We start from the raw sequence: 112,931 nt of genomic DNA, 5'->3' as shown, positions 1-112,931 counted from the left end.
ATCATTTTTTTTCTTTCATTTTCGAAATGTTCTAGTTCGTGAGAACAGAAACGTTGTTCTCCCTTGTTTCAAAAACCACGTAGAATACTCGAAAACAACAAAGTCAAGCGCTTGTTATTATTGTTATTGTTGTTGTTTGTGTTTTGAGTTTTCTCTTAACTCGTAACAAAAATATTATTTTATCATTCATGACTTATAAAATTTATAAAGAATTTCTAAAAATCGATTACCAATGAGGATAAAAAGAAAAGGAAAGAAACAAAAAATATTGTTTTTTTTTTCAAAAAAGAAGAAAATGGAAGCTAGGAATGCTATAAACTGTAGTTATCTTTAATGTTGTAAGAAAATGAATGGACAAATTATCTTTATAAGAAAACCTCAATCTCCCCATGATAATTGGTAGAAAGAAACATAGAATTGAAAAGAAAGAAAGATTAGAAGGAAAAGGAGAGTCAAATTGGAAGAAAGAAGAGTGGAAGTGTAAGTACAAATGGCGTCGGTGATGAAACGTCGGTTAAATGAGTCGTAAAGTCAAAGTTACCCATAAAGGAGGGCATGAGGGCATGATGGCATGATGGCATGATGGCGATGAAGACGACACCCAAATATCCAAATCCAATCCAAACTACTTTCTTACAAACAATTACTTACAAATATTCCTTTTAATACATTTCTATTAACACAACCTAAATTTGAGATTTGCATTTTGATTTGATTAATTCATTCAAACTACCTTTTTTTAGTTAGGTTGATATGATAACATTTAATGTTTAGCATTAATAACAAGAATGTGGATAAAAACACATCATCTATGTATAATTTTTTTTTAGAGAAGTGTATGCTTTAAGCATTTGAAAAATTACTCTAAGATGTTATTAAACACATAACCCAAAAAGATGTACTTTAGTCATAAAGGTAAAAGGTTGTGTGGAATTTCGTTTATCATTAGAACATAAATATTGACAACAATTGATTGATTTATAGATCAAAGTAGAAGAAGAGATCGAGAATAATATTTTATAGCCTAACGTGTTCATGTTAATGCTCATCTAAAATCTTAATCCAAATACTCAAATAATAATATTTTATAGCTATATGTCTTGGCATTTATTTATTTTTTTAGTTTAATAAAATGTGTAGACCCTAAACCTCTAACTAATTTAGAACATATTCCTTTACCAATCAATTTAATTTATGCTGAGATTTGTGTATTCCCTATTTAGTACTGTATCAGTAGTTTTCTTCATCATGGTTTTCTATCTCAACTTTGACTTCCAACTATTATGATATGAAATAATTAATTCTAGTCCATTACAAATAATGTTCAATCAATAACTTCTTTGTTACCTTTTTTCTTTTGGTTTGAAGAGTAAAAAGAAGGAAGTAGGGTTTTCAATTTCAATGTGACTGACTAAAAATATGATCAAATTAAATTTATAGTTTATTAATATTTTATATCGTGGACTCCGTAACTTTATCTGTACTTTTCAATTTTCATAACCTCAACCGTTGTCCCAAACATCTTAAGGAGTTAGACTTATTAACTTGGAAATATACATATATTGGAATGCCTTGAATCTATATTTGTTGTATTTACGTTATTTTTGTTTTTGACCTATAAGATTTAAAGAACTGCACTATATAAAATCTATAACCCTAGACGTGCATAATTTGATTTGTATCATTAATTTTTTTTTTATAAAGTTGTTTTTTTCTTTACTTGTGAACGTAGCTAATTCACTATTAGTGGATTGCATTTAATTTTGTATACCAATTCTCTATTGCTTCACATTGTCTACTTTTTTTTTTTTATATATATATATCTGTCAATTCCATAGCAATATAAAATATATTCTAAATTTAATATAATGTATATCAAGTTGTGTCTTAACTATTATACTGTTGCATACGAGTGTGCACCTGAAACTTGTCAAGTTGTATCATTGTTAACGTAAATTTGATTTCACTAAATTCGCATTGCAAGATTAAATAGAGAAGTGTCACAATATAGACTTTAACTAAGTAAATGCAATTTTTAATGCACCTCCGAGTTCCTACTCCAAATATCATAAAGAAATGTGTTCTCTTATGCCTTCTATAAACTACAAGACAATAGGTAAAACATGGAATTAATTGGTAATAAAATTTTAGAAAAAAATGACATTAGAGCTAATATATGTTTGTTATAATTTGTGAATTTTGTTTACGGTAGCTTTGGAAGTGTCAATTAATTCATAAATATTTTTACACTATTTTAGGTTAAAATTAGTGAATGAATAAGTAGAAACGAAAGATAATACAAGAAATGGGGGTTTTCCAATGTCGTTAAGGACGTCAGAAAATAGAACGTCGCCAAATAGAAGAAATGTCGATTCAACGTCACTATAGAGAGGCAAGGCCGACGCCACTACATAGCACGCTGGGAAAAGTTGGGTATTAAAGTTTTATTTTTATCTTTCTCCAACGTATAGTATGATGCGTCGGAAAATGATTTTCTAAAGGCTGACATACTTACACACACGTCAGTGAAAACTCAAACAATATTATAAATATTAAACTTTTTTCCGACGTTGGAGTTGACCACGTTGGCAAAGGTCTAGGAATTAAAATATTAGTATTCATTTACCGACATGTACATGAAATGGCGTCGGACAAAGCCTAACATTTAATTTTACGGTTAGATTTTTCCCGACGCCGTTAGTAAAACGTTGGAAAAGGGGTGGAAAGGCAACGTTTTGGAGCTGTGTCGGCCTTTCCTATCCCTATTTGTTCTATAATTACAAAACACAGAACCACACAAAAGAGAAAAGTAAAGAAAAAGAGAAAGAGAGGGAAGAAGAAGAAGTGTTTGCCCTTGTCGTCCACCGTCCGTCGCCCGTCATCCTCCCCTGTCGTCTATGCTCCTCTCTCGTCCTTCGTCGTCGATTTGCTTGATATAAGATTTTTTCTATTTTTTTTTGTTTTGAAACTATGAAAATGTATTTATATATTATTTTATGTATGTATCACACAAACGTAAACGTAATGTGTATATTGATATTTATGTAATTTTGTATGTGTAATCCATGCAAAAGATGTACGCATGTTTTTGTATGAAAATGTATGAGTTTTTATATGTAAGTTTGAGATTGTATGTATAGATATTGAATTTTAAAGATTTGAATTATGTATAGATATTACACATAGATTATGGATGTATAGAGTGTGTAAGTTTTAAAGTTTGAGATGTATGTATGTATAGATATTACACATAGTATATAATCGTTGTGCAATGTATAATTTTTAAAAATTTGGATACGAATTAGATATTGAATTTGATAGTTAATTTAAATTTGAGTTTGAATATAAAATTTTGATTAATATCAATTGTAATACAAATTTGAATTTAAAGTTGATTACAAAGGTGTGTTTTATGGCTATCCTACCATGATGGTAGCCTATTTATTTGTCAAAAATTAGTTTCTAAACTGTTAATTACTGGGTTTGAGATTCTTAAGTAGCTTTTAATTAAGTATGTATAAATTGTTAGGTATATTGAAAATGTTAGTTAGGATTTGAACTTAAGTTTAGATTTGAATTTAATTTTAGTTTCATATTAGAGATTGGACAATATGGCTTATTCATGGAGTCTACCAGAATTATATCTAGCTTTCTAATTGGTAATTATGATGCAAAAATTATTTTCTTAATTTGAAGGCGTTAGATAACGCGGGAGGATCATCCAAGGTGGGCGATACTTTAGGTTAGTCATGTTACACTTAGATACTTGTAGTCATGATTATTGTCCAATATAATAGTTTTTTTTTTTGTAGAGCCGTCTCAACCCTCTCCAACTCACGAACATTGAGTTGTTACGTTTAGCAAAATAAGAGGATTCACACTTCAATCACTGCTGAAGGGGATAGATCTGTCTCGCCACACGTCCTTCGTTTCAGCAGCATGATCGGTGTGTTGATGTGAGACTGAGAGTTGGTATCATTGAGTTGGGCAGATGTACTCTGAGAGTGCATCGAGGTCGTCAAGGGCGGTCTAAGGGTAAGTTTGTAAATCTTTTAACATATATATATGTTGAATCTACGTATGTACAAGACTAATTTTCAAATCTATTTCTTTTGTAGCAATGGTTCATTCTGGATCTCGAAGATCCAATACTTAATCTCGGTTTGTTGAGTATCAAATGTCACCGTGTGGAAGGAGTTAATGGGAGACAACCACTGAAGTACAGTGACCCTAAAAAAGCACGTGCAAACCCACCGTCCAGATTGGTCAATTGAGTGCTAGATCGACACTTTCTTTGTGACCATTACATGACTCGACAGTTCCATGTGATTTATATCGTTTACCTTAAATCCAATTAACAGTAATTCATGTAATATATATTTTTTTATATAACGTTTTGACACTTTGTTTGATTGTAAGACCAATCAAGTGCTTGTAAGGTTGCTAGAGCGAAGTAGCCTTACAACCACGCAGGAGCGATTCTAAGTCGTTTCTTTAGCGACAAGTCAAGCACACTGTAAACACGGTCGCCCAGTGGACCGTATCTAGTTGTTTAGAGAGACACGTGTTAATAATACTAGCAAGTTCATTTCACCGATAGTAGAGGACACATATGTAAGTTCACCAAAACTTTTTATTACTTTCTATTTAAAATTTGATGATCTCTCCTAACCCCAACTTGTATTATTGTGTAGATTCAAATGTTAGAACTTTAGTCCCAGCCCGTCCCAAATGGTTCGCAACCACTCTCTAAGGACGAGACATGCGAGATTGTTTTGGATAGATGATCGGGCTACTCAAAGGGTCTTGGTTGGGGCCTCAAACCCAAGTCCATGAAGAGTTCTACTTTCTCTTCTTCCTCCTCTTACGACCACCACACACACATTGCAGAGGTTTGCCAACTTAAGAACAACCTTGCAAACACTAATCGCATGATTGAAGAACAAAGACTAAGAGAGGATGAGCGGGATCGACTAGTGAAAAACCTTGATAGACAAATAGCAGACTGTGATTGACAAATGGATGAAACATTTCGAAGAATGCAAGAAAACTATGCATGGAAAATGGAAACAGATGGAGAAGATGATTGAGGATATGAGTTGGCAAAATAGAGGGCCATGAACACTTGGGGTATGTACTTTTCAATATTAATAATAAAATCGAGAACAATATTCAACACCAACAACAAAATAATAAAATAAATAATTTTTTAAAAAATAAAAATTAAGTTTTTACCGACGCATTGTCAAGACGTTGGGGGAAGTCTTTTTCCGACGTTCCAGTCGACTTTAACTTTTTACCGATATTCTCCTCTCGTCGGCAATAACCTTTCGCCGACGTGTGCCATACACAACGTCGACGAATATTTCTTCGACGTCATTGCTAACGTCTCAAAGTGCGTCAGTAATGGTTTGGCTAATGTCTTCTTCGTTATTTGCCGACACTTTTAAAGAACAAATTAGAAGAGTTGGTGAAGTTTATAGTTAAATTTGATGAAATAAAAAAGTAAAATGTAAATTCGTATGGGTTGTGAGATTAGTAAAGTTGATAGTTTTGAGTGGATAGTTGAATAGAGAATGTATAAATAGAGATAGATATGGTAGAGAAAATAATTGAATGAATATAAAAGGCAGCATTATATTTTATGTACCTACGTGGCCCCTACCCTATATTCAAAGAAAAAGTCAAGAGTCAAAGTTGATTCAAATGAAGACCAACAACAAACCCTCTCATCTCATAACTTTCTTAACTTTCTTTCTTTCTTTTTTACTTTAATGTCTTTTCTTTTCTTTTCCTAAAAAATAAATAAATTAGGATAAGAGAATGATTGATTTTGAGACCATTCTCAACCATACACCTCTCCTTATTAAATCCTTCCATCCCTACAAATATATTTCTAAAAACCAACTTTAGCCCTTTTTCAAAACTATTATAATAATGAAAAATACAAACTATTTATAATTCATAAATTTATTAACTATTTTATCTATTTTGTTATATTTCTCCAACTTAAAACTAGATTTTGCTAAGCATAATATTTGGTCCTTCAATTACTTCATGTGAACTAACATTCTATATCTAGGGCTTAGAGTGTTTTTGTTTGATTGTATTTAGAGTGGTGATAAATGAAGAGAAATAGTGGTTACACAATGTTGAACACAATAGATAATGAAGATTTTCATTGAAATTTAGTGTGAGTTATAGTAGAATTTCAACGACTCACTCACCACAAGTTAGAAGCCTAAAGAGACGTTTGGTTGGTGATTAAAGCATAGAGTTGAGCTAGTAATTACTACCAAGGGTTAATTAGAGAGAGTTGACATGAAAAAAGGGTAAAGTATTCCAAAAACTTCATCAACCTTTAATTTTGTCTCTCCTTTTGTGATAATCATATATTATGACTATCAAATTTGTAAGTCAATAGCATTATCAACGAGTTAAAATAGAAAATTCTCAAAATGACATTTTTGTCACTTTCAATTATATCGGTAGATATATTAGAAGATACTTCCAAGTTTTATATATTCTTTATTTTGTAGTTTTTTTAAAATTTATTATAATTCATAATAATGATGGATGAGAAGTTGAGAACTGTAATAATAGAGAAAAAAAAGAAGTGTATATGAGTGAGAAGGTAAATGGTTTGATTAAGAAATTAAGTTTATCATGACTCATGAGATAAATGTTTAAAATGATAAAATAAAAAACAATTTCTTTAGAGAAATTATTTTAATAAAAAAAAATTTAAATAAACATGAAAGGCTCTGAGTGGTTGAGTTTTTATTTTATTTTTAATTTGGTGTTTTTAAATATCTAAGAGCGGTTTTAGCATTTAAATCTAATAAATAATTTAAATAAAGTGGTGGAGTCTCTAACGTCATGAGGGCGTCACAAGGATGCAAAAAATAGAAATTGAAAAGAATATATGATACAAATAGGAAAAGAGGAAAAGAAAGGAAAAGAAAGGAAAAGAAAAGAAAAACGACGCCGTGTAATGTAGTTGGGTTTCACGTGGGGAGGTCCTTGAAAAGGGCGTTCACGAGATAGAGAAAAATTCTACATTGATTGGCATACGAAGATGGTGTGATAAACAAGTATGATAGGTGAGGTGTGAGGGCTGTAAAGCGATGGACCACATAAATCGTCGGCTCCAGCACGAGCCGCATTTCTTGACAACCAAAATAGTTAGACACCTTCGCTAACCTCCAAAATACCACTTTTTTCAAACTCTTATCATTTTTTTTTCTTTTTCTTTTTTCTTTTTTATAAATATTTTTATTTATTTATATATTCTGTCTGTGTTTGACATCTTTTAATGAGATGTCAACAAAAAAAATTGGCCTCTCTTTTTAATCTTCATCTCTACCTCTTAAATATGGATATGAATTATGTTGTCAAACACAATTAATTTTTTCTCTTTTCAGCCTTGATTGTTATCGGATGTTCATTTTGTTACAAATCATCCACAACCACCAAACCATACACTTCCAAATCTCTATTTTCTTCACTGCTTTCCTTGCTTTCTTCCGCATTATTACTACTTTTTATTTTCTAATATGACCAATTTGTAAGAACCCTGAATTCATTCATAAATTTATATATATATATATATAAATAAAGAGTTTAAAGTTCAGGGACTCGAGTCTTTAGACTTATTCTAAATTCGCCATAAGTATATATGTTAAAAAAAAATAAACATTTTATCTCCACTTGAATTGTTTTAGATTAAAAGAGTTAGGGATGGTTGACCACGAAGAGAGTTTCAAATTTCTATTTATTACCGTATTTGCTATTTTCTTTTTTATAATAAAATAATATATATGTACCTCAAATACAAATTATTATAATCTAGACTACCATAGTTTATAAACATAGATTGTTGTAACTCATGATATAGATTATAATAACCAATTCATAACCTCAAACATTCATTTAAGATTTTAAAGCAACGCATGTTCAATTTGTCACCAAGGCTCTAACTTTGTTTAATTTAAAAGATACATATATATCACTTGAACCTTTGTTCTTTCATTTGCTATATGAAAAGTTAATACTTCATTTTCGCTTTCGCTTCTATATGTAATTGAGCTAAACGGTATTGGACGAAGACAACTTGATAGCATAGCTAGTTTTATATTTCCTAATTTGTGGCATATGTTTTGATTACATGCCCAACATATTAGGTTTAATTATGTCTCATATATCCTCTTTTTTATTATCCTTAACATACTTAGCTCTTTATACAATACTTAACCACTCTCCATTGCAAATATATTTCATTTAAGAAAGTTTGATAATTTCCATTTATTTCCTATATAACGTTATATTATATTGATAAAAATTCTTACTCTCAAGAGAATTTTTTTTTTAGCAATTATAACTTTAAATTAAACTCTTCCATATATCTACAAATAGAAATTTTTTGCATAAACAATTAAGAACATGCATATACTTTATATGATAATAAAAACATATCACACAATAGCGTGTGAATTGAATAGTGAGTATTAATTACTTTAGTACACCTTAAGTGTATTAATTCATCAACTACATAGAGAAGTATAGGGGTAATCCAAAAAAGTGGGAGGGTCTAAAAAGGGGAGGGTGATAGGAAGATATACACTCCCATGCAAAACATGAATGCATGGAAGAAGATCTTGGAGGGGAGAGGTTGACTTTGGAAAGGGGTACCTACCTTTAAACCTTTTTTTCACATGGAATGAAATGGGAAGAAAAGAAAAAACTTTTTATTATCTCAAAAAAATTGAAGAAGGGTTATGGAATGGTAATTTTCACGAGATGAAGGGGCACATGAAAAGAAAAAAAAAAAAGAAAAAAAGAAGAAGATATTTGGCAAATAAATTATTATAAGTCTTTGATCTTTATGCATTGTTGTGATGTTTGCCCAACCTCTTTTCTCATGCCCCTTTGCCTACCTTTTCATATTTATTGCTTTCCAACCCTACACTTTCTTTGACCATAATTATCATTTCTCACTTTCTTTCTCAAACACATTTGAAATGATAAAGTTTTAATAATACACTAAAGATCGTCCATATTTGAGAGGTTAATTACTAATGTTTTTATGAAATTTACTTTAAGAACAAGATCGTCCATATTTGAGAGATTAATTACTAATGTTTTTATGAAATTTACTTTAAGAATAAGTTTGAATCATTTACGAGTAATTTTGCAACTTTGAACAAGGTATTTTTAAACAAAAGAGAAAACTTGAAGATATATATAGATTAATTAGTTAAACAAGTTTTTATTCACTTTCTTTAAGAGCTAGCAATTTTTTTTTAAAAAAATTAATCATCTTTTTTATAGTGTTTGTTTTTGTTTTCATTTTCCAACTCATTAAATATGGTTGAAAATAAATTATTTTGAAGAAACTCGAAACATTTAAAAACCATTTTAAATGGGTTTGAAACAAATTTTAGTTTAAAATTTTGTATTAAAAGAGTTTAAATAAAAACCATTTTTTTCTTTAATATTAATTCAAACGTTGGATAATTAACAATGGCGATAGGGAAGAAAAATATTTGAATTACCTCCACCACATTCATTCATGTGAAAACTAAAAATTGAATTGAAATTTGTTCAATAAAAAAATAAAACAGTTCTTAAATGCGACTCCAAATAAATTCACGTGTCAAATTAATTAAAATGAAAAATAACGTGGAATAGGTAAAATTGGAAAGCTACAAACACACACCATTATTAGAAAAAAAAATCACAAAAATTAATTAAGGCATGGAAAAATCTAAACAGTAAAATAAAAATAAAAATAAAAAATGAATTTTGTCCAATAAATAGAAATAATAAATTTTAGGGTAAAAATAAATAAAGGAGACAAGATTGGAAGTTAATCTATGAATTTAAAAGCATATAACATGTCACATGGATTTGGATGCATAGTGTGTGTACTTAAGTGCATATCCAATAATAGTTGTGGAGTCTATAACATTTAATATAACTTTCAATATGTTATGTCAAAAGAAGATATTTATAAATAATGGCATTTATAAAAAAGATTTGGATGTAAGTTTTGGCTGTTTGGTAATTTAGAGGTAGGTGTGTCACATCTCTCTCATAAGCATAAATACATCCATAAACTTTTTTGCACTTGCACCCCCTCTTAATTAAAATTAAGAATTGCATATTTTAATCAATTTAATTAATATCAATTATTATTGAGTGATTGTGTGTATGAGAACTATGTTTAAATATAACAAAAAATAATTAAAATATTAATAAAATATAGCTATGTCTAATTGTATTATGATAGATAAAAACAATAGTTAAAGGGTATAGAGTGGATTTTGAAAGGTAACCATGTGGAGAGAAAATGAATTTAATGACATTAATTTACCCAATCTCAATTATGTATATAGCTTCTTTATTTTGGAATTACCAAATAGACTTGGTTCTTTTAGTAATTTTTGTACAACAATCTTTTTTAAAGAAATATTCTCCATGCTTTTAAATTAATGTGTACATGCGATAGTTTTTTCTTTTCTTGTTGTAATATGATTTAGATTTGACGATTAACTAATCAAATCGTTTAAAATATTTACAACAATTTTGTTATTTGAATTCCTAAAACTTAAGAAACTATTGTGTTTAAATTGAAATTAAGCCAAATATTAATAATAATTTTGAAAATATAATTAATTTAAAAATAACATGGATGGGTTAAAATAGATTTGAATCCGGAATGAAATTAGGTGGAAATAAAAAAGATTTAATTTGATCACATTAAAGTAAGAAGGCAATGAGAAGAGAAGAGATAGGATTGGTAGTTTATGATGTGTTTGTTTCGTATTTGTTTTTTAGGGCATTAAATAAAAAAAGTAGCTTTTCAGCGCTATGCTGATTGGATACTCTATGCTGTTTGGACCACACCCATCCTTTTTTCTTTTTTCTTTTTTATTACTTCTAAACTTATATTAATTACTTTATAAATCTTTTTTCATTTTTACTAAAATCCTCTTTATTCAATTATATTAAAACTCAAAATTAACCACCAACTATTTATATAAACTTGATTTATTTTTCTATGTTAAAAAATGTTCCAATATATCATCCTCTTTCCATTTTGGATATTATTATTTTCCTAAAGATTTTATGATCATTCTTCCTATAATTTATTTTGCATTTTATAATCGAGTGATACATATAATTGTTTATTTTATTATCTTTAATATACAGAAGTATTACAATATATACATTTAATTACTAGTATTTTGTTTTTGACCTGTGAGACAAGAGAATCAAATATCTGACTTTGAGATTGATAATACAAGCAATATGTTAGTAGATTTAAGATGACTCAATTTTTATAATAATAATGTAAATACATTTACATTTACATTTAGCTTTCCTGCATGTATGACGTCTCTTTCACTTCTACACACAAATGTCTCTCATGTTTTGAATGATATCCTATCAGTGATACAACTTTGAATACTTGTCACCAGTTCCCATTTAGACTTTCCAAGTGATTTACTACACTCATAGCAATCCAACTTAATCTAACTCGCTAATGGTATCATCCTCAACAATAAAATAAACAAATTTTCATAACTACGCATAAAAATTAAGGTTTAAACAAACCCTACACTCAAAACCCGATACACATGAGATAAAAATTTAGGTAAAAATTAGGACATAATATGAAAAAGACAAACACGAATTTAAACATTTGGTAACGACAACTGAAATAAAGTAAGTCTTGAGATATATAGTACTGAAATAATATTTATTAAATATTTGACGTATTATTCAATTACACATGAGATGAGAACTATTCTTAGTTATTCCTATCAAACTTTATAAAAATCATTTAGTTTCTAAGTTATAATTGTTAAATGGCGCATAGTTTGATTACAATTGACATGTATACTCACTCGTTGAGTTAAAGACATGGTGCTAAACAAAACTCAAATAATGTCATTTAATCTAAGAAGAGATCTATTTGAAATACACAAGTATCTATATTATGTGTAGAAGAAGCTCTTCAAAGACATATTTACATTGCTATTGTGTCTCTTTACATTTCTTAATAACTTTTTTATTTACAACAATTCGAATTGAAGAGGTACTTAAATGCATGCTTTCGTTCATGAGTGTAACTAGACCATAAATATGAAATATTTATTTGACATAAACTTTATATTGTTGACATGAAATAACTATTTAGTTAAGTGGATATGGGTACACATAGAAGTAGTTAATAGCTTGGTACATGGTGGGATCAAAACTTAAATCAAATTGGATAAGAAGGAAGTATATGGAATAATCCAAGTTAAAATAATTTGGAACAAATATATGGTTCAAAATCCCTCTCTATCTCTCAATGGGGAAGAAACCCAAGGGGTTAGCTAATAGGATCCCAAGAGCCATACTTTTTATTAAAAAAGAGAAAAAAGAAAGAAAGTTAAAATCATTGAGAATCCTCAAATTGACCGGTGGGTGTTATCAAGTTTCAAACTTTATCACAAACAAAAAGGAAACTAAAAGAACCCATTTTCTAAACTCTCTTCACCCCACCTATAAATACCACCATTTTTCACTTATACTCCCAAAATCCTAATCTTCTTCTTCCCCATTTTCCTGGAAAAAAGAAAGAAAATCAAAACCTTCATGAACAACAAAATGCAAGAGCAGTTAAACAATCCCCAATTCATTTCCAATTCCAAAAGCTTCACCGACATTAGAACTCTCCTCTCCAATCTCCTCCTCTCTCCCCATTCAACCAACACTCTCGATTCCATTTTCTCCCACTGTCTCCCTTCCTCCGCTGCTCCTCCAACGGAGTCGCCGCTTGGCTCCTCTGTTTATCTCCGCCAGAGAGATCTTGTCCACCAATTCTGTTTAGAGAATCGAGATGCCTGCTCCTCGGCCAATTTGCACCTCCACCCACTTGGAATCTCCACTGGATATGGTGGTTTTCCGACGGCGGTCAAGAAGAAGCTGTACAGGGGAGTGAGACAGAGGCATTGGGGAAAATGGGTGGCGGAGATTAGACTGCCGCAAAATAGGATGAGGGTTTGGTTGGGAACTTACGACACGGCGGAGGCCGCCGCGTATGCGTATGACAGGGCGGCGTATAAGCTCAGAGGAGAATACGCGAGGCTGAATTTTCCGAATTTGAAGGACTTTAGAAATTTGGGATTCGCGGATTGCGGCCGATTGAATGCTCTGAAGAACTCTGTGGATGCAAAAATTCAAGCAATTTGTTTGAAGATGAAGAAGGAAAAGGCTAAAAAGAATAGCAAGAAATCGGATCCCAAAAACGGAGCCGTTTCTGAATCCTGTTCGATGTCGTCGTCGTCGCCGGCAGTGGAAGAGTGGTGTCGGAGCGGTGAAATGGGGTGCTCGTCTGTGGTTTCAGAAGATGGGTTTTGGAGGTCGGAGAATTCTCCGCCGGCGTCATCGTCGTCCTCAGGTTCGGCGGAGTCATCGGCGGCGGTGGCGGCGGAGGCGGTGGTCGGGGAAGGTGTTTGTGAAGGGTATTCTTCATTGGCGAAGATGCCGTCTTTCGATCCAGATTTGATCTGGGAAGTTCTTGCAAATTAAATTAAATTAAATTTCTTTTTTCTTTCAATCTAAGTAATAAAATTTCTCATATAGTTTTTGTAAAGAAATTTGTAACTTCTTTCTTTGTTTTTTCTTTAATGCCTATTTTCTTCCCCTTTTTACTTGGAACTCTATATATCATTCATTTTAAATGGTTAAATCAGAATATTAGTTTGTTTAATACAAAAGAAAATGAGTTCATCGTTTTGATTTTTTAATAAATGATATTAAACTATAAGATAATAGCAATGGCTAATGCCCCTCAACATAATCAATTAACTAAGGGATGAGTAATCAAATTGTAAACAACAAATTAGTTTAAATCCTTTCATAATCCAATCATGATTCTATTGGTTTTCATTTTCATGGTCGAACTTAAATATGTAGTTCATGCATGAGAAGACGTTAAAGAAAAGATTTAATATTTTAAAATGAACTATTAATTTTTGGAAGTTTTTTTTTTTAATTTATGCAAAAATATAAATAATACTCTCAATTGTGAAGCACATCAATATTATTTCAACATAACGTGGAATTCAGTCACTTTAAATAATTAACTTTGTAAGACATTGAATGTAAAGAATGGATACACATATCTTCTAGATAGATCCATTTTAAAAGAGTTAATTATATCGACTATTGAGTGTTTTAGAGTTTGAAAATAACAGCAACAAATCTTGATGTTAAAACATAGTACTTTGGTAATTATTTTGAGCTCGAGAACATAAATGACATTAAGCAAGTTTGGAGATAATTAAACAAGAAAAGGACTAGACTTACCAATATGTCAATAATAGCTCACCACTAGCTCCAAATGAGGCTTGGGAAAAAGAGGAATTTGAGTCTTGAATGGGACATGATTTTACATCTCTTGTCTTTAGTGACTCGAGGTCAACTTGATTCGATTTAAAGTCTTATATCAAACTCACCATTAAAATATAAATAAAGAGAAGTAAAATGCATTTTTACTCACTTAATCTTAATATTTTTTACGCTCCTTTTGGTTTAAGTATCAAAATATGTGTAACAAACAAGATGATATGCAAAAATTTCTTTTTTACAAGTCATCAATGTTTAAAAAGAATAGATATTGAGGGTGGTCAGATGCAAACAAACTATTAATTTTGATAGTGTGTGACCCTCTTTAAAGAAAATATTTCAATTCAATAAATAATCTCATTTTCTTTTTGGGCCAAACCTAGGTTAATCTTCTACTTCCATAATTTTGTCAATTTGATATGGTTATGTATTTATAAATTACAAGAAAAGAGAAATACAAGAAAGTGTGGGAAAAGATTTGAACCCATAGATCTTTTAATTCTAAACATCTATTTATGTTAGGGTGAAATGCACGCTCATTTTGACATATCTTATCGAAAAGAAGTCATATATATATATATATATATATATATATATATATATATATATATTTGGAAGTTTGTTGTCCTAACAAAATATATATACCTTCGTGACTTTGTTTTTGGTACCATCCCACACTAGAAGAAAATATGTATATCGCAACACACAACACGAATGTCAGAATAAGTAACGTCGGGAGAAAAACTTCTCCCGATGTTGTAGAAGCTCCGTCGAGATAGGTTGGCAATCTCGACGCAACATAAGGTGACATCGATATAAGGTAATGTAATAAAAAAAATTTAAACTTCTCCCGATGCCGTTATGAATTGTGTCGGAAAAAGTTTAAATTTTCTTTAATAAATTAAACTTCTCGACGTCGTTATGCATGACGTCGAGAAAAGTTTAATTTGTTTTTTAATATATTAAACTTCTTCCGATGCCATGCATAACGACATCGTGCTTGGTGCGGGAATTCCTGACACACCTCGACCGACGTCGAGAGTTTCCCCTTTAAAACCCACTTTTCAGACGTGTAAACTTATTTTCAAACTAGTCAAAAAAGAGAAAGAGGGAGATATCCAAATCAAAAAACGAGAGAGAGGAAGAGAGATTTCAGAATTCCATCTCCGTCCATTGTCTGGTCTTCACTTTCATTTGTCCCCCTCGTCGTTGGTAAGCTATTGTTCTTTTTCTTTATTTTGCTTTAGAATTTTAAAAAAATAGAGGATCTCCCAACACTTTTGTGCATCGGGAGATCCGATCTCTTTTCTTGTAATGTCAAAAGACCTCATACCAAGAGAGATAGTTGTCTTTACTTATATATTTATTTATGCACGATCATTCATTTCTTTATGTAACTAATGTGTAACTTTAATAACATTTAAATATATAATATAAAATATACATCAAACTAAGCATAGATAATTAAGTTTGCAAATGAATCTTGTTCATTGATTAGAAGCAACGAGACTTTGAATATAATACAACTTTCTAGTCGTTTGGATAAATGTTGATTTGGATGGATGTAGGTACTAGAGGGATAGATTGTAATGGAAAGAGAAATGAAAGTGGTGAATTGTGAAGAAAATATAAAATTTGAAAAGGAATAATGTGTACAAAGAGAAGAAAAAGAAAAAAGAAATTAGGTGAAATGCCATACCCACACCCATATCTCTAACGTGAATGAAAGAAACAACACATAAATGAGGTATATTATGTGTATGTGTGTGTATTAGTCACTCATTTTCCTTCGTCTCTTTCATCCATACATTTTGACTTCTCAATTCATACTCATATATTTAACTTTATCTTCTCCAGCCAAACTAAATATAGATTAACTTAGTTACTTATATATATCATTAATTAAGACTATAGAGATTCAAATTGATATAGTCAATTTAGAGTTTAAAACTTAAGGGTGTATATATATATATATTGAGTCCACTGGAAGTGTAAGCTTGGTAAATGTCAATGAAGAACGATGAAAGGTATGTGAAATGAAGGTGGTGGCCCTCTTCATATATTTAGCCACATGTTCACAGTGTCCTATGTAACTTCTCTAAGTACCCATACTACTCTATCAATACCCACCTCCTCAACTTTATTGTGCATTTACACACTCATGACTCAACCATCAATTATAATGTGGAGAAAACCATTTTTTTTTTTAAATTTTCTGGGATCTAATTTAATTTGATTTATAGGTTTCAAAATCTAAAATTTGTAGATTACTTAAATTTTAAAGTTTTTTGCTATGAAACTTTACTAATTGTTTTTCGAATTAACTTGATTTTTACATTGATGATTTGTACTTGATAATCTAAAAAGCTCCTTCCTCGATTACTTACCACGATTTGTATCTTCTTACTGGTAGTTGAATTCTATAGCACAAATCAAAACTATATCCTACCTTTTATTTAATTTTCAAATTTTAGCTAAAAATTGGTAACAAAGCAATAAATTTGAAGACAAAATGAGTGTTTATAAGGATTTATATGAGTTTGAATTGATTTAATAAAATCTGTTTTTCAAAGAGCTTACCTTTATTCAAACTCTTTTGATAAAATTATTTCAAATATATTTTAAAAACTAGTTTCTGAGGTAGTTACCAAATCCTCCAATTTCTTTAAAAAAATCCTCTGATTTCTATAAAATCAGTTACTATATTACATAATGATTTCCTAAGGTGCTTTGTTTATATCTAATAATTTCATGCCATATTAGAAAAGCTTAGAGCATCGTTTTTATAGGCGTAGTATGTAGATAAGAGCATAGTTTTGATATCGGATGACATTGTTGTTGAGAAATAATATAAATAAAATTTTTAATTCTCTCATGATTATATACACAAAATTGAATATGCAAGAATCATATAATCCATCAAAGCATTCAAAAACATAATTCATATAACATGAACAGGCAAATAGATACATTATGCATAATTATTGTAATTAATTAAGTGAAGTTACACACTCCCCATTCACATAAGCAACGCTATTATATTACACATATTAAGGATTCAAAATCCTATACACAACTATGTAAAACGCTAATTACCTTATTGCAATTCAAGAAAAAGCAAAAGAAAAAACATAAACCTGAAGAACAGATAATCGTATCATTTGTAGTTTAATTTTGTATCTTCAGAACTCCAAATGCTTCAAAAACTTACGGAATTTCCTCAATAAACTGCTCTTTTCTTTGTGTTCATGCTCTTCTTCTTCATGGTGTTGGTGATGGAAATAATGATGATGGAGATGCTTCTTATCTTCCTTCCAATCGCTACTGTACGAATCCTCCCACGGTCTGACATGTCGGAACTCACTCAATTTCGACGGAATTGCAATTTCGCGGTTCGACCCAGAATTAGGGTTCGATCGCTCCTCAGGTACGATCATGTCGTTTCCGTATGAGATTTCATTTAGCCGATCGATTGATCTCCACGGCTTCACGCTGCGGAGGTGGTGACAGCCGCGGCGGCCTCTCCGGAACATCAGCGGCACCGATGGTCGACCGAATTGACGGTTGATTGGACGGAAAGTGATCATAACTACCGGATCTGAAACGGTGTCTATGGTATCAAGAGCAGTAATTTCAGTAGGATTGGATTCGGTGCGTACCTGATCGGTGTCTGGTATGGATCTTGGAGATTCGTCATCGGACAATTTCTGGGTCGGGAGGAGGATCGAGGACTTGAAATCGGAATCCTGGGCGGGTGCAGAGACGGAAAAGGTGAGGGACTCTGATGTGTCCGGTAAATTTATGAGATCTCGAGCGCATGAGGAAGTGACAAGGACGAAGAAGAGAAGGAAGGTTAGGGTGAGTTTGGCCATGGTTATGGCTGCAATCGCAAGGAACAGGGGAAGATGAGAAATGGAGATTTATAGGGTTTGACGGAGAGAAAATTTCGGGCAGGTAGGGTAGGATTTAACTCTTGACTTGACTTGGATTTTAACTTGAAAGACGGGCAACGGGCAAACCTTCATTTTCTTATCACTTGTCTATTTAATTCTTTTTATTTCCACAATTAACTTTTGGAGTTGTGTGGATTCCTTTTAATTTTCTACTTCTTTCTGTTTTTACTTTTTCCTAATCCATCCACTTAATTTAAAATTTTGAGTTAATTTATGATTTTTATAAAATATAAAATTAATATTTACATTCAAACAACTATTTTCAAATATATAGAACTATTATTGTGATATTTTACTATATTAAAATACTTATTTTCATTTCATTTTTTATATCGAATTTTGAAAAGAACTAGTGAATTTGTTATATGTACACAGTTTCCATGAATCAATTTAGCATTAACTCTATTATAAAATACAAGAGTGATGACATTCTTTAATTTAATTTTCTTGATTTTGAGGAAATCAACCATTGTTTAAAACAATGCTATATTTATTAAAAGAATAACAATATTTTGTAAAGATATGTGCAATACGTCATGGAGGACGCAATTCTAATTAATTTATTACATTAATTAATGAAACTATTGACTTATATCCTTAATTTAATTATTAACTAATAAAACAGATTTTCTTATGGACAGCTGTCATTTATTAAAACTTTGTAGCTTTTAAATGTCTTTTAGCATGTCCCATATCTTGAGACGGTTAAATCACTTATTTTCTTTCATTTTTAAAATCAATTTTAATAATATAAACTAGATATTAAGTTAATTGTAAGTGATTAAAGGTATGTATGATAATGATTTTTCACATGAAAAAGTGATTTTAACATTATTACTCACATGTCCTAATTAAAAGAATAGTAAATTTCCTGTATTAGTGAGAATTTTATAAATTAATTGAACATAAAATTTAACTTATGTCTAATAAAATAAAAAGATTAAATTTTACACTGTGAATGTTTCAAATTAATTAAGATTTTATCTAAAAAAAATAGGAAAAAAAGAGTAAATTCAAGGAATATTCCTCCTGTAAAGGCCCAAGTCTATTTCTTGGCCCATCCAAAGAAGCCGAAAATTGGATAGTGCAGGTGAGAGGTAATAAGAGGAGAATGTATGTCTTCAACCATTTATGATGTGGACTATCCGATACAACGTAAGCTTGACTTTAATATAGTAGGTTGGTATAAACTTAGCTTCTAAAGATTGGAGGTTGTGGTTGTACAAACAAAACTTAAATAGAAGGGAGATTTGGAGAAAAGACGATGACAGTGGAGGTTCATGGGAGGAGAAGGGAGAGAGAGGAATGAAACTTGAAAGAGAAAAGGGAAGATAATGCATGCAAAAGAACGCATCTCACTTTGCCTACGTTATATTTCAATTATCAAAGAGAAAATATCTAAATGTAACTTATTTGCATAGTCCTAAGTGCAGCTTGTGAATTCAACCACCGATCTAATACATATTTGATCAGTGAGCTATATTATGAGAAGATTAAAGATGCTACTTTCACGTTACATCTTCAAAGATTAAGAAATGCACAAGATGGAATAAAAAAATTTAAGCCTAAAATAATATAGAATGTAGGTCAATAAGTTTAGAAGAGAGATTGAAGTGATGACGCTAAGGAAAAAATAGTCTAGTTTGGTAGTTTATGTAGGATCGAAATTGTGAAGATTGTGTTGTCAAGTGTATACCGGGTTGAAATTCATGATGTAAAACCTTGTTAAATGTGCAATCAAGATCGTTGCCCCTAGGATAAGTGATTTAAGACTATTTAGAGCATTCTATTTTGATAAGTTTAAATTTTCACTTAAGTTTTTATACACTTTTTTGTGTTGATAAACACTCACAATCAATCTAAACACTCACCTTGAGCTTCAAATTACTTAATTAAAAATGTTGTGTTTATTCAACATGATTAGTTTTATTGTTTATAAAATATGCTTTAGATTTGGTAATTAACTAAATGATTTTGGAGTATGTTGTTTTAGGACAATGTTGAGAATAACCTTTAAAGATTATAAATCGATCTCTTAGAGTTATTTGTCACTCTTCTAGCTAAAGTCTTGATTGGAATCATTTAGTAAGTTGTCTTATTTGTGAGTGTTCACAAGAATTCTAGAATTACCTCTAGATTTTGCATAAACAAAATACTATGAAATCTTATGAATCAATAGGTATTGTTTAAATTAGCCATATTATTTTCCACTAGTTATCTAACATCATTTACAATGATTTAAGAAACTTTAGAGACTACAAATGTCTCTTTTAAAACTTTTAGACACCTAGGAAATATACTAATTATCTATATTTTACCTTATAATTCTTTCTTTTCTAACCTTTGAATAGAGACACAAAATAATAGTCATCGTATAGACATTATAATTTTGGAGTTCCTCCTAAATTAATGTATATATTTAAAAAATGAGCATAGTTCAATTACATAAAAATGTATATATCATTAATTAAATCCCTTTCATATCTCATTTTAAGAAAGGGTTAAATTTTCTTTTCGTTAGTTTTTGTTTATACTCTTTTTAGAAAGGAAATGAAATGAAATTTTGTTGTCTAACAAGAAAATAAAAGTTTCATATGAAAAATAAATAATAGAAAAAAAAGTATTAAAATTTATTATTCATTATTTGATGAAAAAAAATGTATCACTATGAAAAACAAACATAAAGTCAATATAGAGAATCGATATCACATCAAAGTTAGAGTAACAACGCTAGAAAAAGAGAATATTAACACCAATTAACCCAATTTGACGCAATTGCTCCTACATTATAAAAGTTTTTAACTCGACTGAAAATATCATATATTGAAATTCAAAATGATTCATAAGTGCAATGTTCTTGTTAGAATGAGTATTCTCAACATATTTAACAAACTTCTACTAAACAAATCCAAGTTTACTAAAGAATTTCTGCTTGAATTGATTGCTTTGTGAATCAATTTCGAATCACAATTTAGAGGCTCTCCCTTGAGAGTGTGACACTTCTGAATTTACTCTTTTTGATAGGCTCCTCTAACACTTATGATCTTCTCACTTTTGCTCACTATTCAGTCAATAACCTCGTATCCAACTCTGCACGCAACACATATAATAAAAACATCAAGAACTCACCAACTAGCATAACAAGATCAAGTTATAGATCAAGATCAACCTTTTAGATGCACCAATATTTTCACGAAAAGTACTATATCTCCAATCGGACTAAAAGCCATATATAAATAGTGACACCCACATGTTGTAATCAAGAACAAAATCGAGAGAAACAGCAAAATTTTCTAGAGTACGAAAAGAATTGAATATCTCATAATCTTTCAACCAGTTAAAATATTTAAATAAATTAAGAATAGAAACAAAAGAAAAAGAAATATTTTCGTAAAAAAACATAACATACTGTAAACATTAAAGTAGATATGAAAGTGATAGATATAGATATAATATATTCACAAAAGGTATCACATATATAAAATTGAACTAACATTTAAATTAAGTTAATTTGAACATGAAATATGGTACAGATAAGGAAGCAGAGGGAGGCTGTGTATTCTGAGAAACTCAGCATTGTTGACTGAACCAATTATATATATCTATCAAAATAGTTTCACCTTATTCAGGTGTGTTTCTCTTGCAGTAATATATATCTGTTTTTGATATTAGGACCACCAATAATATTCACATCAACCCATTTCTGACTCTCCTCTGCCCTCCCCACCAGAACCTCCTTCCCATTATAAAACCCTTTTCTCAAAAAACTATTCACTCTTATCCACACTCTCTTATTTCGAAAATGGATGTATTTTCAGTTGAAACGTGAAAATGAAAATGTTGTTCATATACACATGCAACTTATGTTTTTCATCGTAATAGCCATCTAGTATGTATATGTGTTTTAAATGAGTAGCTTGAAATGGCTTGGTTAGAAGGATGAGATGGAGGACCAATTAAGTGGACGTACGTACGTAACCAATTACGCGCTCCTATTTGACTCAAAGGCTTGGGGAGAACACAAAATGTTAATCCAATACTAGTTTAGTTAAGTAAATAGAGATGAAAATTTGGTAGAGAAAGAAAAGAAGGGTTGAGGAAAATGAAATGAAAAATAAAAACGAAGAAATATAGAAATGAAGATGAAGATGAAAAAGTATAGGGGAGGGGAAGAGGAGAGGGATATAAGTTGTGGGTTAGTAGGAAAATTAAGGGAAAAAAGTAGTCAAAAGGAAAAACATTCGATTCTCGTGTTGGTCAGAGATTCTGAGTGGTTAGGCCCATGTTTATTACCAGGGCCCCTCGCCTTTCTCCCCTCTCCTCTTCACACGTGGATGCTTCTAATGGGATCACCACTACCACATTGACACATGTTCGTCCCTTCCTTTCTGCTCTGACATACATCCCTTTATATTTTTCTTTTCTTTTCTCTTTTGAAATTTTTTCCCATCATTTTCTTAATTTAAAAAATAAACAATATATTAATATCTTTTACAACATTCTCCCAAATTATTGCTTCAAATATATATAATATTATTAACCAAAGTATCATCACTACTTGGAGATTTGGGAGTGTAAATATTTCAATTTATATTATGAATGTTTGGTCCCAATTATATAATTAAAAATTTTGTAAACAAAATAGGGATTTTGAATATTTTTATGTTTTTTTATATTTGATAAAATATTAACACTTTATAATAAAAAATTAATTGTAATAATTTTGTTGGTTTTGTCCATTTTCTTCTAATTTTTAAAAATAACTCTTTTTTTGTTATTTATTATAACCAACTAATTTGATTTCATGAAAACATTATCCTTCCTTATAATTCTAGTATTTTAATGGCCCACTTTGCACATTTTTCCTTTCCACGTATTGTGAAATAAATAACTTAAAAAGGAGAAAAGTTAAATTTCATCATCTTCACGTTAAATAATAGAAAAAATAGAGAAGTTTTAAAAATTTTAGATTTTACAAAATATTTATTACTCATACAACATTTATTAGAGATGTAATTCAAAATTATACTATATAAATATTTTAATTTATTTTACTATTTTAAAAAATATTTCAATAACATAAAAATTGATAAAATATTTATATTTTTATAAAAAATTAAGTGTAACAAAATTTTTATTTATTTATTTACTAGAAATAAATAGTTTGTAAATTTTTCTATTTTTGAAAAAAAGTCCATAATAATAATTACTTTTATGCTTTTTCAGGTAAGCATCATAGAATAATTATCCTACACAATTCATGTAAAATACAAAATTTGATTCTATTAGAAAACACAAATGTCAAACTTAATAATGGTGTTTTCCGTCGTTTGATATTTGAAAATTGTATTTATTTTTCCTTTCTTTCTTAATCATGGTCTTCATCTTTCTAATTAAGATACCATTTAGGTTTTTAATCAAATTATAGAAAACAAACAAAATTTTAATATCTACATCGTTTTGTTTTCCAAACTATTGCAAACATTGTTAAACAGCAGATAAGATAAATAAAAATTAATATATACTCATAGGGTAGTATAACAAATAATTAACGTAGAGTTCCAAATATTCCATATATATCTTTGAAAATGTGGAGTTTTTTATTCCACTTTAATTAATCAATGGTTAATTATGTTTGACCCTTCAAATTAAAATTAAAACATGAACATAACTAATATTTTCCAATGAATTTTCTATTAGCTCTTAACTTAAAAGAGATTTCAAGTTCATGAACACACGAAACCCCAGAAGATGATAATTAGAAACCCTAAACAAAATTTTGACTTTTATTTTCTAACAAAAAAGACGTTATTTTAGTCATTTAAATGTTTTGGGAACTCGACGCCCTTCTCTTCAGTAACCAAAATTGAACTTTATATTTTTAAACAAATATATCTAACCGACCCTAATTAAATTATACTTCCATCATATATATATATGCGTGCGTGTGTGTGTAGTTTATGCATTATTAAAGAGAGTTCAATATTTTCCCTAAGAAGAAGACTACAATGCAGGAGAACAGATACAATGGTGCACATGAACTGGGTGGCAGAGGCGAGGAATGTTACTTCGTTTTCATGAAGTATGATCCTGAATATGAACGTCTTCGGGCTGATCGGTTAGTAAAAGTTGTCACTATAAACATTTTTTTTCTTTTTCTTCTTTTAATATGTTTTCTTTTTTAATTTGATCTTTTTGGTATGAAGATGTGGGGAAGGGGCAGATGAGCTTGATGGGTACCTGAGTAGAAAGCACGATGAGGTTCTGAGGAGGTGGTTGGAGCCTGGCAGTTACAGAAAAATTTCGTCCTTTCTCATCGTTGACGGGTTTTCAGTCGAGATTAACGAACATCAGGTATTTCAAGTTTCGTTAAATAATGAGTTTTAAGAGAACATTCATAGAAGATTGTCAAGACTTCTATGTTCTTAGAAGTATATGCTTTTTGAAAAAAAAAAATTAGAGACTAAAAGAAATGGTAAATTTAAGAAACAATTACTTGGTATTTCTTTCTTCTTTTTCTGGTTTGTTATTAAAAGAAAAAAAAATTAACTTCAGCTTTCTTTTCCCACATAAAGAGTTTAATTTATAAAAAGAAGCCTTTAAAAATGATTAAAAGTAATAAACTTTTATTTGATATATTCACTTTGCTTTATTTGAAAATGTCCATCCATCTATTTTTTTTTTTTTAATTTTTGAAGAAAAGAAAATGAGTTTGGTTTTGATGATTTAAATACAGGCAAATGTGCTTAGATATGCAGAGGGAGTAAGGGTGGTGGAGAAGAATCAAGACCAACCTCTCATTATCAATCCAACAACAACTGATTAAAGGTAGCAATTAAAGGAGCAAGGCCAAAAAATAAATTAAATAATAACCATCTTTCTAATTTTCTAAATCAAATCTTTCTATCTCTATTGTCGCTGTACTCTTTTGTTTAGAATATGTTGAATAATTACATTTAATTATTATAGTCTATATATAAAATCTTAATTTGCTACGTGTAACTCAATTGACGTATGTATACATTAACAACTTTAAGGTAAGATGGTCGCAATTCCCCGAGTCCATTTGAACTAAGAAAAGAAATTGGTTAGTACACGTTACAAAAATCAAATAGGTTTCCTTCATGGATTGATCATGTAAAATTAATTAGTTATTCTATAAATTCAATGAAAAGGTTAAAGAGATTTGTTCATTTTATCAAATTAAAATATAGATCATTATTATGTTTAAGTTAAAAATGAGTTTTAATCTTCATTTACATGTTAGTAAATTATAAAAACAAACAAAAAAAAATATTTTCGTTCAATCATACTAAAAATATTGAAATTAAGGCTTCTTAATTAGAGGTGTGAAACTATACCCAACTAAATTAGTTTCTAGAACCAATCTTGATATGATTGTTAAGATATAATTTTGGAGCGATTTAAAAAATGAAAAGAATCATTTTAATCATTACAAAACTACTCACAAAAACGTCTTTAACAAGTAAAAAGGAGAAAACAATTAATAAAAACAAGAGTAGAAAGCTATAACTTTACGTTCTAATTGATTGGTATGGAACATGGGAATCTCATATTGCAGCCTAACTTTCCTCTAGTTTAAGGTTAATTAAAATTATGAGAATCATTATATTTTGTAATAAGAAGTAATAATAAACTTTTGAAAAAAGTGCCATTTTTGTGGGTCATGGCCACCTCTATGTTCTTCTTCACATGCATCAAAAACAATTTTTATTGGCCCCTCCATATTGCCCTCATAATTAATAACTTTAATCTGAGTATCTTTTCACCAATGATTTTCCCCTCATTCATCTTTCTCCCTTATTCAAGAACGGAAGATGTATGTTATAATCATTTCAATGGTCACATATATTCTGTTCATATAGAAACTAAAATAGTATTTTACTATAAAATTTTGAATAACAACAAAACAAGAATAAGATATCAAAAATTTGTCCTAATATATATTGTCGTAATTAAAATAAGACATCAAAATTAGGTTAAAAGAAAAGCATTTTGATAAAAAAAAAGTGTTGAAATTAAGTAATAGTTCGAAAATTAAAATAGGAATAAAATTGAAGAACTGTCGAGGTTGCATTTCCATGCATTATCGTTGGAGAAGACATACCTTTAGCATCCCCTCCTCGTGGGCTTCGAGCAAAGCTTGAGATCATGTTGGTCGCCATCCTCGAAGCCCTTGAGGGAGAGAAAGCAAAGAGTATGTCTTTTGAAGTGCATTTTGTTTATGGTTTTCTTGAATGAGATTATTGGTTTAGGTTATACCTTTTTTATAGTGTCCAAAAAGGAAAGTCTTTTATGATACCAAAAAAAAATAAACTAAAAAGTTAGGAATCTTTTGTTTTTGTTTTCTTATTTTTAAAACAAAAACCATGGGCAAGTGTAATTCACTTGTATTATTGTTTAGTAAGATGTGTTTGATAACGATATTTTATCTTTCAAATCAAGTTTATTGATTTTTTAACGCATGTTCGGAAGTGATTTTGAAATTGTTAAAACCACTTCATCAAATTCAAAATTATCCTTTAACACATCTTAAATTACTCAAAATTAGTTTAATATTTAATTTTAGACTTCTAAACATGTTCTAGCACAACTATAACTACTTGTTCAAGACAACGGATTATATTTGATAGCAAAGAAGTAGCTCTTAAGGCAATAATACATTTGTACCTACTCAAGACATAGTTGCTAATTTTCAACCTTCTTAATTCAAATAAATACTAAAATCCAAAAATAAAAGGTAGTTCTAAATCTTGGGATTTACAAAAAGACAGTAAATATCTCAATTTTTATACCATTCTTTAAACAAAGATGAGTCTTTAACCAACAACAAAATGTCAAATATATACTTTATGTATCACAATTGTTTTAATAAGTAATTAAAATAAGTGTGTAAAGAGATACTCAATTATTCAAAAACATATTTCAAATGGATTGAAAATATGAATCTAATCTAAATGGAACCACTTTTTGTAATATATATATTTCCCACATGTGGAAGAGAGAGGCGGCGAGAAGGCAACAAAGAATTTGCTTTTGAGTTTATATATAATTATGAGAATAATGTATATATATTTATAAAGAACAACATATGATAAAAATGAAAAGACTTATTATCACTCAAGAATGGCTCTTAGGAAACTCCATGAGGCAAATAAATAAGGGAATAATTGAAGATATTAACATTTTTTATTCTTAGGAATTCAATACCTTTATTCTTAATAAGGATATATGGAATGAAAGTCAATAGAAAAGTAATGGCATTTTCCCTATTTCCCTATTTGACATTCCACATTATATATTATATACCTTATCTCTTTCCCTTTTACCTAACATTTTCCCAATTGGCATGATATCTACAAAAATTCCAATAAAAAGTGTGAAAAAAGAGATTTGATTCAATAACCAATACATTCTATCTCCACGTTTCTCTTCAACAGTTTCATGAATTAATCTTGGATTCATCCTCCTCACTAAAAGTAAATTTTCCTCACTTATAGTTACATGTTTCGCTAAAAAAATTCCATAATTATTATGTTGGAAATTTACCTGAGATATAAATATATGCGGAACAAACTAAATTATTATATCTCAAATTTCCATTTCATCGATTAGAACCAAATAAAGTAATGGACCATAAAATTGCTTGGTTTGGTACGGTTTTGTGATCGTGTGTGATTCTATAGTAGTATTTTCTTCAAGTTCATGTTGAGGTGTGCAAAGCTGTTGAAGAAAGATAGAAAAAGTGATGAGTCAAATAACTCCCTAATGATACATAGACAGATTGGTGTTCTTTTATACATAAATATAGGAGATATGAGGATATCGAGGGTTCTTGGTAATACTGTTGCAAGTGGATACTAATTATTCATAAATATAGTAACTCTCTTGACGTTATGACAATTTTTTTTATGCATAATTTATATTTTGATGCTCAGGTCAGTATATGTACAAAGTGTTGAGATTTGTAAAGTTGTCTCTCTACTTTGAGTCATAACGTTGAAGTCATGAAATATTTTCTTGAAATTTTGTTAAACTGAGTTAAATCATATTTTTCGGTTTGATTGAGTTATTGGTTCGATTTGTGTAGTTTGAATGGGCAACCCTACCTCACCCAAGAATGTTCCCAAGGGGCATTTTTGTCCTTGCCGCAGCTCATGGCTTATTACAGATGCTTAAAAAGAAAATTATGGGCTATGTTGTTCATAGAAGCCCACTTGATTTGTTGGTTTTTGATGGCCCATAATTCTTTAATTGTTAATGGGTCGTCCATTACACGGCCCGTTACATTTGGAGGCCATGAGGCTGATAATGGTAGAGTGAGCATCATCTTTGGATTCCTAACGTATTATCAACCACACATTTGTGAAAAATGAACACTTGTGAAAACTAAAGTTGCGTTTCAAATTGATTTTGGGATAAGTAGAAGTCAATAGAGAAGAATCTAAACTGCTTTTTGTGTTTGGTCAAATAGACTGATTAAAATCAAACGAACCTTTTTAAAATCTTGCTCTTTGCTTTTAGATTCACTTACAAGTATATCAAGATTTTCCTTTTACTATCTGTAGAGATTTGAATGGTAACAAACTTCTTTTGAAAGATATCACTAGGCTTGGGATACAAAAATTTCAAGCTACTCAATCACACTTTTCCTCAAATACTTAATATCTGATACTCGATTCTTTATGCTCTATGTTCTCTATACTACATGCTTTATATTTGCTACTCGATGCTCTATATTTTATATTTTATGCTTCATTCAACAATTTACTGTTGGGTACTCTATGCTTTATGTTCTAAAAAGATGAGGAAATAAAGAGAGAAAAGAAATTTAAAACGAGATAACCATTTTTAGTAATTTCAAGTAATTAGGTTGATTTTACACTTTTTTACATTTAAAAATATATATACTTTTTTCCATCTCCCATTCCCCTCCCCATGGGGTCATCCAAGCTACCAACACTAAAGCCTTTGAATGTTACCACATAACTTCATTCTTCTTCCAACATGTTTAATTATGAAACTAGTGTGTTCTCTTATTTAAATTGAAATTGTACTACAAAAGAGATGGGAATACAACCACATATTAAATTGAAAACAAAGCTCAATAATTCTCACAGCTTTCTGAACCCTAATACAATACTCCCCCTTTTTAAAAGCACAACAAGACCCAGTTAGAGAGAGAATGAAAGGAAAAAGGGAGAGAGAGAGAAGAAATAGAAAAGAACTTTTCCATTAGTAACTAATGGTCAAATTTCAGGATTTAAATAGAAACAAACCACTCATGCAGTTTGCTTAACTAATAATAAGACCCAACATATAAAAGAAAAAAAAAGGAGTGGTAACATAGGGGTTCAATTTTGTGAAGGTGAATGTGGACATCAACTAGAAGTAGATAAAGTTGGTTATTATAGCTAGCGTGTTTCATATTTGGAGCACCGACTATAATGGTGGTGGTGTGCAAAACTTTTTATGACTTACGGTAAATGGTGGTGTGCAAAACTTTTTATGACTTATGGTAAATACTATTTCAAACATTTATTTATTATTTTACATTTATTTACTATTTTTCATTCATCTTCTATTTTTTTTTTTTTTGTTTTGTTATCATGTTTGCTATTTTTTATCCAAATAAAAATAGTGTACATCTCAAACAAAAAATATTATAATTAGGACTATAATAGTTTGTACTTCAAACACTAATTATAATAACCAATTTTGATCGGCGCCCCAAATGTCATCTAAAAATTTAAAAGGATTTTTAGAAGGTAAGAAAAGAATTAGGTGTAAACCAAATATGTAATTAACTAAAACAATACTTCCTAAAAAATTAAATCAAGATACATTGAAAAATCTATAACTAAACTTATTGAAGCAATTTGAATTGCATCACATAACCTTATTATTATGACATCATACAGAATAGAATAATTAAGAGGGTGACCAAATTTCAAATTTTCAAGTAAAATAAAAGCACACTGAGAAACACTTATTTTGACTACAAAGTTTCTTTAAGACTAAGGTCTAAGATCTAAGATCTAATTTACGTAAGATGAAGGAAAAATCAGTAAAAAAGTAGTAAAAAATAATAATAAATAATAAATAATAAATTGGATGAGAAAAAATGGTGTCAAAACAATTGGAATTTAGAGAATGAGTGATGCAAAAAAAATCCAAGTCAGTCAGTCTTATGAGAAGAGCTGTCCACTCACAATCATAAGCTTTAGAATTCTTTGTTTAATGAAATAATGATAATAAACAAAAGCACATGTTTACTATACCCCAACGCGGATGCAAGGTTTGAAAATTCTTAGTCTACTCTCCATGCTTGAACATTGACTTTCTACTTATCTCTCTATCTCAATCATGGAATTTCATTATCCACGATTCACAGCCGTAGGATCTAGAGCGAGAAAGAGAAACCCTTTTGGAAGTTAAATCCATGTGGAAGTGGACTTGGTCAGCTTTTGAACTTGGACTTCCACACTAATACTCTACCAATGACCATAGACCAGAAAGCAACTGGGGTTTCAGTCAAAGTTTCCCCAACTTCTAACTGTTCAATTACATTTTTAAAATAATGAAACAAACTTGTCTTCCTTTATAAAAACCCAACACTTGTTCTTCTTAAACCCAAAGCTCTTCATTCGTTCTTCCTCTTATTCTTCTCTCTCCCCTCCTATCCACTTCAGTTTTAAATTAAAAACACATATATTCAGCTCATCAAAATTACCTCAACTGGCTATTTCCATGTGTGTTATCTCTGATTCTTTACCATTTTGGTCTTCCACTTCCTCTTGCTTTTGCTTCTTCTTCCTAGATAGAAAGCTTCTGCTTCTTGACAAACCTACAAATCCAAACAGAAGTTTACTTTACTCTTGTTCTTCCTAACCATGAACTAGCACAATAGTAGCGTAGTTCAGTTTGTTCAATTTTATGAACTGAAAGGAATTAAAAATGGAAAGCGGGTGGAGCTGGGATCAAAAGTCACTCATTGGTGAGCTAATTCAGGGGATGGAGCTTACCAAGCAATTGAGAGCAGAGTTGGGTTCAGCATCTGGAGAAGAAAGCAAAGGATCATTAGTACAAGGGATTTTATCTTCATATGAGAAAGCTCTTTTGATACTGAAATGGAACGGACCAATGAATCAGCTTCAGATGGTTGAAGCGACCCCTGGTTTGCCAAGCTCTCCAATTTCGGTTAATGGAAGTCCTTCTAGTGATGACTCTGGTAGAGTTCTCAAGGACCCTCAGGACTCCAGAAAAGAATCAAAGAAGAGGTGAATATCAGAGTTTTCTTCCCAACTTTTCTAAGTCAACCTTAGAACAAAAAAGAACATAGTTAATAAACAAATTTAATTTTTTTTAAGAAAACAAACTTAAAGCAACTTTATCTGTGATTACAGAAAGACACAGCCCAGATGGACAGAACAAGTGAAAGTGAACTCTGAGACGGGATTCGAAGGACCCCATGAGGATGGTTATAGCTGGAGAAAGTATGGCCAAAAGGACATACTTGGTGCAACATATCCGAGGTGAGATGATTTCTTCCTCTTCGTCCTCAAAAAGCATGCAAGACATATACTGAAAATATATTCAAATATGAAATACCCACACAATGATATTAAAAAGTATCATTACTTCAGTGTGTAAATACAAACATGATAACGGGAGGAGAGAGATTAAACTTTATTGTTTGTGTATGGATGAATGCAATAGGCAATATGAAGGAAACCCAAAAAGAGAAATAGACAGATAATTGAGTATACGGAAATTGACAGAAAAATAAATGAGGCCGAAATGTCAACTAACTCAAAATTCAAAGTCAAAGTCCACTTCTTTAATAAGCCAAAAAGCTAATTTGTAATAAAATAAAATAAAAATTTTAAAAAAAAAGATATCATAAACCAAACTAAATAAAATACAAGAATTAGTTTGAATAAGGAGGAAAAGACCTAATTTTCCATACCCAAACATGATTTAGAAGTTGACTTCAGTTATAATCTGCTTAAAGATAATAAGATTTGTCCCTCGTTTCACATCAATTAGTCTAATACTTGGTTGTTGCATACTTGCAGAAGCTACTATAGATGCACTTTTCGCAATACTCAGAATTGTTGGGCAGTAAAGCAAGTGCAGAGATCAGATGAAGACCCTTCAGTGTTTGAGATTACATACCGAGGAAAGCACACATGTTCCCAAGGGAACTATTTAGCCCAAACATGTCATTCACCCGATAAGCAAGAACAGAAGGAAACTGACGGCGATCATCATGAGCTGCAGCCTTTGCAAGAAAACCTATTCGGTAATCAAACCATTCAGAACATCGAAAAGCTCGAAAATAAGGCATCTACCTTCTGCTTTGGCTCAAGCTCAACTTCTGTTGGATGTAAGGACATTGTAAATGCTGGCTTTTCAAGTTTAGCCATCGACACTCATTCTGCCTTGGGAACCTTTCCTCAGTCATTTACCTCCCCAACCTCACCTGACAAAAACTACTTCACTCCATCCCCATGCCAAAGAAGCAACGTAGGAGGGACTCATAGTGTGCAAAATCTAGATCCTGATGTCCATGAGATTTTCTCGGCCAACACTTCAGCTACCAATTCCCCTATCCTGGATTGGGATTTTCCATTTGATTCAGATCACATCAATCCAAATTTTCCATTTAATTCCCAAGGATTTTTCTACTAAACCACTTAGGCATGAGAATAAAATTTCATCCTGGCTAATAACAAATCCTCTAAAATATAGCTTCAATCATGCACCAAGACAGAAGGAAGTTTTTCTCTTACCCAGATTTCATTTTCTAAAATGTTAGCAAAGCATGGTGATTAGAAATATAATTAGCAGGTTCATTTTTGGTTCTTTTATTAATTTTCATCCAAATTAATTGCATCAACATGAGACTAAGCAACTGCACTTGTTTAAAATTAGGGAACTTCATAGCAATAGTAGTAATTGAAAAATATATCCTTGTAGTTTATTGTGCATTTCTATAATCTAAGCAATTATTTATACTACTAGATTTGAGCGAGATGAAATGAACGTAAATATTATTTCAAATATCATCATGTTAATTGTTGAGATTGAAAAAAGAAAAGGAGAGATATGTTTTGCTAATGACACAAACCGTGTATGACTGTATGTCAACAATCATTTTCACGCAACAAGAAGTGTATCTATAATCTAAATCCACTAAACCACAACGATACATTTTGATGTAATTGTTCTTCACCATACTTGGCTAATATGAGAATCTTAGCTGAATAAGTTATAAGATTGCAAAATTTTCTTCTCCAATCGACTTGGAAAACAAAGTAGGCCAAGCAATAACAAAAGAAGAATATCTGGACACTGCCACCAAATATCAGTTTAAGTAGTAACATATAAAGCATACGCATTTTTTTCACTTTTTGAAAATCGTAACCTCTTCCAAGTCCCTGATACCTTTAACAGATAATCGATTGATTAGGAAAAAAAAGAAAGAAATAAAGGAAAACATGCTTCAATTTCCTATGAATTACTAACCAACAATTCTCGTTGTCAGGAGGAGGGAATGATTATGGCTGAGCAGCGCAAGATCATCAAACAAAAATGAAAGGAAAGCCAAGTAGACAATGGAAGTAAATTTATTGGTTCCGTATTAAACTGAAGGCCACTTCTTAAGCTCCTTTAATCAAGAAAGGTAAGAGCCTACTTCGATCAAGAACATAATTCAACTACAGAAACAGAGTCGAGAAATAATGCATTGAAAAAATGTGACTGATAAGGATGTTGTTCTTTACAGGAAAAGAAACTACTACACAAGTATAAGGAAACATAAGAATGACGAGCGTCAGGAAACTTAACCCAAGATCAAGATTAAATAAAAACACTTCCAGTTAGAACAGACTAGAAATTTCAATATTTCTACTCGATGGAGAGAGGCTACCAGTACCCCATGCAAGAACAACATTAAGAAACCACGAATTGAAATAATAATAATAATAATAGAATTAATTACTTGGACGGACTATAGCTGGAGAAGTATGTTACCAAGTAAAATTTGAGCTACCCTCTCGTTATGATCAGAGGTTGATTAGAAAAACACAACTTTTATGAAAATAACAATTTAGTCCTTGAAATTTAGTAGGTCAGTCTATATACTTTCAAAGTTATAGCAATTTAATTCTTGCTATAAAAAAATTCATCAAAATTAAAAGTCAGTTTTTATCTGAGGTAGATTTTGTTAGCTTATAAAGCTACTGGATTACCAATTAGCATAGGATCTACCCAAGGTAGAAGTCGAAATCTCATCAAGTCTTACAATAATTTTCATAATTGTGATAACCGAAGAAGGCGAATGGAAAAAAAGGGGAAAAAAAAGAGAGAGTAACATACTAGGGGAAATGTTTTTTTTTTTAAAAAAAAACGAAAACAAAGCCAAAAACAACTATGCTGGCCCAAGCAAACTATGGCTCACATGTAAGACTATGGCACAAAAAAACCAATTCCAGCTAGAACTAGGTATTCATATCATAGGGCCACCAAACTAATCAAGTAAAAACATAGAATTGTCAAAGAGAAGATTTTCATAAACAAGCAGCTCAGAGGTAGAAAAACGACAATACGACTAATGGAAACTAATCGCCCAATACATAGTTTATACAAAATTCTATTCACAGTTTTCAAATAGAATTTCATAATAGTAGTTAAAAGCTAAATAGTATCTGAGAGACTCACAGGCTTTGGGGACAAAGAAGCAGCGTTGAGTGTGACCCATACCAATCAGCGAATGAAGTAGAAGCTGCTGTGAAATAAAATTATCGAAGAAGAAGCCTTGGAAGCAGATCTCTCGAAGTTTAAGCGTACCAGTCTCTATTCTCTTCAGACAATCATCAAATTTGCAGACAGTTTCTGGAGGAAAAAAACACCGCTGGAAATAAGAAAACCCCAGAGAAACTGGGAGGTTCTTAATAAGGCGACCTGCAGCTATCCACTCGGAACAAAAAGCTCATTTCAATAAATCAAAGTGAAATTCTGCAAAGGCCAAATAATTTAAAGTGGAAGTTTTTTTTGGGCTGTCAGCTGCTATTAAACCACTTTCAACGTTAAATTTCTAAAATTTACATTTAAATGTTTCTTAAGAACTATGATCAAAGTCGATAGAAATACTATATTGTCCTTAGTTTTAAACTCATACTCATTTTCCTTCGGATTCTCAAACTCTAATTCAAGTGCAGTTTTATTCTTTCTTCTTGTCAGCGTGAAATACATACTTTAGCAACACAAGTCTCAACTCAGCAAAAGCAATTTGGAGAAATAAAAGCATCAATGACAGTTGATTTTCCCCAAGGGTCTCCAATAAGGTATCCCTGACATTAGCCCCCCACTCAACAAGACAAATAATATTATTTCGAAGTTCTTCCTTAAATTGAATACAGGAAGTGGTTACATCAAAAAGAAACAAAACATTCTCAATTTTAAGAAGTCGGCTCAAATGCAGCATGTTGGTGCCAAACACCATTGAGGTTGGATTGCCACAACCGTACCATCCCGTCCTTTCCTGTTGATGCTAATGTCATACCACCCATGTCCCACTCCATCTCCCACACCTGAAAGTGCAAGTGAAAACATGATTATCAATTACGTACCACCTCTTCCTCATTGTCTAAGGATAATCAAAACAGACAAAATCTTCAAAAAGCAGTTCATGGAATCATACCAACAAAATTCTAGAAACATTTGCAGCCAACTTTCTATGACTGCGAATGTTTTGAATTTATTCTATAAGGTTTCAATGACATGGATTCAAATGAACTCTTCTCTACACCAGGTGTTTCTCTTAAACAATGGATGTTTCGATTTCATCTGCCTTCAGATTTTCAAGAAATATATATAAGGAAACAGGAAGAAGAGAACAGAGAATTTTAAGAGATACCTCGCCATTATGCCCAGAAAGCAGAGCAACTCTTTCTCTTGAGAGCCTTCCATCCATGTCGGGGCTTAATCCAAGATGCCATATTGCAATTCCTCTCTGGGTTGCAACAGCTATTACCTCATATGGCCTAAAAGGTACTTCAACACAATATCACTATTATTAAAACTTATTCAACATGTTTGAAGGATTTTAGCACGTAAAAGAAATGTGTTTATATCAAAACTTGTCATGGTGATCCTTACAAACAGTTATCAGGAATAGCACCAGGAAGTTTGTGACGTGTAAAGAAATTAAAGGACTGCAAGGGAACACTCTCTAGACTATGAGTTGGCTCGGAGGAAAAGCCTCTAAATTTACTGTTCAGATACTCTTTTAGTTCTTGAAAGAAAGGGTAATGTCAATACCATGGATGTTGAGACCTACATCTGAACTCGGGTCAAATGGGACCTTTATATGATAAAGAATTTGGAGATTTGTCTGTTCTATTTTTCCTAACTGTAAGAAATAGAATGCATAGTATAAGTCAGTACATTGTCAAATGTATTTGGCTCTTTGTATCTCTGAAGATCATATATTCCTTTTGGAAATTGCTGCTGGTTGAAAAAGTCGTCTGATGTACTCGTATAAGCATAGAATGCTTCCCAAACATCACCTTTTTCCAAGTATGGATTGTCTTTGTGAAAAGAAAATGGGGTAAGTCAAACAACCTATTCCTCCACTGCTCCTATAAATCTTAGCCATTTTATAGCAAGAGTTCAACATAATATATCATTTCCCCTGGTTAGCACCTTGGCTTTTGAGCACATATCCATCCTATGGAGAAATGCTATCAAAGGAATTTCCCAGGAGCTTCAAATGGAGAAAATCAAAATCTTCAGGGTATATCATCAAGAATTAAAAAAGAAATTTGGAAAGAATTGCATTTTGAAGTCTCCCTTTCAAGCTTTCTTAGAAAAAGTTGTGACGTTGAATGAAGTTCATTTTCTTGATATTGCCAATTAAAGGAACTCGTTTAAATTCCCCAGGCAATTTTCTGTCTAGTGTTCTAGTATTAGTTAGCACTTAACAAAATAGTTTATTAGATTTGTTAAAAGAAAGTGTAAAGTTATATGGGGATATAATTATTTGCTGAATTTTGTGTGTTCTAAAAGTTATAAACACGCCACACATACACCTAGCATAGGTAGTTCCTTTAGAAATTAGTTCATTACCTTCCAATATTTTGTGCCCACGCGACAGCATAAACCTCATCACCTTTCTCAGCAGTCAAAGCCAACTCTGCCACAGGAAGCCATCTGTGATGAGCCTGATCAAATTCCCAAACCTGTGCAGGAAAAATGACATTTAACTGTAGTGTGCAATTTTTATGGTTAATGCAATCATGGAAGACTTCCAGCAAGCTGCGAACACCTAGATGCATCACAATTTTGATTGCAGTGATAAGATATGAAAAACTAGGAATACCTTGGCCGAATTAAGCTGCGGTGTATTGGAACTAAAAGCAATAACAAAGCTTGATTGCTGCTCCCCTCGATGAGGATTCCATGATATACTTGCAGATGAACAAGAAGATTTCCTGACTGTAGAAATGGAATCAATAACATTCTGAAATTCAGCCTGAACCAAAGTAGAGAATAGGAGTCAAAATATTTAATAGCTCATTGTTTACTTGGAATGAAATTCAGCCTAAAACTCAGCGCCCTGCAGATGTTTGCCCATCTGGGCTTCTAGATGAATGCCATAAAAGTTCCCAACCATTCATGACCGTTTCTCTTTTAGACACTTCAAATGTCAATAAAAAGGCCACAGAGAAGGTAAAGGACCAAAAATAAATACTTCCTTCAGAAGAGTTCATGGGCACATGCACACCACACTTTTCTCTCACTTCTTTTTCCTTTTTATAAAGAGACATAAAGTGACGAGGGAGGGAAGATGAAGAACGAGGACAAGTTTGACTTTACAAAATATTCCAAACCTCCAAATTCTCTAAACACAATCTTCAAAACAACAAAATGAAAACTGAAAAGTTTTTCACATAAAAATTCAGGTGATTCCCCAAGAATAGTTGGTAATACTGTTGACTGATGAGGGTTCTGACATAACAGTAGTACAGCAAATAATGGACAATTCACCAAAAAAAGTGCACAAATATCCATATCTAATTATGCAGTAATACATTGTGGAATTTACAGAAGGGAGATACATTAGAACATTGGAATATAGCTGTGAAGTGATTCGATTCATCAGTAGGTTAAAAACATAGATAGTTTTTAATTAAAGGAAATCAAAAATTCAGTTTCCTTTATTATTAAAGAAGAAATCTATTGATTGAAGTCTGACAAAAAGGATTACTAGATATATTTCTTCAGATTGTAAGATCATACAGGAACAAGTTCCATTTTTATTGGATGTCCTCAAGGGCCAATCACACAGGAATAATTTATTCTAACAATAACTTTGGCAGCCAAATAAAATTAGACAATTTGAAAAAATATTAGAAGACTGATCACCTGAAGTTGCCAGTTCTTCAAATTCAAAGGATCCATAAGCTCATAAACTTTTATATAACCATCTGAAAATGCAGCAATCTGAAAGGGGAAAATGTAAAGGGTATTTTTAATGATAAATAAGCTATCATGAACGCAAAATAAAAATGTAAAGAGAATGAAACAACAAGAAAATATTTGAACCATCATAAGTGTATCACTGTTAATTCTACTATCATATTTATATTCAAATAAATCCTTGTAATCATGGAGGGAGAAATGATGATATGTTATGTTTTGACGTCAACAAGAATGAAGTAATTGTATGCATTAAAAATCAATAGGGCTTGCCAAATAGAAAGCACAGGCATCATTCATCTGTAACAGCACTCTGGGATATACATCCAGAAAGGGAATGAGAAGAAGCAACAGAATTTACCATTTTCAGACCAGAGGAGGAATTTCCAAATTGCAAGTCTAGGATTTGAGATGAATTACTTTTGAAGAGTTTGCATAGCTTCCACTGTAGGGGCTGGGCATCTACAAAGCAGAAAAAGGTAATGAATTTACAGAGGTGATTAGAACACTTGAAGAATTTCAGTAAAATAAAGGTCTATGTACCATACTCATTGGCCAAGAGAAGGGGAAGATAGGATGAAAGAAATAGGCAAAACTAATGCAACAATAAAATTTGAGAGGACCCAGGGTCCTCAAAAACCAAACGGTTACCACCTTCAACAACCTCCTCCCACAATGATGAAGTTCCATCTGAACATATGCACGCAACAGAATCACCATACTCCGGAGGTACCCAAACAATCTTGGTAATTGCAACCTCGTGCGCCTACAAAGATGGATCACCCCCTCAGGGGGGAAAATAAAAGAAAGAAAATAGATAAGATTTCAAGGTTATAAATTCATTGAATGATCTTCGTATTAATTTAAGAAAATTCAGAAGAAGAAGAAGAAAAAAAAGCCCATAATATATCACTGGACACGAAACATGTCCTCTTAAAAGACATGATTTAATATCCCCTCTCTCTTGACTCAAGAACACATGGCATTTAGAAAGGTGAGATTATGTGTAAGCAACAGTAAAGTTGAGGTAAGATGATGAAGTTAAATTGAGAGAAATGGAAGTAAAAGAACCTTGAAGTTTGAGGTGGGAGTAAAGGAGGTGGAGGAAGAAGAAGGGTGGGGAGAATCAAAGATGACGAGGGTTCCGTCGGAAGAAGCGGTGGCTAATCTGGTGGAGGAGTAGTTCCAAGCTGAACAGAGGGTGCCTTTGTGAAAGGTCGCCATAGCCTTCTCCATTGTGGAAACTCTCAATTCTTTGTTCGCGCCTTCACCTGCTACAAAAATCGCACTTCTCCTTCTTACTTCAGGGTTTTGTGCCGCATTCTTCTTTTTCACTAAAATTATTTTAAATTACGAAAATACACATATTTTTAATATATCTGTCTCATACTTTACTATATTTAATAAATCCAAATCAACAAAAAAAAAAATTATCTTTTCCATAAAACTTTTGGAGAATTTTCAAACATCCTAAAATCCCTTTGCTCTATTCTTCAATCAAAATCAACTAAAATATTTATAAAATAAATTTATGTTTTAGTCTCTGCACATTAATTCTCCTAACTATAACAAACAACCAAATATTTATTCAGGTTATAAATCGAAAAAGTTTAAATAATTTACCATTTATAAATAAATAAATATTTTATCAAATATTCTATATTTTACTATAAATATAGATTTAGCGTAAAATATTTTTAATGTCAATTAATTAGTGATGAACTAGGTTTTTTATAATCGTATTTTGACCAATTTTTAAGTACCAAAGGAAGAGACTTGAACACATATTTTTTTAGTCTTAGTCACTAATACACATGCATGAACACAACTAGTGGAAGTATATATTTACTTTTAACAATGTATTTTGATCTTAACATCTCTATTTTGTTTGTCAAATTAAGCATTATTGTAAGGCAATATAAATTTTACTAAATCTTAACATATGAAACCTATTTTATTAGTTGAAGATAGATAGGTAAATAAACAATCAATACAACAAGATGTGAAATAATTAGAGATATTTGTATTGATCTCTATGAGATAGGACGCGTGGGTTTTCCTTCCTAATGAATAATTTGATCGGTCAAAAAAGGTACATATAAATAATAAATAATTTGATTGATAACCACTTCGTCGTACTAATAAATTGTCTACGTGAAATTAACTCTGTAAAAAAATGATAAACATTTCTACGTGTAATCGCTACTTCAATTGTTGTATATCGAGAATAGATAACTTTAGTATACCTTCTAGGTTTATATTTTTCTTTTTGTTTGTTTAGTTAAAAGAAACAAAAACATAAAGATGACGATCATATCGTTTAACTCTTTTTCTTTTTGACAATAAGGGAGGAGTCGGAGAGGTGGTTGAACTTTTGAACTTCAAGACTATCAGTATGTCTTAACGCGTCAAGCGGTTTAACATATATTACAACCTTGTAAAACAATAAAAATATCTAAACTATATTATATAACGTTCGTAATAGCTTCTTCCTAATTATGACGTGTAGTGTGCATTGTGTATCGGACGGACATCATTTCAATTGTTTATTTTTAACATTAGTTAAGTATAATTACAAGTTGAAAGAGTCTTTTTAAATTTTGGTGGCATAGTAGAGAATACGACCAAGAAAAATGAAAAGTTTATAGATTAAAGTAGAACACCAGATGATGTAATTGAAAGTAAGCAGTGGTATTAAAATTGAATTAATTAAGTTCAAATTGATCTCAATTAATTTAATCTCTAATTTGGCTAATCAAATTGAGAATGCAAGTAAATTAAACTTGATGTAGATTATTAATATTTCTTAATTTCAACTTGATTCTTCATGAAATCACCTTACCGAACTCTCCATTTGAATGTGAATATAATAACAATTCAAATAAAAGAAAATTAATTGGTTAACTAATTAATTATACTTACAAGGATTCAAATAGTCTAAGTAGAAATCATATATTACTGAAATAAATGTCACTCAAAGGAAATAATTAATAATATAAAATGGGAGCTAGATTAACTTCAAATATATATTTCTCAAAAATTAAACCTTACTTAATTATTTATACGTCAATAAACAGAGAGACAGATTGTGCACATATGTATATAATTGAAAAGAGATTATTTTGGAACAAAAAGGATAGCAAAATTATTTTTTCTTAAAAAAAGTAGATGAGAATTTAAATTAAACTTCAGCAAAGCTTAAGCTGCAAAAGTTATATAATCCCTAAACATTAAAAAGGAAAAGATTACAAGAAAACAAAAAAGCTTAGGAGTACATATGAACACAATAATTATACACATATTAAAACCATATTAATCTCTAATAAACCTAACTATATGTGTATATATATATGATTGATAAATATATAGGGTTTAATTAACGTAGATATGAAAAAAGAAACAACATATTCAAAATATTCAAAGAACACATGAGATGCCAATGGAGTTGGGCGTGAACCTCCCAGAAGCTGTCTTCTTCACCAAAGAGCTAATCTCCGGCGAAAGACCGGCTCCAAGGTCGGCCTCAGGGACTTCGGGAATGGTTGAGAGAGACCCAACTTCATAAAAAACATAAAATCCATCTCTAGGTTGATCTTGAGCACGAAAAATCGGGGTATTGGAATTAGGTTTAGGTCGGAAAAGAGAGCGGAGAATCTTGGAGAAGGACCGAGAGAACTTGGAAGAAGCCTTGGACATAGGCGTCGTCATTGGGACACAAGGGCGGGGCGGTGGTGGGGTCGGGAGTGAAGCTTGGTGGTGGTCGTCGTCGGAGGAGGTGGATAAATGAGGCATGGAGAAAGTTCGTGATGCTATGGCGGAGTCAAGATGTCGTCTGAAGGAATTGAGCTCAAAGGAATCATAGAGAGAGCTTTCACAGTCCCACAAACGAGAGTTGGGCTTGTGATTTTCTTTGGTAATTTGATAAACATTTTTTTCCATTGTTGTTTTTGGAGAGAAATAATAAGAAAGAGGAAACTCTCTCTTTATGAATTTGATGTATATAATTAATTATGTGTGGGAAATTGGTTGGTGAAGTTTGAAAGGGAAATGGGTTTAAAAGCAGAAGTAAAAAAGAAGGGCACTTTTCATTATAGTTCACGGCCATGCTATAATAGCCATATGTATAAACTTCTCTTCTACATATCTTACTCATTAATTCATCTTAATCCCTACTTTTATTGCAATATTTATGGTTTTTCTTTTCATTTAAAACTTATTTTCCCTAAAATAAGCTATTTTTAACCATAAGAAGCTAAAGGTTGGACACACTTCAAATACTATTCTAACTAAATAGTTTGTTTATAATTAGTTCAAAAACTAATAAATTAACCAAAATCATTTTACTAACTTTTTAAACTAATTTGATAAATTAATAAATTAACTCTTTTCTATATATATATATATATTTATTTATTTATTTTTCTCACAATACATGTATGTTTAATTGAAAATGTTAGAAAAAAACAATTAGTTATTCTGTGAACTAAAAAATTAATTGAAAAGAGGTTGTTTTATATATGTACAAGTTGATGAAATCAACAAGAATCTAAAACCATAGCTTTGTGTCCATATAAATTAGAAAGATGTGGTTTTTATGATTGTGCTTTTTCCAATCAAAATTGTTGTCAACAATTTGTTGCATACAAATTTACTAATAGATTATGATAAGAAATATGTGATTTTCTTTAAATTTGGTTTGAATTTGGAAATAACTTAGGATTCTTATTACCATGGGAATGATTATTTTATGGAAAAATTATAACGTAAGGATTTGGAAATGAGGTTGAATATATCATATATCTATTGCTGAAATTTGTGTTGCTTTGACTTGAATATTAATCATAGTTGCATTTAATCTTCAAATAATGATGTGATGAAAGTTGTTGAATTTTTAATATATAAATATATATATAAGAATAAATTTCACACATTCACCGTTATACTTCACTCCACTCTTAACCCATCTTTTGCTCTTAAAGATGTATAATAACCATTTGTTTTTCGAATTTCAATTTTAAGACATTAAATTTCTAAACCCTAATTTACTTAAAGTTTTTTTCATTTTCATTATTTACTTTTTAAAAGAAACTATAAATTGAAATATATATAAATAAATAAATAAAGTAGTTTTTTTTTTAATTCGCCTAACAATTTAACTAATTTTAAGAAAACAAGCCTAACACCAACATAGTTTTTCCAATTATATATATAATGATTTATAAATCATATTATGTGGCAATTTTTTTAGTACGGACAATTGTATAAAGATAAGTTGAACTTTGGATTTGTGGAGAAGAAAATTATGTCAATTATAGTTGAGTTAATTAAGCTAATTTTGAACGTATTTGATAGAAATAAGTTAATTTAAGGAAGGGATATTTGGAAGTATCATAAGAAGAGACAAATTCATGTGAATATATATGTATATTAGTTGTATTTTGTTATCTTAAAAACTCATTAAGATAAGGTTTGGTATTAGGTAAAACTTCATTTTTCAATACACAAACCCAATCCTCAATTTTTGGGACTTTCTGATTAAATGTTTATCCCCATTTTTTCTAACATTATCCCTTTAACTTTAACCATATTATTATTACGTCTTTAATAATCCAACTTCCTACATTAATTACTTTTTCACCAACCCTTTACAAAAAGAAAAACACACCCTTCCTTAGACTTAGATTTTTTAGGTGTAATTTGCATTAATATTATTTTAATTTAGTTTATTTTAGTCCAGTTTTAAAATGTTAATTGTAATCACTTTTTGATGTCATTTATTTACAACCACAAATTTAATACAACCACAATATTCGATAAACTATTTTTTTCAAGTTGTAGCCTTAACTTTTTAAGTTTAGGTTTTGAAATGGGAGAATTAATTTGTTTTATGATATAGATATTTTTGGTTGATTTTATTTTCACACGCTTTGCAATACTTGCAAAAGTGATGTTAACAATTGAATAAGAAAAAATCTTTGCATTCAAATGACCTTGTTGAATACACATTAACAAAATAAATAGATCATAATTACAATTATATATTCTCTCTATCCATTCACGTCATTTCCTTCACCTAATAACTTGTCACAATTCTAAACTTCCTCACCCCTTTTCTAATGTACAACAACAAATCAAGATATTTTCCATCCCTTTGGTTTACATACAATCAAGTTTTATCTAAAGTGAAAAATCCTCACCCTGTTTTAAGGAGATCAAAAGACACGATTTATTTTGGCAAAAATCACACAGTAGAGATGGATTGTAACAATAATGATATGTTACCTAGCTAAGATGCAAATGTTTAATCAACGACATCATTGCTGAAGAGCTTGAACTGTTGGGCATCAAGAACGAGTTTTCTAATAGAAGAGAAAGCGCCCATAAGACCAACTCCGGAGAAGACGAAAATGATGGCGAGATTGATGGAGTAGGTGAGGGAAGATTTAGGAGGGTTGTGAGTGATGTTGTAGAGAAGCATTGGTAAGATGAAATCAAGAGGAATGAAGCCAATAGCTCCCACCACAGCACTAATGTCACCAAAGAAAGGAAGCATTGCAGCAAAGAAACCACACATTATCATATATAATGTACGAAGGATGAGCCTTGGAATTAGATTTCTTTTTGAAAACATTCCTTTCTTTACATCTGCTGATTGCTTCTCCATTATCTCATATGCTACTTGTGAATACACCTGCATACAAATTTTCATATTGCCTTTATTTATTGTTTTTATCACCACATCTAAAATAATAATGTTATATTGATGAAGATGAATTTTAAAAAAATGTAGCTGGTCTAATGTTGTTTTTTTAAAATCCTATCAATTTTGTATTAATAGTTCACGAAAAATGTGAAAAGCACTTAAGAATTCTATTTGTCTAGTTTCAATTGAGATAGCACCACTGATCTAAGTATAGGATAAAACTAGTACAAATGATCCTTATATTTTACTTCTTTGTTTTTATTTGGTTTATAGATTTAAAAATGCTACACATTATTTAGTCTTTAATTTTTTTTGTTTCAGTCTAGTCTTTTTAAATTTAAAATATTAAATTTTACGGTTGAGATTTGAGTTAGGCTAGTCTTCATGTTTAATTTGAAGATTGTAAGTAAATGAAATGTGTATTTATTAAAATAACTATAAAGTCAAAGTTTTAAATTTAATTTTAATAGTGAAATAAATAGTAAAAGCTAAGTAAAACTATTTATGGCCATTGCTCATAAATATTTATGAGTATAGAATATTATATCCGATAAATAATTCATTTTGCTATATTTAAAAATAATTCAAAAAACAATTCTAATTATTTTAAATTATTTGATAAAAAAATTTTATCTAAAAATATATAAATCAATAAAAAAATTCAAATTTTCAAGTGTAAAATTACGCATTTTGAAATTCATACACTAAACTAAAATGGTAAAGTTGAGAACTAAGTGTATAACCTTTTAAAACTCTGAAGACCCAAAACCTAGAAAGGGAAAAAGGTATGTATTTCTTTAGAAAGAAGCATGGATGGTAGATAGAAGAATGATGAGAGAGAGAGAGGAGTGAACTAACCAAGCCAATGGCGAGGAGTTGAAGAAGAACAAAGATGACAGCAAGGCCCAAAATCCAAGTAGGAGCCAGTGAAGGGCCACTGTCCGGCAGCAAGCTTTGAAGAATATTGGATGTGGCCTTGTTTCCAAATACCCAATATCCTGACCCAGCAATTGCATAGAATGTTACAAATATCACACTATAACACATTATAAGTCCTTTCACCATCTTCCCACTTGCCGGAGGAGCTAGAGTTGCCTGTTCACAAATTATTGCCAAACCAAATCTTTTAAATCTAAATCTTATTCACTATTAGATTTAGATTAAATAATTAGGCTCTCGCATATTTTAAATATATACTTATTTTACTTGAATTTCAGGGAGGATTCCGTTCCCGAAAATGGCTGCTAAAATGGAGATGGATGTGAATGCACTGAACGTTCTTGATTTTGGCGATGATTCTAATGTGTATTCCCTTGTTGGAGCCTCTTTACTCCTTGCTTCATTCAATATCAAACAAAAATTAAAGCGATAGTCTATACTGTGTCTTATCGGTTTTTATGCACATCTCGACTAAAAATTAAGAAGTATACCTGCAATAATACAAGCAGCAACAACAAGAAAAGCGTAGCCCAGGCTGAGAAGGAGAGAACCCAGATTGACATGTCTAAGAGAGTGAAAAGTCGGAAGCTGAGACAAAATGATCATCACTCCTGTTACAATTGCTATGAACTCATACAGTTTCATCGATCCATTTGGATTAAGGCTTGAATATAGTATCTGTTCATTTAAGTACACAACAAAACCACATCAATTTTTCTTTCTTCTATTCTCTTCTTTCACCTTGAAAAGATAGAAAAACTTCACGGTCTTTCAAAAGATACATAGTCTTATGATATAAAAACGAAATCAATAAGTAAAAAATAAAAAACAACAATAAAAAAATCAATACATTAATTTACGTGATTCATTCCGAATGTTAACTACATTTTTTAATCAACAAAATAAAGTTTGAATGTCAAACTATAACATTTGAAGTGTGAAATAAAAAATTCAAGACATTAGAATGTACAACAATGCTAGTCAATTAAACTCAGAAATGGTCCAACAGAAAAAAGTGAAGGAAAGAAAAAGGAAGAAAACTCCAATGCCCATGTTCTCATTGGGTCAACATTTCACACTAATTGTCAATTATATTAAAGCAACATTATGATAACAACCATCATTATTATTATTGTCAAAATCAGTGGGTGAAGCTTGTAAGAAATAAAAATGAGATTTGATTTGATTTGATACCATGAGCATGATGATGAAGTATTGTCGAGAGCAATAAAAGATAATAGAGATGGAGAGATATATCAGAGACCTCAAGGCATTGTCCTGCAAGTAAGATTGCTCCAATTCCAACTCCAGTATTGATTGCCGTTTGAATAAATATTACAAAGTAAAACATCCATCCAGATCCTGTCCTCAAAATTATATTTCAATTTTATAGTAATATCAATTTTCATGTTTTTCATATAAATTATCTTTATAAAATTAAGATATAAAAACATAATGATACACCTTAGTATATAAACATATATATAACTAATTAAAAAACTATTATCCAAATTATTCAACTATCATTCAATTAGTGGTTTCTTTACTTTAGCTCACATGACAATACTTCGCAAATTTTAAGTTTTCACACTTTATCCTTTTATTCTTTCAAAATGTAATGATTGAGCCCTCAACTTCAATTTTTATTAAGTTAAAGTAATGCAATTTATTTATTTGATGAGACTAATATTGACATACATACATATGCATATAATCTATACAGTAAAGCAAAGAGATGTACCAAAGCACATTAAACTTGATGGTTCTACTCTTCACTTTTGTATTGTTGAAATTTTAAAAATAAAGTAGAGAGACTGTATTATATTTTGTATAGAGATCTCTCTTTAATCAATTTCAATTTCCATCTCCACAAAATTTTTAGTTTAGTTTCACAGGGATTGAGGATTCTTGCATGGAGAAAAATTTTCATTCTTTATTAATTTAATCTCAACTAAATTGATTTTTTATATATGTTTAAATGGATTATTTTCAATATAGATTTGATTTAAATAAAATAAATTAAAACTTTTCTAATAAAAAAAAATTATCCCAAGCGAAAAATATAATTTAGAAGTCCTAATTTCTAAAATGTTAAAATTTCAATACTACAACATTATCACCAACTTAAATATTACCAACATTTATAAACATAAAGGGCACAAAAGTGGAGCAAGGCAAGGTATCGAAATGTCACGTGGTTAGAATCAGAGGCCTAGTTCATTGACATATCACCATTTAGCCGAGAGAAGGAGAAATCTCTCCCCATTCCCTTCCCATTCTTGATTTCTATCCACATTCAAAGTGGGTCTCCACGAATTAAATGAAAATCTCTAATTATAAAAGCACACTCCTAATAATTGAATAAAAAATCAAAATACATTGACAAAATTAAAAATCAAACATTTCAAAACTAGCTAATGAAAAATAGTGTATTATAAAGGAAGGAAAAATAAGTTATATATAATTTCTAAAAGGTACATGTTTGGAGAAAAGGGAGACATAGAGCTATTAAATAGTAGGCCCTTTTTTCCCTCTCTTGAGACACTATAAACAGTAGGTATAGTATGAGGTTAGGTGTTAAAAATATAATAAATCAGGTCTATAGGGGGGCTGCCTACAAGAAAGAGACAAATGTAAATGTGTGAGATTTGTTTGTGAACCATATACTAAAATATATTTATTTGGAATTTTGTATATGCATAAGAATAAGAAGGGTTTAGTGGGTGTGAATTTGAATTACAAAAATTCAAATTAAAAATATTTTTAAAAATTTTCAAAAGTCCAAACCAAACTAAATTGATCGATCTACTCAACCAAAGCCAATGATCAATTTGTAGTACTTCATAGTTGAGATTAGGTGACAATTTCATTAAAGAAAAAATCAACTCCGACCAAGAAAGCTAACCACTATTTAGGGGTGGGAACACTTACAACCCCAATCATTATGGTATTAAATGTGGTGTATTATATGCATAAAAAGCTTATATATGGAGTATGCATTTCCGCGTGGATTAATGTCTCTCTCTCTTTTTACCCACCAAACCTCATCCCTTTTCCAAATATATAAATATAACTTTGATATTCAACGTTCAAATAATAACATGTCTTTCAAACACTCTTCCATTTCAACTCAATTTATGATACTACGACAAAACCTAGTTGGTACCCTTTTCAACTTTCAAAGTGTTCATATGTTTATTCTCTAAAAATTTTGAAATTTTATTTGTTGTTAAACTGAAAATAAAAAGTATCAAACTGAACTTGTTTTCAGGTATTTGACAATTATTTTTTACACTAAACGCGAGAAGAAGGCTATCACAATTTTTTTAATTAATATCTTCATCCAGACTACATAAATCTTAAAAAATAAAATTTACTATGTAATTGTTCTAGAAAAAACATTGAGTGATTAGTAAAAATTAGGAGAAAAATATTAAGATGATTTATTATTATTGTATACATTATTTTTAAATGGAGAACATATTAGAAAAAAAATAAGTGGGACAACATTCACCAACAAAAATCCAACATATCAATCTCAAAATAAATAAATACAAATCTATAAAAAACTAACATTGTATAAAAAACTAACATTTCGTGGTAAATGTGACACCATGACATATATATTTAAAAGATCTTCTTTATAAAATGACAAAATACATTAAAATATTTACTAAGTTATAACAAAATTTTGAATTCTATCCTTAATATTCTTCTATCATCGTAACATATCTACTATTTTTAAAAATTTCTCTTAAATAAACTTTGGATGAAAATGATATTTAATTTATATATATATACATATAAAAGGAAATATGGACAGAATTAAACTCAATATGCCATAAGTTTATTATTATATAACATGTAGACTAAGCTATTGTATAATATACATATGTGTAGCTTTCACTTTAGCATCATTACTTTCCACTTTCCACAAGTAAATATGAAAACAAATATTGATGTGTTTGCAACTTTTTTAGTCTTTTACGTTTTTAAAGCAGTTAATTTCGCATCACATAATTCAACCTAATTTTCTTAATATGGTTTTAAGTAAAATTATATTAAACAAATGATGCTTTGGCCAGAAAATGCAATGGAGGAATTAATCAATTATTAAAAAGAAGAAAAAAAAAGTTACCCAACACGTCGGCGGCGAGTTCCCGGAATCGGATGTGGCGGCGGCCGGCTTTTTCGCAGTGATCTAAAACCTTCGACATGAGAAAATACGAATAGAAAGTCACAACCGCCATGATCGTCAAGCAGAAAAACCCTAATCCCCAACCTAATCCTCTGAACGCGTACGGCAGCGTTAGAATCGTCGGTCCGACAATCGCCGTCGTCAAATGGAATCCAGCATGCCACCATTCCCCTGTTTAATCGTCAGTCAAAAGAAACTTAATCGATCGATTTACGATAAAATTAGTCTGTTTACGATTTTTCAGAGAATCGAAGAAATAAGTCTGAAAACAGAGACGATGGTGAAACTAATCTGTCCTTTTGGTGAAGTTACCTTTGGATTGGAGGACGAATGCTGCTCCGGCGTCGTTTTGGCGTTCGGTGTCGGTGAATAGGTCGTGGGTGATGGGAGGCTGATTCACCATCGCAAATGTTACCGTCGAGAGGCGGGGGAATCCAGGGCGAGTGGAGAAAGCGAGGTGAAACTGAAAATGAAAGTGCCGGAGTTGGCATTCGTATTTAAAGATGGAATAAGTCAATCACATTATTTTTTTACGTTTCCTTTTTTTCTTTTTTGGCTTGTCATTTATTAACACGTTTTATCTTTTCCAAAGAGATTTCAAAATTCATGATTCAATGTTATTTCTGCACCCATTCAAATTAGATATATATTCATATTTAGAACCAAAAAACACTCTTTTATTTTATATTCCTTATATACTTAATTTCAATTAAAATTATTTTAAACTACAAAACTCTTATTTCAACTCTAATATATATTTTCTTCAAAACAGTTGTGTTGATTATTTATTAGTTGAAGAAAAAAAATTACTTGTTTTTGGTCAGGTTTGATTACTTACTCAATCCCTCAAACCTTAATTCACCAATCTTCTTTTTCTATTTTCATAACGGTTTCCTAATAATTAAAACAAATATTAGTTGTCACTTTCATTTGGATAAATTTTATTATCTACCTAATTTCATACTTAGTTTAAAACAAAACATTTAGAACAAAATTTAAACTATTTACCCATCACAAAAAAAAAAAAAAAAACTAATAACAAATATCTACTAAGTTTGATTTTGTTAAATATTTTACCCATTATGTCACTTTTTACTCCTTAAATAAATTCATATTAGTAAACGACAACGATTCTTTCTTTCTTTGATATTCGTAGATATAAAGCTACAAAGCACGATACGATATTTTGAGTTTCTTAAATCTTTGAATTTTGAGAATTAGAAAACGCTTGCTTGTGGTTAAATATTGAAAATAGAAAAAATTGCATATTAAGGGTGCACATGACAAAAAAAACGAAATGTGTGCTTATAAGCTCAACGTAGTGACCATGAAACTAATGATGTATAGTATTTTATTAGCTTTAAGTAGCTATCGGATCTCTATTAAAATATAGATATTTAGATATGTTTTAGATAAGTATATACACAAGTAGGTATAGGTATATGTCAAATATAACATAGTTTGATTAAAATTTATACATATTAATATCGAAGTAGGTGATTCGAATCCCTAAATCTTTATTGTATACTAAAATAGTACTTTAGAAGATAAGAACAACACTATCATGATTAATTTATCTAAATCATAATTTGGTAATTTATAGAGTTTTTTTTTTTTTAACTATGAAAGTATTTTAATTATATACTCAAATATATTTTAGAATCGAATTGAGAATACTTTTTGAGTTATTGAGATTAAAACAAAACCATATTTAGTTGGATTTTTGAATATTTAATCAACTAAACATATTCCTGCATTTCCTATTAAAATATTTTTGTAACACTTTAAGAAAATATATTTTAAATTTAGGATTTTTTAAAAAAGTTATTTAAGAAAAACATTATGAAAGGGCAGAGATCCAAAACTTTTCACTTTCAAAGAATGAGATGCCTCACATGTCTGTATTCCATTTTAGGTTTTACTAAATAATCATTTTAGTTTTTTTTATTAATCTAAAACTAAATATATTAATGTTTTATTTGTCTAATTTTAGTTTCTTATTTTCAATAAAATTATAAATTAATCCATGTAATTAATTTACTATTATTTTAAAAAATAATTCACTTTCAATTTATTTTTAAAAAAATAGATAAAATATAAACAAAATAATGTTTTAAATAAAATTAGCATATATATATATATATACTATACAAATAACAAATAAAATTTTGTTATATTTATAAATAAGTTTGTTTAATTTTCTACGTTCAAAACCATATCAAAGAAACATGAACAAAATTTAATATTAGTTAAAGAAAAATATTCTTAAATTGGACAAATACAATATATAAAATAAAATGGAACAACTCAAAATCTATAAACTACAATTTACTTTATTCTCTAAGAATAAAATTCTCAGTTTTTGTATACACTTTTCTAGCCAGCGCAAGTTTGAAAACTATTCTCTCTTTTTCTTTAAACATGTATTTATTATTTCAATAACAAATAGTGTTTACCAAAACATAGGTTAGTAAATATGATTAATTCACCCACGCTTGAATTTAAAAGAAAATGTGTATAATTTGTTAGAAATTAAAACTTTTGTATTCAACAAATCAATACGAAGAAAATTATAGGATCTTTCAAAAACACAAAACAATTATAGAACAATTTTGACAATTTTTTGAAAAACTATAGTTTAAATTTGAACTTTCAAAATCTAAACAATTTTTTCAATAACTATTTGGTAAATATCATTTAAATTTGACTATTTTTTATTTGGTATTGAATTTTTAAAAAAGTTTTTTTTAAAAATTGTGGAATAAAAAGAGAGAAAAAGACCGAAAAGAGGAAAATAAAAATCGAATGGGAGAAGAAAGAATGACAGCTTATGATTTAACTATTTTGAGGGTTAGTTATATGTATTAAAATTAACTAAAATTATATTATAATATAAAAAGTGACATAAGTTAGTTTTAATAACAGAAAATAAAATGATATCAAAAATAAAATTTTATAATCTACGACCAATTAAGCATGTAATATTTAATCAACATATTAAAGATAACCTTTGTCAACTTCATTGGTATAATTATATATTAATAATAATGATAGAAAAGGTCAAATGAAAGAAATAATCATTTACATAAACGAACAAATTTATCCCAAAAAGGAGAAATAAATAATGATTTAGTGCTTTTCTTTTTATTCGTAAAGTTAATGTGTAAATGGTAAAAATATGCTCCAACAGTCCTAAGATCGAACACTTCGCTTAAAAAAGAATTAAATTAGGCTAATTGAGATAAGTTTTGAAGTAAATTTAATCCCTCTGAGTGTATTCCAAATATATATATATTGACCACTGGGTTATAGAATCAGAGGTTTCTCATTAGAATTTAAGCGATACATTCGGGAAAAGAGAACCAAGATTAGCAGCGACTAATCAAAAGCAGTCATTGTTAAGGACTGTTCAAACAACACTTGAACAGCGAAGAAAAACTAATCTACTAACTCTTCTCTTGATCATCATCATCACCTTTCATTTCAGCAACACTTTTGTTGTACTCCTCAACTTCCTTCTTGTAACCTTCCATGGCTTCTGCAGCTTTGTCATTCCATATTTTTCTCTCCTCTTCACTTAGTTCCTATTAACCCCAAAACCAAATCACAAGAACGGAACCAATCATTTATCAGAAACATAACCCAGAAATGAAATTTTTCTCAGAAGAAATATTTGAATCAAAAGTCCATCAAACCTTCCATTTCACTGATATCAGTGCATTCACTGTAGAGTTGCTAACTCCAGGCTTCTCCTCCATTACACTTTTCCTTGCTTCTTTACTGTAAATAACACAATAATCAAGTTAAGTAAATGAAATTCTCCAATTCCATTTCTTCTGGTTAATGAAGGGGTGTTTTGTTATTGTTGAACCTGAACAAGATGTAGGAGGATGCAGGCTTCTTAGGCTTGTTAGGATCGACAGGATTTTTCCCTTCCTTCTTCTTCTTCTGGCGCTCCTCCTTCGATTTCTTTATAATAGTCTCGGTTTTTTCTTTCTTTTTTAGCAATAGTAAAGCCTCATGTTTCTGAACCTTCATTTGCTCTTCCTCTTCTTTCTTCAGAATTGCTGCTTCCTCCTCCTTTTTCTGCTCGTAAATTTCCATTTCCTGCATGTATTTTTCCTTGTTCTTCTTTGCCATCTGCATACGTTCAAGAGTTAGTATTGAATATTGATCTTGAATGAAAATTTGGTGAATAATATTTCATTTTTGGAGTGTTTTCTTCAATGAATCCTCACCTCTTCGTAAGGACCTTTCTGCTCCTCTGTCATGTTCTTCCACTCCTCTCCTGCTATCTTTGCTAGCTGAATGAGGAAAACAGTGGACAAAATTAGACTACAAAAGCAAATTAATTCTACCATTGACAAACACAGAGAAATCCCAATTCGAAAAGCTGTTAATCTAACAACCTCAACAACATTCTTGTTTTCAGCAACAAGAGATGCACGCCTCTCATTTGAGAAGAGAAAGAATGCAGACATGGGCTGTTTTGGCTTCAATGGATCTTTCTCTTTCCTAAAGGGCATTTTATCGAACATTAGTAATGCACTAGAAAATTTCCCAAGTGTTTTTAAGCTAACACAGAGCAAATATGGTTCTTACTTCTTTTTCTTGTTCTCCTTCTCTGCTTCCTCTTTGAATTGAAGGTATTGCTCAAGCAGCTCCATAGCCGTCTTCTGCTTCTGCTCTTCTTCTAACAACTTCATGGCCTCACTCTCACGCTTCTCTTTAGAAGTGATTCGCAAATAGGTTTCTTTTTCAGCTTGGTACTTCTCCTCATATGGCTTCTTCTCCTCTGCTGAAATAGTCTTCCATTTAGCCCCCAAAATGTTTGAGGTTTCCTTGAAATCTGCCTCTGGATTCTCCTTCTTGATCTGCATCGGAGGACACAAAGCCACAAATGTGAATTTCAGAAGTTGTTATTTAACAATTTAATATTAATCTTCATCGTAATCAAGAACTATCAGCAGTTTTTTAATCTACCTCGTTCCACTGATCTTTGCACCATAAGATGTAAGGGGGTGCCGGCCTCTTCTTTTCCGCGCATTTCTTTTTCTCTTTCTTATCTTGTTCTTTGTCTTTGAAAATTTGAATCATAGGAAAGTTCTGATTAAGAATGAAAAGAATTTCATCAATCTGAAATGAAAAACCCTAAACAGATCTTCCATCTATATCAAACAGAATTGCAACAATTCATGTTCCTTTCTACTCAGTAAGTAGTGAAAACCATAAAGAAAAAGACACGAGATTAAGAAACGAACCATAGTAGGTTTGAACTCCTTTAACTTCTGCAATTTCTTCAATTCGATCTGGAGTTTTTCCTGTTCTTTATCCCTCGTTTTAAGCTCTTCATCCTTCTGTTTAAGCATCTCATCTTTCTCTTTCAACAGCTCCTCAGTCTTCTCCTTATCGAGCTTCAACTGCTGAAGCATATCCTGCATTTCCTGCAAATCTTTATCAAAGGATTGGTTCGCCGGCTGCTTCTTTGCTGCGGCTTTGGATTTCGGTTTCTTAGCAGAAGTTTGATTCTGAGAGAGGATCTCTCCTTCCGATGGTGCTGTAACTTTCGGAACCATGGATTGAGATTGTGGTACCTCCGGTGAAGAGTTTTTGTCCTTCAAAGCCTTCCGGCTGTTTCTTGGTTTCTTTGTGGGTCCGGCAGGTGCACCGGTAACGGGAGGTTGAAGAGTGGTGGAATCGGCCATTGGAGAGAAAATGAGAAATGAAAGAAAGAAGAAAGAGAGGTTTGAACTCTGAAGTTGTGATGTGAAAAGAAATGAAGGGAAGAGAGAGGGTTTTATAAAGGAGGGAAAGAAGATGAACGGTCGGATTTGTTTGTTTTCGAAATTCAAATGAGTTAAAGGAGATTGAGGACTTCGTTTGAAATCCGGAGTCTCAAATGCATTTGACCGTTGGAGCCTTTTAATTTTTTTTATTAAAAAAAATATTTTAGATTTAGAAGAAATGTATATTTCTTTTAAACGTAAATGGTAATAAATTAATTGTGTTTAGAAAGTTGGATTAGAAATATTATTTTTTTTTTCTTTTTTCCCCTTTCAATTCACAATCAATTATCACAAGTAATCTCTTTTCTTGGTCTAATTGTTAAAATACACACAATTGAAAATCTTAAAAAGAAAATAAAAATGATTGAAGATAAAAGTATATTCAATTTTACTCATACAAAACGTTCATAATAGGCCTAAAAAGATATCTATGCAAATTTTAGCATAGCGTGCTAATTAGGTAATTTATGTTGATTGCACCGTCTAACTTGTATTGTTTTTTTTACTCTTGCATTACAAAAATGAGAACGATTTGGTAAATTAAATGTATGAAATTTGTTTATTAGGACTGGAATATGATTTTCTTTTTTAAAAAATAATTTTTGCTCGTGCAGTCAATTTGTGTATTACATTTAGAATATCAATTAAAAAACAAAAGTATAATTTATTCGCACGTAACAATCCAATATTAAAAAAGATTGAAAATGGACATCGTCTTTTGCAAAAACATATTTACAAAAAATAATATGATTTTTTCGCAATCCTTCCATTCATAACTATTAACTATTTTCCTCCCCCAAATGCTCCTTGGATGTTTATTACTAGGAAGGTAGTTGAAAACACAGGTCAATAGCAACAACCAAAAAGAATAAAAACATACCAAACATCTAACATCTCATAAACGGAAAAATTCCCTACAACACAAAAGCTTCCTCTAATTTATTGTCACATCAATACACTTTTATAAAGTGGTCCTCGATAAGGTAGAGTCCATTTATATTTGTGAAATAATTTTGTAATGCAAATAAATAGAGTATGACACACCTGTAATACTAAAAAATTTCTTGAACATAACAGATATTCCAAGTTATTCTAACAACTACATTAATCTTGTTCCTTGTACATGGATGAGAAATGCTAGCTAACATTTGAACTCCACCCCCCCAATTAAAAAATACAGATAAATACGACCCTCTTACAAACTTCAAGTTTATATATGAACAAACAATCTCACAATTCAGAAAGAATCTAAAGCAAATAATCTTGAGTTCCGTAAAGCAAAAGGTATAGGTGCATGTAAGCCATCAACCCCACTGATTTAATGTACAAGGGTCTCGTTGCATCGGGTTATTTTACAAGAAATTGAAGCTGCATCCATATCTGAAGGAAGATTTCCAAAACTTAAGTCCTTGTGTGAGTGTATCACTTGAGTGTTCTTGGTACTTTCATGCCAAACCCATGTTTTACCTTCTCAATGCTGTTGTCAAAAGAATGTTCAAGGTCAAATGTCTTTCTAGGTGCTACTCAAAACAAATATGGTATATCGTTTTCGATCTCATTTCTTTTTTCTTTTCTTTTTTTTCTTTCAAAAGTTAAGGAACTGAGATCAACCTCGTCAAACTAACTTCTAAGTTCAGTTTATGAAAGTTTAAGCAAACAAATAGAAGCTTTTAATAAGCAGTAGAACTTACGTTGGGGCAAGTTTTCCCAGGTTATACAACACTTTTCCAGAGTCTTCATCTATAACTCTTCCCGAAATGTCGATTCTATACAATTTATTTGTAGTAGTAGGCAACCCTCTGCTAGAAAGCAACTCCAAATCCCTTTTATGAAGCTCTCTCCCATTGACAAAGATTCCAGTGTTTCCAGCAGCACAGTTCCTTGACATTGGATAGGTGAACTCGTCGATAAATGGCTGAATCACGAGCAGAGAAGAGGTTAGTTGATTAATGTAATCGAACACTTCAAGCTATTAATCCATAGAAAAGAAACTAGAAATCAACCAGAAACTCACAGGAATAATTCCAAGACATGGATGGCCCATTACACCCCAGAATCCAGCTTGGTAATCATACCTGGCAACCACAATTAAAGAAGGAAAGCACAATGTGATGTCAGAAATTTTATTGATATAAGACTTCATTTGTATGAATTGAAAAATAAAGACGAAGAAAGAACACAAGATCTACGTGGAAATCATAGTACGGAGAGAAAAATCACAACATATACGTTTCTTGTTATTTTCTGATAACCATAGAGGTATAAAAGAGGGAAATTTATCCGCAACATGAGCCTAGTTAAAAGAATAAAAAAAATAGAGCAAAGTAAATCAATTTAACCACCCATCCCACTATTTGTAAGAGTATGCATAGATCCTCTTTTGGCATTTTAAAAGAGAACATTTGTTCAACGTAAATCATTTTAACAACTGATCTTTTTGGGGGTCAAATTTATGAAGATGAGGAATGCATACAAGAATTAGTTTGAGAAAGAAACTTACCAATAATCTCCAGGAAGAATGGGTCCAGCATGCTTTTCAGCCTTTTTAACTATATGAGCTGGTAAAGGCTGGCCATTAACCGAAACAGTAGGCCTTCCATTATCCGTAATTTCACTTGATCTTGAAAAATCTCTCAAGTTGTTTCTACTGAGACCCACAAAGAAGGTTTCAGATTCTTGATTGCTTTTGATCTTGCTTTGATCTTCTTCTCCTTCTTCTCCTTCTTCTCCTTCTTCTTCTTCTTCTTCTTTGTTTATTTCCACAGAATCATGAGAAACATGAATGTTTGCATAATCATCAAACGAGACGTCTAACTCACTTGGTTCGGTGACATCATCTACCATAACTTTCTGCTTATCTTCAGTTCCTTCTCTGTGTTCGCTAGGTTTATCATGAGAAGGGTTGTCAGAATTCTCCACGGAACTTATTACAGATGGTGTATCTTTCAAAGGCAGGTCATCAGAGTCAGAGAGATTTTTGGGATCACAATTAATAGTTGGGGACTCTTTTTCCTTGGAAGAAATGGGAGATGAAGTTACCTCCTCCTGTGGTTTAGCGCAATTTGAATCCTGGTCGTCAGAGGGCTTGTTGTGGTCGGTATCGATCACTTTAAGACTAGAATTATCAGAACTTTCTATGGAGCTGGTAGCATTGACAACGCTTTTGGGGGAACTATCATTAGGAGAAACTTCAGTAGGCTTGGTTTCTGCTGGAACGCTAATAACAAGCTTTCTATTTTCTACTTTTACGATAATGACAACCGAACAAGCACCACACTGTAGTTTCTGCCAATCCACCTCCAACCTGTAAAGTTTTCTTGGCAATTTCAGTAACTCCAAGCAACTAGAACATACAATGAATGGAGCACCGCCAGCAATTGCATCTCGAGATTTTCCATTTCTCTGGAAAACTGCAGCCGTTCTTGGTTGAACAAGACCAAAACCATCAATCTCTGAATCAAGCTCGCTAGGTTGTCTAGAGTGTGGAAGTGTGTCTTGAGATGGAAAACGGCCAGCACACGGCAGATTGGAAGCCATGAGTCCAACTGAAACAGGAGTTTCATTATGATACGTGCTAGATTTTATTGGCTCTTTCGGATTACTTACGTTGCTTGCAGGGGAATTTGGTGGCCCTTGCCTGTTCCTTTTGCCGCATTGTGAACAAGAGCAGGCAGGATGGTGAAAAAAAACATCTTCGTCATGCAATGGAGAAAGAGGATCTTGTTTGAAATCCATGACGCTTTCTGGATAGTGTTGTCGTGGAGGATACTGATGGGCTGGCTGATGGTTAGTCTTCCTTATCATTTGCTCCTGAAACTCATCCTCGTACAATGGCATATCTTTCACAACATGCCTCGGAGGATGTAAGAAATCCTCACCATTTCTTTGATGATGACCTGTTGCTGGAAAGGTTCCACTTCCCCGACCGAAGTACTGAGGGTCGTGGTTATGCTGTGGGTTCTTTGTCGAAGATCGCATTGGGACATTGTAACCAGCTCGACTGTAATATGGGTCAACTGGAGCTCTATCAGCAACAACTCTTGGTCTATCTCCCACATCACAGGACTTAATAATTTCGGCTTTCAACTCATCCAACCTCCTTAGGAGTTCAGCTCGATTTGGGTCAAAGCCTTCTATAGGACCTTCATAGTTCCGATTAGGCTCGGGATGGCCATAATACACATTCAAGTTAGAACTTGAAGGTCTGTCACCAGGATAGCGGAAATTTGGAGCTCCTTTTCCATGAGCACCAGCCATAGAGTTTCCAGAATACCCTGCGAATGCATCTCTTTCAACTCTATGATGCTCAAAAGTAGCTCGGGTTCTTGCTGCTCCAGTAGGATTACGATAAGGTGCTTTACTTGGAGAATCAGAATCATAAATATTCATGTCTTGTTCAATATTATACCGTCGAACCCAATTCTCGATACGTTGTTCTGAAAATTGACTGTGCGTTTCTTCAACCGAACCAATTTCTTTATCTCCAAGCCTCTGCATAGGCCAAACTCCCTTAGTTTCCTTCCCAATTTTTCTCTCATAGTCATCTATATCCTCTCTATCACTTGTTCTAATCGGACTGTTGCTGAAGACAGTCCTTCTGGACCTCATGACTCTCTCATTTACAGTTGGCTCCATGCTTGGACTGCCCCGCTCAGAGTCAGAAACACCACCTAAGCTGCTACCTCCTTGTTCTGAGAAATTCTCATATTTCTCACTGCTCCCAAAATCCCTTTTCTCATTAAAGAGAACTTTACTCTTTGCTGCACCATCAAAATTGTGATAAAAATTTAAATTCGCTCAATTGCTCACTCAAAAGGGCAAAACAAAGGTCAAATTATAAATTCAGTGCTTGGACTTCAATGTGGTTTAAATGACAACATGACATAAATTGGGCAAATAGCATAAACGGCTAAAAATTTCATCTCTTGACTTTTACTTCTATTTATAGAATTAATTAATTTCTCAGCAGCCAAATAAACAAGAGAGAATCATACCTTTAAGAACAATACCACATCCACCACACTGATAAACAGAAAGTCCAGAAGGTTCAGGCAAGAGATTCTGGCATCTAGGACAACGAACTACTCGAACTTTCTGCGCAGTAGCCATAAATTCAGAACCCAAAATGAAGATCAAACAAAGAAACTCTTGCAACCCATCAAAGAAAAAGAATCAATCAAACAAATCCCAAAACCCAAAATCAAGGAGAAAAACTCTTGAAACCCATCAAAGAAACATAAACCCCCACGAAAAGGAATCAAAGCTTTTCCCACTAAAATAACAGAGAAACCCACCCACCAAAATGATAAACCCATAAAAAGTTTCAACGCAGAGAAATAGAATCCATACAGTTTCCAAGAGAGAGAGAGCAATTGAATTGGAAGTGATCAGTTGGAATTGGTAATAACGAGGAGATTAGAAAGAAGGGAAGGATGATTGATTGAGAAAAATGGGCATGAAGATGCCGACAGGGTTATCTCAAATGCTCACAACTTGGACTGTGAAAGGGAAGACATTGAATTGAAGAGAGGAGAGAAAGAAGAAAACGGTATCGTTTAGAGAAGAAGGAGGGCATCGTTTTCTATGAAAATCTCCCGCGTTGTGTAATAAAGGAGGATGGGCCAAGTCAGAGACTCAGAGGGAGAGACCAATACATACAAAATCCAAATGTATAACAACTTAATTTCGTTGACCAAACACACACAGTCCCTATTCAATTTGCCAATTATACCCTCCATCAAGACGTGGAGAGCAACCTATTCATATTGTATTAATGCCACCCTCCCCTTTTCCTTCATGCTTGAAAATGATACACAACCTCTTTGCTTTTCCTCCTATCTATTCTTATTTGCTTAATATATTGTAATATTGTACATAATCAAAATTAATGGACTAGGTTTTATTCTTGACTTTTCTTTTAACCTTTTTTCCAAGAAGAATAAATCATTAGAATGCCTCTCTTAAGACTTTAAATTTTGAAAGTTTTCATTCAATTATATTATAGAATAACCAGACTTTTTTGTTTTCTTTTTTTCCGCGTTGTTGATTCAAAATAGTCAACGTTCTAGAGGATGTGGTAAATAGTGTACTTGAATGATGGGGTTAATGTGATAAATTTTAATATTAACAATCAGATTAATAACAATACTTTAAAAGATATAATAACATTTTGTTAAATTAGATAGAAATTAAGTCGTCAACTCAATTCTTTTATTTAACTCTACCTTCAATTGTTTAAATATCTTGTAAGTAATTCATTTAGGACCGTTCGATTCAAAAAAAATAAGTCTGTGATTATGACAAATATTTACAACACTCACTGGACATTGTTGCCAATGTCTTTTCTGTTTTTATTTTATTCTAGTCCAATTACAAAGAGGCTGAACTTATTCTTGCTATTACATTTAATTTCATTGCAAATGAAACTTATTATGATTCGGTCCTGATTAAAAAATCGATACACATAGTCTTAGTGTATTATTTATTTTAATTCTTCTTTCGAGAACAAAAGTAGCATACTATAAACATTGTAACTTAAATCCTCGTAATAAAAGACAAGCAAAGGTCATTCATGTACATGAATGAATAAGATTTATCATTCCTTTAGAAAGGAGTATCCATAGACATCAAAAGGGAACAAAAATCTACAACAAATCCTATAATACAAATATAAATGTACAAAAGAAAAGAATACTCAATATAATCTAATTTCTCAAGCCATCTCTCATGTTCTTTAGATCTTCTTCCATGAACTCTCGCTGTGCCTACGTCTTGATCTCGACCAATCTACGTCTTACTCTAGGATTACCAAATCCTCTAGTGCATTGACAAATTTTGCATTCTACATAAAGGTCCCGATCACCCTAATCAAAATTAGGGATTTTTCATGCAATTTTATGTCTAGCTATACAATGTCAAACTCTCTTTTTTTGAATATAGAGAATTTGCATTTAGAAAAGAAAAGAAACCCTCAATTGCCCTAATAAAATTAGGGTATATCTTGGAATTTCACATCCACCAACATAATGCCTATGCAGGGAGCCACAATCCATGGTGCCTTTTTTTTTTTCCCCTCATTTCTCTACAATTTATCTTTTATTATTTCTCGAATAATCTCCATTATGTTTGTTTAAATACCTACAAATGAAAAATAGAAGGCATTAAAATATATGAAGTTAATATAAAACCAACCCAGTTACCAGAATAAGACATGAAAATACCATAAACAACAACAAACAAAAACAAGGAATCCTTGTAATCTCAATCAATCACACTCCAACATGAAAAAAATAAGATTTTCAAAATCTAAGGAACTACAGATAAAAAAGCAACATCTACCCTCTTGATTATGGAGCACAGATTTTCATTTTATTTAAGACTATACATATTTGTGTATATTTTTGGTCTTATTTACTTTGTTATCTTTGGGTGATATTGGTTATGTTAATATATTAAACCTCCCTTCACTTCCATTGGACTCTAGAATTTCACCATATTTACAAATTCATCACTAATTAGGCATACCAAAGAACAAAAAAGAAAAGACGATGGATGCAACCAAGAGAATTCATGAGGCAAAAGCAAAACTAGAAAAAAAGATATGTGGTAAAGGGAGTGATGATTGACTTACTATCTTACACTCTGGCCTCCTTTAACATTCAGCTTTAAGACCTCATCTTTGAGAAAATCATAGCGGTCACGGTGATACTCGATCAACATGCAAAGTTGCCTTATCGCTTCTTTTTTCTCCTCTTTTAAACCCAGCATACCTTCATTCTTCTCTTCCATCATCTTCTCTAATTCTCTCTGTCTCTTTTCAAGTTGGTGGATTGCTTGAACCAATCCATCCTTCTCAGATCCTTCCTTGTTGACCTTTGTCTCCAACTTCTCAACTTGTTCTACAAGTATTGATTCTCTCTCTTTCTTATCTTGAAGTTGTTTGCCAAGGTATGCCACCTCTTTCTTTAGGCCATTTGTTTCTTGAACAGCTTTTGAGACCCAACTCTTTGCAAGCTGTAGATCGTGGGATGTCTCATTGACACACTTCTCATACTTTGCATAGTCCAATACGAACTTCCTGATGACACATTCCAGTTGGGAGAGGTTACTGTTAATGTTTTCTGAAACAGTAGATATCGCCCTTTGGTGCGCTTCGTTATTGGCAACAATGGTTGCAGAAAGTCCATGAATTCGTTCTTCAAGCAGTCTCTGTTGCTCTTGATACTTCAATTCAGCTTTTTGAAATATCTCTTCCTTTTCAGTTAATAATTGTTCTGTAACACGAAGCTTTTGGTTTGATAACCGGAGCTTGACCTCAATTGTGCGAACATTTTCAACCAGGCTATTTATCTCATCATGTTTTACTTCCAGGTCTCGTTTTAGATCCTCAGCCATTAGCTCCAGGTCATCTTTCACTTGGTCCTTTGATCTGATGTCATTATGAAATTCTTGAGCCATTTCTGCCATCTTCACTTCTGCATTATCAAGCTTTAGCTTACATTCTCGAAATTGATCTTCAAGCAGTTTATGCTCATCATTTAGCTTTTCATATGCATCATTGTGTTCCTTCAAACTTCTTTGATGATCACCAATTGAACTCAATAACTCAACTTTCTCCTTTTCCAGTAGAGTTAAGGTATCCAAGAGTTCTTGTTTCTCCTTTTCAACCTGCAACTCAAATTCACTTTTTTCATTCTGCAAAGAATTTAACTTCTCATGCAGATTTTCAACCTGAGCAACTAAAATTAGTTTTTGGCTCGAGGCTTCAGCTTCTCCATTTATGTGTTTCTCATGGAGAGTAGCAAGCTCTACTCCTCTGTTTGACAAGTTACTTTCTAATTCAAAAAATTTCTTCTCCAGCTCAAACTTTTCCTCCCGGAGTTGACTATTCCCATCCATCTGACTTTTAAGTTTCTCCTCCAGTTCGTGCTTTTCATTGCATAAGGAGTCAAATGCTGATTCAAGATCCTTGATTCGCACTATTAAATCTTCTTTCTCTTTCACTAGCCTCTGTAGATCCGAAATCTTGTCTTCTAATTCCTCCTTAAACTTTTGTATCTGTATTGTATATTCTGAAATCGTCTGAGTTGTCCTCTCAAGTTGCAACTCCAATTCAACTTTTTGGCTCTGTTGGACTTCCAACTGTTGCTGCAATGTATCCACCTGATCTGCCAGGCCCTTGACTTGCAATGAAGCTTCTTCATTCCTGCATATCATCCGCTCTTCTAGTTCACCTTTTTGAGAATGTAAGGAATTAATCTCTTCTAGTAAGCGGTTGATCTCCAGAGTCAAATTTGCTGTGTTAGATGATGATCGATTCTCGCTGTCTTCAAGTTTTTTCCTGAGAATTGAAAGTTCATTTTCTCTCTCCCTAAATAATACTTCAATCTCTGAAACTCGGGCTTGTAGTCCAATATTTTCCTCTCCCAGTTGTTTGGCTTCAGCTGTTTTTATCTCCAATTCTTGAGACAAATCTTTTTCACGTGATTGCAATAGCTCCAGTTCTGTTTCCAACCGTGTAACTTGAGCTTCTAGCATATTTACGCGAGTTAACGATTCATTCACATGTGTCTCGTGCTTCTCAACAAGAATAGAACGTTCTGTTTCCCTCACGCCCAAATCTTCCTTCAACAGTTGCAACTGAGACACAAGTTCTTGGTTTGTCTGTTGAGCCAATTGAATCTCACTCGAGATCTCTACAATTTTCAAGTTCAATAATCTATTTTCTCCCTCAGATGCTCCTAGAGAATGCGATAATTTTGCAGCCTGCTGTTCAGTAGACTGAATCTGCTGCTTCAAGATAGAAACTTCTCCTCGAAGTGTTTCCAATTCTTGGGAAATGATAATCTTTTCCTCTTTTAGCCGATCACCAATCTCATTTAAATCCTTTATAATCTTCTCTCCCTCTTCAATCCTCTCCCAAGCAGTCTCCCTTTCTTTTATCAAGTTGACTTTATCAATTTCCACAACGTTCAATCTTTCATTAAGTTCTGTTTCTAACTTAGAAGCCTGGTTCAGTCTCTGATTCAACCCTTCAACTTGAAGTAACAGCTTAGATTTTTCCAGGTCCCAACTATCTGCGTCAACTTTAAAATCTTCTATGATTTTATTTGCTTCTTGAAGCTTACTTAAGGCCATCACATGTTCTAAGCTGAGAGCTTTCTTTTCTTCTACTGTAATAGTCAATTGGCTGTTCAGTTGATCAATAGTGGCGTTTAATTCTTCTCTAACTTGTTTACCTTGTTCAATCTCCTTCCATGCAATCTCCTTTTCCTTGATCAACCCATCTCTCTCAATTTCAATATCTTTCAATCTTCCACGGAGTTCTGCTTCTATCTTAATAGCATCGCTCATCCTTTGATTCATCTCTTCAATCATGTACAGAAGATCAGTTTTTTCAACAGCCCATGTTTCAGATTGTGTCTTCATATCTCCTATAATCTGATCAGCCTCAGTAATCTTGCTTAAAGCTGTCGCATGATCCAAGTTCAGAACTTCCTTTTCTTCAGTCGTAGCTGCCAACTGCCTCTTCACCTGATCAGTCATGATATTCAGTTCTTCTATAATATTTTGTCCTTCTTCAATCGTCTTATTTGCAGCTTCATTTTCCTTGATCAAGTTATCATATTCTAATCCAACACCTTTCAATTTCTCATTCAATTGTGCTTCCAATTTTCCAGCAGCATCCAACTTCTGATTCAGATCTTCAATCTCAAGGAGCAATTTAGATTTTTCAACACTCCAGGTTTCTGATTCAACTTTCAGATCTCTTGTGATAGTATCTGCTTCTTGTGCCCTACTTAAAGTTTCCAAGTGCTGAAAGTTCAGAGCTTCCTTTTCTTCAATTGTCGTTGTTAACTGCCTCTTCAACGAATCAATTGTGGCATTTAATTCTTCTACAATTTTATCCCCCGCCTCAATTTTCCTCCATGCAGTCTCCTTCTCCTCGGTCAAGGTTTCCTTCTCTATTTCAATATCTTTAAGTCTCCCCTTCAATTCAGATTGAATTTCGCCAGCAGCACTCAACTTCTGACTCAGGTCTTCAATATCGACCAGAAATTTAGATTTTTCAAGACCCAATGATTCAGCCTCAACCCTCAGGACTCCTATGACCTTTTCTACTTCTTGTATATTGTTTAGCGCTTCCAAGTGTTTTAAGTTTAAAGTCTCCTTTTCTTCCGTTGTGGCTGACAACTTCTCCTTCAACTGATCAGCCAAAGTCTTTAATTCCTCTATAGTTTTCCCCCCCTCTTCAATCCTCCTCCTTGCAGTCTCATTTTCTTCAATGAAACTATTCCTCTCTGTTTCCATACCATTTAATCTCTCGTTCAACTCAGCTTCAATCTTACCTGCATTGCTCAGCCTCAGATTCAGTTCTTCAATTTCAAGCTGAAATTTAGACTTCTGAGCATCCCAAGTCTCAGATTCAACCTTCAAATCCCTAATAATTCTATCTGCTTCTTGTATCCTGTTTAAAGCTGTCAGATGTTCTGAATTTAGAGATTCGTGTTCTTTAATTGTAGTAGCCAATATCCTTTTTAAGTCTGCTACTTCTGAAAGTGCTACTTCAAGTTCCTTCTTGATTTCACCAACTTCTTGGAATCCTTTCTCCAACCCTCGATCATCTTTGCTGACCTTTTTCTTTGAAGAACCATTTGAATCATCCGAATCCGAGTCAGATGAGCTAGATGAAGAGCTTTCCTTTTCCCTTCTTTTTTGAAATTTTCTTCTCAACTCTCCGGCCAAACTGTCGTATTGTTCATAGAGTGCCTGGTAATCTTTAAGGAAATCATCAATTAATTCATCAACGGACTGTTTGCCGCGATTTTGTGATTGGTCGTGGTCTTTTATTCCTACATCTTCATCTTTTATGAGTTTTTTTATTTTATTCACCTTGTCCTCAACATCTGCATCAAAAATGTAAAATTGCTAATCTACACACTTAAAGATAATGGGAGAAAGAAGGGCACCATTAATTATATAAATCAAAAGGAAAATATCCCTTAATTACCTGATTTACTCCCTTTGAGCCGTTCTTCTGTTTCTGGATCAAGGTGACTCCCAAATAGAGACTTTATAGAATCCCTGAACCGGTGCTTTGTCATCTCCTGGGAATATCAACTTCCCCTGGCAAGCGCACAGTAGTTGAACGTGCACATTCAAGAGTCCATGACTGAAAAACAAAATATAAGTTACTCGTACAATTTTGAATTTTATATCATTAAAGAACGTAGGAGATAAAATAATAAAAACGATTTACACAAATGCTACGAAAGTAAATCCTTGTAGATGTCTAGAGCAATAGATGTGAAAAGAGATCATTTTTTTCTGGACTGTGATTGACAGAGCATTCCATTAGAAGAATAAGTTCAAAAGGATTATCATGATAGAAAGATAATTTTTTTTCAATTACTATTTTATTCAAAACTAGAATTAATACTACAGCCTTATAGCCAGACTATATCCAAAGTTTCTAAGACAAAGTCCATCTTTCCGTTTCAAACTAAACTGGCGCCTTGATATTATGTTTAATCTAATCTTTCTTTACCTTTCTCACTTCTACCCTGTCTAGTAAAATTAAATAAACAAATGGTTTTTCACTAAATTACTAGTTGCCAAACCATCTCAGTATCTAATATACATGAATGTTAAATGACAGTTTTAAATGTGTTTAATAAGCCTATAAAGTTTCAATTCTATATCTAGTGAGGGACTTAGAGCAAACACGAGCTTGACTCAATAAGATTGATATGCACTCCGTCCCTAGTGGTCAGAGGTTACAATCCATCATTTTGCAATTGTTGTACTAAAAAAACAAGAAATTTAAGGACCTAATAAATATATTTTAAAGTTCAAGATCTCTTAGAGCACAATAATGAGACTTCATATATATCTATATATATAGCAAACTAAAATTATTTCATCCTTCTACCAAAAAAAAAAAAATAAATAAATAATTTCCGTAGCTTGCATGAATAAATAGGCTCCATCAGATAGCACATGGGGCGGGCCTACTAACAAAAGCAGTGTTTATTACAATCTGAATCACCAAACGAAAAATATGAAAATAACATAATGCTTACATCAATTAAAATATTATAACTTTGATAATGAAGAGAAGGTGACATGATTTATATGGTAATTAGAAAACTAAATCATTGTAATTCATAATGTAAGGAAAATGGCGCATAGAAGTGTAAGCTCAATTTGCCAATTTATAAAAAGTGCCCAACTCGGCAATGACGAAGATACCCTCAGTGCCAAATTTAGATTTTAGAAAAGACAGCTAATTGTATCAGAAAAGATGAGCTGTTTCTTTTTGTTGGTTCTGCCATGCAAAACGACTACATCATTATCACAAATTTGAAATCCATACTAATTAAAAAACTTCTTTTAACAATTAACAATAAAATAATATTAATAAATTTTGTTTTTCTTTTTCCCTTCCATTTCAGAGAAAATTAAATTAATTCTCAAAAAAGAGGAAGAGAGAGAAATGATGAATTAATTTCCAGTATTTTATTAAATATCGGAATATTAATTTTCAATAGAGACAAAAAAACTACTATTCTCTACTAATTCACCTGTAAATTTCACTTTACTCTTCCTCCGTCTTCCTCGTCGCAGTTCAATGACAAGAAATATTTCTGGATCCGGAACCTTCACAGCAAGAAACAATAATCAATTCATAGAAATGAAGAAAAAAAAAAGCACAAAATTAACGAAAACCAAAATATTTGTGAAACCTATCTTTATATTTCAGCATAATCGGAAACACGCAGCAAAAAGAAATAAAAATTCATACAGAAATTCTCGCTCAAATAGATTCTCTTAAAAATAGAAGCAGTAATCGCTTCAACACAACAAAGTTAAAAACACGTAGTCCATCCATCCATCCGTAATCCAAAACTACCAACTTAAGCTCAACAGACAATCCAATCAAACCAAAAAAAACCATTGAAAAGCCAAAAAAAAAAGAAAAAACCATCGAAAAATCGATATATCATGAACCTCGATCCAAACACAACGATCCGATCAACCAGAAAATTCCAGGGATAAAACGAAAAAAAAAAAAAACACCAAAAAAACTAGACGTAAAATTGAATTAGAAAATCCAAGATGGAAGAAGTCAGAAGATGAAAGAAGTTGGTCCAATAGAAAGAGTAGGGAGAATACCTGCAAATCCAGAGGAAGACGGGTAGGTGAGAGAGAGAGAGAGAGAGAGAGAGAGAGAGAGAGAGAGATGGGAAATGAAATTTGAAATAATAAAAAGGAAAGGGAATGGAAGAGAAAAATGGTTAAGTTTAGGATTTGCGTTCAAAAACCAGAAGGCGAACTGAATTTAGCATTTTGGAGCTTCAAAAATTTGAGAGGATGGAATCTTTGGACATTATCGCTTATTTTCTTGCCCTTTTTGGAATTAGATATTTACGATAATGCCACTGAGATTTTAATCCTCTCAATTTCAACTTTTCGTCTTCCACTCCTCCTCACAAATAAACAATTCATTTTTTAATACATAAATTAAACATTCTCATTTCATTTAAATAAAACTCAATAAAACTATTTTTTAAAAATATATTGAAACTATTTAAGGCCAATATTACATTTTTATGTAATCCAAATATATTTCACAATTTAGTTTTATTTAAAGTAGTATGATAATAAGATTAGAACATTTAAGGTAAATTTTTAGATTATAAGAATGTATATCGTGTTAGTTTAGATCATAATAACATATACTTAAGATATAAAATTGTTATAGTTTGACAACAAAATAATAAACATTGTAATAAGAAATAAAAAGGTAATGAAGGTAGTAAAAGCTATAACAAACAGAGATTTTGAAATAGAAAATAGTATTTACCGTAGTAAAATGTGATTAGCGTATTTTGAAGACAGTCCTTGTGTTAAACGTCTTTTAGTATCTTAGGAAAATAAAATAGAATAAAAGTTTGGGATGAAAATGGTATTTAAAGGGAAAAGAAAGATTTGAAAAGAGGGAAAGGGTGTTTGGTTATGTGCGTTCCCGCTTCTTTGCTTTATTTGCTTTATTTTGTTATTTGTGTGTCTTTGGCCTTCAATTACGGGGAATTGGGAAAATGAACATAGACACATTATCTCATTTTTCAACCATATTAGTTCGTATAGTTCATACTCATTCTATGTAATGGGGCTTTTTCTTTTTTGTTTCAAATTTATTCACATGTGCCAACAAAAATAAGTTGAATGAAACAAAGCAATGTGAACAAAGTAGGCCTATAAATAAAACTTGGTTGCTTCAAATTTGTCTTCCACTTTAATTGGAATTGCAATTTGAAATTTGAACCACTGCATTTAATTCCACTTTACCTGTTTTAGTACAGTTTTCTAATGTACAAATTTAGTACTTAAAACAATAAACACTTTCCTAGTCGGTGAGTCGATGGAATTTTAATTTACGTGTGATGTAATCGTCAAAAACATTATTGACAAATAGTAGTATTCAAATAATGTTAATAAAAAGTTTGAATAGTTAGTACTAACCAAACCTAAATTTTAAAAGTTGGATTAATTTTTCTCTTTTCGATTTTGGGTTGGGTTGGGTTGGTTTGTTGAAAATTATGTAATTGGAAGTTTGATTGACCTAATTCAACTATAAATAAGATTGAGAGTATAAACTTGTTCAAAGTTTAAAGACTTTAGGTTTTGAAAGATCTATTTTAAATTAAATGTATGGTAACCCATTTGTTTTCGGTATTTTATTTTTTTTAAATTAATTTAAAAATAAATAAGTTTGATTGGTAACTTTTTTAAAAAGATAATAATGTTGTTTTAAAATTTACAAACTGAACAAGCTTTGGAGAGAGAAAAATACAATTTTGTGTTATTTAAAAAGTAATAATAATAATAAGTTACCAAATATATATGATTTTTGTTTTTAATAAAAAAACTTTAAAAGCGAAATTTAAAAAATGAAAAAAAAAAGAAGTAAAATTGCTACCGAACATAACCCTAATTATTTTTCTGTACTTCCAAAAACTATATAGTGTTGTAGTAGACAACTAATAACTATCATGTGTTGGTCGAGTGCTAAAAAGGTCCATAATTAACTAATGAGTTCGAACAAATATTGTAAGATCAGCGGGTTGTCGTGGGATTGGAATGATTTTAATTTTTCTTTTTCTGTGCTTTTTAAATTATATTTTAAAATTTTTGTCCTTTAAAATCCAAAATCATATATATTGTTAACTAATTTTGTTTTATGTTCTTTAACAAATAAAATATATTCCTTAAAAGGCGATTTTATTTTCATTTTCAATTCTCTAAAAAAGTTCCTTGCTTTATATAAAAAAACAAAGAGTAAATTATTATTTTTTAAAACTAGTTTAAAAAGAAAAAGTACTAGAAAAAATCAATACTTTTTAAATTTTTCCTTCGTATATTTATGCAAATGGAGTGAATGATACAAGCAAATAAATGGTAAAGTTATTTAATCATTGTGTATAATTGGAGTCTCCTCTTTTATTCTTTATGTTTCCATTTAAAACTTTGACTCCACTCTTTCCTCATATTCTTCAACAACATCCAAAATTATTCATTAGGTTGTTTGTTTTCATCTTTTAGCTTTTTCATGTGAGCTATCTCATTATATATTCTTGATGTAGGTATAAATCATGTGATGTAAAGACAAACTTATTTGATGTACTAATATATATGTATATACATTTTCCATTTATTGATTTGCCACCTTTACGATTTTAATTTTTTGTATTAGTAACATAGAATACATTTGATGTTGTCTAGTGACACATGGAATCTACTTCTAAATATGTAAACAAAAAAATACAAACACAGGTTGAAGAGCATAACGTGTTCAATCACGGTAAACATGATTTAAAGTAATCTAATTATATTTGTAATAATAGGTAGAATTTCATTTCGACTATACGAATATTGACAAAATGTGATATGTTATAAAAGGTTTTCTATATATTACATTTAGTGGGTCACAAGTGAAGGGAGACAATGAAACCTCATTTTTACATTTGAAATAAACTTGAGATATGGAATGATGTAAAAGTGGGACAAAATTGAAGAAAATTTTATGCTCAAAATTTATAAAACAATGTTATGTGTGTAATGTAATGTATATATTTTGTTACATAGTTCTTTTACATTTACCAAAATTTTTCAACACAATATATATGTGTAAAATAAATGATAGTTGTAACAAAAACAATTAGCCTCAAATCATTCTATTGTTTCTGACCTTTTCGAGCATGACGTCTTTGAGCTGATCGTAGCGGCTTCGATGGTGATCAATCACAACGCATAGTTGTCGAATTACTTCTCTCTTCTCTTCGGCAAGTCGGAACACTTCTTCATCTTTCTCCTTCAGTATATTCTCCATTTTCGTCATCTTCTTCTCGAATTGTCCTAACGTTCTGATCAGATTCAGTTTCTCTCCTCCCTCTTTGCTTATTTTCGCCTCTAGATTCCATAGTTTCTCTCTTAACAAGAACTCTTGTTCTTCTTTTTCCTCCATTTGAGCAACGAATCGAGTTAAATTTGTTTTCAGTTGTTTTAACTCGTTGTTTCGCGTTCTAACCCAATATTTTGCGAATGTAAGCTCCTTTGTGATCCATAGTATATGATTTAGAAGCTTCGCACTCTCTTCTTCGAATTTTCTTGCCATTCTGTCCATTCCGAATTCGTTCATGTTGCCCAGTTTCATCAGTTCTGCTTCGTGATTTACTATTTTTTGTTCAAACTGTCTCTTCTCTTGTTCGTGTCTTTTGTTTCTTGTTCTGAAGCTTTCTCTGCTTTCATTGTGTAGTTGCTCTGCTACGAGAATTCTCTGAGATAGTATACGGATTTTATCTTCTAGGCCGCTTCGGAGCTCTTCTGCTAACTCTTCCATTTTTCTCTCTGTGCTTACCAGACTCGAAGCGACGTCGGGTAAGCAATTTCTTGCTTGCTTGTATTTCTCGTTAAATGTGATTATTGTTTCGTCCTTTTCTTTTAGGATTCTTTCCTGATCGACAATTTTGCTTTTCAATCTGTTGTTTTCTGCCTCCATTTCAGAGAATTTGTGAGAAAATTCTTGTTTATATCGCTCCATTTCTTGCTCTAATTTGGTTTTTTCAGCCTGCGATCCATCCACTTTATGTTTTAGATTCTTGACTTGCTCCATCAATGCGATCGTCTGAGAAGAAGCTTCCGTTTCTTTACTCGTCAATGCCATCTCCAATTCAGAATTCTTAGTGTTTAGCCATTGATTTTCGGATCTCATTCGAATATTTTGTTCTTCTATTTCCCTTCTTCGGTAATGTAGAGTGTCTAATTCCGTTTCCAGCTCCTTTATCCGATCAAGAACTCTCTCTTTGTCTTCCAGAATCTTCTGTTCAAGTCCAATCTTTTTCGATATTTCTTGTTTCAAATTAACTATCAAAGCCATATTCTCAGATATCTCCTTGTTTTTCCTATTTTCCAATTCGCGTTTCTGGCTTCGTACACTATCTAGTTCTCGATGCAGAAAATCAACCTTAGCCAAGGCTTCATTCTTTTGTACAATTTGCTTTTCTAGCTCATCTGCTTGAATTTGAGCATGGAAGTTGTTTGAGCGTTCATCCTGTAAATTATGAACGTTGTTGGTGTTTACTTCCTCGGACGAAAAATATTCTAAATCGGAATCAGAATTAGAGCTTGAAGATGAAGAAGAGACATCTTCCTTGTCCTCTTCGTCTTCACTTTTGGAATTAAAGATTCTTTCAGCTTCATCTCGTAGATGACCATATTGTTCATAAATCGACTGGTAACTTTTGTATAAATCCTCAACAAGGCCAACAACTTCCGTTTCTTTCTTTGAGTCCTTTGGCATTCCTCTACTTTTTCCTTGATCTTTGTTCTTCATTAGCTTCAAGATTCTCATCATCTTTTGTTCCATTTCTGAAAATTAAACAGTTTGTTTTCTTGTTAAGAAGAAAATGTAATCTTAAAACAAAAACAAAAAGAAGAAAGCCACAAGTAATGAGTTTTATTTGTTCCACATTTCATCATGCACTATAGTTTTGAAGAACAATTGTCAGAGAGTAAATAATTTACTAACTTATGATAACAAAACACAACGAAGGCTACAATTTTATTTGTCATAAAAAAACGTGATGTGGTTAAGTTTGAAAGATACAAACAACCTTGTCTAAACAGAAACAAATACAAGAGCGTAGAAACTATACTTTTAATTTAATTAAAATCTTTCACATAAACACATTAAAAGAGAATAAGATATTAAGAAAATTTTTAGTCCAAATTCATTTTAGGTCTAAGTTGTTGCTAGCATGACTCCCCGTCTCTAAAATGAGAGGTCCTCAAATCTCATAAATATTATATTAAAAAAAATAGAAACTATACCTGCTTTAGTCATCTTCTGTTGTTCAGTAATTTCATCCGATTTTAAATTGATTACGTTAGAGTCCGTTAATCCTTTTCGCATGCGATGCTTCATCATCTCCTCAAATCTCAATCCTAATTTTTATTTACAAATAGAATATTCAAGTAAGACTATAGGTGAAAATTTTCAAAGAGTGTGTGTGGCTAGTGTCATGCATGCTACTCATACCAATATTCTAGTTTTTCTTCTACATGAATTATTTTTCATAATTAGATGATGAAAAAAAAAAAGTCAAATTCAACTTGCACAATAAAATGTCATAATAGTGACTTATTTGATGCATTATTTTCCATTGTGCTATTAACTTCCAACTTCGCCAATTTGTCCACTTTCATCGCCACACAAAATATACATTTTTAAAAAAGATAAGAGGCCTAGCTTACCTATGTCATACCCATATATATATATATATATATACACACACATTTATGAATAATTTCTCTAACATAGTATGGTTCCCCTACCCTCCTAATAATAACTCAAAATTTGTCATTGCTAAAACAAATAATAAGATTCACTATCTTCAACTTGGATTATTATTCAATAACCCCTACCCCAAACATATACCAAACAACCCTCTCTCCACACCCATAACCCTATGCCCACACCAAAATAGTTAGCTTTGAATAATATAGAGTACTACTCTCAAATTCCCTTTATTAGTTTTTCTTTTTTCAAATAATATTTCTTGGGAAAATTAGGTAAATAGCAAAGTGATAGTACACTAGGGACAAGTTTATATCTTACACATATTTTTGGTGAAACATACATTTGGAAAAAAAAACAGAAAAAAGAAACATTAAAAATACATTGGAATGGAAAAATAATATTAACTAAAGTCGAAAATATAGCTATTAGATTTAAAATATTAACACATATAGTAAAATTTTCTAAATGTTGTAAATATAGAATAAAGTTTATCTGTATATATCAACTACAAAAGTTTATCCGTATATTTACAATTTTTAAAAAATAATGTTATATATTTAATTATTTTTTCTCAAATCGCTACCTATTATAATTATCCAAAATTTCTATACTAAAATCACATAAGAAAATGAGGGAAATATTTGTAAAGCAAAATTTTAGAATTTTTCAAACTATCTATATTTATTGTTTTAAATTTTGAAAAGGGGAAAGATAGAGTTTAATATTATTATTCCAATTCCATCATGAATATCTAAATCTTCTCTAATTATTTGAAAATTATGTTAGAGTGGATAATTAATAAAGAGTTATAAGCTAGTGGTAGGCTTGAATATATGTAATCAGAATGTTAGTATAATCTAACAATGTTTTTGAATAACTCAACGGTTCAATTCAATCCACAAGAAAAAGTCTTTGAACTTTCTAGATACGTAGATAAATGAGATTGAAACACTCGTATGAATATTAAAAAGAGAGAAGAAAACTTTAAATAGCAAAGATTAATATTAAATGCAACAATTCTAATGACAGATCAAAAACCAATCAATCAACATCTCAGACAGTAAATGGAAAATGGGAAATTGAGCTGGATTCTGTTTGGCTGCCAAAATTAAAAAAACAAATGAACAACACTACAAATTCCAAAAAAAATAAATAAATAAAGAACTACCAATGCAATTTCGATTCAGAGTTTTGGAGAGTATAACATAATTATGATAAGTAGAGATTAAAAAATGATAATAGATCTAAAACATTACAAACTCATTCCATCATATATCATCAACCATTTCAAATGATCACAAGGAAGAAACAGAGATTCATTGGGTTAAAAAAGTGAAAATTACCTGGAATTTGATTCTGACTTTTTCACGCAATGAATCTATAAAGGAAAAAGAGAAAAGGTTTTTTTAAAGAGAGAGAGGGGAAAAAAGAAAAAGAAAAAGAAAACAGAAGAAAACGTAAAACAGAACTTAAATAGAGACAGAAGACGAAATGGAAAAAATAAAATTTAATTTCTTTCTAAATTTGCTATTTTTAATTAATTAATTAATTTTATTTATTTATTAATCCGATGGTGTCGTCCTCTGTCTTTCCGGGGAGATGGAAAGTTTAGCGCTTCTTTCGCACATCTGCCCTCTCATTTTTATAAAATTACGAACGAACCCAAGGAGTCCAATCTCGCAGGTTTATCGGACAAAAAAACGTGAAACGATATTTTGAATATGGTTATGGCGAGGCCGCACTGTTTTCCTCGCCGTTACGCTCCGAAATTGCTTTTTGTAGATTTTTGGCATAATTTCTAAATTTAATTATTCATTCCACTTTTCAAAATTATTTTCTATGAATGAGTCAAATGTATGGTTTGAGAGTTTTAACTTTTTGTTGGCTAAAAAAAGGGTTTTTAGTTTTTGAAAGTGATGTTTAACTTTTGAATAAATATTGAGAAGAAAAAAATAAAATAAAAAAAAAAACAAATTTGTGGCTCGTTTCAATTGGAAAGTAAAGATTGAATGAGACTAATATGACTTAAAGAAAACATCAACATAACTGAGTTAAGATGGTATTATAATTTATAGAAATAGATTATTCTGAACAATATAAAAATTGAGAAGGGGAATTTTCGTAATTTATATGTTTTTCTTTTCTTTCTAGAAATTAGTAATTTGTAAATAAAAATGCATTGAAAAATAAAATATTCGAAAATGAATTGAAAAGATGGTGCATTTTTATTTTTGTATGTATTGTGATGCATTATTTATGGCCACTAGAAGCTGAAGAAATAAAGTTGTGAAAGATGAGATTTTGTGAACATTATATCCATCAGACCACTACTTTATTAAAATATATTATTAAAAATAAAAACTTTAGGCTACCAAATAATTGATGCCACTATAATCTTTTTACAATCAAATTTATTGAAATATTGTAAAAATGTTTACATAATTGTTTTTAGAAAATTTTTCAATAATATAAAAAATTCACAAACTATTTACCTTTTATTACACAATCTTTGAAAATGTCACCTACTCTTAACTCCATTCATTACACTCTCTTCAATTTCAAGAAATTAAATATTCTTTTTCTTTATTAGACTCAATTAAATTAAAGTGGAGCATATTTTAAAGTTTAAAACTACCAAATAATTAATGTTTTTTTTTGTAATTTATAATGAGATAAATTTGTATTCTTGATCTTGAAGTAAAAAATTAAATTACATACTTTTTAATGAGCTGGACTTACTTTGATAAACAAAAAAAATTGAAATAAATTTTAGAGTAATCTGCTATAATCAAGCACACGTTCCTTTTTTCTGTACATATAGAAGTATATACATTATATCCCTTGTGATCATACCTCTAATCTCCCAGTGGTATCTATCATGAAAGGTCCATCTTCCTTTTTTCTCTCTTTTTGTTAGGAATATATATAATTTAGCTTCTTTTTGGCTTCAATTACATGTGCCTTTCTTTGTCTACTTTATTACTCATCTCCCATGTTGCCATGTAACTTCAACAATTTTATAACTTTTGGTATCTATAAATATATACGTAGCCACGCGTGCAAGATCGTGTTGTTACAATAGGTACGTTTCATTAGTTAAAAAGTGAAAGTTTGTTTAATTACTGTAATATTAATTGTGTGTTTTCTTAGTAGAAATAGGATGTGGAGGATATGAACGTAAAATCTCTTGATTCTGGATATACATTAGTATTATTTGAGCTAAACTCTCGTTGGTGAGTATGAAAATATGTGTTAGTTGAGAGATCCTTAGTCCAAATAATTTATTCTTGTCGTACTTGAAACTAAGTACATTTCATTAAAAGTATTTAATATTCTACTATATAAAAAAAAGTATATGTTTTGGATCAATAAAATTTGATTTGTTTTAAAATTGATGGATACAGTGAAAACTAAATTTTAAAACAAAATGGATACATATTAAAGTTTTAAACCAATAATAGATTTCAAAAACAAATTTAGAAAACAAATATGTTATTCTTGACCTAACTATATGACATAAATAATACACCATAATTTCTCTAAATGGTAGATTCTTTTGTAGGTAAAAGACTCTAAATTTTCAAATATTCTATTCTTCGTCTTTATATAAACATATCATGCCTAATATTCTTGGATCTTTTTATTGCAAAAAGATTGAAAACCCTTTTATAAATATATATATATAAACCACATATATGTAAGATTAAAGAAAATATTAAAAAGAAATTAAATAAGCCATCTATGTAAAAGAAAATCAAATTGGTATTTAGGTTGTGGTTAATTACCTTAATTTAAAAAATAAAAAAAGTATTAATTTTGCAATAATTCTAATAGTAAACCATTATAATAATTAACTATATAAAAATATTTTTAAAAATTGTAAATATATCAAAGTAGTGACAGACTTTTATCACTGACATACTTGTTTATGAGTGATAGACACATATTTGCAATATAATAATTGATAAACTTCGACAAATTTTACTTTATTTGCATTTTTTTTAAATGTTGCTATATACTTAATTATTTTAAATCTATCTGCTATATTTGTAAGTATCCCTTATTTTGCATCATAAAACGATGTTTATTAAAGAAGTTTTTTCAAAAATAGAAAAAATCAACAAATCATTTACACGGAACAAAATCACTAAATGATAAAATTAACTATGTTGTTATATTGTTTTTGCACGAAGTATAAATATTTTGTTCAATATTATATTTTTTTATAATTTTTTTCTTTTAAACTAAATTTTTGTCTAATTAATTTGAAAATTTGAATTTTTATAAAAAAGTTTAAAAAACAGCAACATTAATCACGAAGAAACTCTCAATACTATCTATCCATATTTTAGAAACAAACCAAAATGAAATGAATATCAATTGCTTTTGGCCATTTAAATTTCACACCTTAAAACGTTCAAAACAAAATTCAAAATTCAAAAATATAAAAATAAATAATAAAAGTTATTGTCTCATGAACGATCATATGAGTGTCTATCCATCTAAAATTTTAGTTCATTTTGATTTATTTAAAAGAAAAATCAAGAAGAAACTCCTAGTTTAGATGTAGTTTTACAAAAATATCTCAAAATCACATTAATTTTCTTAAATAAGGTTTCAATATTTTTATATTATATTTTCGCTCTCTCCATCCAACTTTTCGGTGCCATAATCGATCACTTTCTTCGTCAATTTACTCTTCTTTCCTATCTCTCTATGTCTCGTCTTTCTTTCTTATTTTAGCTATCTTATTCGATAAATGCATATTTATTTCATATTATTAATTTTTTGTAGAAGTTTTCAATCAATACAAATTAGAGTGAAGTTTCAAATCGTCTCATTCAACTAATTGTTTAAAAAAAGGTAGTTGTGAATTATAGTATAGTGTCAGTGAGTATATAATCACTGTCTTTTCTCTTTCTTATTTAAATGTTACTATAAAGTAATAATTAGATACTCTTACATATTTAAAACAACTTTGTGTTGTATATACACTTTCATATTTAAAATAAGCAGTGATACACATATTTCTATTTTTTTGATTAGGTATGGGCAACTGTCTAGGCGGTAAATTTACACAGAAAATGGAAGAACAATGTTCCGTTTGGATTACCAGTTTTGAAAGTTTGTTCAACAATGAAGTTTTTACAAAATTTGAATGTAAGTTTGGGTTTCCTTAGGTGCACTTTCTTTCTTTAATATAGTATTCACTATAAAGGTGGGTAGTTTCGTGGAATCTATATTTGTGGAAAATTGAAGCCTTAGAACATTAATAAATGATGAAATTGATCTTTTAGAAAACGCTATTGAGTTCAAAGCTCAGAAACGTTTGGATTTGAGATAATAAACATTTTTTTAATGCTAAACATTTGGATTGTTTGTTTAAATTTTATTTATTTTCATCTTTTTATTATCATTGGTATATGGTTTTTAAATAATTTTATTTTTTCATTCCTAAAGTCGTGTTTACAAATGTATGTATGTTTTCTTCATTTTTCATTTTTATTTTATGAATTCTATAGTTTATTTAAGTATATGATATGATTTTTTTTTGTGTGTTGATAAGCATATTGAAACAAAATATATACATTTAAATTGTTATATATGTGCACTTTATTTGGTTTAGTTATTAATTTCAAATATACTATATTTTTATCAAATATAATTATAACAATCATAGATATTTAGTAAGTTATATAAATACACGATGTATATTTGACATATATATATATGTATGTTTAATTATTTCAAATATATAACCATGTAACAAAAGTAGTTGTTAATGACTATATATATCCAGTATTTTTATGCTATATTGAATATGTAGTTTTAGATTGACTTCAGCAGATAATATGAAAATATGTGTTAATTTAGAAACAGAACTTTAAATGTAAGAATAATACTGTCGTACGAATGCAATATATTTAGCTGTAATTCAACAAAAATTCTGAACTACATGCATAATTGGTTTATAATTTTTGTTGGTTTATAATTTTTTTTTTATAAATTACTGTGTAACTCTTGAAATGACATGTATTCATGGACTAAAATATCTTATACTCTGTAACTAATATAGTTGTCTAAATTATTGAAAAAATCATCACAATATATTAGAACGTGGTCATAACTAATAAGAAAAAAAATATAATAGTAATATATGTCCATAATATAACCTCTGGTATATAACGAACAAACATGCGGTTTGATTCCAAATTTATATATAATGTACAATTATGAAATGAGATCTTTAAATATATGGATAAAATCGATAACAAAATTTAATATAATCGTTATATATTGAAAATATATCCCTCTTAAAATCAACACAATTATTATTTACTAATGTAACAAGATATCAATTGGAAAATTTAAAGATATATAAAACGAAAATTAAACCGAATATATAACATGAAAAGATTATAAGCTAAAAAGAAAAAGATGAACTAAAAAAAATGAATTTGACCGACATAAAAAAATAACAAAAATTGAACGATGAATAGAGAAATATATTTGTTAATTAAATTCAATCAAAATTTACCCTAATTGTATAATATAATAAATAGAATAAAGAAAACCAAATAAAAAGAAATAAATTATATAATTAATAGTTTAAATATAAAAGTTTTAAGATTAATAATAAGTAGAATATAATATATGCAAATAAATAAAATGAACTTTTGTATAAATGTTTTATTTTTACCTAATTTTTTTAAAATCTCATTAATATAAATGATTGAGAATGTGTGAAACAATAAAGCAGGAGTAGATGATTCACATTTTTCATTAGTTTTTGCAGAATTGTAAATGATGAAATTGGGCTTTTAGAAAAGGCCCATTGAGTTCAAAGCTCAGAAACGGCGGCGATTTGGGCCTCTACTTTTAACAAACTCTCGGGTACGGCGATTCAGTAGTGGGTTTACGTTTTTTATCGAGGTTCATACTCCTCTCATTTCCCGGCACAATTTCCATCCTTCAAATTTCTCATTGGAAGTGTGATCTTCTTCTCATTTCTTCTGCGTGCTTCCTTCACCTCTCTTCTTCACAATGCTTCCCCCATCATAGCATTTAAACCTCATTTCTCTCCTTCTTCAACGTCGACTACACTCAATTCTGCGTTTTCAGGTTAGTTTCTTCTTCTTCTTCTTCTTCTTCTTCTTTTTTGTTTTTTTGTTTAGCATTGTGTGAACGAGTCGTTATATATATATATATTAGTGAGTTATGTGCCCTTGATTATCAGGTTTGGTAGCAGTCGGCATTTCAATGTCTACGAATTTTGAAATGGCGATCGAGTCTTGTGCTACTTTGAATTCTGTTGATGATGATAACTTTGAGAGTCGGAGTATATCGGAGTTAGTTTCGTTTTTACGGACGGCTTTTAGGGCTAAGGATTTCGACAAGGTGGAGGAGGCTTTGGTTGCTAAAGAAGTAAAGATGAGGAAGGAGATTGAGAGCAAGAACAAAGAATATGAGTTGCTCCAAAGTAAATACGAGTTTCTGAGGCTTGACAATCTTACTCATAAATCCATGGTCGAGCAAGACAAGGTTGAGGTTGATCCTAAAGGATTTGGTAAGTGGAAGGAAAGGTTTGAGGAGTTGAAGGAGATGGAGAGTGAGATTCAACAACTCAAGGAATTGATTATTAAAGTGAATGAGGATAGAGAGAAGAAGAAGAGTGCTTTGGACGGGTTTGAGAAAATGCTTGAAGCGGTTAAGGAAGCTCAGGAGGACGATAGATTGACCATACAAAAGCTTAAGCACAAGAATTCAGAATTACAATCTGCAATTGAAGCGGCCAAGAGAGAAAATGATGAGCATGAGAAGTCTATTGAGGAACTTAGAACCAAGAATTTAAAACTCGTATATGCAATCAAGAAAACAGAGGAAGATAGCCGAAGGGACATGGAGGAACATTATTACGAGCGTCGAAGGAAATATGAAGAACTTTCATGCCGAGTATCGCAGTTGGAGAATGTAAGGACAGTTATTGAAAAAGGGGAGCCCATTGCTTCAAACAGAAACGAATTCAACCTCGAGAACCGAACAGGTATGTTATAGAAAGTAAATGTGATTGATTGTAAAAAAGGCTATCACACCACCACATAGTTGAAATCCACTCCGCAGGCATTAGAAAGTGTTAGTATTTACAACTGCTTGGTAGATCTTTAATATGCATTAATAAATATATACACAAAGCATATGCTGTCTCTGAACGAGAGTATTGCAAAGGGTATATTGTTATTAGCTAAAACTTCGTGTATTTATTGAATAAAACGCTGCTCGGAGTTAAATCCATGGGTTACACGTAATACCTAGGTTTAATCATGAATATATGAATGTCATTTGAGATGCTTATTTATGTCGGAGCTTGTTACAATTTTCATCACTTCGTTTTCTCTCAAGCAGGTAATGTGACAAACTATTTACATACAAGGAATAGTAAGACTAGAATGCTTGGAATAGTTAAGTCATACCCAACTCGACCTAGAAACTTGGGATGAATATGGTATTTCTTTTCTGAAAGGTTTTTAAAAGTACAAATAAGGAGGAGGAGTTGAAGCCAAGACCTTTACATAAGTGTCAATTACTAAACTCTTGATGGCGGTATTTGGTGATACTCAAAACTAGTTATAATTTTATAGACCACTGCTTTAAAAGTAAAAGATAAATTTCTATTTTATATATTGGTTTTAAGAATAAAGCTATTTTGCTATGCTCTGTGATATGGCAGAAGATTAAAAAAAGACCAACTAACAAAATTGTGCTTAGTTCACCTTTGTCTTTGATGGTATTTTTGTCCATATATAATTTTATGACATTATTTTGGATTGCTGCCAATTCTCCATACGATTAGTTTTGGCAGGCTAAGTTGTAATCATTTTAATTATGCACACACACACATGAAACAAATTTGGGACTATTCATGTAGGGTGGGAATTACTTATTCTCATGATCAAGGTACCTGTTCTTCCTAGGTACTGGAGGATCCTTTGTTGAGATAATTAGTGATGATGATCATGCCACCCGAGAAAATTTGTTTCGAGCGCATAGAAACCAGAAGAGAAGACGAGATTCATTGTTAAATGATTGTGAAGATTACGATGCGGAAAAGGAAGATGATCAGATGACCATTCTGCCTAATGTAAGCAAGGGTATGGAGTCATTGAAGAAAGTAGGGGCAATGTTTTCTGCACCTCCACGTGGTCGACCAAACAAACATGCCTCGAAAATGCAATTTTCTCCTAAGTCCAATGATTTCAAGAACATCACAACCTCTTCAAGGGCTGCTACAGTCATGCTGACGCAATGTGCAGAAGTTGGGGAAGGATGTAGATCACTTGATTCTAAGTTCAAGTATGCTTCATTTCGTATGGACTATTTCAATGACGACTATTTCATTTCGTCGGATTCTGATGGTGATATCCAAAATAGATATGGGTCAAGTCATTTAAAGTCAAAAGACCGGAGATGTAATAAAAAGTGGAACTTGGAGGCCGAAATGCTTGCTGCATTTGCTGAAAATGATGTGCTTTGCATGGAGGCTGTCTGTATACTTTATCGACAATCAAGTTTAATTGGAAAACCATACAATGCATCCACGCCTTCCAGGCATATAGGATTCGATGAGGCTGATTTGCTCAGGTATCTAATCAATTTTTTCACATTTGCATATTTATTATTGATCACACCATAAATTTTTTGCTCGATTTCTTGGATTGTATGTTAGGTTTTTTTGGAATCTTAACTGACTCGTTTGTTATGTTAGGCTGATTGAATGCTAGATTTGTCTCTAGGTACTTGAAATTATTATATAAGGTTCTAAAATAAGAAGCAAGTTCCGTGTTTTAGAATGATTTATCATATCTCCGCCTGCAATTGTTGAACTTAAAATGTATGCTCCAAATATGTATTCTACTTTGAATCTCTCGTCACAAGCATGGAGTGCTCAGTTTTGAGTTCTCTTTACGTCTGTTTCCATCTTTTAACTCTATATTCAGTTATACCTTGATTACATAACAAAGTTTCAGTTCTTTCTACCGTTTTGTGCCTGTCTATGTGGCGATTGTTTGTACATGGGAAATATTTTCGTAACTTTGAGTGATGTTATGTAAAGCTAGGTGAGGCACAATAGTGTGTGTGGCATTAGATATTCTGACCAAATTTTATCCAGGGGTTCCACATTGGCATTGTTTCTAACCAACCGAGATCCAAATGGGAAATTGAAGAAATCTGTGACAGAGTTGGAGAAATTTGACATAAGTGGTCTTATTGACTGCAGAAGAATCGCCATCCAACATTCGAAGCAGTTATTTGAAATATATAAGAACAACAAAGATCAATTCCATTTCCATTAAAGGGAGGACAGGCTTGAACCCTTTGATGCACAGATAAATCTCATGCTGAAGTCTGATTGATGATCCATTTCCTTCCTTCCTCTTTCCTGCTAATTTATCAATGTAAGATCTTTTGTCTATATCTTGGTGCACACTGCTCAAACTACGCTGACTAGATAGCGATGTAGATAATCAACAGGGACATAAAGAATTCAAGAACTCCCATTACAATTGTTGTTGCATATGAGGGTTAAAGCCAATACTTTTACCTTCAAATTAGTTTGTTAGAACTTAGAATTTAGAAACTAGTTTCCTTATTTAGAACCATCCAGCAACCGTGTTTTACAATATATTACTAGAATCAGAGAAAGCTTACTTGATTGGTACAAAAGTTCCAGTCTGATTTGGATAGAAAAATGGCCCAGATTTAATCTCTATTACTAGTTTTGTCAATTTCTTTTCTTCTAGTTTTGGACAATCTGTAGGGAGTTTTGTGGAAAGGAAATAAATGGCCACCATGTTGTGGGAAAGCCGTGTCTTCTTATCATCTCTGTTTTTCTCCCCCACTTTAGCTTTGGATCTTTGATGATTGGATGCTTGTTTTCATTTTATTTTTTACAATATATGGGTGTAGCATTCGAATTTGTTGAATAATTGGAAGAATTATAGAATTTGAAAGTGTATAATAATTCCCATGTTTGGCTATAAATTTAAGTTTATGGTAAACTTGTATGCTAAATATATAAATTCTACTAATATATTCTACCCCGCTCTCTCTCTCTATATGAATTGTAAGATTATGAAAATTTGTGGTAATTTGGATGGTGGTTTGTAAAACAGGGGAAAGCATCAATAATTGTTAATTAAAAGATTGTATTTGATTGATTGCCAATTAGTGACAAATTGATTGATTACCAATTAAGGTGAAAGAAAAACAATGATATTAAAATAATAAAAAAAAGATATATATTGGGGGTTGAGAAAAGATTGAAGAAAAAGGCAAATAATAGACTGCGAAAGACGGCATGGGCGGCATGTGCGGAAGCAGCAATGGGCAGGAAACATGCTCCTGGGCCCCTTCTTCACCACAACCATTCTAAACCCTTCCTCACCTTTCCCCTTTACCGGCTTTCCCGGTTCTCTCTCCCCCTCCCTTTTCACCGCCTTTTCCGGTTCAAATTCTTCTAATTTTGTAATACATACTTTTATATATCAAAACTTATGGACTCTATTTCACTCTCAGATGTAATATTTCTTTTACTTTTCACCTATTTATTTTCATTCTCTCTTACTTATTTTGTCCTTTTAATACATAATAATTAAACCTCTTTCTAACCTACTTCTACTTTTATATCTTTAACCTCATTTAACTAATCTTGTCCTTTCATATTATTTCATATCTTTCTCGGAATCATTTACTATATTTATTTAGATGTTTTCTTAAATAGAAAATTGAATAAACATGATAGTTATTATTGATGCACGTTTCTAAACAGTATGGTCGTTGATTTGATACTTGCTAATGGAACTTGACTTCGCAAAATCTTAAATTTTTTACTTATCACAAAATCTTACATCGGTATAGTGCTAGAAGGCATCTACATTCTAATGCTTAGATCAGTACTAGACCAAAAATATTGTCGAGCTAATTAACTAGGGTGTGTAATTGATATGTACCTTTGGAAGAGTTTCTTATACATAGAAATAGAAATAGAAGTGAAAGTGCATCACCCTTTAACTCATAATATACTATAGACAGATGTTATACCTATAATGTTTCATAACATTTGCTTTGTTGTGTTAAGATGTCATGTTATAGTCCTACTCGAACACGTGTCTTTGTAAGATAGTGCCATATTAGAAGTCATTGTTTTGCCCTCTTAACACTTATCAAATAACACATTGCTTATCATAACATGATAGAAAGATGGGATGAAAAATATTATAATGGTTTTTCCCCTCTATGCTCAAATTTGACAAAAAAAAAAAACTTTGACATTTGGTTATGGACCACCTACTCACCGAAATGTTCAAATTTCGTAACATTAAATTAAAGAAAACGTGCATAAATAAACTAAAATTATCATTTAAATAATATCAAAATACATAGCTTTTGAATTTCCGCTAAATTTGCTTTCGTCCATCTCCTTAAACTTTTGAATCAATTGGTAAATTAAAATGAGTCATACAAATAGTTTGTTTAATGAATTAATTATTTACAAATATGGGTGTTTGAATGAAAAAAGTGAGCTTAATATTTGAATTTTGGTATTTCTATTAGATTTCAAAATAGGATAAAATAGAGTTTTGTTGGGTGGTGTTTGAATTGGAAATTGATTTAGAATGTGTTTGAAGGTGTGGATGAAATGAACACTAATATGTATTTTGAAAAGAAAAGAAAAGAAAAAACAGTAATAATTAAAGATAGAAAAGATAACGGAAAGAAAAAAGAGGGAATAAAGAATATAAACCTAACCCTATAAAACGCAGTGGTTGCAAAGATTTGATTTCCTCCGTCTCTCTCCCATCGCTAAACACTTCCTCTGTTTCCGTTCAGAGATTTCTTCTTCATTTCGCCTTTCGAGGAGGGAAAGAGAGATTCCTTTCTCTCTCTCTCTGCGATCCTCTTCAACCCATTGAAGCCTACACCCATCGCAGAGAGAGATCCTCCCTCCACACCACCATTCTCACTCCAATGGCGGTTTCTAGGTCGTCTTTTGGACTTTTGGCTGCCACTGCCCTCATCTTTGCCATCTTCTTGCCCGTTGCTCACCCACATTCCTTGGCTCCCGCACCCGCTCCCACCAGCGATGGTTAGTTCTCTCTCTTTATCTTCTCTTTTGCATTTCTCTTTCAGATCTGCCTGGATTCTCGATCTCTCTCTTCAAAACGCCTTTTGAAACCTTACTTTTCTTGATGAATTATGCTCAAATCTCAACCCGTGGATCTGTTTTCCATACATGTATTCTCAATCTTGCGAGAGGTCATTCACATCGATTTGTGGACCAAATGCCAGGAATGCCAAATATGTAGATTCTATTTTCTTCTATTCATAACAACATCATAAAGTCATTTCATAGTTTCAATAATTATTATTTGTCTCATTGATGAGTTCAATTAAACCAACTAGAATAATTTTAGGTCTCAAGAAAATTATATGAAATCTTAAATAGTTGACCATGATAGATGATTCATTCAACTCATTCTTCAAAATCAACCGTGGTCATAACTATTATATTGCTTTACTTTACAGAACAAAGGTGTTCCATCTTGAAGTTCTATTCTCAAAAGGCCATTTTAAGATTAATTGAAACAGTGGTTATTTGAAATGCAAAATTAGGGATGAAATACTTAGATTTTGTTAATCAAATTAATTAGTTTGTTTGTAATGAAATTTGACAGGGACATCCATAGATCAAGGAATAGCTTATGTATTGATGATGGTGGCATTGGCGCTCACATATCTCATCCACAACGCTGACTTATAAAACAACGTCTAAAAGATTTGTATCAAAGCATTTGTAGAACATCTTTGATCAAAGGGAGGGAAAGGATTTTAGTTAGAAATTAATGCAGATGGGGTTTTTGAGGGAATTTGATTGTTTTTTTTTTTTTTTCTGCACATTGTAATTCCTTTGGAACCCTCTTTCGATCAAGGGAGAAGGGAATCTAGTTAGAAATGCAAATGGGTTTTGAGGGATTTTATTACTATTTATTTTTTCTTTCAAAAGTAGTTCATTTGGTTGTTTCTGTTTTTTGGTCTTTATTTCTAATGATGAGTCTGTTTGTGTGGTCTCTTTGTATTGCTATGTACAGTGTCCTAATTTGGAATGAGATTTGTTGGGGTTTCCCTATTTTTCTTTATTCCTGTCTCCCTCTTATTTTTATCTTTGACACAAATTTGCTAAACAAAAGTTGCATCCACTGTAACATCAAAAGAAAACCTCCCTGGACCAACTTGCTACTAAGCCAATACGAAAAGGGGCCATCCACAAAACCATATTCGTGGTCGTGGCTCCCTTTTATTCTTCTCTTTCTTTTGTCTCTCTTAATTTGTTAATAGGTGGGTTGTGAGCAAGTTTGTTGTATTTGTTTTGTGAAGTAGAATCTTAGTGGGCATCCATCAAATATTAACAATAAAGAAACATTAAACCCTTTTTAAAGCATGAAGTGTGAAACTGAGATCTTAAATGATTATGATACAGATTAAAACTTATGTAAAATGGTTTGGCAAATCAGCATCAATCACAATAAGGCATTAAATATTTAATTTATAATTAGAGATTTAGAAAAAGTGTTAAAAGACCAATTTGATGGAAGGCTGAATACTCGTTTAATATCTTTTAAGTTAATAGTCACTATAACCAAACTTCGTATTAACCAAATACTGAATATAAGTTGTTCATTCACTTTATAAAAATTATGTTCTTTTCTTCTTGGGAATGTATTTATTTATAGTTATTATTATTTGATATAATATTAATGAAGCACGTATCCCAAAGTATATAAAACTTTTGGGGTTGGTAGCACATGCTACACCGACCCTCGCTATAACTTTACCCTATATATATACATATATTAATAGATAAAAGGTATAGAAAAAAAGTCCATCTATACACAAATGATATACTAATTGTGTTACCTTTGATTCTCACGGTCTATTTCTCTTATATAGTTTTAAGTTTAGAAATGTTACAATTTTATTCATAAAAGTTTAAGTTTTGTTTGTTAATAGTTGTCCCTAAGCGATTTCTAAAGTGTAGCGAGGCAAGTCCAAGTCTAAGAGAAATGAGGATGCATAGGAGAACATGTGTTCCAAAAGAAAACAATTAGAGTTTATGAGTTTTTTGAATAACTAGTTGAGCTAGTAAATAATTGAGTTGTTGTTAATCTTGTCTCTTGCAATCTTAAGAGTGGTAGACAACTACCACATCATAATATTTACATTATTACATAGAAATGTTAGAGGAAGAACATTATAAATAGCCTCATTCGATGACCCAAAAGAAAAAGATTAAGTAATTTCCAAGTGAAAGTTATGACCTTATTTCTTTATATTTAGTTGAACTCTACACTTGAATATGGTAAGCTAGATATCACACCGATGTAAGAATCTTTTATATAAGTCTACTCGATAAGTGAGACTAAACTAAAAGGAATAAGGTCACGCGAGGAGCCATGACAACAACAAACGTGTATAAAATCTGAGCACCAACAAACAAACTAAATTGAAACAAAACTCAATTTTCAAATAGAGTATAATTGTAACATTTTGAAATCTATGGATTATGTTGAAATCAAACTCAAAACTTATGACGTAAATGTGCCAAATTTTAAAAATATATATATACAATTGTACAAAAAAAAAAAACCTCCGTCATGATCAATTTCAACAATTTTAGCAATACTTTAATTGATGCATCAATATATTAAAATGGAGTCCAAAATGAGTGCATGACACTTTGTTTAAAACCGACTTCTCTCCAACAATTCAACTTTATATATATCATTTAATTTTTGTTTTATTTTTGACTCTTTACGTTTTAATTTTAACTTCTAATTAATATTTTAAAAAACAAAAATGGTTAAAAAAAGAAAAAGGGATAAGGATTGAGGTCCATTGATTAATAGGTACTTAAAATAGGTGTGTAAGCCCTGAAAAAAATGAGAGAAGAAAGAAAAAATGGACCTAGTGATTAAAACAAACAAAGAATGAGTTTCAACATTCCAAATTTGGTACAAACTAAATCCATTTTGCCTATTTCTCTTCTTTTTTTCTCTCTTTCAAGTTGGAGGAGAAAGAAGAAAGAAGAAAGAAGAAGAAGAAATATATATTCTTTTTTTAAAAAAAGGTTTTAAAAAATACCCATTTTTTTTCTCTCCCCTCTCTCTCTCTTAAGCTCCAAAAGAGAGATTGGCCAAAAAAAAAAAAAAAAAGAATGGACAAAACAATAATGAATTATTGTTATTGGTTAGTAATGATGATGATGATTATGGGTTCATGCGTTGATGCATTCACTCATATTGTTGGTGGAAGCCATGGTTGGAGAGTCCCTGAAAATGATTCCTTTTTTGATCAATGGGCTAAACCAAGAACCTTTGGTGTTGGTGATAGGCTTGGTATATCTCTTTTTCCTTTTACCCTCCCTTTTTGCAATTCAATTTTACTCTCCTAATATTGATCTTATATCTATATACATTTGATAGTATCAATACATACCAACATTACTATAGCATAGCAGTCTCGTTGAAGGATTATGTTTTAGAGGTCCAAACTATATTATTTCATCATACGTTTCTAACGTTTTAAGTAATTTTCCTTTTTCAATTGGGGATACGTACATTTACACACGCAGTTTTCCCGTACCGAGCTGGTGCGAACAACCTAGTGACAGTAAAGAAGGCAGACTATGATACATGTGGGGAAGAAGAAGTAATATACATGTATTTTCTAGGGCCAACAGTAGTGAACCTAACAAAGGCTGGTGATTACTATTACTTTGATGGAATTGGAAAGCATTGCGAAGCTGGTCAGAAGCTCCACATCCAAGTTGGTACCAAAGAAGGAAGCTCTGGGTCTGATCCTTTACCATTTAACCTCGAAACTTTTGGAATCCACACCAATTTGGGGCCAGCCCTTTCCCCTCAAGGCCAAATGGATGCCGAATCCGTATCCCAAGCCCAATCCCCATCCGGTACTCCCGCTCACCCATCCAATGCCTTCCTTCTTCTTCCTACACCAATGTTATTGGCTCTTATCATTCCTACCCTTTTTTCCATTTTTCTTTCATTCCCATTTCCATATATTAAGTAATTCCTTTCCCTTTTCTTTTTCTTTTTCTTTTTCTTTTTAATGTGTATCAATCTTTTGTTCTTCCAAATTCCTATTTTCATGTGTTCCCAACCTTCCAAAGATCAAACTATAAATCCATTTCTTCTGTCTTGGGATGATTCTTGTTTTATTTCAATTCCTTTTATATATATATATATATATAATTTTATATTTATTTCTTTTTCATAAGAAAATTTTTGTTTGGAAAATATAAGGTATTAATTTATGGTTTTTATATCTTTATATATACCTTTTCTTTCTGAATTTATTTTTCTTTCTTGGGAGGAAATATATAATGCCATTAATTGTGTGTGTGTGTGTGTGTTCCCTTTTGTATTAAATGCTTATAAGTTCCATTTGTGTCTCTTGTTTTAGATACTATTTTTGGTATGTATTTTTGTTGAGTTCTTTTGTGTACTTTCTGAATAATTAGATATCAATTTATTATTATTATTGGTAAAGAAAAAGAAAAAGAAAAACACAAGTACTTTTTCATTACTTTTTCTTGATTCCATCCATATTTCTATATTTACTGATATATCCTTCAAAATAACACTAATGTTTAAAAGATTTTTTTTTCTCGACGTTTGTGAAATACGATAACGACCTTTTATATAAAATTCAATATTCAAAAGAAATAGAGAAAAACGAAAAGATAAATAGATAGAGAACTATAGAGTTTGTATATTAGAGAACTATAGGTTTTAAACTCGTAACATTATGATAGAAAAAAATATTCTTATATATTGTAGTCTAAGAGAGATTCAATAAGTTTTTACCTATGAAATAAACATTTTCGTCTTTTGCATGATATTTCGACCTTTTTAATTAAGGGATTCCATTTCATACGTCTTTTTTTATAAGTTGTTATAAACACAAAATATATAATTATGTCAAAACTTTAAGATAGTAATTAATACCATACTCGCTTGTAAAATATGAGTTTAGTTAAATTGTAATCCACGTCATCTTTCATCTCAAAATATAAGCTTTCTTTATTCTATAACTATGGTACTAAAAATTAAACGAACTCTTGGCTAAGTTATATTCTCAACTCCATTTTACATTTACCATAGCTATTTTACTCACGACAATAACATTTTGTTTTATATTGTAACATAAAATAGGGAAAATGAAATGCACTGATTTAATTTAAAAGTGACATATTATATATTTAGAAATATATTTTGATTTCTATTTTTGAAATCAATATATTAAGAAAATCTCACATATCCCTTTCCTGTCCCTTATTTGTCATTTTGGTTGTTCAAGTTGACTCCCTCTTTTCCCCATCCTTTCCCTTTCTTTCGCTATCCTCAAATCTACCAAATTGATTTTGTTTGATAACAATTAAATTCAACCTTTAAATCTTATAGTAGTTAATACATATTATGTATTAATTGAACTATAGTAATTTTAATAATTCAATTTATAATTAAATTAAAATAAACGTATGAGATGTAATGATATAAAAATGTCAACAATTTAAATTGATGAGAAACTTCAAATTATCAATCACTCAAACCCTCAAACCAATATAATTTCAACCTTAAATAAATTGAATTAGACTGAAACTGTCTTAAAATCAAATATCTTGAGACAAAGAGCAAGTTTTCTAGTCGAAGTTTTGATAACTCCACAAAAAAAATTGTTGCTAAACCATGAAAACAACATATGACAACGATATGCACATATTTCAATGTCATAAAGTAGAAATTTTAATAACTTTTACTTGCAAACTAAATTTATAAACTAACCAAACAAAAATCTGGAAAGAAGTTTGCGTTACAAGGTTTCAACCTCTCGTATATTTTGGTTTATGTAACTAAACAAATATTATTTCAAAACGACAAAACATTTGAAAACATTTATAAATACAAGGAAGTGTTACATTCCATCGTATACTAATATCTATTAATTGGAATTGGAGCTAGTTGGGAGTAGTAAGTATTTTGTATGATATTTAGTTTGGATGAGAGGAGGAGGGGGTGGAGTAATGTGGCTCTTCAACTAGGCTATGGGCGGTGGCAAGGATTGGGCCACGGTGAGCTGAAAAAGGCCCGTGACTAGGAGGTGGGGGCCATTTGCTGACGTGTACATTGATTTCAAATATATCCAAAAAGAATACAAATAATTAAAACTAAGGTGAGGTCCACACCAACAAAAGCCCAATTGGTTGATACTGTGGGTCCTTCCAATCACTATCGAGAATATCTGCCACCTCGACGAACAATCAAGCTGGGCCTTGGGGGACCAAACGGCCCAATTGCAATAGGGGGTTTGCATGCACCGATCATGTGATCCAACATAAATAGTTGTCTGATGCTTACGTGTATGGTCAAGATTGAGTTGTGGGTTGAAGGTTGAAGACAGCAGGATAAGGCACCCATTTCTCTATGGCCCTCTTCTGTTCATGTCTAACCCGCAAAAACTTGGCCGGCTTTTTGCCAGCACCACGTTATCATGTTCTAAATATGGTGTTTATTTAGTCGACTACAAACTTAGTTTTGTTGGTAGTTATTGATGTACCACATATGTGCATGAGTCCGATCATACCGTTGACTTGAAAATGAATAGTATTCAAACCGTCTAATTCAATAATTAGTAAAAAATAAAGGAAAAAAATAAAGTATAAAAAAATCGACAATTAAATTATTTATGGTGTATTTACATGTATAGATTTTCTAACTATAGAGAATAGTTATTTAATAAGGTATTCTATAATACTTATTTAATAAAATAGTTTTTTATTTCTGGTAGTAGATGTAGGCAGCATCCTATTAATAAACTAGGTAAACATTTTATATATTATTTATTAAAAAAGAGAGTGAGATTGTGTAAGAAACCAAACTAGTGTTGGATGTAGGGGAATTGAAGAAGAAAAGGGCAATTGGTTTTAGAGTGAGGTGAAAAAAGCATAACAGAGTTTGGGAGATTGTGAATTGTGTTATATTTAGGCAGAACAATTTTGATTGGATTGACAGACTGCTGCCTACAAGCACATCTAATCCTGCCACCCATATCCTCCATTTCTTTTCCATGCAGCCTGTCCTTCAAATTACATTAATATTAGAAAACAAATAAAACCTCTTATTCATGAACTCAAAAAAATTGTCTTCATTCAAGTCTTCACACTCATTTTAAGTTAGATAGATAGTTATAAAAATATTAATCTTTCTTGGTTGTTTAGTTGATTTTGAAATAGAGTCATGTTTCTCTAATACCATTACTTTTATATTAGTTAAGTTAACTTCATTTTTATTGAAAATATTAGTCCATATTCCTCTATATTGTAAATTTTGGAAATACATCATCACATCATATGCATACATACATATATGTTCGTACGTATTGTACACACATACGTATATATATATACACACATACACATATACATGTTGCCAAAATTATTTATACCGGTTTGAGAATGTGTTGAATAAGAAATTTTGAGACCAATCACAAATTGCCACATCATTTATTAAGTTAATGATGAAAAGTACAAATAATTAAATTTTGGACTAATTAAAATTGACATGCGCCCCAAATTAAAGAATTGAAAAACATAAATTGACCATTCTAATAATACCACATGTTTTCATCTTAATCGTTGGATTAAGTTAATCATTTTTGTTCAATTAAATATTATTTGCTTGGACTAAGTTCAATTAAGTTCAAAAACAGCTTAATTGACCCCAAAAACTAAATATAACCTAAATCCATATGTTTGAGTCCATGAGTCTGGTCCATGGTCCCACTGAGCGTACCAATTTATTCGTACGAGATTTCCGGAGAAATTTAATTCGTGGACTTGAACTTGATGTCGTATTTTTGTTGATTTGATGCGATGTGGTTCTATCTCTACAATTTGATTATCTGATTCTTTCTCGACTGAATGCCTACGCTTGATTTGGAGGAAACGGAACACGTGATGTTTTTGAAGTTTGTTGAATGTCTACGCTTGATTTGGAGAAGCGGAGCACGTTATGTTCTTCAAGTTGGTTGAATGTTTACGTTTGATTTGAGGAAGCGGAGCACGTGACGTTCCTGAAGTTGGAGTCTTGGAAGAAAGTTTATATCTTCAATCTTTGAGGTTGGAAATTTTTTACTCCAGAAGGTCTAGAGATAATTCTCCCAAAAACTAGAAGACTCCCTAATTCCTGAAGTCGACCACCTTCGACGATTGAAGCAATTTTTTATGATATTTTTTACTATTATATGACTATAATCAAGTGCTCTTGGCTCTGTATGGAAACATTCCAAAACATCTTTAATATAAATATTGCTTTTGGCCATTAAAAGAAAGAATTAAATACTTTTTTTAAAAGTGCTTTAAAGTACTTTTCAAAAATATTTTTAGCATTTTCAAAACACTTTTGATTATTTACTCAAAATTCAAATATTATCTTGAAGTGTTCTCAGTTAGAAGTAATGTATTATATATAGTATTCTTTTCAAAACAAAACATAATAATTATTATTTTGTAAAAAAAATTGATTGAAAATCAAAATTAAATAATAAAGTCTATAACTTGAAATGAAATAAATAAAAACGACACCAATTAAGGAATAGTGAAATATCAATTTTTGTTTTGACTTATGATAAACTTTTCTTTAATAAATGTCATTTTCTATTAAATTCTTTGGCTTTCATAAAAATACAAATAGAAACTTAGAATCTCGGTTAAATTCTTTTTGGTGTAAATCGTAAAAATAAGTGAAAATAGAATCTCGGTTAAATCCGTATTTATCAATTGTGTGTTGTTCTCTTCTTCTTTTCATGAAAGATTTAAAATATTGATATATATATTGATGGAGAGATTTTTTAATTAACTTTACCAAAATAACTCTAAAATGTTGACATAAAATAAAATTGTTTAATCATTAAAAGATTAAAACTTAAAATTAATGATTTAAATTAATAAATATAATGTGTATGCCTTTTAAATTAGTTAAAATATTTATTGTTTGAATTATATTTAGTAAGATTCTATTATTTATTTTTTATGATTTTTTACCATTTTATAAGTGTTGCTATAATCATTATCTTATTATCCATTGTTATAGTTATTTTGTTAAATTCTCTCTTTCTTTTTTTTCCTTTCTTTCTATTGAAATTTACAAAATTAATGTTAAATATAAAATGGAAATTTACAAAATCAATGTTAAATAGAAAATGGAAATTGCTTTTGACGGCTCAAATTCAAAATTTATAAATAATTTAATTAAAATTGATGGGTAAATTTGAAAAAAAGAAAAAAGTAAAATGAAAATGGAATATAATATTAAGAAAAAGGTTAGAAAACACCCAGAGGTGTGAGATTTTTATGTAGTTCCTTGACTCCTTTATAAAAATACATATATGCCCTCCTAAATTTAAATAAAAATAAAAATAAGGTGGAAATATATATAGACATAAAAGTGAAATTATGTTAAATAGTTGGGGCACTTGCAAAAAAAAATAAGTTAATAATAATACTATATTTCATACACTCGATACCTTACATACACTTGAAAACTCATTTAATAATAATTACTTATACAATTTATTGATTAAATGCATTTGATAATATTCTATATATTGATTAAATACACTTGATAATATTCTAAACAAAATTATTTGAAAGTAGAAAAAATCACAATATGCAGTATTTACAGACAAAAGTATTCGGTTATTGGGGATTGGGTCGAATTAGGTCGAACTAGGACAACTAAGACAGAAATAAAGCATTGGGTCGAACTCTTCTTTGGGTGTGAAGGTAATAGCTATGAAGGTAATACTTATAATTTGATCAAATTTAATTTAAGAGGAGGAAGTGAAAATTTTGGTATATCATATATCATATTCTCAAAATAATAGTGTATCAAATTTCTCTAAATAATTTATGATAGATTGAATGAATATTGATATTTTAATAAGAAGGTGGATCACATTCAGCAATTTGACGACGGCACCACGTCGCACGTGTACCTTCTCTGGCACGTGTTAGGCTAATAGCCAAAATCCCTCGCACACCCTTGTTTTTTATTTATTGCATTTATATAAGTTTTCGAATGTGCGTGTCACGTGAAAAGAGCTTACAAAAAAGAACACGTACACAAAATTTTCCCATCACCGTTACTGTGACGGAAGAGACCATTCCATTTTTGATACATAACAAATTACAAACCCAAAATTTACGAGTGAGAAAAATAAAATAAAACATTTAAAAAAAGAAAAAAAGAAAAATCTGACACTCACAAAATTGCCGAAAATTCAGCCTATTGAAAATTAAAAAGAAAAAAGAAAAAAAAATCTCAAAGCGCAAGAAGAGGGTCCGACCCGAATATGTCGCTAAAGTCTAAGAAGGAATCTTCAACGGTATGCCACGTGGATAATCCGAACCCGAACCCGAACTCGAAATCATCGCCGGGGTTAATGAACATACTGCTCCCGTAGTCGCCTTTCAAAAGGGCGTCGTTCAATAACTTGTCCTCGAACGGAGACGGAACCGGCGCTTGGAAGTCGAAGATATCATTGGGGAAAAACGTATCACAATTCGAATGGAACGAGAAATCCGAAAATTTCTCCGACTCCTCTCCGCGGATTTCTTTTCCGGTTGTTGCTGATGCTTTTTCGGATACGGCGTCGTTTGCCGACGGGGACGGGCAACGGAGAACGGAAGTTGGAGAGGAGAGATTGTCGTTGGACTCCTCGGTGGAAACATAGCCAGAGCTGACCGCTGGGGTGGTTTCCGGCGAGGACTTCACCGGCGGTGGAGTGAAATTAGTTAGGGCGGTTGGACCACGGAGTTGAATGGCAGCGTTATCGTAGACCATAGCCGCTTCTTCTGCCGTATTGTAGGTGCCCAACCAGACCCGTACACGTCGAGAAGGATCTCTAATCTCTGCCGCCCATTTTCCCCACGGCCGTTGCCGTACACCTCGGAATTTTCTACTTCCAGCCGGCATCTGCTTCAATGAGCCACGATTAACTGCCGCAAACTTCGATTTCCCGCCGGTGGATTTCTTGCGGCTACTTTTCCCTGTCGAGGAAGCCTCGATTGTAATCTCGTTAACAAATTTCCTAACTCGCCGACAGACGTATTCTTCTTTCTCTTCATCACTGGAAGAGTCAGTAGCATCAGCGTCAGTTACAGAAATCCTCACAACCTTAGGGCCCATTAATGGCGAAGAGACCAGCCTAGTTTGGTTTCGATGTTCAGTGTACTTGATCGGAGGTACAACATGAGTGGAGAACAAATCCATTTCTTCCATGAAAGAGAGAGAGAGAAAACAGAGCAGAAAAAATTTCTTTCCAGTGTCAGATTCTGAGAGCTACCATTGAAAGCGAAATGTAGAGGCAGAGAGTAAAATATAGAGAAGGGGGAGGAGAAAAGGAAAAAGAAAGAAGAAGATTCCCTTAAAGGACTAGAGGCACACGAGGAGAATAAAGAGAATGTTAAAGGTAAAATGGAAGAACACGTCAAAGAGAAGCTGAAATGGTGAGAAAGGAAAGTTAATCAGTGACCTCCCTCCACTTATGGGTTTTCTTGGTTTGTGTTTATCATAATCATCAGAACCAAAAAGCTTGACTTAACCCAAAAGAAAAATTCCACAAAAAGATGAACATGTAAACGAAAAACAAATCTATAGTGAATGAGGGAAACTCAGAACCGTTCATTGAAGGAGAAAAGAAAAGAAAAAAAAAAGGAAAAGGGGAAAAAAAGGGGAAAAGGGAAAATTTCTGGGGGGAAAAAATTAGAGAGTGTGAGATAGAAAAGAAAAGTTTATAAGAGCAGCTTTAAGAGAAAGAGAAAGAGGAATAAATGCTCGAATCGATTTTGTATTTTGATGGAAAGAGAGAGAGACAAAGGTTTGTTTCTGAATACCGCCACTACCTCTGTTTCTTATAAAAACTTCCAAAAGTGTCTGTAAATTTTCTGAGTGAACTTTCCGGGAAAATGAGAAAGAAAGAAAATGGAGAGAGTGAAGAAGGAGAGTGATTTGAAGAGTTGAAGAAGAAAAGCTCAGGGAATAACCAAATTCCCCTGTTTTATAGGATCCTCAACACCCGTATTTCAAAAAAACCCGGTCTAAATCCCCAACTTCCAACCCCCAAAAAAAACAAATTCATATTATTTTTATTTAATTTTTTTTTTAAAAAAAGGGGTAAGTTTTCATTGCACGCGCCGCTGGAAGTTGGAATTCCGGTAGGGAGGAGATATTTCCACGAGGCGCCGCAAAAATCGGGGTGATGAGATAGAGACGCGTGGCGGTTGGAGATTGAAGGGAGTGAGAGATCCAACGGAGCGGGAGAGAATGAGACTGGTGCTGACTTGGCAAAAGATTTGTTATGGAAATTAGGGATTCAAAGTGATTTTTGTTGACTGAAACGACTTTTAGGCTTAATACTAAAATTGAATCTTAACCATTTTGAATTACCCATTAATTGCCTCTTAATTACCATTTACGCCTTCCGTTTTTTTTTTCCCCTTTTAAATCTTACCAATTTAATTACCCTTCCTTCCAACTATTTCTTTAATTCCTCCATTTTGTTTCTTTTTCAAACAAATTAATTTTAAGTTACCAAAAACAATTTTTTTAAAAAAATTAAATTACGATTATACCTTTAAACTTACTTAAACTAATCTTTAAAAAATTATAAAATCCAACCTTCAAACTTATATAATTAGGTCAATTTTGTATACATAGATAATAGAATAATTTACAACATTTACATTTTCTTTTAGTCTTTTGTATATATTTAAATTTGTTCAGAAAAAAAAATACACTTTTGTGGGTATAGTTTACAAAAATCATTGTAGGCAGGTATGAGAAATTATGTAGGACAGCTTTAAATAATTAAATTTTATTTTTTTTTTTTCAAGAAATTATGATTAAACGAGTAATTTTCAAATATAATTTTCGTTTAAATAATAACAATCTTGAATCCGGTAGGAAAAAAAATAATATTCCAAATGGTGCTAAATTACAATGATAACGTTTTACTACTTTTTTTTTTTTAATTTGAAAATTTTAATATTAAAACATATATTCTTCTCATTTTAGTACACCATTTTCTCCACCTTAGTTTTTATAATCTTAAATTCAAAGTGTTACATTTTTTTTTTAAATCTATAGACTAAATATAAAATAACATTAAATCACTCCACACAAAAATGTAAGCTTTTTTATTTATTTACATTTTGAAAAACTACATTATTAGAAACAATCATACAAAACCACTTGAGGTAAGAAGTAGAAAGAAAAAAAAGACACACGCTCTATCATAGCTTTAGATTCAAGGGAGTGTATGATAACATTTTGACATGAACGAACATGAGAGAAAGAGACTACACTTGAAATATATCTCCAATTTAAGAAAAATATTACATTTCTTTTATGTTAAAACGTGTCAAATGATATCTCCATCTAGGTGCTAGAAGTATAAAAACTTTAGTGCCACTTATGGCTTATGCAAAAACGTCATTGCCTTCATTTACCAATGCTATATTTTCATTATATACCATAGCTCTTTCAACAAAATAATCTATACATAACAAAATATGTTTTTATTTTTCTTACTCCTAAATTAATCTAGAAAATTACATCATCCTCATTAAATCAGTCTCTTACCTTGAAAATCGAAGAAAACTATAAAATAATCCATTAGTGTATGCAAAACCTCACATAAAAATAAACTTCACAAGATTTTTACTAAGGATTCAATATTGACATAAGAGGTGAATCGACTAATGAAAATTTAGAACAAAAAAGGAATCACTAATAACATAAATATAAAATAAATAGTAAATATGGTAACTTGTTTTTAAATCAAATTTAGTTTTTGAATCTTTAATTTTTGTTTATTGTCCATGAAATTAAAACTAAAATATGCATATTTTAAATGTTTGGTTAAGAGTAAGTATTTAGAATGAGAGTTTTGGACATGGTATAAATAATATAGTGTAAAGAATATATAGAGAGAGATAAAAAAAAAAAGGTAATTATGTAAAGTGAAGGTTGAAATATTGTTGACATTATAACACAATTTAGGATTTTTTTAAAAAATAATGTAAAATTTGAAACATATTTCAAAAATAGGGTAGTTGCAAAACTATTTTCAAAAATAGGTGTTTTGAGGTGAAGTCGTGGACGGGGTACACGACTTCCATGCAGTGGCCCCCACATACTCTATTTTTTCCTTATTTTTATATTTATACTACACTGGGCCCCACATTTTTTAATTTTCTCATTATTTATATACGTGGGTCCCACACACTTCACTTTTTCTCATTATTTATATATACATACTCACATATAATATAATATATATATTATACATTTAAATTCTAAAAATATCTTTCTTTATTAAATTAATTAATTTTTTTTATTTTTTTCTTTATATATATTTAAATATCACAATCTTCAATCTTCAATTTTTCTTATTAAATTCATTTTTCTAATTTAATTTAATTCTTTCTTAATCAAAATTATACATATATTTTTTTCCCAATTTTCAATTTCTTTAAAAAAATCTCATATATTAACAAAACATGTTATTAAAAATATATTAAACAAATTAAAAGAGTAATAATAATAATTGAGATAAGTTAAAATTACTAAAAAAAATAATAATAATAACACTTGAAGCCACACACATTGATAATTGAATAAAAAGAAATTCATGTTTATGGTAAAAGGAAAAAAACAAGAATTGGTTCGATTACAAATTAAATTTAAAAACTTAATGGATAATTTTGAATTGCAAATTTATTGTTATTATTATTTTTAGAGTACGTTTCAACTTCTTTCAATTACTATTATTATTTTTATTTGTTTAATGTATTTTTTAATAACATATTTGGTTAATATATGTGTTTTTTTAAACAGAAAATTAGAAAAAGATATATATAATTTTGGTTAAGAAATAATTAAATTAAATTAGAAAAGATGAATTAATAAGAAAATTTGAAGATTGAGATATTAAATAAATAAATAATATAATATATATATATAAATTATTATTATTATTACTCTTTTAATTTGTTTAATATATTTTTAATAACATGTTTTGTTAATATATGAGATTTTTTTAAAAAAAATTGAAAATTGGAAAAAAAATATATGTATAATTTTGATTAAGAAAGAATTAAATTAAATTAGAAAAATGAATTTAATAAGAAAAATTGAAGATTGAAGATTGTGATATTTAAATATATATAAAGAAAAAAATAAAAAAATAAATTAATTTAATAAAGAAAGATATTTTTAGAATTTGAATGTATAATATATATATTATATTATATGTGAGTATGTATATATAAATAATGAGAAAAAATGAAGTGTGTGGGACCCACGTATATAAATAATGAGAAAATTAAAAAATGTGGGGCCCAGTGTAGTATAAATATAAAAATAAGGAAAAAATAGAGTATGTGGGGGCCACTGCATGGAAGTCGTGTACCCCGTCCACGACTTCACCTCAAAACACCTATTTTTGAAAATAGTTTTGCAACTACCCTATTTTTGAAATATGTTTCAAATTTTACATTATTTTTAAAAAAAAATCCCACAATTTAGCATCATATCAGTAAAAAGAAGAAAGAAAGAAGAAGAAGGAAAAAAAAGAGAGATTCCAAATTGACAAGAATAGAAAGAAAGAAAAGAGAAAAAAAAGAGAAAAAAAGGTTTAGTAATAAATGAGAAAGGGGTAAAAATGTAAAAAACGAGAAGAGAGAGAGAGAGAGAGAGAGAGACCGTTAAGGTGTCAGCAAAGAGTAACGTGGGAGGCAGCCTTGAATTTGGCGCCATTTTTAACTCTGCCTTTCCCCTTTCCCTTTCCCTTTCCCTTTCCCTTTCCTTTCTACTTGGCCCTGGCCATGGCCTTGCATGCTGATGCCACTCCCACTCCCTCACCTTCACCTTCACCTTCACCTCTTTTCTTTTTTTCTTTTTTCTTTTTAAAAAATGGTTTGATTAACTAATGAATTATGACGGAAGCAATATTCGGGTGCTCCGCATGGATTTCTCTATGTTGTTTGATGGATACGTGTTGTTCTTTGATTGGATGAAGGGAAAAGTCGCTCTCACTAGTCAGTCTCTCTATAGCATTTCCCACCCTACCAGTACCCTCTCCATTTTCAAATCATAAATTTAATATTTTCTTTCTTTCTTCAAATATCCTTTTTTTACACCAACAAAAGGGATCAATGAGAATTAGACGAATAGAATCACCTTCTAATAACTATTTCCATATAAAGAAAAATAACCTTCCACAAGCTTCTAACTCAAACAAAAAAAAAAAAAAACCCCTTACAAATACATCCTTCCTCCCATGAGTGACACCATCATACATTCAAAAACCATAATCCACTCAATTAAAGGTAATAAAATTTTGAACTTAAATCACCCGTACACAATTAATTAATTCGGTGGTGGTTTGGTCGAAAAACCGTCTTCAACTCATTGATGCACACCCTCAAACAATATAATTTATGTTATATTTACATTTATAAAAATAAATAAATGTTGTTGTATGGGTAATTATTATTTATAAAAGTTAGTTATCTTAATTTTTTAAAAATATTAGATAATAAAATAATTAAATTTAGAGTTGTTTTCAAATCTAAGAAGAAAAAAAAAAGCAAAATTGGAGAATCTATCACAAATAGAAACATATCCATATATATCTTTAATAGATTTTAAAAGTTTATCAAATACTAATTAGAAAAAAATGAAGAGATAATGAAAATAAGAACCACTTCAATTGCAAGCACTAAGCAGTAACTTGAACGTAGAAACGACGTTGTGTTGCGTGTTTACTGATTTACCCTTCACCTTCATTCATGTGGTTTGTTACTTTGTAGCCATTATCTTTAAAACAGATAGAAACGGTTAAATTGGGGGCAATTTTCAAAACGTCTATATGCATTTGTACTTTAGTACAATTAATTTTTAATCCCATTACATATTAACATAATAATTAAAAGAAAAGCTACGATTAATTCAATATAATTTCATTCTAATCTTAGCTTTCTCAATTTTCTAACTTTGGGTGTAATGAAATATATATATATATATATATATATATATATATATATATGTATATACTTTGGTTGGTCAACAATCATCCAACAATAGGGAATAAAACAAACTCAATTTATCTCTTAACTTTTCCACTTCCATTAATTAATCAAATACTTCTCATCCAACAAAGTTCAACAATTCAACTATTATAAGATATATACACCTTCACATTTTTTTTAGAGTTTCGTAAAACTAATTTAGTCTATCAATTTTGATTTATAACGATTTAGTCTATTATATCAATTTAGTTCACGAACTTTCATTTGTAACGATCTAGTTCTTGAACTTTTAAATGTTTAACAATTTAATTTCCAACATGAACGAAAATTATCAAAATTTGACATTTACATGATATAGATGTTATATTTTCTAAAATTATTGAGACTCGAAGTAGTCTATTGATTTACTTATATATGCAAAAAAAAATCTCATTAAATTTTCACACAAATATGTATGGTAAGAACTAAATTGTTATAAGTTTTAAAATATAAAATAGAAAATAGAGATCTTCCAACTCCATTTATGGGAAGTATATGACTATTCCTTATCGTGTTTAGCTTGTTTTATTTAGATCAAAAGGACACATCAAGAGGTATAAATTAAATAAGGTAATTAGAAAAATTGAAATAGAATCGAACAAAAGGGAATTATTGTCCTATATTAAAAATTAAGATAATGTTGTGAGATTTTTTTAATTTTTAATTTTTAATTTAAGTTGAAGCTTCAAAGTAATAAAAGGTGTTGGGTGTCCTTTAATGATTGGTGGTTAGGTCTTCATAATCGTTATTAGCTAATAATAAAAACATATTCTCAATTAATTAAAACAAAATTTGGAAAAGATTGAAGAGGACAGCAAATACTATTGCCGTTTAATTTGTTTTGATTACCAAAGTTTGGATTACTTTGTAACTTTTAGTGATTATGAGCATATGCTATTTCTAAATATTTCATTATTTCACAAATTTACAATTAATGGTATATATACTTTAAAGTAGCTACGCATAATTCATTGGAATAATTCCTAATTATATTCCTACCAAAAGAAAAAAAAAACATTACTATTTCCATATGCCATTATGTTGTATTATTAGATAAGAGACGTTGAGTTCATCAATATTGTGAGAGTTGTATAATTGAACTCATAAATTCTAGCCAAATATTTGAGAATCGTTTTTAAAAATCAAAAAGAAAAAACTATTAAAAAAATATAACAATTTTTTCTATCACTCCTTTTGAGTTTTTTTTGGTCGTCAGTATTTATAATTTATTTATTTGAACAAATTAGAAAACTGTATGAATATATAAGTTTGAGAATTCAATTTTTATCATTTGTGGATCTAATTTTTACGATTCGGGGTTCAATTTTAACACTCTTACAAGCTTATTATTGAAAAGCTTTATGATTGCAATTATATTTGGGACGATTTTTACAATTTAAATAAATAAAGTACTCATTGTAGATGTTACTTTGTGTTTTTAATTAGGCAATACATTTTAGGTTTTTGATCTCTTGGATTGGATAGGTTAAAACATAAAATAGGATTCACATGTGGAGTCATGTATTATGAATTATGCAACATGTACTGTATATTTGTGAGTATGACTCCATAATAAGGAAAGAACAAAGATATCAGGAGCATAACTATTTTGTTCTATAGCACTTTCTCTCCTAAAAAGACTATTCAACCAAATCTTATCTATAGTTGTAATAGGAGACCATTTTTGTCTCTAGGGTAAACTGAATCCTAAACTATTGACAATATAAATGAGACTCTAATAGGTTAATTTGGAGTCTAGCTAGTATTTAGTAACTCTACTTGTGTCTATTTCTTGAATGCAAAACAAGTATTTAACTAGCACATTCTTCATTTAGATAATAAACTTAACCAAGTCTTATAAAGTTTAAAAATATTAAAATGGTTTGAATTCATTCGTTTTCAATATCAAGGATAAATTTAGGGTATGAAGTAACAATCAGATTGTATGTTATTATGATAAACAAAGAAGAGCATATATTAAATTAACATAAAACATAGAACTAAAGAAGGCAAGTTGCAAAAGAAGAGGCAAAAAAAGGACAAAGAAGAAGAGGGAAATAAGAATGGAAGCCAGCTAAGAAATATAGAAGGAGAAAGTGTTAGATTTATAAGAAAGAGAGAAGTAAATGAGGGAAAGAGTAGGTTTGTATGAGAGTGGGTTTTGGAGGGCAAGTTGTGAAATACAAACACTATAATATAAAGAAAAAACAAAGAAACGAGAACATGGGATTCGACAAAATCGTTTCTTACATGATAATTAATATTGGACACAAAGTACAAGAAAATTTACTTTTTGTCTTCTTTGCCTTCCAACAAATTTCTTCTTATTTCTTATCATTTCTTTCTTTTCTTTTTCTTATTTATTGGGATTGTGAGAATTTGTGGGGTTTTGTTTTTTGTTTTTTAGTTTTATTATGTTTGGAGGCATAAGTCAATATTGGCATAGTTTCCCAAGTATTGCCATAAACATTGAGCCACAAAATGTAGAGGGAAAAAATATAACTTAACTCTTATCAGTTTCTTCACAATAGTATTAATTATAATTTTGATTAGTTTCCTCTTAATTAATGAGGTTATTCAAACTACTCAATTTTGCACGTTTTCCTATAAACAATCACTTCACTACTTAGGAGAGAGTCTTTATTAGTTAAAAAATGGTGGATTCTGTATTACCCATTTTTGTTTTTTTCTTTTTCTTCTCCAAAGAAAAAGTAAATGTAAATTTGTAATTTGGTAAAGGATAACCAGAGTGTTGTGCATGATGGGGAGAAATTGAATATCTACGTGGTTTCAAGTTAGTTGAGAACTCGGAACGATTGAGTTGGTAAAGAATTACATGGTGAGTTTTGATAGCAAAATGTGTTTTTTTGGTGTATTTTTTATGAATGATTTTGATTGTTTATGTTAATTTAGTTGGGCTAACGATTGATTACGCTTATAATGACCACTCTTTAATTTGTAAAACTACCAAGTTCTTAATGTTTTGGAAGGTTATAATACCACTACTCGAAGTGGTAGTTAGTGTTGTTCGGCTTTTGACTATTTCTTTTGTGAATTGTTCATTATTGTGGAGTTGGACCTTTGCCATTTAGCCTAGTGAAGATGTCAATGGTAATGCTAGGTACTACCACATGGATCCTACATTTGGTACTGTGAAGATCTTCTTAATACTGTTGCATGGCCCTTCATGTGGTATTGTTAGAACCTTCTTCGTGCTGCTAAGTAGTAAGCACCGACAGGATCTTCATAGGACTAGCTACTATGTATGAGGTCCTCCATGGCACTACTAAACACTACTAGTACTATTATATATACACAAGTTTTACATAGGTTTCAAAGCTCCCTTAGTCGTCTGATTTTATATCTCTAAGCTTCCTTATGAGTCATCTGAGCTACCTCTAAGCTCCTTGATAGGTTTCAACCAATCCTCTATCGAAAACAATCTTCTAAAGCTATGAGTGGTCATTGAATGAACGTGACATCATCAACCTTGATTTATCGTATTGGCCGACAAATCTTTGTCTTGGTTGTGAAAATGCCTTAAATTTGTTGTCTAACGCTATAAACAACCAAGTACGGGTCTAGACAAGTGCAATACATAAACTCTTGAATTAAACCTAACAACCTCATTTGTACCATAAGAAAACATTCTCTATAATAATAATAACATCCTTCGTTTGCTATGTGGACGTAACTAAGCCACGTAGTGACCTTGTTTTCTATATTTTGTATTGGTTGATTTAGTAACATTATTGGGGTAGGTTTAGATTATTAGTCAACTAAAGTAATAAATGGAAGATGTACTCTACTTGTTTATGTAATTTAAAAGAAATGTACACAAATTCCAAGTCTCCAGCTTTATTCTATTTATTTGAAGAAATGTTCACTTTTAAAGGCATTTAGTTGCATGTAACAGAAAAAAGAAAGTCTTCCATCTTACAAACAAATAATATATAACGTTAGAATTGATGGAATAAAGTTAAGGATAGGCAGAGACACCCTATTTTCAATTTTTCAATTTCAACCCTACAAAGGACACATTTTAACACTCTAATTCAAACAAATATAGTTTTTATACGAAAAAGATATCACAAATTATTCATTTAATAAACCCAAAAAAAATTAAAGGAACTTCTTTGTCCTCATCTCTATTTCACATAACAAGATTCAAATGAATTGGAATGCTGCCTATGATCAATGTTTAAATAGTAAAATTGGTTATTTTTCATATATATATTTTACATTTTTAAAAAAATGTAAATCAATAAGAAAGTATGATTAAACACCCAAATCTGCCCAATTCAAGTGGATATTTAGATGTATAACACTCATTAAACAGGCATATCTTACTATAGCATATATGTTATTTTTGTAGTTTTCAATTAGCTATCGTCAACACTATTTCAAAATTCTCATTTGCTACAATATTTACTACTTTATACTTATTGTTTTTTTCAGTTTTTGCTGAAAGTTTGCACTATTTACTTCTCAAACAAAAATAGTTTAAACTTCAAATACATACTGTAGTGTAACTCAAATTAAAATAATCTCCACTCCTAATGCAAATTATTATAACTCAACTAATACTAATTGTTGCTGTTTTGGTTGACTAATTTTATTAAAGGCAAAGTTTGAGCATTATGTTTGACAATATGTCAAAGATATAGGTAATAGCATTGGGAGCATCAAACAACATCTTCAACAAAAATACTCTTTCCATTTATATAATATTATTTTGCAGATTTAGTGGATATTTTTCTCTAATTGTGTCTGTCTACATTTCTCTGATGCAAAGAATATTTATTCTTTCTAAAGCTAATATTTTCATAGCTAGCCATAGTTAGTTTATATTGTGTTCTTGTTGGTTTTAAAAGAAAATTTGTCAATATCTATCTGCTGACTTACCAATTGTTGCATCAGGAGACATTCTTTCAACGGTGCAATGGGAGATTTAGATAATAGCGTTTTTGTTTTTAATTACAAGTATTTGTGTAAAGGCTCTAAAAATATGTATTTGGAAATGTGGAGATGACACTAATTTTAGTTTGGCTTCTTTGTGAAAAGGTTAATTAAAAAGAAAAATTAGGAGGAGTTACAAGGGGTAGAATCAGGGTGGGTCCAGGTGCAGGCCACTTGGGTTCCTTTGAACACAGGGTTTGCTTTAATGAGCCAAGCGGAGGGGGTGGATGGACTACGGAGTGTCCCTTCACGCCTTTCGAGTACGCAATATTCCTACTCTTCACCTCTCTCACCACGTGACCCATTTCCCCCCACTTTTCCCTTTTTACTCTTTTCTTTATCTTAATTTAACATTTTTGGGACTTAAAGCTTCATATGTATCGAATCACATAATTACCAAAATTCAGAAACTTCTCTACTGATAAGTTTCATCGTAATGTTAATTGAATGAAATTCATAGAATGATTTATATCCATACACTAACTAAAGTTTAAATTGATATAATTCAAACTATTCATATTTTGACTACAAATATTTAAATAATTGTTTGAGAAACAAAATGTATGTATGTCATAGGATAGTCAAGACAAACATAGTTATAACAAAAGCTCAAGATTTGACATCCCTTAAAGTAACCAAAGCATCATATTTTAATATTCTTAGACAGAATTAAATATTAAATTGATGAATAAATTAGAAGAATTAAAGCTTTTTAAAAGTAATTAACGTTTAAAAACATGTTTTCCTTTTAAACTTAGGCTTAGTTTTCAAAAGTATGGTTTTAACTTTAAGAATAAAACATGAGAAAGAAAAAAAAAAAGGTTAATGAATCGTATTTTTGTTTTATGAGAAAAAAGTCAACTATTATCATTAAATTGAGAAATGAATGTATTAATATTTTTATCTTTAGATTATTGTTTTTAGAAAAAATTATTTTCGTAGAAGTAAGAAACATGCAAACAAATCAACAAAAATTTAATTTGTACATTATTTTTGTAGTGTTTATAAACTAAAGAAAAAAGGTTTATTATATATTAAAAATATTTTTATTATTTTTAAATTATTAGAAATTGCGAGGTTGGTTATTGGTTGAAATTTTTGATAGAAAGAGATTAACCATTAAATGTTTAAATTTTATTTTTATGAGATATGGTTTTATACTTAAAAGCCCATTTGTTTTTTTTTTCAAAATTAATTTTAAAAACAGTTCTCAACCACATTATTATTTTTCGTTATCCATAACTTATTTATTAAATTAATCACAATAAAAAATATTCCAACACATCTCTGGGAGGAACACTTCATCAAATAGTTTTTTTCTTTAATTTTAGGGTAAAAAACATTTTTGTTTCT

The 112,931-nt window shown here is 30.8% G+C and overlaps 14 protein-coding genes across 15 annotated transcripts; 6 read left to right on the top strand and 8 right to left on the bottom strand.

The window, feature by feature from the left end:
- Positions 1-12,521: 12,521 nt before the first annotated feature.
- LOC101206889 (ethylene-responsive transcription factor ERF061) lies at positions 12,522-13,648 on the top strand. The gene has a single exon (XM_004149715.3). The coding sequence runs from the start codon at positions 12,649-12,651 to the stop codon at positions 13,582-13,584; it is 936 nt and encodes a 311-aa protein (XP_004149763.1). The 5' UTR covers positions 12,522-12,648; the 3' UTR covers positions 13,585-13,648.
- A 10,500-nt stretch (positions 13,649-24,148) lies between these two features.
- On the top strand, positions 24,149-25,363 carry LOC105435187. Its single transcript, XM_011654911.2, has 3 exons — positions 24,149-24,474; positions 24,563-24,710; positions 25,093-25,363. Exons 1-3 carry the CDS (start codon positions 24,365-24,367, stop codon positions 25,180-25,182), a joined length of 348 nt encoding a protein of 115 aa, XP_011653213.1. The 5' UTR covers positions 24,149-24,364; the 3' UTR covers positions 25,183-25,363.
- Positions 25,364-30,809: 5,446 nt separating this feature from the next.
- On the top strand, positions 30,810-33,414 carry LOC101204004 (probable WRKY transcription factor 41). Its single transcript, XM_004149703.3, has 3 exons — positions 30,810-31,657; positions 31,784-31,912; positions 32,456-33,414. Exons 1-3 carry the CDS (start codon positions 31,335-31,337, stop codon positions 33,069-33,071), a joined length of 1,068 nt encoding a protein of 355 aa, XP_004149751.1. The 5' UTR covers positions 30,810-31,334; the 3' UTR covers positions 33,072-33,414.
- Positions 33,415-35,571: 2,157 nt separating this feature from the next.
- LOC101204248 (protein SEH1) lies at positions 35,572-40,199 on the bottom strand. Its single transcript, XM_004149704.3, has 8 exons — positions 39,936-40,199; positions 39,519-39,630; positions 39,226-39,326; positions 38,811-38,888; positions 37,765-37,917; positions 37,512-37,624; positions 36,301-36,427; positions 35,572-35,974 (listed from the first exon to the last, which is right to left on the bottom strand). Exons 1-8 carry the CDS (start codon positions 40,098-40,100, stop codon positions 35,843-35,845), a joined length of 981 nt encoding a protein of 326 aa, XP_004149752.1. The 5' UTR covers positions 40,101-40,199; the 3' UTR covers positions 35,572-35,842.
- A 2,082-nt stretch (positions 40,200-42,281) lies between these two features.
- LOC105435347 lies at positions 42,282-42,803 on the bottom strand. The gene has a single exon (XM_011656039.1). It carries the CDS (start codon positions 42,801-42,803, stop codon positions 42,282-42,284), a length of 522 nt encoding a protein of 173 aa, XP_011654341.1.
- Positions 42,804-44,821: 2,018 nt separating this feature from the next.
- LOC101204492 (probable GABA transporter 2) lies at positions 44,822-51,261 on the bottom strand. Its single transcript, XM_004149705.3, has 7 exons — positions 51,017-51,261; positions 50,645-50,875; positions 47,771-47,868; positions 46,998-47,184; positions 46,774-46,904; positions 46,426-46,662; positions 44,822-45,555 (listed from the first exon to the last, which is right to left on the bottom strand). Exons 1-7 carry the CDS (start codon positions 51,105-51,107, stop codon positions 45,166-45,168), a joined length of 1,365 nt encoding a protein of 454 aa, XP_004149753.1. The 5' UTR covers positions 51,108-51,261; the 3' UTR covers positions 44,822-45,165.
- Positions 51,262-53,940: 2,679 nt separating this feature from the next.
- Positions 53,941-56,483, bottom strand: LOC101204736 (high mobility group B protein 6). Its single transcript, XM_004149706.3, has 8 exons — positions 55,966-56,483; positions 55,688-55,810; positions 55,307-55,578; positions 55,114-55,219; positions 54,943-55,008; positions 54,576-54,844; positions 54,400-54,484; positions 53,941-54,288 (listed from the first exon to the last, which is right to left on the bottom strand). The coding sequence occupies exons 1-8, from the start codon at positions 56,407-56,409 to the stop codon at positions 54,151-54,153; spliced, it is 1,503 nt and encodes a 500-aa protein (XP_004149754.1). The 5' UTR covers positions 56,410-56,483; the 3' UTR covers positions 53,941-54,150.
- A 1,054-nt stretch (positions 56,484-57,537) lies between these two features.
- On the bottom strand, positions 57,538-62,107 carry LOC101207125 (protein ENHANCED DISEASE RESISTANCE 4). Of its 2 annotated transcripts, XM_011654910.2 has the most exons (6): positions 61,840-62,107; positions 61,485-61,584; positions 58,991-61,250; positions 58,505-58,565; positions 58,182-58,405; positions 57,538-57,967 (listed from the first exon to the last, which is right to left on the bottom strand). In XM_011654910.2, the coding sequence occupies exons 3-6, from the start codon at positions 61,123-61,125 to the stop codon at positions 57,913-57,915; spliced, it is 2,475 nt and encodes an 824-aa protein (XP_011653212.2). In that variant the 5' UTR covers positions 61,126-61,250; positions 61,485-61,584; positions 61,840-62,107; the 3' UTR covers positions 57,538-57,912. The 2 variants fall into 2 exon arrangements, with proteins under 2 accessions (XP_011653212.2, XP_011653210.2); XM_011654908.2 differs by lacking the exon at positions 61,840-62,107 and having other exon boundaries at positions 61,485-61,810.
- Positions 62,108-63,038: 931 nt separating this feature from the next.
- LOC101204981 (COP1-interactive protein 1) lies at positions 63,039-70,826 on the bottom strand. The gene is made up of 5 exons (XM_004149707.3): positions 70,666-70,826; positions 70,074-70,149; positions 68,501-68,662; positions 64,121-68,396; positions 63,039-63,627 (listed from the first exon to the last, which is right to left on the bottom strand). Coding segments are annotated over exons 3-5 (4,371 nt in total). The 5' UTR covers positions 68,595-68,662; positions 70,074-70,149; positions 70,666-70,826; the 3' UTR covers positions 63,039-63,626.
- A 2,766-nt stretch (positions 70,827-73,592) lies between these two features.
- LOC101207367 (COP1-interactive protein 1) lies at positions 73,593-75,926 on the bottom strand. The gene has a single exon (XM_031884114.1). The coding sequence runs from the start codon at positions 75,416-75,418 to the stop codon at positions 73,718-73,720; it is 1,701 nt and encodes a 566-aa protein (XP_031739974.1). The 5' UTR covers positions 75,419-75,926; the 3' UTR covers positions 73,593-73,717.
- A 7,337-nt stretch (positions 75,927-83,263) lies between these two features.
- LOC105435186 (TSA1-like protein) lies at positions 83,264-87,229 on the top strand. Its single transcript, XM_031883755.1, has 5 exons — positions 83,264-83,473; positions 83,589-84,395; positions 85,324-85,702; positions 85,781-85,990; positions 86,520-87,229. The coding sequence occupies exons 2-5, from the start codon at positions 83,612-83,614 to the stop codon at positions 86,701-86,703; spliced, it is 1,557 nt and encodes a 518-aa protein (XP_031739615.1). The 5' UTR covers positions 83,264-83,473; positions 83,589-83,611; the 3' UTR covers positions 86,704-87,229.
- Positions 87,230-89,158: 1,929 nt separating this feature from the next.
- Positions 89,159-90,546, top strand: LOC101205223 (arabinogalactan protein 41). Its single transcript, XM_004149708.3, has 2 exons — positions 89,159-89,495; positions 90,085-90,546. Exons 1-2 carry the CDS (start codon positions 89,378-89,380, stop codon positions 90,168-90,170), a joined length of 204 nt encoding a protein of 67 aa, XP_004149756.1. The 5' UTR covers positions 89,159-89,377; the 3' UTR covers positions 90,171-90,546.
- A 1,935-nt stretch (positions 90,547-92,481) lies between these two features.
- LOC101205463 (blue copper protein) lies at positions 92,482-93,625 on the top strand. The gene is made up of 2 exons (XM_004149709.3): positions 92,482-92,802; positions 93,039-93,625. The coding sequence occupies exons 1-2, from the start codon at positions 92,622-92,624 to the stop codon at positions 93,494-93,496; spliced, it is 639 nt and encodes a 212-aa protein (XP_004149757.2). The 5' UTR covers positions 92,482-92,621; the 3' UTR covers positions 93,497-93,625.
- A 5,948-nt stretch (positions 93,626-99,573) lies between these two features.
- LOC101207615 (ethylene-responsive transcription factor CRF2) lies at positions 99,574-101,529 on the bottom strand. Its single transcript, XM_004149718.3, has one exon. The coding sequence runs from the start codon at positions 100,765-100,767 to the stop codon at positions 99,808-99,810; it is 960 nt and encodes a 319-aa protein (XP_004149766.1). The 5' UTR covers positions 100,768-101,529; the 3' UTR covers positions 99,574-99,807.
- Between the last annotated feature and the right edge of the window lie 11,402 nt (positions 101,530-112,931).

Source organism: Cucumis sativus, chromosome 4, assembly GCF_000004075.3.
Source record: "Cucumis sativus cultivar 9930 chromosome 4, Cucumber_9930_V3, whole genome shotgun sequence".
NCBI classification, from domain to species: Eukaryota; Viridiplantae; Streptophyta; class Magnoliopsida; order Cucurbitales; family Cucurbitaceae; genus Cucumis; species Cucumis sativus.
The sequence above is the reverse complement of the archived record's forward strand: the minus strand, read 5'-3'. Positions and strand labels throughout refer to the sequence as shown.

What these genes read in the sequence shown, in the direction of transcription:
- LOC101206889 (XM_004149715.3), top strand. Translation starts at nt 12,649, where the DNA reads ATGAACAACAAAATGCAAGAGCAGTTAAACAATCCCCAATTCATTTCC.
- LOC105435187 (XM_011654911.2), top strand. Translation starts at nt 24,365, where the DNA reads ATGCAGGAGAACAGATACAATGGTGCACATGAACTGGGTGGCAGAGGC. An exon ending in GAACGTCTTCGGGCTGATCG is followed by an intron (nt 24,475 to 24,562) that starts GTTAGTAAAAGT and finishes TTTGGTATGAAG; the next exon opens with ATGTGGGGAAGGGGCAGATG. An exon ending in TCGAGATTAACGAACATCAG is followed by an intron (nt 24,711 to 25,092) that starts GTATTTCAAGTT and finishes ATTTAAATACAG; the next exon opens with GCAAATGTGCTTAGATATGC.
- LOC101204004 (XM_004149703.3), top strand. Translation starts at nt 31,335, where the DNA reads ATGGAAAGCGGGTGGAGCTGGGATCAAAAGTCACTCATTGGTGAGCTA. An exon ending in AGAAAAGAATCAAAGAAGAG is followed by an intron (nt 31,658 to 31,783) that starts GTGAATATCAGA and finishes CTGTGATTACAG; the next exon opens with AAAGACACAGCCCAGATGGA. An exon ending in CTTGGTGCAACATATCCGAG is followed by an intron (nt 31,913 to 32,455) that starts GTGAGATGATTT and finishes GCATACTTGCAG; the next exon opens with AAGCTACTATAGATGCACTT.
- LOC101204248 (XM_004149704.3), bottom strand. Translation starts at nt 40,100, where the DNA reads ATGGAGAAGGCTATGGCGACCTTTCACAAAGGCACCCTCTGTTCAGCT. An exon ending in TGAAGAACTGGCAACTTCAG is followed by an intron (nt 37,918 to 38,810) that starts GTGATCAGTCTT and finishes ACTTTGGTTCAG; the next exon opens with GCTGAATTTCAGAATGTTAT. An exon ending in CGCAGCTTAATTCGGCCAAG is followed by an intron (nt 37,625 to 37,764) that starts GTATTCCTAGTT and finishes TTTCCTGCACAG; the next exon opens with GTTTGGGAATTTGATCAGGC.
- LOC105435347 (XM_011656039.1), bottom strand. Translation starts at nt 42,803, where the DNA reads ATGGAAAAAAATGTTTATCAAATTACCAAAGAAAATCACAAGCCCAAC.
- LOC101204492 (XM_004149705.3), bottom strand. Translation starts at nt 51,107, where the DNA reads ATGGTGAATCAGCCTCCCATCACCCACGACCTATTCACCGACACCGAA. An exon ending in TTGCAGGACAATGCCTTGAG is followed by an intron (nt 47,185 to 47,770) that starts GTCTCTGATATA and finishes TTAAATGAACAG; the next exon opens with ATACTATATTCAAGCCTTAA. An exon ending in AACTCCTCGCCATTGGCTTG is followed by an intron (nt 45,556 to 46,425) that starts GTTAGTTCACTC and finishes ATTTGTATGCAG; the next exon opens with GTGTATTCACAAGTAGCATA.
- LOC101204736 (XM_004149706.3), bottom strand. Translation starts at nt 56,409, where the DNA reads ATGGCCGATTCCACCACTCTTCAACCTCCCGTTACCGGTGCACCTGCC. An exon ending in AAGGAGAACAAGAAAAAGAA is followed by an intron (nt 55,220 to 55,306) that starts GTAAGAACCATA and finishes AATGCCCTTTAG; the next exon opens with GAAAGAGAAAGATCCATTGA. An exon ending in AGAAAGGTCCTTACGAAGAG is followed by an intron (nt 54,845 to 54,942) that starts GTGAGGATTCAT and finishes GAACGTATGCAG; the next exon opens with ATGGCAAAGAAGAACAAGGA.
- LOC101207125 (XM_011654908.2), bottom strand. Translation starts at nt 61,599, where the DNA reads ATGGCTACTGCGCAGAAAGTTCGAGTAGTTCGTTGTCCTAGATGCCAG. An exon ending in ATGTGGTATTGTTCTTAAAG is followed by an intron (nt 61,251 to 61,484) that starts GTATGATTCTCT and finishes TTGATGGTGCAG; the next exon opens with CAAAGAGTAAAGTTCTCTTT. An exon ending in CTGGGAAAACTTGCCCCAAC is followed by an intron (nt 57,968 to 58,181) that starts GTAAGTTCTACT and finishes TTTTGACAACAG; the next exon opens with CATTGAGAAGGTAAAACATG.
- LOC101204981 (XM_004149707.3), bottom strand. Translation starts at nt 68,594, where the DNA reads ATGACAAAGCACCGGTTCAGGGATTCTATAAAGTCTCTATTTGGGAGT. An exon ending in GCTCAAAGGGAGTAAATCAG is followed by an intron (nt 68,397 to 68,500) that starts GTAATTAAGGGA and finishes TTTTTGATGCAG; the next exon opens with ATGTTGAGGACAAGGTGAAT.
- LOC101207367 (XM_031884114.1), bottom strand. Translation starts at nt 75,418, where the DNA reads ATGGAACAAAAGATGATGAGAATCTTGAAGCTAATGAAGAACAAAGAT.
- LOC105435186 (XM_031883755.1), top strand. Translation starts at nt 83,612, where the DNA reads ATGTCTACGAATTTTGAAATGGCGATCGAGTCTTGTGCTACTTTGAAT. An exon ending in CAACCTCGAGAACCGAACAG is followed by an intron (nt 84,396 to 85,323) that starts GTATGTTATAGA and finishes TGTTCTTCCTAG; the next exon opens with GTACTGGAGGATCCTTTGTT. An exon ending in GATGAGGCTGATTTGCTCAG is followed by an intron (nt 85,991 to 86,519) that starts GTATCTAATCAA and finishes AATTTTATCCAG; the next exon opens with GGGTTCCACATTGGCATTGT.
- LOC101205223 (XM_004149708.3), top strand. Translation starts at nt 89,378, where the DNA reads ATGGCGGTTTCTAGGTCGTCTTTTGGACTTTTGGCTGCCACTGCCCTC. An exon ending in ACCCGCTCCCACCAGCGATG is followed by an intron (nt 89,496 to 90,084) that starts GTTAGTTCTCTC and finishes GAAATTTGACAG; the next exon opens with GGACATCCATAGATCAAGGA.
- LOC101205463 (XM_004149709.3), top strand. Translation starts at nt 92,622, where the DNA reads ATGGACAAAACAATAATGAATTATTGTTATTGGTTAGTAATGATGATG. An exon ending in TGGTGTTGGTGATAGGCTTG is followed by an intron (nt 92,803 to 93,038) that starts GTATATCTCTTT and finishes TTACACACGCAG; the next exon opens with TTTTCCCGTACCGAGCTGGT.
- LOC101207615 (XM_004149718.3), bottom strand. Translation starts at nt 100,767, where the DNA reads ATGGAAGAAATGGATTTGTTCTCCACTCATGTTGTACCTCCGATCAAG.